The sequence below is a fragment of the Haliotis asinina genome, chromosome 7 (genome assembly GCF_037392515.1).
Source record: "Haliotis asinina isolate JCU_RB_2024 chromosome 7, JCU_Hal_asi_v2, whole genome shotgun sequence".
NCBI lineage: Eukaryota > Metazoa > Mollusca > Gastropoda > Lepetellida > Haliotidae > Haliotis > Haliotis asinina.
This window is the reverse complement of record NC_090286.1, coordinates 7,634,680-7,778,858: the sequence shown is the minus strand read 5'-3', so window position 1 is coordinate 7,778,858 and position 144,179 is coordinate 7,634,680. Positions and strand designations below refer to the sequence as shown.

The 144,179-nt window shown below is 40.9% G+C and overlaps 1 protein-coding gene across 1 annotated transcript; it reads right to left on the bottom strand.

Moving 5' to 3' along the window:
* Positions 1-44,480: 44,480 nt before the first annotated feature.
* On the bottom strand, positions 44,481-131,791 carry LOC137291481 (uncharacterized). Its single transcript, XM_067822834.1, has 14 exons — positions 131,104-131,791; positions 89,960-90,107; positions 80,158-80,225; positions 67,845-67,925; positions 66,010-66,183; positions 63,675-63,781; positions 62,244-62,349; positions 61,291-61,573; positions 56,767-56,831; positions 56,246-56,320; positions 53,816-53,965; positions 51,447-51,553; positions 49,726-49,837; positions 44,481-47,102 (listed from the first exon to the last, which is right to left on the bottom strand). Exons 1-14 carry the CDS (start codon positions 131,186-131,188, stop codon positions 46,846-46,848), a joined length of 1,818 nt encoding a protein of 605 aa, XP_067678935.1. The 5' UTR covers positions 131,189-131,791; the 3' UTR covers positions 44,481-46,845.
* Positions 131,792-144,179: the final 12,388 nt, after the last annotated feature.

Genomic DNA, 144,179 nt, shown 5'->3' with positions numbered 1-144,179 from the left:
ACCTCTGGATATAGAGTAAGTCGAATACCTGAGTGTATAGTTGCCATTATGGGAAGTTGTACATAGTTGAAGCCTCTGTAGCTAGAGTAGTGTGTGCATATACACATATGTTCACACACACACACACTTGCGCGCACGCACGCATGCGCATACACATAGCTTCAGCAAAAACAGCGACCACATCGGCTATAACAACGAGAATGACAACCAAATAGTAATCCACTAACTGCTGCTGTTAAGTTTATTAATGTACACATACTTTACTGTACAATTATGAAGGACAAAAAAATTAATTCTTCAGAAGAATGATGGATGGATAGTTTGGCGGTTAAAACGTTCATGTGGAAGGCTCAGGTTCGAGTCCCTATAAAAGGGTACATAGTTTCAAACCGATGTCTGGGGTTGTACACTATTGCTAAAAGCGGCGTAAAACCATTATCACTCAATTTGGAAGAGGAAGCGCTAGAATATTACTCCAATCTATTAATGATAATCCTTTCGATACTGTCCCCGCCATTTAACCTATCTGCCGTCACCGACGACGGCGTCCCCTACACAACGTTGTTCATGACAGGTATCATCTGTTACGCCGGAGCAAGCTTTCCCCATCCACTATTAACCCCAAGCATGGAGAAGTCAATGAGCTCATTTATATGAACGTCTGTTGGTTGCTGTCACATGTTCGTCGTAGACGATGTTTCATAGCAGCCGTGGTAGTGGCGCTGCCTCTGTCAACTTCAGCTACAAAGGACACGGTTTGTACATGATCAAGCACACCAAAGGACGTAGTATGTCTGTTAAAGTGTCTTCAAAGTAAAGCAGAATTGCTTCAATTACTTTTATAAGTGAGTGTCTGGCGTTAAGACGGTCGGATGATGAACCGTACAGAGTACAAGCTTGTAACGACTTGTTCAAATGAATATACGCGTCTCATCAATTGCAACCCTTTGATAAAAGGATATCTGGGTCCTGAGGTATATTTTAGATTCTTTTGAAACCAAGACAATTTATTACAATCATTAACGTAAAATCAGAATCTGAGGAATTCATTACTCGCGGTGTACGAACCAGGTGGAGATATTTAGTCATTAATACATTGTTGCTATGCAACCACGAACCAAAGTTTAGTACTTATGTTTCCTTTCAACTAAACATTAAAATCAGAGTACGTGGAAACGGTATAATGACTTGAAAATGCAACCTTCACCCCTGTACACTTTGATGTGAACTTGGACTATCCATGGGTCGATTAATGCCTGAGGAAATGACACTCGTTTTAGCTGATGGCACCACGCCCTGGAAGTAATAAGGGAATCTCATCAACAGCAAGAGACATATTTTCTCAAAGACATTCTTGGACATTGAGCCGCGTTTCCCAATCATCTAAGAGAAGTCTTGAATCCAGATAATTCAGAAGGACTAGTCTTTAAGTGACATTACATTATCGGATGTAGTATCATCTTACTCTCCAAATTACAGGCACATTTCGCATCGATCAGCTTTTCAGAACTGAACCGGTTTACGATTTCGCGAAAGCAACGTTTTAATCAGTTTTGCGCCATACAGTGTGTAAGAGAGGCACTACTTGAAGAAGAGGAGGCAGCGCTGTTAACAACTGGCGCCGGTTTTATATGGTCTCGTTCATCCGGGTATCAATAGATACGAGACCGAATTACTCCGCGCAGCTGCCTGATCCTTCCGCGAGCACAACTTACACCACGTTCGTGCCCAACACTCGGAGAGACCTATCTTCAAGAACTGCTAGTGGTACACGATAAGTCGAGTAGAGCTCGGAAAGTTTTCTCAAATATGCCGACAAGAATCCACCACCCAGTGTTAGCCTGTCTGGAATCATTGCGGTCGATGGGGATGTAAAGCATTGCTCAACATCACCATGCAGTCATACGATCACAACGGAAAGGATTTGAAAAACTCAAATTGTTTTTTGTTTCAATGAACTTTAAATAAGAGAGGCAATTTGTAGTTTATGTAATAGGAATCAATATATTGTAGTATGTTTCTCGGACGAATAGTCGCCGAAGCGCGGACTGAAATGGATGCTTGCCCCTCTACGCATGGAAATAAATCAAACTCTGTAAGGAATGCTGGAACAGTAATCCCCAAAACTACTCCCATGGTGCACCGCCGCGCGTGGAGAAACTGCCAAACTGGGTAATTGAGGTTCTGCAAGTGCCTTCATTTGTCCCCGACTCTCTCCCGAGTCCAGATAAAACTCAGAGTAGTTTTTATCCAAGGCCTGGCCATTTTATTAAGTGCACTTATTAATGGTTTTTCCCTCTTCAGAGTCTCTGCGCCAATCTCTGTAAAAGTGTAGCGGTTGTTTTTCAGTAACGATTCTGAAATAGTCACAAAATGCATAATTACACGGAAACTTGTTAACCGTTTCCAGGCTTCAGGAATACGAGCCATTACATGTGATAGGAAGTTGAAGATGTCTGCGATGATTTCCCAAATGGCTGGAATCTATCGCTGGTCATTGTGGCTTCGGCCACGACTAGCCAACATTTGCCTATGAAAACAGATTAAGCATGCTCCCTCGCGAGCAACTAACATTGTACTCGGATTGCTTTTCTACCTATTTGAAAAACATCACACTTCTTTGAAGGAGTTATTTAACAGTTTTGCGTTCCGATAAAGCATTTGATGACGTGTCACCAACAGGGCGGCGATAGATCCCGCCAACATCTCGTACATAAATATAGTTCTAAAGACCTGCCGTGGCTGCCAAGAACACAGATCGTGTTGACAGCGCAACGATGTTCTTGGTACGCGCCTATGTTAAATATGAGCAACTGGGTGGCGCAACAATGTTCAGCTGTTACGACATGTCTAAGTATTCGCTGGAGTTAATTCAAAAGTTGTGTTCGAGTATCATGTGTCATTTATGCGAAAAAGATATTTTGTGATAACTTTTACAGGGTTTATCTGGTTACCATATCTTCAGATAACCCGTGGTGAGAGAAGAGAGGTTTATGAATGAACAGGTGTTCAATAAAGCATTCATAACTACACCTCACAACTGTCTACCCTGGAGGATCTATTACATGTTAACTTATTTTTTCCTGTTACTCATTGTTTCTCTAAAGCGTGTTGGCAGAGGAGTTGTCAGTCAACGGATAGCCATCACACCTCTCTGTTGTTTGCTCACTCGTATTCCGCAACATTTTGTAAACAATCGTGTCTGGACCAAATAATCCTGTGATCAATATCATGAGCATCGATTTACACAGTTGGGATAAGATGACATGTGCAAATGAAATCAGTGACCCTGACCACTCGTTCGCTTTAGTCGCCTCTTACGACAAGCATTGGTTGATGAAGATGTTCAGTTCTAACCCGATCTTCATGGGTCGGTTAAGCCTGATGGTCTCTTTTAGGTCATGGTCACCTTTAGCAGCACTCCAGCAATATCGCACCAAGAATCGGATTTACATATAATACCCAAGACTCGATTCATCGGTTTAAACATTATTCTTTCTAGATGAACTGGCGAGGAACGTGTCTTCTTGGCAACGGCCTAATTGGAATATATCTGGTGCCAAAATTGTATCCCAAAATGTATAATTAATGTTTGTAAAGTACCCCCATCTCACCACCTCTCCTCTCACACCAGAAAAGAATGACAAAAATAATAGTTGCGTAGTTTCTTTTGCACGTCAGTTTAGTAAAACATTGTATTCAGAGTTGGCATGGCATGTATGCGAGGTGGAACAGGAAGTCTGTCTCACAGTCCCTGAATCATAGTATTTTCCCTACAGTCTATACACCACCCTGCAGTGCTAATTAATGCCCTAAATGAGAGTCCAGATCTCCTCAGAATCTTTGGTCTCTCTGGGATCATGTTCAATTCAAATGGGTTTATTTGTTCCCATCAAAATTATATATACTGGACAAAAATAGTTAGGGATATATGTAAACCTTGAAATTCTGAATAATGTTCTATTTATTCAATGACATAAAACTAAAATACCAATTCTGAAAATATCAATATCCCTAAATTATTTTGTTCAGTATATTTTCAGGGACTAAGCGTTAGTCTATGGAACTGGGTGTGTCACCAGGGATGTAACGAGAATGTGTCGGTGTTGGGCGTGGATGGGTAAGGTTGCTCCATGTAGGTATATTTCAATACATTATCTCTCTAATTCTCACATATATCTAAAATACAAACGAAAGTCTGTTCAGAAATATCAGCAACACTTTTTCTGTTTAATATCCTACACGAAGAGCACTTAACACTGCGCTACATCATTAATCCAAATATGCGTTCAATCAATGACGAATTCACGCATCATTGTAATATTCTTGAGAAACTCTTAATACGCTTTTTTTACGCACTACTAAAAAGTTTGAAAGAGCACCTAAGTTGTGCTTCAAGGAATAAATCTGTCAAAAAAGTACATTAAAAGTTTGAAGGTATTGATAAATGGATGCATATTATAGTTATATCGATGCTAAGGCGGTGCTCGGCGTTGCGTGGGGGTAGCTGCGGTGGGCTTTCCATGTTGCCTCCATTGGAGATAGTTCTGATTGATATACTGCGCACCTTTACAGTCAACCGGAAGCAGATACTGGCTTTGTCACCGAAAGCATGACCACGCCTAATGGAACGAGTTTTATGAGTTTAAGACGCTAACGCGGGGTATTGAATATCAGAACATTCTTCATGTCTGTAGTTTGATGTCGGTGTTGAAATGATTATATAGGTCAGATAAACGGCATTGGCACTTGTAGTGAAATATAGGAAAGCGTTCGCACACCATTCCGTTGTTATCAACTTCATTTTTTAAATCTGAAATTGCAGAATTAGAGTCAGGAAATAGGTCAGAAGACTGAATTGGTCTTGCACGCAGTTTCCGCTCAAAATAGGTTTTTATTGATTATAAACGGAATTGGTTTTATTAGCTGTACAAATGTGTGATTTCATGAGCATGTACAAGGCTCCTTCTAGTCAAACACGAACAACAGCGCTCGTAAAATATGTAACGTAACGCGTCAGGTTACATTGAGAAACGTTAATATAACGAGCTGTGTACGATTAGGGCCAGAAACGCCCTCAAGTTCTAATGAGGTGTATAGTTCCAAACAAACTCGGTTAATATTGATTCAAAGTCATCATCGGCTGAGAAGTAGAGTATATTCAGTTAACTCGGTCGCAAGGGAATAAACTCATTGCCTTGAATAATGTGTGAGTGAGTCGTGTTTTACGCCGCACTGGACAGCACTTAAGCTATATTCCTGCGTTTTAGCCTAATGTTGGAGAAAATATCAAGTGTATGATCATGGTATTGGCAAACCGCTGGTTTATATGGAGTATGTTCTGAGAGTCATGTCCACGATAACAGGATCATGACGCGCCAAAGGGACGCAACTCCGTGCGTAACCTCGCGCCATAGTGACATGGAAAGCTCGGATGTTCACAGTGCATCACCTGATTGGTTTAGTATTGATTTGAATGGTGTACACTAGGGGCGTTGTTCGTGCTATTTATTTGTTCGATTGTTATCCTTAACGGATTAAATATTATTGACTCGCTCAAAATCAAATCTGAATGTCCCCTGTATATTGCTAACTGCATGCAATTGAATATAGGATTATCATTGCTGATTATGACGATATTGTTGCCGAAGACATGCCACTGGTATAGTTGTAACATTGCTGACTACACGTCAAAGATATGACGACATGCTATTGACGTAACGATATTGTTGCCGAAGACATGCCACTGGTATAGTTGTATCATTGCTGATGATAAGCCAAAGATATAACGATTTGCTGTTGATATATCGATATTGTTGCCGAAGACTTGCCATCGGTATAGTGCAACATTGCTGACTACACACCAAAGATATGACATGCTATTGATACAGCGATATTGTTGCTCACGACATGCTATTGATATAACGATATTGTTGCTCACGGCATGCTATTGATATAGCGATATTGTTGCTCACGGCATGCTATTGATATAGCGATTTTGTTGCTCACGGCATGCTATTGATATAGCGATATTGTTGCTGACGACATGCTATTGATATAACGATATTGTTGCTAACGGCATGCTATTGATATAGCGATATTGTTGCTAACGACATGCTGTTGATGTAGCGATATTGTTGCTCACCGCATGCTATTGATATAACGATGTTGTTGCTCACGGCATGCTATCGATATAGCGATGTTGTTGCCCACTACATGCTATCGATGTAACACTACTGTTGCTGACTTCATGCTTTTGATATAGCAATAAATTTGCTAACTATTTGCTATTGATATAGCGATGTCATTGCTGACGGCATGCCATTGAGATAGTTGCAATATTACTGACTATATTGAACTGGCAATGGCAATATTGCTGTTGGCTACGTGCTACTGTTATATCAGTATCTTTGCGGACTGTAGATTCGGTGAAGTATTGCTGATTGTAAGCTTTGTTATTATAGCAGCATTATTGCGGACAACACACAGTAGAGTTTGATAGAGTTTAAGAACTGAGGTCTACCGATCCAGTTACAAGTTTAAGTTACAAGCATTTGCTTAATTTGTCTGTTTAGCCACAGGAACAAAACATTAAAATATCCGTGTTATGAACTACACCTGTCACTGATTATCTCCCGTGTTTCGCTAGGTGTCGCTTTTCGTCAGCTGGACTTCCTGTACCACACTGAAACCTGAGAAACGGTGCTGGAGAATTAAGACAAGAAATTGGATTAAATCGCAGAATCTCGCGTGCATCTTCAAATTCTCGTTACCCGACGTTTTCTGCAGAACACGCTATTTAGAGATTACTTCCAGTGTGCATTTCATCATTGCAAAATACTGGAGTGGAAGCGCTCTTGCTCTACCTCATTTAACGCCTAATTTGCCGCTGATTGGGTACAGCTATGATTTCATTAAGCCTTTACGAAGAAATAAAGAGTTTTCCTACTAACATTTCAGCCTTTCATTCAATAATTTGATTAACTCTTGGACTTTCATGTGATTGAAATATGCTCTGCGCAGGATACCATGAGCCAGGATTGGAATAATCTTGTTTCGGTTTATCTTCCAAAGGCAGAGCAAGTACACACAGGCGTGCACCGACAGAGTAAGTCAGTAGGGGATTTGGATACCAGCACACTTCTTTTCTTCGTCAACAGGCTTTAACTGGATCAACCTACTTCTTTTAATTAAGTAAATTTAAAAACACACACATTTTCAAGTCAACCTGGATGATGATGAACGACCTGGGTAACGACCAATTAGTATGGAGATAAACACAGGCGCGACCTTCATATCATTTGTGGGAGAAGTGTGAGGAGCTTGTTGGCTTTTCTGAAAACTCACCTGACACGAAATCACGGGATGAATGGGAAGAGGCTTTAATCTGTACATCAAACTCCTTACAGCGGTCCTTGCTCTGTAATCGGCTTCCTCGTCAGAACTGCTGTTTTTGCTTCCGTGATGGGAGAATCGTAGTCCTGTTCCTCAGCTTTTTTCATATAGGGCATGGCCAAGTTCCACTTGGGTCAATGGCTTTTTCGTTCCAGTATTTGTCAGGGTTCAACTACATAAGTACACCAATGCTTCGTCTCTGAATCTATAAAATTTTGATAGTAACAAACTAACCCATATAAATTGAAATTGAGACCAGGGACTGAGAACCTGAGGAAATCTAGACTTGTTTGATTTAAGGCTTTAGCATTGCAGAGATGCTTGGCTGTAAGGAAAATAGTGTGGTTCAGGGACTGTGAGACAGACTACTACACAAGGGAACCTTGCTAGGGACACCTCCGATTGTCCCTTGCCACATCGATCTGATAAATAGAACGTTTTCGTTCTCTGAAAATAATTGAGAAACGATGTGAAATGAAATACGGTCAGCCATGGGGTTTATACCGTGAAAGCTTTTCATCTCTGTTCCAGAAATAACCCTCAAACGATACTGTATACTCAATCTATATGGAATTCCATATCGAATATGATTATTTTGGGTTTCATCATGTGATGTAATTCTATTAAGCTCACGGTGGCATCCCAGCAGATGATTCAGATGCTACGGCTAGAAGATGGGGAGGAGTGATTGAGGTAAGTGTATGCTGATTTCATCTGTTGGGGATTCAGAGGCGATTGAAACCGTATGTGATGCTGCGCTTCATTTCAGATGACAAGAGTTAAGATGGCGGTTGAGGTCACATTGCGGACTTGGTGCAAGTACCTGGGTGTGATGTCACGCATCGTCGCCTGTACTAAGGTATTTCAACATGGGCGGTTTGAAAAGCCTGGATGCGTCTTCTTCATTGTAAATATCGAGGAAGGTGACTCTGCGTGCATGTGACAGTTTTTCAAAAAAACGAAAGGAGTGTTATCATATATTTTGGATATATTGCTATCCGAATGGGAACGTATGTCATGTGCGAGTGAGTGTGGTATTACGCCGCTTTTAAATAGGCGAGCGACAACAGACATGGGCTTCAAACATAGTGGATTCGAACCCAGGTCTGAGGGATAACAAGCCAATGCTATAAACACCGAATCGTTCCTGCGTTTCATGTGGACTTGGTTCGCGTCTTGTATATAACGTAATCGTGACAAATGACGGGAACCGGTGGTCAGTATTGCTGTCCAGGTCATATGGAAAGGCAATTCCTTAATACGGCGTTTATCAACAAGCAAAACAACATGCATGTCATACAGTTTGGTCACATGACACGCCATGTTTACGGATTGTTCACGTCATACTGAAATGTACACGTCATAGCTGTATAATGGTGACGTGCTACGTGCAAACTATACTAGTTGTATACACATGCACAAAAGTTATGCACCACTATTTGCATTGTACCTTGATTTCACAACTGAAGATCTAAAATACAAACTATAAATGTTTATGACTGAATTAGCCTTACATAGATTCTTGAACCTAAGATTTTCAAGATATGACAAGGAAAACGTCCTGCACGTGCAACTCCACTTCCCTACCATCTGAATCTTGAAAATTAAGTTTCACACACTTGGTTTCACTGGTCTGTTGTGAGATTCCCCTTCCACTTTAGAGTTAGAAAATCAGTCATGGTGAGGAGAATGTTAACTACCGCTGAGAGATGGCAGGTGATAGGCATGAAATATGCTGGCATGTCATGCAGGGCCATTGCAAGGCAAATAGGTCGTCATCACAGCGTCATCACCGGTTTAGTTGCCAAACATAATCAAACCAATGATGTCAATGACAGACATAGATCTCGTTATGATAGTTACCGTTGAGTATCCAAAGTAGATCACAAAAAAAGCGGGTGGTGCTTAACTTTTGTGCATGTGTATATATACAAGAAGGTGAGCATGTATTTGAGGGAAGTCTAATTTACGTACCACGAGAAACACACAGCCATAAACACGTCCATCAATCAATCCACTGAAGGTCAATCCGTCCATCGTCCATCCATCCCCATACACCCACCTCCATCCATAACTCATCCTCCCTACATCATCCAACCATCCATCATCCATCCACCGTAACATCCATTCATCATCTACCCGTCTATCCATTCGTCCATCCATCCCCATCCACCCCCACCCATCCATCAATCCATCCATCCAGCCAGCCATTCAAATATCATCTATCCATTCATCCGTCTATCCATCTATCCTTGCATCGGCATTTCCACCATATCCATCCGACTGCCAATGTAAATTGACCGATTACAAACGTTCATTTCAAAAACTGTATATTATGAAATAATTAAAAAAATGTTTTTAAAGCGGACACGGTGGGCGAGCTGGCTAAGGCGCCAGACTAGTAATCCAGAGAACTTGGAGGTGTCGGGATCGAGCCCACCTGTGACCGGGTGTAAAAACTCTTTGAGTCCTCTGTATGTGACTCTTTCCGTCTTGTCACAACCTCTAGTGTGCAGTATACAACCCTGTACACCTAAAAGAAATAACGAATCCGTTGGTATATGACCAGATGTTAACCACACGAATTCGTGCAAGCACCTAGTTACGGGTACAGAAACGTGCAGTAAAAATGGACAAAGTACTGTGACTATGTGTCCCAGTTCACCAAGCACTGAATGGGTACGTCATAAGTATGGGAAAGCCACATTAACTAGTAGGGCTGCAAGAGTTGTATGATCGGAGCTGAGATTGAAAATACGATGTGCCGTTCTGATGGACACCCAGTGATAGGAGGAAAACAAAGCGCCCTTGAGCAGTTGAACTGGCAAACTAGATATCGGCGCTATACAAATGTCTAGTGTAAACACGTAACCGGGTTGAAAACGCCCGTTAAAAAAACCCGACTTGGAAGACCAATCGTATCACAATTTCATCACCATCGAATGACCATTTCTTGTGACCATTTCTTGCTTGCTTCCATTCGAGACACATAAACCCTGATGCATGGGGGTGTGCTGTCATTTGTCTGGCTGCTATATAAGAAATTAATAAAATATAAAAAAAATCTCTCCTTAACCAACTGTATAGCCGTAAATTTAATGGTGTATCTGGTGAGTCAAAGCTTACGTCAATATAAAACTGATTGTAAGATATACGGTGCCTTATCCGTGACTCCTTATCAGGCCCGCTGGTGCCAGCTCTGCGCTCTGTCTCGTGAATCTGACACATGGCCATTGACAGGTAGGGCGGTACTGTTAGAAAAAGCCAATAGTCATGAATAGAATTTGCACCTATACATCCCTTCTTGATACGATGCGAATATATCACGTCTTATCCTCGACGGATCGACTTACCATTATCGGTACCATGTCAAGTTATAATATGATTAGACTTGGGGAATTGAACGTATGAATACATTGTACATGCATTGTATCCTGTGCTTAGCCAGTCGGAGTTAATCACTTTGTGGATGGTATTGGCATATATGTTGACACCCGTCCACGTATATAGTATACTGAAGAGCAAAAAAAACGTAACTATGTTTTCATGGTCGAAAAGTAGAAGATATAGACATTAACTCTCACAACTAGGAGATTTCAATTTTTCGAAATTCGTGTTTCTTTTGCTGTTAAGTACACGTATATGTTCATTTGTAGTACTGGCGAAAAGAAGGGTCCTATTGTCCTCTGGACGAGTAGGAATCTAGTCTTTTATGGTACCCAAAACCGTGATCCTGGGTTCGCCTCCCAGTTCGCTGTGATTATGTCCCACATTTCGTCTTTTTAGCCTCATGCCATGAATTTAGTTTTACGCCGCACTCAGCAATATTCCAGCATTATGGCGGCGGTCTTTAAATAATTGAGTCCGGACCAGACAACAGTGACCTGAGGGCTAAATACAACTAAAGCGTGTCAGTAGCAGCGAGATCAGTGACGTGACTGTTGACGTCACAACTGCAGCTCCTGCAACACCCACCTCCCCTTAATCTTTCCACTGTATATCATGATATTGATTTTGCGAGACAGTTACCAACGGCCTACTCACAGTTCTGATTATCTGCAACATTATTATTCCGCTCACGGACAATAACCGTTAACAACACTTATTTTTAGTCAAATGACCTTGACCTTCAATAAACAGGAAAAATGCGACAAATGTTAATTTAGTGTAGATCTTGCTGACTAACCCAAGAGTGTTAATTTGAATTCAGATCGAAAACATTGCCAAAGTTCACTGAACCTTACAGTTCAGGCAAGCATTTGATAGCAAGAGTGAGTGAGTTTAGTTTTACGCCGCACAAAGTAATATGCCAGCTACGGTGGCGGTATGTAAATATGGAAGGCCCTGCCAGGAAATCCAGTGATTAACAGCATGAGCATCGATCTACGCAATTTGGATACGATGACATGTGCCAACCGAATCAGCGAGTCTCTTACGACAAGCGTGGGCTACTCAAATTACCCGGATCTTCACGGGCTCTGGTAACAAGAAACAAGATATTTGGACATTGGTCACGTTCAGAAATAACGAGTATGACGGATGGAGACATGTTAAGAATTTTCTACAGATGTATGGAGGCAGGGGGTTACACGGGGGTCACATGGGACACAATCAGTAAGCTAGAGTTACGTCCCTTTAATTCAATTTTCATGATATCCATTATCACTTAAGTCAGTGAGTGAGTGTGGTTTTAGCACTATTAGCACTATTCCAGCTATATCACGCAGATATATCACATATTGTACCCATGTGGGGAATCGCACCCGGGTCTTCAGCATGACGAGCGAACGTTTTAACAACTAGGCTACCACACTGCTGTAAGGTGAAATGAGTACAAAATGAAACATATCCGTTCACAATGTATGATTTTCTATAATTCACTGCTTTTTATGTACGGAAACTTTTATGGATGTCAACTTCTTGTAATTTGAGGATAACGAGGTTTCGGATTGCTTCCAACAACTTCATCAGTTGTTTATATTTCAGACACATTCGCATCCATTGTTTTCTCCTCAATGTCTTTAACGTCTAAATGTCATTCAAAAACATTGCTTTTATATTGTCCTTGTATTTGTATTGGTACTTATTTTATATTGTCATGGTAATACCTCTGCGATTTTTAATCTTGGTTAATTTTAGAATACAATTGTAATTACATTTCGTTGTTGTTTGTGGGTTTATGTCCAGAATATTTTCAACTATTAATTCGACTCGCAATGGTACTGCAACCATGATCTGTATTTTTGTATAGTACAAATTCGACCCTTTTTGTATGTGTTATTGTGTTCCAACGTGACGGATCGTCGCTCATAACATCAATCACTAGACTGCGTGTGTATTTCAAGGAAGCATATATGACACCAAAGACGCCTAAGACCATTCTCACATTCTCAATACACAGTTACTCCAAGAAGAACATAAATGTAGGCCACAAGGTACACTGCATACAGCGAAACCCTTTCAATCCGGACTTCACAGAGAACTCGTCAGGGTAATGAAATAATGGACAATGATAATGTCCCTTTTTCATTGTGCTTATGAAACGGGTTGTTCGGAAAGACAGGTTTCTGGATTATTTGGGTACGATCTTCAGAGACTGTTCAGTGCAATAATTGATATAATATTTTAGGATTTTAGTAATCTTTATCTCGATGTTAAATGTGATGGGTGGCCTGCGGTGAAAGCGATCTCTCGCTAGGCCGAACATGGGTTTGATTCCCCACATGGGCGCATTGTGTGAAGCCCATTTCTGGTGTCCCTAGCCGTAAAACCTCTGAGAAAGTTGTACTAAAACCCAACCTTTTCACTCAGTTCGGCAGATTCCACGAACCTTCGACAAAGACCACAGACATGCTTCAGCGTAAAACATTTCTTTGTTGTTCTGTTCTCAGAAATACCGCTCATTGATGTCTAGGCTGAACTATAAAAGACATGTTAGTAACAGTCTGAAAATAGCATCATGGGTGTCAGCTTGATAACCTTTGATCAAACATGTAAAACTAGAATTGCATCTGAAGCAAAAATAAAACTCATCCTTAAATCAATAACCGCACAAGCAGATACATTTGTCTGCAGCTTATTTTATAAGTCGTTGAAGTGAGAAAGCAGCATGTCAGGAGCTGGGAATTAGATCGGAGACAACTGAGCGCTGTAGTAGCACTATAGTACAATAAAAACATATGACTTTAATAATGTCTGGTGTGTCGTCGTTCTGCTTATGCCTGAACTTTAAAATCTGTAACGATGCCTTAAGCAGTAAATGTAAATACTATCCATTCAATTTGAAAATGTATCCAACTAGCCCCGTAGGTAGGTTTCTTTGTTTTCAAAGAGGTCAGACAGCGAGACCCAATGCTTAATTGTTGAAAAGGCTATTTAAACCCCCAACGTTAAAGGCAATTTTAAAATAGCCATAAAGTTGCCTTCGAGGTACATTGAGGGAACCAGGTCAACCACTTTCAACCGTTCCAAAGAGCGCTGCCATTATCATCTCCATCGGTGTTTCAGAGGATTACATTTACAGGTCGTTATACAGATGCTGATGAAGGATGCAGAGAGCAGCAAGGTAATGCGGCGTTTGTGTTCAACACAGAGGCTGGGGCTGATGGGCCTCTGACAAAAGTCATCTGCAAATACTGCTCCCTCGATTCCCGCTAAAACGAAACGCCATTACCTGGCGCTGAAACCACTCTCCCACAATTCCATTCATTCATTTGCTTTCGTTTGACCTTCCGATCGACAGCTAATTTACAAAGATAAAACTCACTTTAGAGTCCAAATGTATTTCTACCGCCGAACACGGCATTATTGACTTGTTGTCGAATGGTGACAATTTTGTTTCCTCAGCCATGATAGTGTTTGCGCCCATCTGGCTATCAGACGCAATATTTGCATATAAATTGTATACATTATTCCATCTGCCACTGGTAAATGTCATTTACCCTTGGTTAGAGAATTCGCAGCCTGATTACCTCAAACGACACTGGGCAGTCACGTTTGGTGACGTCACAATCTAGCCGCTAGGTGGCGTTACGACGAGAGCGCTGATACAAATGGTGTCACCACCTTGTCGCAGTTGTAGCCGAAACCGTTCTTTACCAGATGAAAAATCTCCACAAAACTTCCAAAGCCCTGTAACAGAGTTTCCGTTTTTAGGATCACGGTGTCAAAACGGCCACGTAATTCTATTAGGTTGTGATGGCCCGACATGACGCATTGCCTCGCATTAGAACTGGGTAGGGTGCGCGTCGACCTCTATTACAGACTGTCATTGTCGACTGGTCTGTCGGTAAGTTTTTAATGCCAAAAACATACAATCAAATTTTGTTGGCTTTCATCTTCTGCAGATCTATAACGTCAATCCCAATGGCAACAGAGTCTTTTAAATCAAACATGACAGCTTCACGACACAAAATAAATTAACATCAATTATTTCCATGTTTTTTTTCTTCTAGTCGTTACATTGACAAAAGTAAGACAAGCGGCAAATTATATAATGCTATTTTATCATAACAATTTGACACTGGTCGAATGATGTTGGAAGGATGATATAGCCTTAGATTAAAGACGGGTAAGCCTGTTGCAGATATTGGATGCTCAAGCGCTAAGTTGTTGCTTGGGGCAGACTGACGCCGTATTGTATTGAGATGGAACATTTTTAAACTGCCAGCAACGCTATCTGACGGCCTGGGGTAGATACACCGAGACACAGGAGAAGTGAAATGGTCAATAATCCGAACTAATCCTTATGGCTGGGCTTCATCCTCAACGGTTCATTACCCACAATCCTAACTTCATCTCATGTCCGTCGAATACGCATGCGCAGACGGTAAAGGATCAGCGCTCGTAATTGGAGTAGACACTATGACAGTATCTTGATGCTTAGAAATGGTTTATATCGTTGTAAAAGCTGTAAACATTCGCGTATAGCTCTTTGTTAATCCTACTATTCAACTACAGAAATATAACCCATTGACATCGAGAGAGGAGTGTTCACACTAGCTCTGTATAAAGCTACTGGCCATGTTTTAAATTGTTTCCACATTCTGCACGGAACAAGCTAAAAACGAATGAAGACACTTTACAACCATTACACAGAAACTCCCTTTCAATGTTACGTTATCCAGATCAAAGTAAATGCTTTGTACAACCGCATTAAAACTGATTCCAACAAGGATTAATAACGAACAAATATGTTTAAAAAGCCAAAGCCGTTGGTTTTTACACTTCCAAAACTCATATGACGCCATCGAACCCTTCGAGACTTCTCATTGGTTGGATGACATTGAAGAAAGTATAAAACACAGAATCTTTTTTAAACGGACCATAATCTTTAGCTGCTTAAAATGTTTTCAAGAACACAAAAGCTGATGCAAAAATCACAAAGACATGTCATTAATCAGAATCTTCTACATCTGATGAAGAAGGATTTAATCAAGAGATGCTTTTGGGGATATAACTTAAGAGAAGGATTAGAATCACGTCTTCAAATCTCGACGTGAACCTACAACAGCATGCACTGTTATTTATATTATTTAATCCCCACGCTACATCAGCAAAGATTTTAAGCACAGATATCTTACCATATGTAACATTTTACCACACGTAAGATCTAATGTAACCAATGTAACTCGGAGCTTCCTTGTCATTTAATGCAAGCGCTGCCAAGTCCATCATGATGGGACGCTGATGGCGGTTCGGCCTTGACCTGTTCAAAAGCATCCACGGCGTGGTGCAAACAGTGGCTTTATTAAATATCTGAGAATAATGACTTGTATCAGATCCAGGAAGGCTGTTCATTTTCCTCATACTATGTCGAGTTCGTGACTACCATTTCTTGTCTCTTCTACTAGATAAGCAAGGAAATGGGAATCTTTGTCCTCGCTTATCTCTCAGGGTAACAAATCACCACGGTCAGAGCTTCAAGACAACAGGCTAAAAACCGTGCCTCGACACAAAGAAGACATCACGCTTAAATGAAGCCTCGAAATATTAGCCGGAAATTAGAATTATAGGAAAGGGAATGAGCATTGTTGATGCTTGGCTGTGCCGAAAATTTAATTCTAATACAATTTTCTTTACTTTTCTTCTAGTCATTGACATTGGTGATATGACATTCAATCAACATCGCAGACTACAGCGCTGGTATAACGAAGCTTAAGATCTACAGGATGATGCTCGATGGAGTTATTCAATCACTCAATGTAACACTTAATGCGAAAAAAACGTTCTTCTCCACATAATGATTCTATTTCAGATTCAAGTTCCGTCTCAGGTAAAGCAATTCAAAATTCACAGTGGTTTTATTAGGTAGGTGTTCCGGCCAATAACATTAAAGTGTCATTTTTTCTAATATAGGTTGTTACGTCTAAACTGCCAAGCAAAACATAAACATGGCTAAAAAAAGCAAAACAAAAAATGTCATTCAATGAAGAGGTATTTAATATGGATATCGTGGTTGTGCTTTGGGTCTAAAGGTCCCACGTATTCGGCGACTGTTTTGAAAGAAGTGATATTTTGATAACATTTGTAATTTTTTGGTACAATCTAATTTGCAAGTGTGTCGTTTTTTAGCTTGGCACTTAATGATATTGAACGCAATTCAGCATACGACGCTAAAACACTAGAGCGATATGGAGCGTAGGACTTTCACGGAAAAGGGTTTGATTCTCAATTTGCCAGTATTTGTTGATATGTCCAGTCTATAGTATTACTGAAATGTTGTTTTAATCAGAAGCCTTCCCGGAGTGTGTGAGTGTGTGATCATGAGTATGTTTGTTTAGCAATATTGCCGTCACTATCTTTGTCTACGTGACCTTTAGTCTATGGTTGACGATACCGTCGCTTTAGTTTTACGAGAGTGGATGTTGGGATAGCTTCAACATGTGCCGAGGTACACATTTAGTGAGTCGGGTGGTAAGAGAGGCTGATGTGATAGCGTGACATCCATCGTTCCTCGACTTCCTTAATCATGACTGCAATCACTCGTTTGTCTGGTCCAGAGTCGACTTCGTAAGTCTTCCTCAATATAAATACTATTGCAAAGTGCAAGGAGGAGAAGGAGAAGGATGAGAAGAAAGAGGAAGAAGACTGAAACAGATTGGGGAATAAGAAGAAACAGGAGGAGGAGACGAAGAAGAATGATGAGAATGAGAAGGGGATAAAGAAGGTGAAGAAGGAGCAAGGGAGAGGAACGGAATAGAATGAGAATAAGAAGGAAACGAAACAAAAGGTGAATAAGAAGGAGAATGAGAAGACGGAAAATGAGAGAGGAAAAGGAGGGGAATAAGAAGAAAACAGACGAGAACGAGACGAAGTAGAATAAGAAGGAGAAAAAGAAGAGGAGAAGAGGAATACAAGGGAGAAAAAAACACAAAACACTCACTAGGTCACAGTGCACTGACAACATCAAAGAATAACCAAGATTTTCTGAGTACGTAATGAGCAAGAATAGAAATATACAACCAAAACCGAAATGGGAAATTCGGGTAATTCTAGACACTAGATCTGTATATAGCAGAAGTTATATCTTCATCAATACATCATCTTCTTCGAATAAAGGAATCCGATTTAAATAACCCCTCTTTCGGACACCAATAACAGTATTTCAATCTACAATGGTCTATTCAGCGATGCCGGCGTGATTGACCAAGCAGTTTAGCCAAGTATTAGCACCGTACAAACTAAACGTATTAAGACAACTCTGTCATTATCTGCCTGTTCTGTTTACTGTTGAAATGAATCTCAGGCCCCGAAACCTTGATCCTGTCGTATTATGTATATTACTATTTAGATCGATATGAAATATACCATGTTTTATACTCAGATAGGCTTTGATCTCGTGCGATTAAGCTGATTTATTGCTGTTATGAATATGCATTTGTTTTCATAATTCTAAGACCTTTTTAAGGTTAGTAACCCGATAGCCGTTATATGATGGAATTCATTTTTATTTTTTTATTTGGAACAATATGAAGAAGGATCGTTCTTGTACGACAGTACTACTTCAAAATGTCACAGAAACGAAAAAAAGTGACAGAGCTTTCGATGTTAAAATGTGACGGTCATATTAATTTTCACGACTCCCTGCTTTCGTTTCGTCTTTTGAAATTCCTTTAGTGATGATAATTTGGTTTAAATCCATATCACCGTGATGAAGTGTCGAGAGATATTTTTGACGATTCCAATGATGGCATGCTTGGCTGAACCTACAAGTGTTTCTTGCTTCTCAAATGGCACTGGTGTCGCCACCTTCATCCGGTAGGTACCAAAACCAACAGCTTCCCATTGAAAGCGTTTATGTGGATGTTTTATTTTTGTGAACGGTGCATGGACGGATTTCATTATAATGTAGTTAACAGAAGGTTGGCTGTCGAAGTGTCATGTTTAAAGATCACCGATTGCATTTAGCAGCACAGTGCATTTGGTTTGACGCAATTAAAATTCACTTTCTAGAATGTGTCTTTAAAAGTCATCGAGTGCATTTGTAAAGTTTAAGGCGAACTCTTTGGAGTTCGGTTTCATCGATCCTCTTGAAGTCAAACATCTGATCTGAACTTTCTGACATCTTGTCTCTCTGTGGGGACCAGTGACGATCCGTGTTGGTATTGGTTGTCAACAACACATGCTTGTCGTAAGAACCAACTAACGGGATCGGATGGTGATACTCGCTGACTGGTTGACATGCCATCGTATCAGAATTGATGCTCATGCTGATGGTCACTGGATTGCCTGGTCAAGGTTCGTGTACCATAATAACGAAATTGTTCCAAAACAAAACTCCAACAAGCCTGAATCCTATCCCAGAGTCTTTTTTCAACATCATAGTATATGGTTTGACGAGCATACAGTACACGTACCATTGTCATATGCAGAGTTAAATGAGGATGGTTTGGTCACAATGGTGTATCTCAAGGACTCTTTCTGTTCCAGATGGGGCAGTCGGGTTAGCCTAATGGTTAAAGCTTCCACTTGTCATGCCGAAGACCCAAGTTCGATTCCCCATATGGATATAGCGTGTGAAGCCCATATATGGTGTCCCTCACCATGATATTGCTGACAAATTGCTAACAGCGGCGTAAAACCATACTCACTCACTCATGTTCCAATTCCATGCATTATCACCTGGTGTTACCTTGCTTCAGTTGTCTGCCATTTCAAGATAGGTAAAAATATGTTCATACTTTCGATCACTAGTCTGTTCCATGTTTGATCCACTTATTATACTGGCGAGATATAAATGGAATATTGCAAGCTAAACCCGCCGTTAAATTAATAAATATCTCAGAAATCGATTCACGACAATAGCTTCCCTATGGCTATAAAAGATGGAATTCCAGAGAATACTGATATACATCTTGGAGACGCCGGTTCCTTTATCTGTGGTTATCAGGCAAAGTGCTACTGTGGCACCGACGTTCAGCCTCCAAGAGATAACCGATGACAGGGTAATGATACAGAGTGGGATGGTCCATCTTCATCTCTTGTATCCGGGCACCGACAAATGGCCGGAGAGACACTTCCTAACGTTTTCTTTTTGGTCCCAAATGACCACGTGGCATTCCTGATTATCCTTACCATTTGTCACAGTGGTCACTTTCAATATCCAGTGGACAGTCAGAGCTTCGTGCTGCACGGAATGCATCTGTAGATGGTGGTATTTTGAAGTGGAGCTGTACAGGACCAGAAACATTTTCCTTTCAAGCAATGCATGGCTGGATGAAATAAGTTGAAAACAGCTGACATTAAAAATGATCATTCATGTACGTAATGCCCTTAACGCTATATCACTGCAAATGCATAATTCGAATGATCTTTATTGGATTTATGCATGCAATCTGTCATTGACATCTTGGTTGTTAAGAGTGTTGGTTCTTAACATAGATATTATCTTCATATTAAAAAAAAACAAACAAACGGCAGGGTTTTAACATCGTGCAACAATGTTTCAAATGTATTACACTTTGTCTACTGATAATCAGGATGGGGTGCGGGTTCGGGTGGGGTGGGGGATGGGTTATCCAGACTGCACCATGCTCAGATGGAGAGTCCTGGAATGTGTAATAGAGCTCTGCAACCACATAGTGTAACCCGAAACATTATGGAGTGCCAGAACAATTTCACTACTTACTTGGGTGGAGAAAATAGCCGAAGATGTGTGTGTGTGTGTGTGTGTGTGTGAGCGTGCTTATGTATGTGCGTGTGTGTATTGTCCTCGTCAACATAAATTCCTAAACGTCCTTCAAGAGAAGCATGCACCATCATTAGCCTTAACATCTTTAAATGTCTTTCAAGAGAAGGAAGCATTGCCACATGCCTTAACATCTTAAATGTCCTTCCAGAAAAGTGTGCATTGCCACAGGCCTTAACATCTTAAATGTCCTTCAAGAGAAGTGTGCATTGCCACAGGCTTTGACATCTTAAATCTCTTTCAAGAGAAGGACACATTGCCACTGGCCTTAACATCTTAAATGTCCTTCAAGAGAAATATGCACCATTATAAGCCTCAAGATCTTAAATGTCCTTCAAGGCAAGTTTGCACAATCATTAGCCTTAACATCTTTAATGTTCTTCAAAAGAGGAATGCATTGCCACGGGCCTTAACAATTTAAATGCCCTTCAAGAGACGTGTGCATTGCCACAGACCTTAACATCTTAAATGTCCTTCAAGAGAAGTGTACATTGCCACGGGCCTTAACATCTTAAATGTCCTTTAAGAGAAGGATGCATTGCCACAGACCTTAACATCTTAAATGTCATTCAAGAGAAGTGTGCATTGCCACAGGCCGTAACATCTTAAATGTCCTTCAAGAAAGGAATGCGTTGACACTGGCATTAACATCTTAATTGTCCTTCAAGAGAGGAATACATTGCCACAGGCCTAAACATCTTAAATGTCCTTCAAGAATAGTATGCATCGCCACTGACCTTGTCATCTTCATTGTCCTTCGTGATTTTACATGCATCGACATTGGCCTTCACATCTTCAACGTCCTTCAATAGAGGTATTCATCATCATTGCCCTTGGAATCGTAAATGTCCTTCCAGAGATGCCTGCATCAACACTGGCTTTGGAAGCGTAAATGACTATCTTGAGATGCCTGCATCAACACTGGCCTTGGAAGCGTAAATGGCCATCTTGAGATGCCTGCATCATTACTGGCCTTGGAAGCGTAAATGGCCATCTTGAGATGCCTGCATCAACACTGGCCTTGGAAGCGTAAAGGGCCATCTTGAGATGCCTGCATCATCATTGAAGAAGAGGCTTGCATCTTAAATGTACATCACGACATGTGTGTCATTCGTCCCCTTGATATAGTAAATTTCCTTCCAAGATATGTCTCTAGCTACTAACATCTTTAATTCTGTAGTTACCTTTCTTCTCGAGGCATCAAAACAACGACACGATGTAACTCAAGCCAGGAAAGACAAGATGATAAGAAATTAGTCATAAAACCTTTAGGCACGCAGCTAACAATCTCTTTAACATATCTACTTCATAATCGATATTTGATAAAAGTTTACATTCCAAACATATTCAGTCATACAGGCCAGACTATCTGTCTATTTTTGCTGTAGATTCGATAAAGACATGTAAGCATCGAGGATTGCAGGAACATATTTAGACTGACATTTTCAAATTGGTGGCCTTGGTCTTGATGCGACAGAGTTGGTCATTTCCCTACTACTCCGTGACAGAACAAAAACAAAAACATTCCAGAATGAGTTTGATGAATTAATCCATACACTAAAACAATACAGACAGACATACGTTTATTCAGTATTTCAGGCCATGTGACCTATAGTACAGCTGTGTTGTTATATAGTTTACATTGCACAAACACGTGGACATACAAATATACATACATAACCGTCACATTTAAAAAAATATGTTTTTAGGAATATTGAAACAGATATAATTATATTGATATTTTTGGAGTTCAACAGGTTTTTCATTAGTTGTTCATCGCTGTACACAGTTGAGATCATAGGGAGGTATCTGCTTCTAAGAAACTGGTAATGTTTACAAATGAGAAGAACATAAACAATACTCTTCAAATATTGGCATTAAGTGTCCATTTTATGGAACTTGCTGCCTCAGATTTTGAAAAAAAATCTTCCGTGTGTTATTAAATATGTACGGAAAAACATGAGTACATTATAACGAAATACAATTTGTCAAAATGACTTACAACTGGATTAGAAAATTAAAAACAAAACAATTTTCTCCATTCTCTTCCATTTAAGGCATCAGCGGTAGTGAGTGAGTGAGTTGGTTCAACGTCCTCTACAGCACACGTAACACCGTGTCATCTTATTAGGAACACATGTTTTTTTTGTTTTTTTGACTTCAGTTTGTAAATACTCTGTATCTACGTAATTAGTTGGATGGTTGTTTGACACCCACTCATCAGTGCCCCAGCTTTATAGAGGCGGTTTGTAAATGATCAAGTCTGCACCAGACATTCCAGTGATCAACATCATGGCACCGACCTTCTATCAGACACCGTATATCATCTTACGACAAGCATGGATTACTGAAGAACAATTCTAACCCTAGGGTTGCAACAACAATCATAGGATCCGTGTACGCCAGGGGACGTAACTCCCCTACGAAATGCCGCGCCATAGACGACAGAGGCAAATTATGAAATGCGTGACTGCACACAGTAGCAACGGAGACAACATACATGAGAAATGACAATAAATATTCTATGTTTATTGTGGTCTGGTGACTCGTGAGACTGTCTTACCAGACTTCCGCTTACATTTAAATATATAAGGAAGTATGTTTGTGATCACATGCAACCATGGCGACAAATATACTGGGAAGACTTCACGCCTCAGAGGAACTAGCATAAAACAACAGAGATCTCGGTTGCCAAATCTGATATGAAATCTGACCTTTCGAACACCATATGCAGAACCATGATCTTGGCAACAAACCAAAATTCTGCATACCAATATCGATCACTGTATATGCAGGCACGTTCAAGAAACTATCAGAATATAGATAAAGGATTTAGTCATTAGCCGACACCTAGATGTCTACCTTACCGGTGTGTTTTCTGCTTAGCTTGCAATTTGTCACACGTGGTTTTGGTTTGGGTAGGTTGATGTTTAACACCGCACTTAACTGTATGATGGCGGTCCGTAATCGAGTCTGGACTCTACAAGCCGATGTCAACAGCATGAACATCAGTCTACCCAGTTACATGTAACTGCTGGGTACCCGGTGGACGCACAATCAAACCACTTGTTCAGTGTTCACCTTAGGTAGAGACAATAAGTACCCGTGAAGGTATAAAACAACGATTATTCATTAAAAGCGTCATACATCCATGTTTACCAACACTTAATGAACATCCAAGACATAAGGAATATTGATTTCCCCTGCGCTTCCTCGTAACAGATCCTATTACTTGTATCCACATATGTCAGCTATTTGCATGCGTTGTGTTGATATTGAACTATTAATTTTCATTGCATTTTCTCCATACGGATGCGACTGCCATTTTGACTTAATGTCAGTTGTTTGATGTGAATTTAAGGAATCCAAACTTTTATCAAACTAAGTCTGAATTTCCCTACAGAGGCGAATATCGATATAAGTGAACCATATCGATATATCGTGGTTATCTCATGCGTTATATGTGTTTCTACTGTTCAGAAGTTGGGCATTCTACCATATGGATACAGGTTAAGAATGCTTTAGTTTCAGTACCACATTGTATTGCAAACAGTTAAAATCTCCAGATGAATCTTAACTTTGCTGATGCCACATCTTTAACACACTTTGTTTTTAGTTCATCTGGGAAGGATAGTCGTACTGAACAAGCCTTTTATTTCTAGGTCATTTTTAACAAAATCTAACAGAATTTGGTGTAAATGAAACGTCATACAAAACGAGGTCGTACTAAGATGGTACTTGATGTTGCCCTGCCTGGCAAATTATGGGATAGGTCGGTTCGGGGTCAGAATACCGTGACAGTTTGGTGCTTTCATGCCACAACGCAGCATGGTGAATGAGTTTAGTTTGAGTGTTTAGCAATTTGCTAGTAACATCATGGCAGAAATGAGCTTGACACATTGTACCCATGTGGGGAATCAAACCTGGGCCTTCGGAGTTACGATCCAACGCTTTAACCAGTAGGCTACCCTATCGCCCTGAAGCATGGTATGTCAGTGGGCTAGTACTACAAAATCGTTGTAAGAGTAGTCACACATGTTCACATACACATATGAACAAAAAAAGAGTGAGTGAGTGAGTTTGGTTTTACGCCGCTTTTAGCAATATTCCAGCGATATCACGGCGCGGGACACCAGAAAATGGGCCTCACACATTGTACCCATGTGGGGAATCGAACCCGGGTCTTCGGCGTGACGAGCGAACGCTTTAACCACTAGACTACCCCACCGCCCCCATATGAACAAAAAGAAACATGCACACATTCACACATGCACACATACACTCGTTACACATAGGCATACATACGACCCGTGAAGGCCTGGTCTTCAGCAAACCACGCTTGTCTTAAGAGGTTACTAATAGGATCAGGTGGTCATGCTCGCTTCCTTGGTTTACACACGTCATCGTATTCCGATAGCGATCATCGATGTTCATGATATCAGTCAGTGGATTGCCTGGTCCGGACACGTTTAATCACAGACCGCGGGCATTGAACATCGACAAAACATTACTCAGTGCGACATTAAATACGAAGCAGCAACACAGTTACTTACACATACACACATACACATACAATATTATGCTCTTGCTCATACAAACATACGTACATATACAAACATACGTACACACAAACATACGTATACACAAACATACGTACATACAAACATACGTACATACAAACATACGTACATACAAACATACGTACATACAAACATACGTACATACAAACATACGTACATGACGCGTTTACAAGTGCAATAAACATTAATATGGCCTTCAACAGTATTTAATCTTTCACCTTACCTCCTATTTTCCGATGTCATCAGACAGCGAGAAATTATATGTTTGTATGTTTCTCCTTGTGTTGACATATTTTAATCATATCAATCTATTTTAGCGTTATTATTTTCAGAATTATCAAACATTTACCAACATACGCAGGTGAGCTCCAGTACCGAAGCGCTATCCTTAGTCCACAATTCCAAGACAAACGGACACAATCAGCATATGGGCAACCGCAGTTTCTTCCGTCTCTGATCGTGAAAATCTAAAGCCGGACAATTACACGTCTTAATACCAGGCGAGGACTGGCATTCAGTTGGCATCTAATGGGAAAAGTCCCGCATTAGTTTTTCAACATAGACTGAATCCCCAGATCCTATATTAAAACAAGCTGACACAAACACCGTGGATATGATTGCCTCTCGTAAATCGCGTCCCCATCTGGCTTTTTCTGATAACATACAGTAGGCTGTAAAGTGGTGAAGATGAAAATTCACTTTTCGTTTTCTCCTGGGTCTTGTTTTCGAAATTGAGTAATGCCCTTAACATCGTCACCGAATTAAGCTTCAATCAATATTGGACTATATTCAACATATGAATCGATATCTCTAATCATCGAGGATTCAGTTAGGATTAATGGTGATGTTTTGTTGGGTACACTTGGTAATAAACGGTGAATATTGTGAACAAGCCGCTGCAGATTGGAAAATGTGTTATTTGTTACGCGATGGAATTCAAAAGATATTCACCTGGCGTGATTTGTGTGTATGAATCGAACATTAACGCTGTATTATCACACAGCGTCAGCTCATTGTACAAAAGTGGTGCTGACTTATCTCACCCTGAAACAACAGAGCACGATTTGAAAACAGAAATTGTTTGCATTAAACAGATCAATCGTCTGCTAACCTGGTAAATGTACATTAACGCTAGTGATTTAACAATTGGACGTGCGGAAAGATATTTATAAATGAACTCAGAGCACAAGCAAAGCGGCAGGTTTGTAGTTATGGATTGAGATGAGCGGTTGATGATACTGGCTCTCCCTCTGGGCTTAAACAGTTCTATAGTGTTGGGTTACAAACACATATTGAAAAAATGACAATAAAAGCATAGCGACATAATTAACATACGCCAATAAATACGAGCAAAATATTTAAAAATAAATACCTGTGTTGTACATATGTATAAAACTTGACGTTGAACGTGTGCTGCATTCTCATGTTCTTCCTTTGCTCGTTCCACGATCTAGCATACTTCACCCCCATTGTCCTTCCCCGCCCTCGCCAGCTACCCCCAGAGTTTATTTTCCTAACCCCCGTGTGTATGGAGTCGCCATACCACCCCCACATGTCTGCACCTGCCGCTGGGGTGCGATCTGTGCAGAATGCCCAGGCTATCCTGTCCATATTAACGGGGCATACCGTGGTAAGTAAGCGAGGAACCGTTAGGTGTCTTACCGTTATGTTTGGAACGCAGGTTGATAGAGACGTGTCTGCTGATTGGTTTAAATACCGGACAGGAATGGGTCATTGTACAAACAACTCGTTTGCTTCGTTTATCTGAATTAGTGAAGACTAACGGTGCAGGCAGCAGGTTGGAAGGGAATGTTTTTGTGTGAGTACACAGAGCAAGTGATGTTAACACTACAGAGAACAAATAACTGTAGAACGAGCCTTTTGGTGCTTCGACTGACCATTTCCTTACGAAGAACTAAACCTTTAGAAAGGCTTCTTGAAACGCTACCTATTTACAATATGTTCTTAACAATAGCATGATAATGGCGAGACACCACACACACACACACACACACACACACACACACACACACACACACACACACACACACACACACACACACACACACACACACACACACACACACACACTTTTCACTAATACTGGTGTTTCTGTAGGATTGTGAGATTTTGCCAATTAAATGCTTAGTCACGTTGATTTTGTCAACGTGGTGCCCTGCTGAAGAACTATGACTGCGGCGTTAGATATCATTCATTCTTACGTTTTGCAAATCTATCAGTTGATCACATGTTTACGGTTTGTGACCGTGGACAATTAGCTGGATGTTCTGAAGCTTGTTCATGTGGGATTATTCGTTTTACCTAGACTTGTCACCTTGAAACCCATTAACGTCCCACCACGTATTGCCTGCCAGACTATAGTAGCTTTCCTTAGAGGTGTGTCACTAATGGACTTCGGACAAGTCACCAAATATGGCAAATCGCTGCTGAATTATTAAATTTTACAGGCTTCTGTCCGTTAGGTCTTCCTACAGGTCAAATGTCATGGGGTCCAGCAGTTGTCTCGGGAGGCTGGAAAGGGTGCCGTTAGATTCATGCAGACGTTTGGGTGTTGCAAGGCCGGGACCGGGGCTGAGGGGTGATGGGTGATGTAGGAAGATAAGAAAGGGTGTACTGGGGAAGGGGAGCGCGGGGTGATGGGTGATGTAGGAAGACAAAAGAAGGGGTGATTTGGGAACGGCATGTGCCAGTTGATGGGTGATGTAGGAGGACAAAAGAAGGGTTGATTTGGGAACGGCATGTGCCAGTTGATGGGTGATGTAGGAAGACAAAAGAAGGGTTGATTTGGGAACGGCTTGTGCCAGTTGATGGGTGATGTAGGAGGACAAAAGAAAGGTTGATTTGGGAACGGCATGTGCCAGTTGATGGGTGATGTAGGAGGACAAAAGAAGGGTTGATTTGGGAACGGCTTGTGCCAGTTGATGGGTGATGTAGGAGGACAAAAGAAGGGTTGATTTGGGAACGGCATGTGCCAGTTGATGGGTGATGTAGGAGGACAAAAGAAGGGTTGATTTGGGAACGGCATGTGTCAGTTGATGGGTGATGTAGTAGGACAAAAGAAGGTTTGATTTGGGAACGGCATGTGCCAGTTGATGGGTGATGTAGGAGGACAAAAGAAGGGTTGATTTGGGAACGGCATGTGCCAGTTGATGGGTGATGTAGGAAGACAAAAGAAGGGTTGATTTGGGAACGGCATGTGCCAGTTGATGGGTGATGTAGTAGGGACAAAAGAAGGGTTGATTTGGGAACGGCATGTGCCAGTTGATGGGTGATGTAGGAAGACAAAAGAAGGGTTGATTTGGGAACGGCATGTGCCAGTTGATGGGTGATGTAGGAAGACAAAAGAAAGGTTGATTTGGGAACGGCATGTGCCAGTTGATGGGTGATGTAGGAGGACAAAAGAAGGTTTGATTTGGGAACGGCTTGTGCCAGTTGATGGGTGATGTAGGAGGACAAAAGAAGGGTTGATTTGGGAACGGCATGTGCCAGTTGATGGGTGATGTAGGAAGACAAAAGAAAGGTTGATTTGGGAACGGCATGTGCCAGTTGATGGGTGATGAAGGACAGACAAGGATTGGATGGTGCTGGGTTGGGTGGGATAGGAAGCGGGATGAGAGATCAGATGTCAGCTTGACAAAGGGTTGGTTTGGGTGATGTGAGGGTAGCCCAGGAAGCGGATGGAAAGATCAGTTACTAACTGGGCAAATACTGGGGTTTAGGATGAACTAGGATAGTAGAATCATACATGCGTAAGTCCCAGGTTCCAACTAGGAGAGGATGGTTGACCACAGAGATAAAGACACATAGGATAGATTTGACGTAGTGTGGTGAAACACTTAAGAGGATGGACGAACGTGATATTTCGGGTAAGGACGTCGATAGTGAGTTAAGAGGGGCAAAGACTTCGACATGAGGGAATACGAGTTCCGACATAGTGATTGAATCCCATGCTTTGTCAGTATACCCTCCCGGCTTATTGAAACTATTTCTGCCGTTTGCCTCGAAGGCGGAGATAACCTTTGCGTTAATGAGAATCTCCTTTCAAAAAGTTACACTTTATCCTTCGCTATAAGTATCCTAGTCTGACCTAAATATCGCCAAGAACTACACGTCATTCGGTGACTTGAATATGCCTCACAGAATATAGTGTCCTCTAGCTTCTCAAGTTTCACACCCGCCAAACGACATTTTATGCACAGAGGATTGGGTATAGTTTTAAACCTTTTGTATTCCAGCAAATATCAGAGTGGGGGACACCTGAAATGGACTTCACACATGATACCCATGTAGGGAGTCGAACACGGGTTTTCACTTTACGGGAATGCCTTAACCACTAGGCTACCCTATCGCCCCTATATGCCCAGGCAGTCAATGGTCACATTATGTACAGTGGCTGAAGTCAAACGACTCTCAGTTGCCGTAGTATGCACAGAGGAAGTTACAATTCAAGCCAGTTAGTGACCTCAGTGGGCACAGAGGAAGACGCTACGTGCCAGTCAGTAACCTGTAATTGCACAGGGGAAGAAACTACATGGTCTCAGCATGAAGCCAAGCGACTCTCAGTTACCACAGAGGTACAGAGGAGAAAGCTGCACGCAAACTAGTGACCTCTAAATGCAAATAGACAGAAGATACACACAAGCCAATGACCTCAGTGGACACAGAGGAAGAACATGAAACGCCAGTCTATGACCTTTAAATGCATAGAGGAAGACGCCTACTCGCAAACCCATGACCTTCAATGCACACATTAAGAAGCACACGTCAGCTTGTGACTCTCTATATGCATAAGGGAAGACGCTACACGCCAGCCAGTGACCTCTAAATGCAAAGAGGAAGAACCTACATGCCAGACAGTGACCTCTTAATGAATATAGGAAGAACTACATGCCAGCCAACGACCTGCAGATGCACACAGGAAGAAACTACCCGACAGTCAATGACCTTAAGCTAAACGACTGTCACTTGCCGCGGACACGCTTATCTTCATGACATGTTGATAAAAGTTTCGACAGCTGGGTTGAATCTGCTGAACTAGCACCTTGTTTAATGTTTTCACAAAAAATCGGACATATCACAAATCGTCTGACATATTACAAATAATTATAAGGCAAGAATGCCAAAGAATTGTCTCGACTGTCAACCGAAAACGCATCATTGGGCGCAGGAGTTAAGCCCATTTCGGGTGCGCAGTGCTATTGCTGGAATATTACTAAAAGCTGGGTAAAGCTAATTCACTCCCCCACTCACTGGGCACTATGAAGTGATCCCTGAAATCAACGATGTGTTTGGTGAAAGGGTAGGCCATGATGTTCCAGGGTTTCGGAGTCAGATTCCGTCCTCGTTCCTTTTGATCTTCAAATGGCGCAAACCCTGGAAGTTGTTCATTTTCCGTATCTCAACCCCATACCCAGCTTGGCTGGAACTTGAAAAGATTTTATTTGATTCCCGTTCCTATATATAGGTAAGACAAAACTTTGCAAAAAAGTTTGATGTTTTTTTATTCAGCCTCGCCATGTAGAGGAATCACAGAACACTGCACAAAGTTTGTTTTTCTTTTTTCACATCGTAAAAGCTTTTACAGGAGACAGGGCTAATGAAAACGGCAAAAAGAAGAAGCGGTTGTGTCATGATCTGACCCCACATGATTCATTGTAGGGAACTAAACCAAATGTCGAGGTTGATAAAAACGGTCAACGGGGGATTGTCTTCTCTTCGGCTGTCGCTAGAAATACGGCCAACACAGAAAAAATATCTGTTTCCACGCTTTGGAAAGAACATGGAATTAACGCTCATTCTTAAATGTTCGTGTTTGGAGTGAATGCTTAATAAAAATGTACAGGAGTCGATTAAATTCTTTTTTCGAGAGTATGGATGGATCCAAATGTGGATGGCTTTGAATTAAATTGGATTGATCTGCATTGAATCGGATTGCTGTGTGCTGTTCGGGTAAATGAATGAGCGTGGTGTAACACTATTTTGACAAGAGCGTCGGTTGGACATGGGGAAAACCCCGAAATAATTCAGGTTCCTGGTGAAACCCACAGACACGAACATATTACTTACAACTTTAAAACAATCATAGGGGATTTTACATATGAACCCATTACTAATAGTCTTCCGTGCGGCTCTGTAGGTAGTTTTGAAAAGCTTTTTGACTCTGTGAAACGAGAGGAACGAAATTTGGTATTTTCACAGTATGGTTTAAAAGTTTTTACTGACTTAATTTTGTACTGGTTTTAGTGGAGCAAAATGTAAATAAAATAGAAACCACACACGTACCCACGCACGCACGCATGCACGCACTTTTGACGTAAACCATCAGGAGGAGCCATTCCAGCTTTAACAATATAACATTGTGACAACCTTGTGACAATACTGGACTCCCATTTACGTTGTCAAAGCCACATGACAGTATTGGACTCCCATTTACGTTGTGACAACCATGTGACAATATGTTGTGATACGTCTTTTTATTATTAACGTTGTCAATAAGAATGGACGTTACTTAACTGCAAATTCCGTATATTTATGGAGTAGAAACCACAAAGAGTAACTAAAGGTAAATAATGCATTGCGATCATGTTTTCTAGGGAAATTACGAATAATTCGATGCGCGCCCCTGTTCGTAAGATTTTCGGGAAAGAGTTTATGCCACATCAAAACAACTTTGTGTACTAGTCGATACTAACAACGTTCCCAATCAACAACCTACCCACAACCTTGTGTCATGACGTTCCCAATCTACAACCTTCCCACAACCTTGTGTCATGACGTTCCCAATCTACAACCTTCCCACAACCTTGTGTCATGACGTTCCCAATCTACAACCTTCCCACAACCTTGTGTCATGACGTTCCCAATCTACAACCTTCCCACAACGTTGTGTCATGACGTTCCCAATCTACAACCTTCCCACAACGTTGGGCCATGACGTTCCCAATCTACAACCTTCCCACAACCTTGTGTCATGACGTTCCCAATCTACAACCTTCCCACAACCTTGTGTCATGACGTTCCCAATCTACAACCTTCCCACAACCTTGTGCCATGACGTTCCCAATCTACAACCTTCCCACAACATTGTGTCATGACGTTCCCAATATACAATCTTCCCACAACCTTGTGTCATGACGTTCCCAATATACAACCTTCCCACAACGTTGTGTCATGACGTTCCCAATATACAACCTTCCCACAACGTTGGGCCATGACGTTCCCAATCTACAACCTTCCCACAACCTTGTGCCATGACGTTCCCAATCTACAGCCTTCCCACAACGTTGTGTCATGACGTTCCCAATCTACAATCTTCCCACAACCTTGTGCCATGACGTTCCCAATCTACAACCTTCCCACAACCTTGTGTCATGACGTTCCCAATCTACAATCTTCCCACAACCTTGTGTCATGACGTTCCCAATCTACAACCTTCCCACAACGTTGTGTCATGACGTTCCCAATCTACAACCTTCCCACAACGTTGTGCCATGACGTTCCCAATCTACAACCTTCCCACAACCTTGTGTCATGACGTTCCCAATCTACAACCTTCTCACAACGTGGTGTTATGGCGTTACCAATCTTGCCAAAGTCATGAAAATGTTGTGTGTTAGCTGTGATAAGATTACGCCCTTTAATCTTCCGGTAACTTTCGTGTATAATACATTCGCATAGATTTTATCCTCAAGACAGAGTTAGAACTTTCTTGCTGCAGTTCGGACCTTCAAGCACTAGACGCATAACACATGTGCACTTATGAAACACATATACCTTTAAGGTATGGGGAAACAACGGTCTATCCATCATCTCATCTCGTCGTTGTTGATGTCTCCATGCGGTGTTTTGATGCCAGTCAAGGCTTCATTCCTGGGGCTATCGTGAAGAACTCTACTTTCCTTACCCCCCGGAGACCCTCAATCTTTCCTAAACCGATTGGAAAACCTAGCTGTGTCTAGACTCCGCTTTGGCATCTTGTGTATTGAGTAGCTGGTATAAACTATCAGTAGATATTGAGATCTATTTATTTGTACGTTTCTTGTTAGAAGGGATGTAATCCCGAATCCCGGGGATCAGGAAGTACATGTGGTTATTGCATGAGTTATTAGCGGAATACACACCGGTCTTCGACATTCCGACACATTTGATATGATCAATAATGGAAATGGGAATTACTGTCCGATAACTGTTGATTTTCCATGCCTGTGTGTACGTATATTGATAATTTGAGTGACAGTAAGCATATAGATTGACATCTAATCCGAATGGACGCTCTGCTTCACGTAATTCTGTCTGAAAGGACGTCTTTAGAAGGTACTTTGCTGTTGATGCGGATCGTGTTTCAAGAGGCTGTGAGAGTGTACATCTGGATGCAGCAGGATATTTGATTGTGCTTTGTAGATAATAGGTGACTTGTATTGAGCCGTCCCCCAAGACGACGGGGTCATCCTCCCTTCATCACACTCATCGTCTGATTAGCAGATGTGTTAGCGCCTCTGCCACTGTTGTACATACGAAGCTGTTGATGATGTGGAAGACAGCGGAATTAGACCCAAAGAGTTCGTCACACTTTGATCATTATGGATTCGACGCGTTTTCTCGCGGTAACAGACGAGAAGACCAACGCGATAGGGTCACGTGATCAGGCATAAATGCGTCGTCTATAATTCTGTCTCCTATTTTCGTTGTGGTCTCAGGGGAGCACGTTTGGTGGGAGTTGTGAAAAATAGAACCTTCGAAAACCTTCGGGAATGATGGTCGTGTAGCCTTGGTCATGTGTTTTCACATCAAACTGAATTGTGTTTCACAAGGTTTGGGTTACATGTCAGCGAAAGGTTTCAAATGAACTTTGAAATCTGAAACTTTCGCATTTTCCTCGAAGTGCATTCGTCTGAAGCGCTATAACTCTGTCCTTTTGACAGAGATCTTGGGTTCGAATCCCAGTCCTTCCCGTGTATGTCTGCAATATATCCGCCACGAGTTTTCTTCGCACTTCAAGCAGACTCTCAGTGATGTCACTGGAATACTCTAGAAACAGTCACTTTAACACTTATCAGTTTCTTAGTGCCCCAAGCCTACCTTTTGCCATTTTTCCACTCGTCATGGCAAAGTGATACCTTTTAATAAAGGAAGTCACAGATTCAGAAATACATCACAAGGCTCATTGGGGTTCCGTTTTTATTTAAATATAGACTTGTTTCTTTAAAGATTACATTGTATTATGCTATTGCTTTATGACAATTGATTTTTTTCTTTTAAATAACGTTTTATTTTTGACCAAATGGTGTACCCGTGAAAATCCAGGTTTGAACCCATGCTTGTCGTAAATGGCGATTAACGGGATCGAGTGGTTAGGCTAGCTGACTTGGTTGACATATGTCATCGTATCCCTGTGATGTAGATCGATGCTCATTCTGATAATCACTGAATTGTCTGGTCCAAACTCATTATTTACAGACGGTCGCCACATAACTGAACCAGTGCGGCGTTAAAGAGCATGCAAACAAATTCAATGAAGTACATTGGTTGAAGTATGAACAGACAAAGTTAGTGTATTCTGGTACGTGCCCAGAGTTCATTCATCTTAAAAATTGCGAGCGCTTCAGAACATAATTACCTCCATCGGTACTGCCTTCGACTTAGCAAACAGTTTCTTTCACTTGTTGGATGAATTGTTTTTCCCATGGTTCCAGGGGTTACATATCGTATTTAAAGATGATATGTGACAAGTGGGACATGATGTAAACATATCTCAGATTCTTCTCTGACTGATGACGTGAATCTAAGGAAAGTGACGTCATGAGGTCAGAGATGTTGACGCAGATACCTATGACGTGTAAATTCGCTTGACAAGTTCGACCTTTGGCGTCTCGTTCGGCGAAACTAAACCGATGCAGGTATGTATGGCACTGACAATCTACAAACACAATCAGAATGAATCGATAAACATAGGTGTCTGTCACACCTAAGGGACACAACCCTGCATAACAACTTGTGGTGCCTCAGATAACTGACCCCTTCAGATGTTCCACCATTACTAAATAAACTCCTCATTCGTTTGCACCGAGGTGAAACTTTACATCTATCTGACCTGTCTTCATGGTGCTGTGGATACTGCGTTCCCGGACACCCATAGGTCGGTGGTTCGATCCTCTGGTCATGTAAAACTAAATAACGGAAAACGACGGTACGTATTTTTGCCCTGCCTTGCGCTCAGCATGAAAGCGTAAACCCAAGACTTGTCGCCTTCTCTGAGATGAGTTCTCATGTTAGACTGGTATTTCAGGGGTGTAGCCAAAGACAAGCATCCGCATAAACATGAACATGTACAACCCAGTACAAATATAACTGAAAGGGCTCTCATTTCATTTCCCAGACGTTAAACTAAACTTTTAAAAAAATGGAAAAGCAGTTTCATATTCATTTAACATGTACGTCCTGTACCGAGTTATAGACAAATAAAATTTGCACCCTTCTCCGAAAGTTGATTTCGTGTATTTTGAGTGAAAGGATTCTTTAAATAGCTTTATTAGGACCCTAACAGCACATGCAAGATAAATATAAATATGCTGTCCCAGTTATCATAATTCCGAGCTTATAATTAACTGCTTTACACTTATAAAGATTCAACAGCGCTCGATTTTCATGCATGGTTTATGTTTGAATTGGGGGTTTGCTAATGTTAGTGGAATATGGGCGTTTAAATGGCCCTGCACGTGTACATAGTCGTTACGCCTTGAACATTTGTGGCCTCGTTTTCCCCCGAGGAAGCAGACTTAAAGCTAAATTAGTTTTCTTCACAATCTAGCGGTTTTTCACAAACATTAAGCCTGCCCCTAAGGTCTGAGTTACATGTATATATATTATCGTCGCCTTAACCATTCGGAATGCGAGGTGTCCTCATTGACGAGGTTTGCTAAATCTACACAAGCTTTTGAAGGTGAGGACTAGTTCAACGAAGAGATTTTATCACTAAAATCGTGTAACTCTCATTCATTGACATAGGCTCATGACACATGAAGCGCTCGAATTGGGCCCATGGGTTCAAATTGGTTCCATTTCTTGGAGAAACGAACCTGGGTTTGGGCGGGACAACTAAACAGTCTATCTACGTGGCTACCCTACCCTACCTGTGTCGGAAGACACGGCTTAATGCGCCTGGCTGAACCGGTCTGGTTAGAACTGGCCCTAACAACCTAGGAATATCGTTGGAGGCGATCCCGTGGAGCGAAAGGCGAAGCTTACTGACCTGATGTGGTCAGAACTCGTCCCAGTAACCCCGGAACATCGTGATCCCGTGGATTGGATGGACAACTTTGCTCACTTACTTGATTGTGTATCAGTTCACTCGCCGTAGATCACCTTGACGCACTGATTTAGGTCGACTGCGGCATAAAACAAATGGTTTAGTTTCTGCCAAGTTTATATACATCAAAGCGACTCATGCCATTAACCATCCGAACTGAAGGGTGTCCAGACTGAAACAATACAGATAAACCAGAATTCAATAGCATTGTAATTTTGATACACGTGCACACTTATATCCCAAAGGCAATTTTTGACTCTCCTCCGGTGATGCTGCTGGGTCGTTGCTGAAAACGGTATAAAACAGCACTCGTTCAATATGTGAACCAGCTAAGTCCCACCATTTACCCCATGACCCCAAACTGTCCCTCGCGGGTGTAAAACACCAGGAGTCGCGATCCGGCTGGAATATTGAAAACGGCGTAAAACACAACTCACTCAATCATTTACCAGAGCTAAATCCAATCACTTCCCAAATAATTCCAAACTGAGTAAACCGTCCAGTGCCGTAATCCTTCTGGAATATTGCGGCACAAAACACAACTCACTCAATCATTTGTCAGACCAAAATCCCACCATTTAAGACAATGATTTCAAAGTCCCTTTAATAAAAAGTCGGAATCAGTAATCCTTCAGGACATTGCGGAGTAAAACACAAGTCACTCAGTCGTTTGCCAGACCTAAATCTCATCATTTACCACAATGAGTGCAACCTTCCCTTTAGTAAAAAGTCAGATTCCCTAATTCTCTGGAATATTTGCTGAAAACGGCGTAAAACAGAACTCACTCAGTCATTTGCCAGAGCTAAATCCCATCATTTCCCCCAACGCTTCCAGCCTCCCCATCACGGAGTTGAAAAAGTCCCCCGCCTCATCTAGTTGGGGTGATTTATGTTCGTAATGACTGAAGCTGTATCCCTCTAACAGTCAAACGCCACACATACCTCGATCGTGCTGTTCCACTTACTACGAACTAAATATAACGTAGTGGGATTTTATAGGGATAGTCCTTTAATTCCGTGCACAGATTGAATTCGTAAAATCGTGACGCCGAGTTTGTGAAAACACTTTCTGTGGCAAGTCCTGAAATAAACATCACGCAATAACCATCCATGAAACAGAACCAATCTAAATATGTCAACGTTAACAATAATAAACCTAACTACCATCTATTTTATTCATAAAACTAAATTATCAAAAATGCTTTCTACATCCCATGAAATCCCTTTAGTGCTTTCAATTTATTTCGAAATTTGGTTTGACTCACCCCTCTTATGGAAATTGGAAGTTTATTTCTCATGCCAAGACAAAGCGTTAGTGATGTTGAGGTTGTAGGTCCACACGTATACCTGAACTAGCTTCAGCGCTACCAGTAGCAATGGAATTTAGCATTTTCTCGTTCTGTTAAAGTGTGCGCCATGCTGAGAAACACTCTAAAACCATGAATAAAACATATCAAAGAAAAGGTCTTGTACCCGGGGAACTTGAAACGGTGTAGTGTTCTTACAAATACTCTGAGTCATTGCCACTATTTAAGATAAAACGGAAAAGATTAACATTTTTCTGTCTCGTTCTCTCAGAACAGGATGTCTATAAGAGTGCCGTAACACTTAATACCGGCGTTGATCAAACAGATATTCATACTAACGCATGCATTGCCCCGTCGCTGTGAGGAGAACGCCACTCCAATGTTTGAAATACCGACTATCCAGCCGGGTCGTCCTTAACGCTAAGAGAAAGTGCCCCCCAGAACGTTGCGTTCTACTTGACGAAGTCGTTGCGTGGACGGCGTATTTACCTGGTGTCGTAGCCATGAGGGGACAAGTAATCCTACCTGCACGAATTGCTGGCAGTTCTAATTGATCTAAATTGATCACATGACATCGGATATCCATCAGCCGTGTGTAAACAGTGTCCTCCGTGGGACAGATGGTATACAAACACAGCGTTGTTTTACGTTACGTTAACGTCAGCATTGCAGAAACCATCGTGTTTGTATACGGTTCCGACAGCCTATTGAATGAACAGGCATTCACCTGAACACGTCATGAGGTCGACAACAGATGTCGGTTTCGAAACCAACCCAAATTAATACACGTACAGCAATGTTTCGTCAGTGCAGTGTTCAACATTTGATAGGAAAATGCCATTTGTATTAAAGGACAATACAGGTTAAAATGTTTACATTAGGATGTTTTAGCTAGGCAATTGAGAAGATAAGTTTATCATGCCAGAATGTTTTTTTGAGGAGCAAGCTGCTATGGTATGTGTGTTGCGTGTTTATCGCGATTAATATCGCTTTACTAACTTAAACATGTCATTCTCATAGGCCATAGGGGTGAATCAATTTGAAATAGACATTGTTCCTTGTAAGTAGACTGAGTGAATATTGTTTCATGTGAATGTTAGTATTTTGGCAATGTCATTTGAGCAATATCAGAATTCATCTGATGAAGGACGAGGAATTAGCTCTTAAACGCCGTGTAAAGAATAAACAAGAAGTTCTTATCCATATAACGTGTCATGTATTCATGTTCGTCCAACATCTAAATACCTTTCAAAACTTAATATAATGTCGGTCTGTTCTCCGGGAATAGGGTTTTATGTCTGTTTAGGAATATCTCAGCAATAACACAGAGGAATACCAGCAAATTTTACGACAGGCTACACAAGCAACAAAACTGTAAGTAACATCTTCAATGGACTCCCACGACACGCAGGGAGTACTAATAATATTCTATGATCCTGACAAACCGCTGACTGATGTCATGAGCAACAAGTCAGATCAAGGATTTCGTTGGGCACTGACAGTCAGGCCCATTTTTAGTCCTGATCATAATTTTTATTTGTTTTTTTACAAAGAGCATGGGTTCCATGGAGGTGTTTTGAGATGACCTCAATGGTTTGATGTAGAATCGCCAGGTTTGTATCTAGATGCTTCGAGGGCTGATTCAGAAGCTATCAGATTTGATGAATCTCCTAGTCTTGATCCGGAACATCCTAAAGTTGATCCAGATTCCCGTAGGCTTGACCATGAATCTGCTGGGCCTGACCTAGAAGCTTCTAGGCTTGACCCGGAATCTCCTAAGGGTGCTTCGGAATCCCTTAGACTTGACCATGAATCTCGTAGGCCTCACCTAGAATCTTCTAGGCTTGACTAGGTTTGATTCAGAATCTTCTGGTTTGAGCACGAATCTCCCTCATTTGATGCAGTCTCCTGGGTGTGGTGAAGTTTCTCCTAGGACTGATGCAGTTTCTCCTATAGATTAGATGCATTTTTTTCTAAGTTTGAACCCACATCTATGTTGAATATTCCAGCGAAATCGAACTCGCGTTATCATCCAAAACATGATAACAAACCTGAGACGATCGTTCCGGCTGTGAATTCATATTAGTTATCGAACCACTAACTTTCCCCGTTTTGCTTTTAAGTTAAAACGTCAGTTTTAGCCATGTGCGCGATTTACTTTAACGCTTGACTGGTTTATTCTATATGTTGCATAATTGACTTGAGTAGTTCATCACACACGTGAAGGTTCAACGGTCAAAATAACAATCAGGCAGAAAATCTCACCGTCACAGGACTGAGCACGACAATTAGCAGACATAGTCTGCAACATTAGTTCCAGTGTTCCTGTTTGATGTTCAGAGGAGATTGGAACGTTCAGATGAACATCGCTTGGGGATCGTGCTAAAGAGACTGGGTTCCTCCATGTTACGGCCGAACTGGTTTCATGGCTAGGTGACGATACAGCTTGATTAGGCCTAAAGATAATGGATTGAGTTTACTGAAGTAGGAAAGAGCAGTTGTTGTAATTCTGTGAATCATTCCCTTTGTTTCTGTCTGGTGCTTAGGAAGTAGCCTTTCGACATATTGCGGGGAATCATTCACAGATTTAGCACGCTTAAATGCCCGTCCCTCGAGTAAAGAGAGTGTTAAAAGTTCTGTTTAATACAACACAAGGACAAAGCCTGAACAAGCGTAACGCCATCTTATTGTCGTGCCAGCAGATTATGCTAATTATCTCCCTTGACGAAGCACGTGACATGTTCACGAGAAGTGCATTCGTTAATGGAGGCATTCGATCAGGCGTGTAGAATGTCCGTGGATTGAGTGAGTGAGTGAGTGTTAGGTTTCACACCACTAGTAAAACCAATGGATTTAACAAATCATATCAGTGTGAGGCTCAAACCCATGAGTTCAACAAACGCCAGCTTTACCGGATTTCCCCAGTCCCATTGCAACAGGATGGCGCCAATGAAAAAAAAAACTCCCTTAAAAACAATGTTATAATTAAGTAGCGTTAATCAGAAATGTATACGGCATTCTGTCTACGGCTAATGAGCCAGTGTTCAAGTACTCGGTGCCATTTAATTCTATTCATTTGGAAAATTACTTCCGCAATCGCATTTTATCGAGAAAATCGCCACGGACCATTAAAAACTCAGTTGTTAATAGCAATGTTAAAAGGTCGTATAAGGACAGTATTGAAAACTACCGAGCAAATAGACCCACTCTGTGTAGTGAATGATATACGTCTCGCTGTTTACCCAATGATCAGCTGTTAGGCAAACATGGTATTTACTTAAATGGCTTGGGAATATACCTTACACAACCAACTGCGCTTCTCGCTGAAGCATCCATACACGGGTTGAACGGAGTACACATGTAAGAGCTGTCTGGAAATAAGACAGAGGAGCCCCGGATATTTTTGAGCGCAGACTATCAGATTGAATATATTTCTGCCATAAGCCGAACATTTAAAAGCTTCTTTGTAATTCGAAAACATCAGTGCTTAAGAGGATGTTTTGAAGTTTTCATCGCCATCTTGGCAGATCTTCAAATAACATTCGACCCAGGGGGTTAATTCGTTTGTAGAATCAATATTTGTTTGTTTTTAATATATTTATTAATGTTTTTAGGCTATGGGAAAGTGGAACTTTATGTTTCCCAGCGTAAAAGTGGTGTCCTGTACAATGTTGTGTATTCGTTTCACCTCATTCTTTAGTTCAAAATCAGATACCTTTCGAAAAAAATATTCTTAAGGTTAATTTATAGTTACGAGGTCGGGTCTGTGGTCGAGTGGATAGAGCGTCACTCTAATGAACTTAAGACAGACGGTTCTGGTCCTGGTCGTGCCATACCAATGATGTTAAAAGATGTTTATTTTTGGTACCCAGTCTGACGCTGTTAATTTATGGGTTAATACAATGACAACTTGGCTTGTCGTCAGAATAGCCGTGTTAGTGAGTGAGTGAGTCTCTACGCCGACTTTAACAATGTTTCAACAATATCACGGCGCGGGAGTGGGTGAACACGGTACCCATGGGAATCGAACCCGAATCTTCTCAGCGATTAGCGAACCCTTTAACCACTCGGCTACCCTAAGGTCCTGGTAACCATATTATTCTGCAGCATGGTAGCTCGAAGGCTAGCACATTGAAACCGACATTACTCCACAACAGTTATCTTCGAAAGCGAGTGACTGAGTGAGTGAGTTTAGTTTTACGCCGCTCAGCAATATTCCAACCTTATGACGGCGGTCTGTAAATTATCGAGTCTGGGCCAGACAATCCAGTGATCAACAACATGAGCATCGATCTGCGCAATTGGGAACCGATGACATGTGTCAGCCAAGACAGCGAGTCTGACCACCCGATCCCGTTTGTCTTACGACAAGCATAGTCGCCTTTTATAGTATCATCGAAAGCGCAGTGGGCGCAACCCTGTACAGTGAAGTGGAGATATAACACCCGTCGTAACGAGATGATACAAAGGTGAGTGAGTGTGATTTTACGCCGCTTTTAGCAATCTCCCAGCAATATCGTACCCATGTGGGGAATCGAACCCGTCTTCGGTGTGACAAGCGCACTCTTTATTCATTAGGCTACCCCATCGTTCCTTTCACGGCGTCCTTATCATCAGGGTATCTACACTCATAACATTCTTTGCAAACATACCCGAGTTTCAGTCCGCATACCATCACTCACACCCACCTTCATACCACACCGAGTAACTACAACGGAATGGATACCAACTCCTTTCTTCAGTTGGATAATCATTATCCATATTATTCGTGAGAAACAAATATTGAAGTTGTTATCCATAACCTTTGTCATGAGATGAGGACAGTCTGATCTGTCGTTTGTTTCACGGCCCCCAAACCTGACTCCCATAAAGACTAAAAGATGCTATAACTCTAAATGAAGTAAGTTCATTTACTGGGATTGGTTCATTTAAATGGTGTCGTTTGTTGTAAAATATTAGACGACTAGGCGTTAGCTTACTCACACAGGTGCTTTACATCTCTGATGAAATATGTTGAGCATTTATATACTAACAGTTAAAGGACCATAATCAGAGCAGCTTTGGATTCAAACCAGTAGTCAGCAGATCCTGTAAGCTAAAGAATCACAAATCCTTCAACCACGTTGATTTTGAAAAAAAGGTTTCATTTCCTCAGTTCCGAACACACTAGCCGGAATTAAACTCTACAACCATTACAATTCCAGGTCGACCAGGCCACTGTAGTTGTGATCGCGGATCGCTATTATACTCCACAGTCTAGAATCTGAACACAATGGAGCGTACAACATAAAATAAACGTTGATGCCGGTCACTTTTTAGAACGTTCAATACCTCGATGTGAGCTGCCTCATCGCTTGACATACGGCACCTGCTGTTGCACAGCATTACATAGCTGGTCATCGATTACGTTTTATCGGCGTACAAGATGTACGGCCAAGTCCGTCAACATCAGTATAACGCCCCAGGGATTACCAGGGACGTTTCATCTACATATTACAGGCTCATTTTATGTCGTATACAATATTTTTTCATGTAGTATGCGAAATTGATGATAAGACCCCAGTATGGACGTAAAGGAATTGCTTTGTTCTAGAAGAACATCACAAATTATGTACACAATGATCCGTTAATCTGGACCCGGCTAATATGGCACCCTTCTCAGTCCGGACCCCTTAGAATTGATCTTTAATAACCAATGCCAGTCTTAAGAGGCGACTAACGGGATCGAGTGGTCAGGCTGGTTGACTTAGTTGATATTGTATCCCCATCGCGTTGATCGATGCTCATGCTTTTGTTGATCACCTGATTGTCTGGTCGAATATTTACTGACCGCCGTCATAGAACTGAGTACGACGTAAGCCTATTCTCACTCAGTACTGTATCCGGATTGGTAATTCCAATATTTAACGGTCCCATTTTGGATCATTAGGCATTGATGTTCCTACTGCACAAAAACAGCCGTACAGTCTTTACCTCGTTAATCAAGATCCTCAACTTTCCGGACAATTACTGTTATGAACGTTTACATAAATTGTCCAATACGTTAAACGGGTTTTGAAACACTGAGCGCTATCGCCGTGTTTAAGAAGGATAAACAGGTTTTGAGCTCTGTGTGTTTCCATTTATGTTACGAATATCGATTAATTTTGTATCTAAACATGACAGTATCTGGCGACTGTTATAAATATTTTATGCTCATGGTATTTGATCTTTACACACTAAGTAAATAATATTTTTACCGCATGACGTTATTCTGAATAATATTTAAAAGTGATTTTTAAAACTCCTTAGGAATCTTCGTATCATATGGTGCCAAATGTTTTGGCTACCATGTTTGTCTACATAATCACCCATTCATCGGAAAAGTCCAATCTAAACTTATTGGCACCGTTCGTCAATAGTTCATTCAGGAAGAGACATTAAATCGATATACGGAGATTAAAAGTAGTTTCTATGTGGTAACCTTATTTGCATATTTATCGGCTCGTGATACCAAGTTTGTGGGACTAGTTTATCAACTCGATAACGCTGTCCATTATATGGTATAATAGCATTTCCGAAGGGGTTTACATTGACCTGGAGGTGCCAATGTCTTGTTTGATTATTGTAATTCATTCAAATAGTTAAAATTGCAAACCACATAACTGAATCATATAATATAAACATATAAAAGCAACCGTGAGTCATATTTTATACATATTTTATTGCGAGATATACTTTATACATCCACTGTACATAATTTCGTCCATGATTTTACAAAACTGATCCTGTATCTTACAGCTGATTATAAACTCTGTGTACATAATTTGTACGTACAGCATCAAATCACGTGTGTGTATACACTGCCAGGTTCGAACCAAGAAAGCACAACCGACAGACAAGGGCCACAGAGCCAAACACCTACACAAGAGTTGTCTGCCCCTGAACTGGATGACCTTCACCAAAGGGTGGGAATCCAGGTAGAGCACGACATAAAGCCTTACGATAATTGTGTGACCCGATAAAAACAGATTGGTTGAATAATTTTGAACGTGGCAGAAATAGACCGGTTCGTAACTGTTTCTGTGTATTCTTTTCAAAGAATTTAACAATATTTCTAATTATCAAAAGGTTCTTATGAAAAGTGTAAGTAATATGAACAAGATGCTTTCATAATGATGGCCTTAAAATAACACAGAATCGCATAAAAATATCTAAATTTCATTATTGTGATTATTTCATTATTGTATTGTTTTCATCTAGCAAATCATACACGTTGCTCAAAATACACAGTAAATCATATAAAGAGCCGATTTCATTGCAAACAAGTTAATTACTAAATCACTTATTAAGACGTCATATAAACATGTGGTCAATATAAACAATAACCAAAATGACAAAATCGATGAATATCCACAAAAAAACATGGCCACAATGGAGATTAATGCAATTTGCTTTGGTTAAGCACGAAACCCTGTGCCCTTATATTAGACATGATATCGAAGGTATAAAATGAATTATCTGACCAAGGTCAGGCCCCGTTGTTCAAGGTGAAGGTCGGCGGACGCACGGACGCACGGACACACGATTTATAGCTGATGAAATGGGGAAGGCACGTACACAGTGTTGTTATCGCCCGGGAGTGGAGCCGATATGAATCCAGTCAGGATCCATGTGGAGCCCGGGTGAAACATACGCAACTCGGACGATTGTAGGAAGTGTCTAATCACTGCTCTACTCCATAATAGGCTCTGTCGCGGAGTGATATACAAGAAAATAGCGCCGCGGCGCAGGAAACAAATGATTGTATGATCGTATGTTAATCCTAATTTGGCTGAGTGTATACATAGCAAAATAGTTGATATCCATTCATTCAAAACACCGTATCTCGTTAGTCATTCGTATACATAGCAAGTGTTTGTAGTATTCATTACTGCGAATACTCTTTTGAAAAAAATACATGTAACTATAACAAATAAATATTCAACCATTAACAACGTCCTTGGAAACACACACACCGCGGGAACAGTGGTGATATCCAGATCTATACACTATCTCTCTGCAGGACAAACACGAAACAGTCTCGATATCATATGATCTCAACTCGCATATCATATGATCTCAGCTCGCACATAGCCGTCATAATGAAACTGTCATCTTATAATGACGTCATGATAAAGATGATGGTGGTGATGATTTTGATGATGGTGATGATGATGATGAAAGAGCACTTGGATCGTCTGGGAATATGACCGTTTCTCTCAGAATAGAATGCAGTTTTTTTTGTAGCAGCATACTAAAACAAATCCTCTGCGTGGACAAACAGCTTTAACGAAGAAATATTCAACACCAACTTGCCATTTGTGAAAACAGTTTCCTTGAACCGAATGCGCGTGCTGGGTGAATGAGAAGCGGAAACACGTGACGTCATTTACACCCGGCGCATGCGCACCAAGATTGGCTCGGTAGTCCCCTGGGCTAGTTATTGTCTGGGTAATATCATGATACAGTTCTGCACAAAGGTCCTCTTAAACATAATAATAGCCAATATGGCGATCGCCCAACACAGCAACTTTCATTCTCGTAGAAATACTCATCTGTACTTCAGTACTGAAAACCACGTCAGTACTATGACGTTATATAAGACGTTATGACGTTAGCCATAATGAAGGTTTGCTCATTGAAATCCAATGCAGACTTCTTTCTCACACACATCATAAAGCATTTTGGTAGTTGCTTCTGACTGCACTTGTGTCTATGTTGTCGTGATTCCAACAGGACAGAGTTTGTACCCTTTCACAAAAGCACGCCTCGATCCATGGTAGGTCGCGCATCGTTTGAGCAGCGTCCTGATGTGAAATCACTCCTTTCGTTGTGGGATTGCCAGTGCCCGGTTCTGTAAACTCTTTATGACATGAATAAAAAAAGGATAATATCACATATCTGTTCGCTCGATAGGAATGTTGAAACAGACAACGATCACCCAGCCAGAACCCCGCTTAGGAGCCTTGGAGGGCCTCTTGAGCACAATGTCATGATGTCATGATATCATGGTACTTGACAGTCATGTCACCTTAGCGATGACAGCAGTGTCACTAACACACATAGCAGAGCTATACAGCGAGAACAGGTCCGCCTGTTGGCTGTGTTTATGATAGTAATGTCTTTCGTATCCACCTTAGGAATTGTATTATGGTTATTGCCACTATATCCTCTGTTGTCCCGACCCCCCCTCACGTCATTGGTGTGGCCTTCTCCCTCTGCCCTGGTGTGCGGGTTCGTACTTGGTTGGGGTTGGACCCGGCGGTCGGTAGTTTTACAGGCTTCTGAAAATTGATAAGATCAAGTATTAGAAAAGCAGATTACCCACATTGATTGGCATGTAGTCTCTTCAAATCTATCACTCAATGTGGATTGGCAGGTCAAAATGTCTGGAAAGCATATATCGTTCATCACACTATCAACTCTTGGTTTGACTGTCCCTGAAACTGAGGTACGTTTTTAGGACTTTGGTGTAGTTCTTGACGTAACATTGAATTCATTCAATATCATCAATGAAAACATGTGTCAGATGCTGTTGTCACGTGAAAACACGTGCATGACCACATCATCCAGTAGATAGAGTGAATGTTGTTTTACGCCGCTGTTAGCACTATTCCAGCAATATCACAGCGGGGGGACACAAGAACCCATCTGGGGAATCAAACCCGGGATTTCGGCGTAACGAACGGACGTTTTAAGCAGTAGAGTACTCAACCGACCCATCTAGTAGATAACATGAATGGACAAAAAAAAACGAGTGGCTGGCATCACGAACACAAGATACCCACGAGCGAAAGGAATTTAAAAGATTACTTTTTCTAAAACATTCTTTTAAACAGCTACATTGTCAGAACACCTTATATAAAACTTATAAGCATATAAACTGCAAATGCTACGCACAAACGGAGATAGAAGTGTACGATCACGAGCACACCCTGCATAGAATATCTTAATGGCTTAGACTTTCATTCTAACGATACACGAGACATGCCCTCAAGCACTGTTAATGCAAATTAATTGAAATATAAATTGATCCCTGTGCTTTCTGAATTTAAGTATCCTTGGAGTCCTGTTTCAAGGGAGATTTCAAACTTCAGCTGTGAGCTAAAATGAGAAATTACTTGTAATGCAAACCAACTGCCGGTCCTAACTGGGAACAGGTCGAATTGCAAACAAAACCCCACGGAACCACGTGACTGCCCCCAGCGCGTGCTGGTGTCTAAATTTAGATTACATAAGTTGAATTTGTCAAATCTGATGACTCAGGTACAGAGAGTAGAATAGAAATCGATAATAGCGGGTCACGATGACCTTTTGGGAGTATTAACGATAGCGCATGTTTTGGGGATTTCAAATTGACTGCGTGTTTATATCAACGCGTTAAGATGAATTAAACATATCAGAGCAATATCTGTCTGTTATCACGGTCAAACAAGAAAGGCAATTGATTTTTAGAATTCACCCAAATACCTATGCTTCGGACGTCATTTACTGTCTGGTTCATGGGTATTCGTTAGATAATCTTGGGTTTGCTTGGTGGCTGTTTAGTTTAGTTTTACGCCGTACTTTAGTTTTACGCCGTACTCAGGAATATTCCAGCTATATGGCGGCGATCTGTAAATAATCGAATCATGACCAGACAATCCAGTGATCAACAGCATGAGCACCGATCAATGCAGATGGGATATGATGACATCACAATATCACGTTTATATGACGGCGGTCAGTAAATATTCGAGTCTGACTCAGTGATCAATATCATAAGCATCGATCTGCACAATTGGGAAACGACGACATGTGGCAACCAAGTCAGCGAGCCTGACCACCCGATCCTGTTTGTCGCCTCTTACGACAAGCATGCGTTGCTGAAGACCAATTCTAACGCGTTAGGTATTTCTGGGGATGGCATGACAGGTTTGAGGTAAGTATTCTTCAAATGTCCATCGGATTTTGGATCATTTATATCAAGGTTACAGCGAAACACTGCTCAGTCGAACTTTGATGTGTCGAATTTATGTTTGTCTCGAAGGTCTAGGAAATCTAGAGGTGCTTCTTTTAGAGCTTTTGCATTGATAAAGGGTTGGGTGGAAGGGAAAATAATTTGGTTCAGGAGCTGTGTAAGGTTGTGCTGAACTTCTGATAAATCGAAGCACATACGCGTCAACTTCGACAATTTACTTTTTGACTGACTGTCTGTGTGAAAGGTATTTCTAGGATTTATACGAACCAAAAGTATTCCTTTAGTATTCCGGAATTGTTGTCCAAAACTATAAGCGATATATACAAATTTTGTTTGTGGATTGGACTAAATGTATATTTGGGAAGGCTTCCATGGGAATGCCTGGGACGATATGACAAGTGTATTCGGAACAGGCATTCCACGTATGCTTTTCAGATACTTCTTGGCCATTAAGACTGCATTTCATGGAAATCTCAAGAAGATATTCCGGTATATTTGGAAAAGCAATGCACGAATAGTTTGAGAAACTATTCAGGGTGTCACTTAAAGACATTCTGGAAGGTATTTGAAAGTATTTGGGAAATGAATACAAGAATTTTAGGAAAGATATTTACGGTATTACTTTGAAGGTAGTGAGGAAGATATTTCAATGTATTTGGAAAGGTACAGAAGGGCACTCTGGAAAGATATTCACGGTATTAATTTAAATTTAGTCAGAAAGATCATTCAATATATTTGGGATGAGTATGTTCAAGTTCATTTTTAAGGACATATCGGAAGGTTTACATTGGAGATGATGACGTCACTGTTATAAACTGACAATACTATAATTTACCTCGAGATACCTGCATGATAACGCCGTTGTTATAAGGTGACAATACTACAACGTACGTCGAGATACCTGTATGATGACGCCATTGTTATAAGGTGACAATACTACAACTTACGTCGAGATGGCTGTATGATGACGCCAATCGGCTTCTTCATCATCCGAAGATTCCCTCCTCCACACTCCTCCTCTGCAACCAGCTCGAAGCCGTCTATGCTCTCCTTGTACACCTGCAGACAAAACGTGAACACCTGTACCACACTTGTTTGTCTAAGGAAGACTACGTTCAACGGTGCAGCCACAGTAAAACAAACATCTTCACAGTTGATCGTGATGTGTGATTCTAAATGAAATCGTCCAATTTTACAGATGACTATGAAGTAGGAAGGTCTTGCCTTTTCCAAACAAAACTTAATGGAAAGTTAAGCAAAAGTTAGTGTGGTTGTTTAACGCCGCGCTCAGCAATATCACAGCTGTATGTCTGTAAATATTCGAATCTGACTTAGAGATCGACATCACGAGCATCGTTCTACACAATTGGGAAACGATGACATATGGCAACCAAGTCAGCGACCACCCGATACCTCTTACGGTGAGCATGGGCTACAGAAAACCAAATCTAACCCGGATAGTCACTGGAAAAAGAGCGAGACAGGACTATATTTCCAACTACAAGAACTAATCTAATTTGACCAGACCCCAGATATATGAAACATGTCACCACATCTTTGTACAACCTTGATCTAACTAATGCACTTATCATCATAGTACTTAGTACTGCTTATGTTCAACCCAATGACAAAACATTTCTTGAATGTACTCTCAATATGCCTTGTGGAAAGTATGAACTATACCTAAAGAATGATCTGAACTGAAAACATGAAAGAGTTGAAATAAAAACAACAACCTTAATCTCATGTATGCACAAGAACGTGCCAATTTTGTCAACAATTTCGTAATGTTTTGTAAAAGATCCTGAATAAGACAGACACAATTGGGAACAGCGTTTGATGTTTTCAAGTCTTGGGAACAGACGAGTTATTTTTCAAAAGTACCCTATAATACATCCTCTTATCGATTATAAGGAATAGGGTTCCTTATCGTGAAGGCGGTGATGGACATTTCCCGCACTGCAGTACCATTCACCATCGTACAGATGCTTTGCTTCACTGTCACCTCTTGTTCGCAGACATTGCCTAACCATACATCCATATGTCATCATACCGAAAGTGCGTGTTTATCTGTGTTAGGCTATAAGTACTTACTAATTGACAGTCTTTTTCAAGTTATCATTCTCGATGACATTTGCTTATAATTAAAGAATTTCACAGTAATAAATTCAGCGGTGTAACAGAACGGATTACATGTGTATATGTGAATATTTAGTTTATTGTCTTTATCAATCAACCTCTACGTTATAAATCAAGCAATCAAAGTTTAAATTGGTGTTTTTTCTTGAATAATCTACAAAAAAACAACCAAGTTATCGTACCTCCGTTTTCAGGAAGATGAACAAATGTTGGCTGTTTCTACTATCTAATCCGATGTTTAGAATTCTACCCTTCATGTTCGTTTTTTATAGACTTTTTAAAAGTACAAGCGCGTTGATCATGATGCCAAATGGAGTTAATCTGTCACTATTTCAATTCATTTGAGAACATGCCTTAATGGGCATCGTCTATGTGTATTTTATAGCGGTATGCATGTTGCTGAGTTATCTCCCTTACCTCCTTGGCACATCGGGTGGACCTGTGTTGGAATTGGAAAAGGGGTTTAATTTTATCAGAATGTGAAATATTACAACAGACAATGATGTAAAAGGTGGAGCCAAAGACGTACCAGACAGTCGGACACCTTCTGGACAGTGTCGCCCGGCTTGCTTGTTATAATATACTGGGCACCTGTCGGATGTTCGGTCCAGTTCTGGTTGCACTGGAAGAGCTCCACTGGAATAACAGAACAAAATATGATAACAATGATGCTGTCAATGATAATGTTTATGATAATGATACTATCAAGTACGAAACACTGATACACCAGCAGCATCAACTTCTACTACCACTACTGCTACTGCTACTACTACTACTACTACTACTACTACTACTATTTTTGTTACTTAACGCCGCACTAAACGACTATATCCACCACTATTACTACAACTACTGCTGCTGATGCTTCTACTACTACTACTACTGCTGCTGCTGATGCTACTACTACTACTGCTACTACTACTACTACTACGACTACTGCTACTATGACTACTACTACTAATAATAATAACAGGGAAAAGGATATATGTTTGTATTAGACCATATGGTATTTTAACAGGTTCAAAGGATATTGTGAAAAGGAACTTCAAGTATGCCTAAAGATATATCAGGTTCTACATGTAATCGCATTTCTGTCTCCAAGGTGATAGTATACAATCTTTAAGTTTTCCCTTAGTAACGTAAGACACGATCATAAATGTATAATTGAGAGATGCTTTATAAACACATGCAAAATGCACATTCGTCACGCAAACTATCGTGTGAAAAGTGATTTCACTTCCACAAAAAATGATTCTATGAAAATATTTATACAGCTTCTACTCCATTGATTGTGACAGTCACACGGATAAAAAATACCTCAACACATAGAAATAAATTCCAATTGAATTCCATAGCGGCACAATGAAAATTTAAGCAAAAACATTTGAATTTTGATTGATCTCGGTTTCAGATCCTCCCCAAAATACTTGAAATTGCGTTGAGAGTTTTCTTACGTTGATTGCTAAATAGCCTGTTATATTGGCAACACGGCTTGTCGACCAATTGCGAACATAACAGTACATGACAGTTAATCTCGAGGAAATTAGCCTTACTCCAAAAAATAGTTCTTGTTAACTGAAACAGGACGAAAAGATCCCAGTGTGGAGAATTCAGCGCTGAATATGTCAAGTTAATTAATTCCTTGGGAATTTGCAAAACTCTTTCATGGAAATGTTTCATGCTAAGCGAATTGTTTACAAATAAAGTAGTGTTTCTGACAAATTGTTTCCATTGCACTATTGCATCACTGCCAAAGCTCCCGTGTATGGAATGACATTGGACATTTCTTTACTCGATCCTGACTTAATAACCTTTCAAAAACTATTTGGAAAAAAAACACCCGAACCAACCGTGATTCCGTTCATCATAAAACAAGACCGTTTTGAACGTAAAAAAGCTAAAATCAATTACATCTAACTGACGATGAAAACTACTAATCGTAGTTTATGAAACACTCTATTTGTTTTTCTGTAAAACACAGTAAAATCGTGCCTTTGCACTAATGTTAATTATATCCATTGAGGCTTAAACATGAAAGAAGGGTAGTTGTTTTCAACTTAATCTAATTCCAACAGATGCCTTTAATAAAACAAATCACTGTTTTGCACTAACGTACCCTACCACAGAGCCCAGATTGTCTAGGATGGTATCTTCATTACCTCAATGCACAACCATAACAGTTTACTAGCTGAAATAATGGGTATATGATTGCTACATTTCAAGATTTATGTACGCACAAAGAAAGTCCAACTTCTGGTTCCAATGCATCACGTTTACATGGCAAGCCCATGACCGTGAGGTGTTTGCATTGGAAGGGCCTTGTCTTCAAAACAGTTTCTGTTTCTCGTTTTTTACACACGAGTAATTTACAAATAACGCATGATTTGTTTCAGAAAAGACATGAAAAACTATTATGAATGTTTAAAAAAGGTTCACTCAAATTACTGGTGCCTGGTTCGCCTTTTCTTTAAAGAGTTAATAAGTGAAGATTTTGATGTTTACAACTTTTGAGTTACATGTTCTCTCAACGAAGTTGTCAAAGATTGTGATAATATTCAAGACTTGAAAAGGATTCGAGAGGAAAACTTTTAAAATGTTCTAAACTAGTTTCGCCATAACGAGTATTGCTATGTTTTAAAGGTGAGCAATTGACCTGCCGCTGCATGTGTTTCTGACCTGTGTCAGTGGTGGGTTAGGATAGTGAAAACACCAGCTGCCATCAATATTAATTAATTCACAAACATATGTTAATAATATAGTCGGATAATGGACTTATATTCTGTACATGGAAAGCTTCTTTGTGTCTATCTGTTGAAGCAATGATAAAAAAAATCCATTTTTTCAAGCATGGTCAGTTAATGGTCAGTTCATATGTTATCGTGATATTTATCAACTCACCTGTGTGGTGACCAGATGGACAGGAAGCCTTAATGGCCATTATCGTTGAGTCCGAGCACCCTATCTCGATCTCTCCTCGACAGTCGGACATCTTATCCACATACGAATAACTGCCAGGAAGAGGACATGGCACAACTCGCGATTCCATGGCTGTGGAGTTTAAGAACATTTGGTTACACATATATCACTCGACACATAGTGAATTATATTGATAGCTGACGTAGTTCTTGGGGGCCTGAAATGTGGTATCGAATGTGGTACAGATACACCAAGAGTTAGCATTGCTTCTCGTCTCCCAGGAACTAGCTCTGCCAGGATCCTGTAGGGGTTGTCGACAACGAAGGTTGATACCAAGAACAGTACCTCAAGATTGGTACGGTGGATAACCACCTTTGTTAACATATGGACGTTTTCCAAACCTATGGTTGATAATAAGAACATCAGTTCACGTGGTCAGAGTATGATGATTAACTGGTTTTACAGAACACAGATGAGAGTTTTCAAAACCTGTGCGAGGCAATTGATTTGTGTCATCGGGCTAGGGTGATAAATCTGCCAGCATTTAATGTTTTTCAGACCAGTGCTTGATAACAAGAACATCAGTTCACATTGTCGGACAATGACGATAAACCCTTGCCAGCGCACGGTATAGGCTTTGTCACACCAAAGGCTGGTAGCGAATGTCCTAGTTCACGTCCTTCCAACAGCTTCCCGTAACCTCAATCATGGACATTGTACTTTTTCTCCATGTCTGTTACGGACTTAGTTACGGCCTGGAATCTTTCCTTACACCACAACGAGCACACAGGGAGACGGCCTCGCGCTGTTTCCATTATTTGAGTATGTTGAAAGCATGTTTTGCAAACTCGTATTCCAAATGAAATGGGCCTAATGATTAGAAACAGATTTGTTCCACCGTCGTTTCAGAGCTGATGGAATATCGTTCTTGAGTGCTGACCTAAATGTGGAGGTGCCCACCGTTCCCTGTGCTCAGCCATGTTGTAACGTAACGGCTTGATGACTTATTACTGTTTGAAACAATTACTTTAGCTCGCCACTTCAACATCTAGCTCCGCGTTTCAATCAAGGAAGTGCGCACACGGTGTCCCGCTATAAAGACAGTCTCTACTTCAGTCTCGCGGCCTACCTTTAATCACTAGCTGATCAATATTTGATAGAATGATTACATCAGGGCGAGATCCCGACTTGTTTTACAGTGGGGAAGACTTACGCTATCGCAGAGTGAAATCTGAAAAACGTTGAAGGGATTAGCGCAAACGGGCACGCATCGCACGTGCGAAGGAACAATTGTTCTTCGCAATGGCGCTCGGGAGGACGAGATGCTGTATTGATCTGCTTGTACAAAGCTAGATTTTGCCTCTGGAACCACACAAGTTAGAGAAAAACCGTTTCCTTTTTGAACACACATGTCAAATTCATCAAGGGGGCAGCTGAAAGACGCTTTTGTTTCGACCTGCCTTTGCAGTCTGCGTGGCTTCTCTCGGCAACATGGCGGCTAGTTCCGGTGTCCAGGCAAAGACTAAGGACTCATGAAAGGCACGTTTTGAGATAAGTGATACTGATATAAATGAACCAGGAAACCCCCTGATAACCCTATTGTCGATATTTAAAACACGTGCTGTAATGTCAGAACAGACTTAATCTGACATAACAGTGGTTTAATTGTAGCCAACATCGACATGAACGTCACGGAGTAACATCTAAGAAACGAGCTGTGTATTGAATGGTAATCAAGGCTGGATGGTCGAAGGATATCGCCGGCAGCAACTGGGGCGATCTGTCAGCGGAGTCGGAAACTTCTCGACGACTACGATAGGGCATGCATGTCTCAGATGCATCTCACACACACTGGTTTGTCAGATGCAAGGATCTCGGATGTTTCAGGTTACGATTCTGTATTGCTCACAACGGCAAGGGTTAAGTGTCTGTCACAAAACGGTTTTCTACACGTACATGCTGCATGCATCTATCACAAGTCTAAATCATAGTTGTCATGTGCTGTGACGTTTTTGTCATCGCAAACGTGCGCTCCTCACGTAAAGGGCTCACTTCATATTATTTTGAAGAAATAATATCACAACACCGTTGTTTCGATGTTCAAGACACGTAAATAATTCGAGTTATCAAAGATTCGACGCAACCGCTAAATGACTTGAAGAATACGCAGGAGCCAAGCTTTTACTTCGAGACACCCGTACGTTCGACACGTCAAGATTCGACAAAGAGAGTTCAACTAATTTGCAATCAAATCCGTGCAACTATTACTATAGAATTTTACAGACATGACACTTGTGCAACCAGAAGCTTACATGCAATACTGTACAGGGTTTTGCCTTATCTAGCACAGGGTATTTATAACACAAAAGCACACGTCTATCACAGAATGGTACCACCGAATTCCATACTTACGAAGTATCACATATTTATGGACGTTGTCGAAGCTCCACTCGTTACATGCTCGATCCTGGTCATTCACGGGCGTACCTAAAACGGAATATTATCAATGTGAGTATTTTTGTTATATTCAGTTAACAATACCATCTTAAGAATGCACACAAGATATCTTCCAATCACATCGTTTCTTGACTTAGCGAAGAAAGACAACAATTAAACAAACGGTACTGCAGTTGGTCGACTTGGAATTCAGTAATAAACAGAACACTGATAGGATTTCATTTGACGTCACGTCAGCGTTTCACAGCGTCTAATACGACAGTTAGAGTATTCCTCTACGTAGCAAGAGGCTCTCACCCCCGAACCGCCATACATTATCAAGAAATACTTATCTCCAAAAAGTTTTGGAAACTTTCCTCGGCAGTTTAAACATTGTAAATTGATCTGTGTTCAGAATGAACGTATACGCTTTCCGGCACTAGTGGAAACATCTCAGACGCTGGCAGACGACTGACGTAATGTAATTGACCACTCACCAAGCATCAGTTCCACCACTGCCGGTCCCCTCTTCTTCAACCTCAAACACTGGTACCTGGATACGCTGAAACGGGAGAAAAACACCAGACATTAGGAGATTGAAAATCAAATGGCCCCAAACTCGTAGTGCCTGCAATGGGCACCACTGAACTACACCGAAGCCCTAAGGAAAGGAAAGGATACACAGTCGGTGAGGTTTTTATTGGTATTGATTTTTACAAAATCCTTAAGTAAATGTTATTGAAACTGCAAGCTACGGAACACCTTCTGGCTATGTGCCAAGCTCCATTTGTAACGCAGAGTCTTCTGAAGTGTCCTTTGGTTGACGGAGATATCCAAACGATAGGTACATTCATACTGAAATGTCTTGGATTAAAGAACCGAGAAATGTGGTAACCTTATAAACAGGAAGGATGCCCTCAATAAGGGGGAATATATTATAATAAGGAAGACTTTGGCATGACGAGGAGCGTTACAGGATGATAAGGGGATCTTTAGGATCATATATAGGATGGTAAGGGGAGTACAGGATGACAAGGAGAAATATAGGATCATATACACGGAGTACAGGATGATGAGGAAAACTCTACGATGATAGGTAGGATTATGGGACAATGAGGATAACCATGGTCTGATAAGAAACACTATCGGATTATTAGGCGTATAGCATGATAAGGAGTATAACATGATAAGGAGTATAACATGATGAGGAGTATAGCATGATAAGGAGTATAACATGATAAGGAGTATAACATGATAAGGAGAATAGCATGATAAGGAGTATAACATGATAAGGAGAATAGCATGATAAGGAGTATAACATGATAAGGAGTATAACATGATAAGGAGTATAACATGATAAGGAGGACCATGCCACGATAAATAGGTTTTGGGATATTAAGAAGAACCACAGGATGGTGAGAGGACTATACGAGGATAAGTAGGATTATAGGATGATAAGGAGAACCACAGGATGACATTATAAAGAGGAGTACAGGATCAGTACAGGATAAAGGATGATGAGGATAGAACAGGATGATAAAGGTGAGCATTGGGTGATGAGGAGTATGAGATGAAAATGAGGGTTATGATACGGAGAACTGCAATATGATAAGGAAGAGTACAGTATGATTAGGAGTTATGGGATTATAAGGAAGGGGATAGTATAATAGGGAGGAGAATATGATGGCAAAGTGAAGTATAGGATGATAAGGAGAAGACAAGGATTACTATATGGTGATAAAGTGAGGTATATGATGATAAGGAGGGATACAGGATGATAACACTGTTGTAACAACTACGTAATGATACCCCCTCCAAGTACTCATATGTGATGATCACAACGATACGTCTGACAGGGACCAGACAACGAAGCTTTCAAGTTAGTATCGATGCAGTCAGTGTTGGAACATGTGCAGTTAAACTGTCCGCTTTACACTTTGAGGTGCATATAATCTGGTAGTCTGGATTTCAACGTGCCTAAAAACACCTGTTAATTTGTTTGGTATATTTAAATAAAATCGACACGCACCTTTTCCATATTCATAAGAAATCCCTGCTTAATTCAGAGTCGATTTTACTATCCAGTCTGTATCATGGAGCTTTTGCGCGGGATTCTATCTACTGATGAACACAAGCAAAGTAGTGGGTGTAGCGTAAAGAATGTGACCTGTGTACGTAAGCTGTGACTTCCTAACGGAAGCATAGATCAGAGGATGTCAATTGCGTATGGAGGTGAATAAGTGTATCTTACTGAATTTGAGAAACATACGTAGGTGAAAATTGGGCATCGCTCACAGTGTCCATAACGTTGTTGGTTAACATACGTTGGTAGTGGAAGGGATGTATGTAAGCAAGTAAGGGAAAAGAACCTACATCGCAGTTACGTGGCGTGGATAAAGAAGAAGTGAGTTCAAATTGAATTTCACTTTATGTCAGTCATATCGTGCCTAAATCAAGTTATAGAATAATGACATCTATAGTCCGTAAAAGGACAGCAACACTACTAGATTATCACAATATCACAGATATGAATGTAAAACTTGTAAATAAATTTATAAACACATTTAATAAACACATTTAACTATAGGGGACAACAAGATATAATCAAGGCCCAAGTTAAACAAAATCAGTTAAAACTTGTTAAGTTCGTTTATACAGATTCAATCATAAATTCGTGGTAGTATATCTCAAACGGTATGAAACAATGAGGTTCCTTATCACAGGATCGTCTGATCCCTCATACAACATGTATAATCTGCCATGACGCTACAAACACCAACATCGGACTACCAATACATTGTGTATACAGTGTTGGTAAGACAGGGTGGGAGATAAAGTTGTTTGTTGTAGTTACAGTCCTCATTCCCTCGTTTCATAGATGTTACATCCGCGATCGCTTCTGGTCTCTTGAAGCCGAATTCGGCTCAAACTGAAGACTCCAAGGGAACGAAGGAATAATTCCTCGTCACTTTGTCACCAACATCCATGCCCAATTCACTTTAAGACTCTGGGACACTTGCAGAGTTCTTTCCATTCGTAACCCGTCTGGTCTTGAAGATGAGTGGTGTGAAAACATGTAAATAATTTAACCCACTCGGGTCAGCAACGCTTGCCAGCACTATAAAGTAAATTAAGTACTTTTTTGTCAGAGCGACATTTAAGACGCTGCTAGCCAAGACGCCTTGCCCAACCCCATGTTGACGGCCGTCTCCTTGAAGATGGCAATGGCCACGTTTCACAACTAAATATTTAACCATTGTGATGCAAGTGGATGAAACAGGTCAAAGCCAAGACACATTTGTTGACTGGGCCAGCTATTCTAACTTGTATCAATACCATGCCGGCACGGCCGTCTCGTATTGACTGGCAACAACCGAAGCAATTGGTCTCCCTCACCCTCCCCAATTGAAACCCAACAGCATCTACAGAAGGCAAGAGGTGCAAGCATCGGGTGCTTGGAGCCAGGATTAGTCAAGGAAAATATTAGTGGTGACTTTATTCAAAGGAAGGATCAATTATAGAATTGTCCTCACAGACAATTAGGGTTTGCTATTCTAAGTAACTATGACGAATGTTCCACGAAGGGCAGCAGGTGTGGTATAACCAGGAAAGAATTACAGGAAGAGGAACCGGTGCTTTATAAAGACATCCGCTGCTGGTACTTGCATAGATGAAAGAGTTCCTGACATTTAACCTTTTGTTCGAGATCCAATGTCTCTTGTTTGGATTAATATTGTTTCATTGTAGTCTGACAGAGCATCGACTCAGATACATTGCACTTACACACAAAGATAAAACAAAGCATCCTGTCACTAAAGGATCTAAGAAACGACAGTGAAAGCAAGTGTCATCATCTAGCGTATGAAAACATTCTTCTATAGGTTTGATCTGATTCTCTTGTGGATTTAACGGAGGATTTGTTCTTTATCAAAACCAAATATCGCTTTGACATTTAGGTGAATTGTTCAAAGATCAAATAAAATGTAAGCTAGTTGGCTTGCAATTGGCAATAATGAATATGGTGAATCTAACGAAAATCGGTGAGTAGGCTGGATTGACGCTTTGAGTGATCACCAGCAAGAGAAGCTGGTCTGCGTGAGTGAGTCAAGTTTTCCGCCGCATTTAGCAATATTCCAGCAACATCTCGGGGGACACCAGGAATGGGCTTCGCACATTGTACCCATGTGGGGAATCGAACCCGGGTCTTCGGCGTGGCGAGCAAACGCTTTAGCCACAAGGCTATACCACAGTCCCATCAACGCTTTGGGCATTATTTCAGTTATATACTGAACAGCAAAAGAAACGAATAAATGAAATCTCATAAAGAAATCTCATGTTCAACTCTGCTATTTATAAACTTGGCAAAAACCCCCCTAAACAAAACAGAGTTACGTTTCATTTGCTGTTCCGTATATATGGTGGCTAACAATAGGACATAAGCCAGAAAGGATGCAGGTCTCAGATTGTTGACAAACTTTGTTTATTCCACGAAAACAGGTGTAGTGGCTGACAAGGACACATAACAGTGTCGAACCTGGACTCGGAAGCACCACAACATGTTTCCGGTTAGCGTAGGGGACGCAACTAAGCCATCTTATTATAATTGACCTTAAGACACAATTATGGATATAGTAGAGAATGGGTGCAATTTTACGCCACTTTCAGCAAAAGCTAACAAACTAATATTGTCGACCCAACATAAACAGCTTTATTTTACGCCGGGAAAGGAACACGCGCATTCGTCGAGCAGAACGAACACCGTTACCACTGTGCTACCCATTGCTAATGATTACCGTGAAACAAACGTACTGTTTCTATAAAAAACAACAGCTGTTCAAATTTCTGGGTCTATTATCGGAAACAAATAAATGTAGCTTAGTCATTCTGAGAAAATATTATTTTGTCCATGGAACCAAACTGTACTTCCTGTAAGAGCAAAACCGTAAATTTTCTTATTCAAAAAAAATATTGATAGGTACACGATGTTTGTGTTGAGAGGGGAGTGAAATAAGACCACATACCATGAGTCGTTTGTAGTGTAGGTAATAAAATCCTTGCTGTAGGTCTGACTAGGCCACGTTGCCGTGTTGTCGCTGATGTCGGGTATTTCCTCCACGACCCCCATGCACCTCACGGACACAAGCGCCGAATTGTCACCTCTCCTTGTACCGACTCTAAAGATGCGGAACTGCTCAATATCTTCGTCCAGCACAAACCGGAATTTACCGGCAATATCCCGCCATTCTCGGGACCCAGACAGAAACTCGCTATAAGAGCAGGAGGGTGGTGTCCATTTAACAGCACCTAGAGAAGAATGGATGAGTTCAGAAGTCAGTATAAGAAATTCATGGCTGTGGGTGTACTTTGGTAGCACAACACATTTCTGAAAGAAATTACACGCACATATTCTACTCAAAAGAAACTAAAGACAACCCGATTCTTTAATAATCATCCTTTTGTCATGATAATGTTATTGGGCATTCACTATGACATATCGACTTTATGGATATGAGAGAATGGGACTGTCCTTGAAATCCTTTGAGTGGCACATTATTATTATTATTATTTAATTATTTTTCTTTTAGTTCGGTGATATACGAAGAAACATGTGGGACCAAACAAATCAATGTCTGAATGCTTTTTAGATACTTAACGTTTTCAGAAAAAGTGCAGGTTTTACCTCGTTCCTGAATTGTAAACGTTCGGTGTCTAACACAAGACAAAAGATGGTGATTTACCAAGATAAATATCCTTTGTGCATTCTCTCTGGAGATTTAGATGTACACGCCATGCATCAATGTTTATACAGACCTTGACAACGTATACAAGCTGCGTCTAATAAATGTTTTTTTTCCGAAGTTTGTATATACTGTATGTTGGGTGATAGAAGTCATTGCTTCTCTTCCTTGGCAATTGTGTTTGGGTATGTCCGCGTGCGTGTGTGGGGTGGGGTGCAGTGGAGGGGGGTACATACGTGACAGAGACATGGTCAGATAGCCAGTCCTTGGGCTTTGAATGCCCTGACATGTGGGGTCGGCCGACATCGCCATTTGACCCTGTGACCCATAGAAACTGTACATCTGTAACACACACACAAAAAAAACACTGACAGTAAATTTTAGTATTTCTTTAAAGCCAGCCTTAAAACAAGCACAATTGTTTTAGATATATATAACCAACTATGTAAAAATAGAATTTTGGATTTTTTTCATACATATATAGATTTAAACATCTTTTTAATACCTTTTTTTGCTGAATTATTCCGGCAAGCATTCATTCATCCCAATTATTCATGACTCTGTAATATTGAACCCGGGTATTTTCTCAACGCTCGAGGCAGCCGTAAGGAAATGTGGATATACATGGTATTCTCGGTCACCATGACAACAAAGACAACATCTTTTTCGGAGGCAATGAAGACAAGAAATCCTGCAACAGAGAGGGGGGTCGCGCCCGGAATTCCTGCTACAAGTATGATACGGCTCATATACGCTACAGCTCCTTCTAGAAAACCTCCAATAGGAATTTCAAGATATGTTTTTCGTGAAAGCATGAGTTTGATGACGTTAAGAGCCGGAGTTGTTATCCCACGTAGAGGTCTGGAGAGGCTGGGTGACCCCAGCATCATTTGTTATTAGATCCGCATCTCTATAAACCAAGCTTCGGTTCTACAACAAACTCGGATCCGTCGACTGGAGGAAGAATATACATAGGAAAAAATCTACATAGGATATGAATACAATTCAGTTGGCGGGAAATCTCTTCAGGACAACTTCTCAAAGCCAGGCGGAACAAATCGATGAGCTCGACAGTACGAGGTCGGTGGTCGAGCAACGCGGAATTAAGGAGAGCGGTTTTTTCGTCCCCAATCAACAACGGGCACAGCCGTGGAACACGTCTTATTTTCTGAATGAACGAGTAACAGTGACTGGTAAAAGTAATACAGTAACGACTCAAGACCATGCTGAACTCTTTCCCTCCGCACAGAGCGATTCTGAGAACGGCAAGTGGTGCTAATTGAAAGGGAAATTGGATGAAGGCATTACACAACTATCAAAGACCTTCTAACTGGATGAGTCGGGATGGCTCCCAGAGGGAATGGCGGCTGCTCGTGGCCAGATCCCACCACCAGGCAAAGTGAACTTTACATATGGAATGTAAATCTCTTATACGATTAGGCACCGCCACAAAGTAATGGAATGTTTCTTAAAACTCCTGAGATTAAACCTCAGAACGATGTCTGCACCAGGAACGAATGGAGGCAGGAGAACCAGGGTGTCGTCTGCTCGGTGTGAGCAGCCGACATGAATGATGCCGAGCACGTGCTGCGCGGGAGAAGATCGCCGCACCAATTACACAAAGTATTTCTAATTTGTGGAGAGGTATGCTTCGGAAGAATACTTACAAAGCAACGGTACATCTGTGTCTGTTCTGTTAAACCAGAACCTGTAAACATTCCATACAGAAAGAAATCGCCGTTGAACCATGTCGCGAGGCACTGGAACTGCATGTCTGAAATACCAAGCGTATTCATCTCATCATTTGGAAACCGCTTTACAACAAATCTTAATTTCTTAAATAGATACATTACAAGACAAACACGTCACATTCGGTGAAGAATTCGGGTTAGAATTGGTCTACAGCAACCTACTGCGGTCGCAAGAGGCGACTTGGGTGGTCAGTGACTTGAGTGATACATGTTCTAACTGCACTGATCGATGATCCCGATGCCCATCACCGGTCTTTCTGGTTCAGAAACTTGATTATTTAATTATCACGTTCATATATCTTGAATTTTGCTGAGCGGCTTTTAACAACAAAACACAAATATACTCCGTGACAATAAGATATACAATTAACAACACGGGTGAAATTTATCATATATATTACTCAGTCATGGTACATCCCCTATCCAGACATCTGGACTTGTTGGTTTAGTAAAATGACACAATTGTACTTTCCTATTTTACAATAAATACATAGCTTATTCAAAACGTGACAATATTGACTGAAACAAAAAATATCTTCCAGGATTATATTATAAAAGTAACGAATTCGATTCATTTTCTTTTATTCAATAATGAAACAACATATTCATTTCAGACATTTAGTCTATTGTGAGTCATTCCATAAACTATCCTCCTTTATAAACGATTATTGGAATTTTGACAGTACAAAGCCGGGGTAATGCAAAGCGAAAGTAACAATTGCCTCGGCATTGGGCATCTGTGATGTATTGAGCTGGCATTTGGAGATTCTATTACCTGAAAGTACACAGAGAGCTTATTGTAACAGTGAAGCCACATGCTGCCACGTCACCTAACCAGGCGCTGTTATCACTCGGTAACATATTGCAGTGTGTTAAAGAGAACTCGACTGTTGGCAGCAGAATGTGAGTTATTCTGCGCTCTCGTAAATGTAATAGTCTCTGTTCCCAAAAAACATATTTTGTAATAAGACCTTGTTGAAAGGTGGTATTTTATTCATCCATCGGAAGACATATTTTTATGCGTTTGTTATCACATGCGTATTTAAAATTTAATATCTATACTTAATATTGTGGAAACATGAGACATGTTTGTGTGAGATGGTTGTTAAAACGCTTTTGGTGTTTTTTTTTCACAAGAGTAATTTGTCAGCGTAATCTTAATGAAAGAATAGAACTTAATTATAACATTCGTAGATCTCTCAGGTTCGACGACCTGATCAGCGGATCCTGACTAGATTAACGGACACAACTTTGTATATGACAATGCTAGGATGCAGTTTCTCTGAACCGTACTATTCCCAGCCCTTTCTGCACGGCTAAAGCCCTAAATAGAACAAGTTTAGACGTCCTTACTTTCTGAACCTCCCATCTCACAAGGCTACTTTTCGGTTACAAAAAGGACATTGTTTCTGTCACAATTATAAATTCTCAGTGATTAAGTGCTAGTCAAATCAATACCTTTAAGTCGGTACATGATTCGCAGTCGTATCCTTGCCCACAGAAGGTAATAATTTCATTATTTAATTACCGGCTAAAGTTTCCTTGAAGGTCACGTGCATTCAATAAATAATTGTTTACATGGCCCTTAGTAACCTTCATGCATAAATTACCTTCGCCTAAATGGCAAGAGTTACCTTTGAAGAATATCATTTTATAAATTTCAAAGTGTTTGGTGGAGTTTCTAGATGATATGTGTGAATTCTGAGTTACCTCCCCTGTTTATGCCAACAGACACGAATCCATTTTGTCAATATGTACAACGTGGTAGCGAATGTGTATTCTCAGCATTGGCTGGGTTGCATCAAAGCGGTGTATAGCCGGTATTTATGCATGGTTAAGCTAGATTGGCGCAACTACCCCCTGAAAGCAGACTATAAGACTACGATTAAGCGCCGCTAGCCCCGCGTGATCATTATTAGGTATGCTGGCGGCGATAAATGTCGCCCATACATTCTATTCTGTTCCCACGCCAATGGCATTGTGTCCATTAAAGTTTACTAAGAAGCCATTGATGAGGAAATGCATTTTATCTCAGTTTCTCTTGCGAGTTTCATCCAGTACAACAATTCCTCCCAGCGGGGTGTCGTGGTGCTTTAAATAAAATGGCCCCGTCGCATCGGCCGCGAAAGGTCAACGTGATTAGACTGAAGTGTGATCATGTGTGTGTACTACACTTCTAAAACCACTGCTTTAACTGTATGTTCACGTAATAGGGCCTATTGTTCGGTCTGGCTGATAAGCTTTCACGTACCTTGATCGCGTGTTTCCGGGGTATGCTGGCACCGCTTGTACTTGAAGATGAACTTTGAACTATCCGCGCATTCTTGGATTTCCGAAGATGGGCTGTCACAGTCCCGGTTGGTTTGGTTGTTGTAGGAGAATGAGTAGGGACCCTGAAAGGGGCAGGGCACAGGGACACTCGGAACTGAAATACAAGGAATCACATTTTCTAAAAGGTCATCATTTTGGTTAGATTTTTGCCGGATCTTCAAGGAACACAGGAACAATTTTGACATGTGAGCGAGTGAAGTGTAACGCCTCATTGAACTATATTCCAGTCACATCACGGTGTCTCATTAGAAAAAAAAAACACTTTGGTGAAACGGGATGTGGTTCTGTAAAATCAAACATTATACTCGTGGCGAACTGAGATTCGAAACAATGTATGGTTTCTGGCATGCCCAAGGGACGCAACTCTACAAAGCAAACTGCGACACTCCAGACGAATGGCTCTTGAAACAGGGAGAGTAGTTTTTCCTTCAAAACGTATATACAGACTAAGCGTACACAATGATTGTTTCTGAAATATACATGACACTCTTGAGTACAATATGAACCCCTTTGCCCACATTTGACTTTACCACACACTGCCATTGTCATAAAATTGAATTAAAAAAGCTTTTATAAACATTTTTTTTCCTTTTAGATACTGCCGTATTTCATGGGACATACATCTGTCTCCATACGCAATATATTGTAATGTACACTGTCTAGGAAATTGGACGACAAAGCACTCAGATAATTTCAGTTATTCATATACAACCTACATTTGATCAGGTAGGTAGAAATGCACATAAACGAGATATTAAGTCATATAATATATAATATGGACGTCCCCTTCGTCTGTTGAATAAATCACCATAAAACGTTCCATTTATGTAAGGTAATTTGTGCTTGGGTGATGTACAAGTAAATAGCTTTTCTTCAAAATAGGTCTTGATGCTACTACAATCATGCCTGTTTAGAACATAAGCTAGACTCGGAGCAGCTGGGACCACGGAAACACTGTCTGGAGTTCCAGATGGCCGGGACATTTGTCCTGCTTGCACTGAACCGTCGTTGCGAGGAGTCCTGGCCGGCGAATCTCCCTTCATACAGTGTCTCGAGTGCAAGTGTGGTGTAACTGATGTTGCCAAATCTTGAACCACGCCTTCAAATGCTGTGAGGATTCCGTGGATGAAAAACTGAATTAATAGGTTGAAACCTTCTTTCTACTTCGTCTCATCGGGAGACATTCCCGTGAATTGCAAGTGGTCGCTTATCAAAGAACACCCTGGCTCCTTCGTCTGAGTATCAGCGTTCCTCTTCGTCTATCAGAATACATTCCGCCCCTTCTACTTCTTCTAAGGTGAGGTCAAGAGCCAGAGTCACGTCTGACGGCACTGGTGTAACACAACTACCACGAGTCGTGTTCTCAGCCGAATCTACATGATCCTGTGGTACAATACATGAGAATCTGGCTGTCTGCTTCTCGTCATAATGTAAATAGCGAGATAATGGAGAGCCGAGCGGTATCACGCGAGGCCGTATTTATATAGGCTCGCGGACCTCGAGATGATATAGACGCAACAGTGCTTAGACCATAAAGGTAATCTGCAGCTTGTTTTCAAACACATGAGAAAGGAGCTGGCTCTCAGATGAATTCCTGCGTATATATTTCCCCAGCGCGTGAAACTCGACTTCTTCCACTCGACCTTTGGGAAGGGGAGATAATATAAACAAACGTCTTGCCCTATTACACGTGTCAGCTTATATTGACCCCACTCCCTACCTTATACATGCCCTTTTCCCCTACGAGTACCTCACCTTTTACAATGGTGTGGAGAATATCGTCCCCTGTGATTCTGTCGCAGACGTTGGCTAGATTTTCGTCCCTGGTACAATAACCTGCAACATCAACAGCAAACATTAAACACTTAGGCCGGCATAATTCGTGCGTGGATGGGGTTCGGGTTGGTTCGAACAAACCATGCTTGTAACATGCTGTACATAATCAGGTGGTCTGCCCTGAGACTGGGAATGTTTGGGACCAACGGGGGATGTCACAATATAAAGCACGTGTTTGCGTGTCCAAGGCATAATTTGAACACGTTTCGACGCGCTGATTTAGACTGCGGCATTGAATAACATTCACTCACTCAACATGCCACTTTTCATAGAAGAACCGTTATCCAGGTGATACTTTAGCCACGTGATATTGCACTAGAAGCAATGAATTATGTTGCCATGAACGACTAGAAAATCCATAAGACCATTGAGCAGGGTTTGGTTTGTCGAGGTTCCGTATTAACGAGATCCCGATGAATGAGGCTGTATTCTACACTACCGTTTCTTTGAGTATATCAACAAAACACATTAATATCGAACACGGTGCAATGCAGATGAGGCACTCATCCAGGGTGACAATACAAGAACATTGAGTGAGTGAGTGAGTGAGTGATTGAGTGAGAATGATTTTATGCCACTTTTAGCATATTGTAGCAATTTCAAGGGACACAGGAAAATTGCCACATGGTGTATCTATGCTGGGACTCGAACCAGGCTTTCGGCATGACGATTTAATGCTTTCCCGACAACGTTGCTCTACTGAACACAATACGAAGAACACACGTTTGCAAACCCATACACCCATGCGCATACCTGTATGCTAACAAAATGGGTGCAAGTATGCTAGAGAACAGCTCCAATACACGAACAAAACAGTCATCAGTGCACTAACAGAACGGGTACCGGTATACCGAAAAAGGTAGGCAGAAACACAGGGATATGTTCCTTGATTAATGCGTCGTTTTGAATCCAGCACGTCAGTCATATAGTTTTCAGGAAAATCTAGTAAATCCATATTTGACAACGACACTCTAATCTGGACCTGAATCCATAGTATATCCAGGTGTGTTTGTTGATTCATAAAAGGAATCAGTGTTCTTTAGACTACCTTCCCACATCTCTTTAAAACAATGTCCCGGAGCAACATTTCATAGTCTGTGCAAACTAATCAGAATGAATACTTAATGTAACTGCTACACTGCTCAAATGTCTTGATTAAAAATTGAACAGAAAAAATCAATAGTTCTAAATGTATGTTACTATACCGCGAAAGTATGTCAAGTGTAGTGAGGTACGGTTATGACGAACTCAAAGGAAGAGTTCATTGTAGTTCAACATAACCGAAGTTCGATGTATACGTTTCGAGTAAAACGTACATCAAGTGGCAGGGTACAAAATAAAAAGAAAATGAAACAGTTCGTCATATCCATGGGCTAGTTATGCAGTTCGTTATAACCATGGTACGTTGTAAATGACCAGGACTAAAGAAGACAAAAATATAGGCGCGTTCGTTATGACAGTATATCTCAGGTCATACAGCGTCCAAAATACAAGCAATGCATGAAATATATGGAATATATCTTTAAATTTCTGACAAGATGAATTATATTAAAAAAACCCTCTGCAATGCGATGATTCCACGTAGAGGAAGAAGTGTCAAGTATTTTCAACCAAAACACAAGTAAACCGGCAACAAACGTTTCATTTCATCAAGCTAAACGCCAGCCTTCAACAACTCCACACACTGCGGGTGTGACGAGTCATGAGAAAGCGGTGTTAGTACGGAGGCTTGTCGTATGAAGTCAAATAGATTACCGACGGTCGCTGTGGGAGAGAGATCCCTCCATGGGTAGACAATTGATGTGCTTATTGCATCTCCGGTGTCGCTGTATCTACAGTTCTTGTCATGACCACAAGCGGTGGATTGTTTGTCGGGCCCCCCTAATGTGATTGTTGGCCCCACAGGCAAAGATTTCTCGCTTTACATCCATCACTTTACATAGGATGAAGAAACTTCACAGATTTCGGCCCTTTCATGTGAGAGACGCCATTAAATAATTATCATACGCCGATGCGTGTCATGCAGGTTTTCTATCAACGACTGAAAAAGATCAATGCTAAAGAATTATCGCTGTAAATTTCTTTACGATTGAAATTCAATTTCCATAGAAGTTTTTTCCAGTGGAGTGCACGTGTCAATGGTCTGTGTTTGATGGTATTTACCATACGTGTTCAGTATCAGACAACCGCCGTATAATAGGTGCGATTCTCTACCAGAAAGGTTCGGAATATGCATTATTGAAATTTATGCCTGCCATGGAAAGCGGGGTACGAGTGGGGATGTGAGTTTGTGTTGAAACTCCCAATCAGCAAGATAAACGCCCGGTGGTTCTCCAGGGCGATTGATCTCCAACCGGGAAACGAAGGTTTCTGATGAGGGACCTGCCATGTAACTGGCAGCGTACAAGTAGCACACATGAACGTATGTGTTGTGTTGCTGTAATACTGCTGGCTACATGTCACTATGATATATATACAATATGGCTGACAACATACCACTAGTACACATCTGTATTGTACTGCTGGCTACATGTCACTATGATATATATACAATATGGCTGACAACATACCACTGGTATACATCTGTATTGTACTGCTGGCTACATGTCACTATGATATATATACAACATGGCTGACAACATACCACTGGTATACATCTGTATTGTACTGCTGGCTACATGTCACTATGATATATATACAATATGGCTGACAACATACCACTGGTATACATCTGTATTGTACTGCTGGCTACATGTCACTATGATATATATACAACATGGCTGACAACATAGCACTACTGTACATCTGTGTTGTACTGCTGGCTACATGTCACTATGATATATATACAACATGGCTGACAACATAGCACTAATGTACATCTGTGTTGTACTGCTGGCTACATGTCACTATGATATATATAACACATGGCTGACAACATAGCACTAATATACATCTGTATTGTACTGCTGGCTACATGTCACTATGATATATATGCAATATGACTGACAACATACCACTGGTATACATCTGTATTGTACTGCTGGCTACATGTCACTATGATATATATGCAATAATGCTGACAACATGCAACTGTTATATATCTGTAACACAGATGACTACATGCCTTGGTAATATATCTGTAATATTGCTATGTACCTGCCACTGAGATATATCTGTAACTTTGCTGCCTATAAGTCACTACGATATATCTGTAATTTTGCTGACTATGTGCCACTGAGACATATCTGTAATACTGCTATCTACCTGCCAATGAAATATATCTGTAACATTGCTTACAACATGTCACTGTAATATATATGTAACATTGCTGATTACATGCCTTTGTAATATATCTGTAATATTGATATCTACATGCCACTGAGATATATCTGTTAGACTGCTATCTAAATGCCCCTGAGATATATATGTAATATCGCTGACTTCATGCCACTATCATATATCTGAAATATTGCTTACTATGTACCGGATTCTAGTCCTGTGCATCAGAGATTATAGGCATCGGGTCCCCATAGACACATCAATACCAAGACATTACCATATACGAGCATTTTCACATACATAAATTATTTATGCTCTGTGAAAAGAAATATGCCTGACCTATTAGCATCATTGCAATCGCATGTTGATGAGGGGCAGTAGGCATGATCACCACTCGTGTGAAATGACTCTGCAAGCAACAGACTCGTTATGGGGTCATTCAATACAATATAGCATTATAATCCTTCAACGCAATGTGCCAATATAATCCTTCTTGTAAAAACGGAATGTATAAAATGTGCATGAAATAACCAAAGCATCAGAACTACACCGTCCCTTGTGATGGAGCCCCCTAGTATCGTGTTCGCCATCAGAATCAAAGTCGAGCGCTTAAGAGCCTGCGACAAAACGATGGAGCTCATTCGCTGGCTCACGTAAATAATTGATCTCAGATTCCTTTTGCTTTGTCATTTAGATATAACTGATGAGAGTCTCTTGTGTTTAAAGAATATTTATTACCAAGAAAAGTGGGTATCAAAATACGCGAATACAGAATGATTCTGTCGGAGACAGAGAATACGACTCGACAATAGCGGGGAGCATATTAGAGCAGAGGGTTTATTTTCATGTTTCTCATTGTCTGCTAGCCCGCATGTTTACTAAAGCACTAAATAAGGGGGAATTTTGTTTTCCCTAAAGATTCAAATTTGAAATCCGATCGGGCTTGAAAAAACTCTAATTTAGCTGCTAAAAATCGAGAGTTACACTGCTTTGATAAAAAAATGATGATGAATTGTCTGAAGAAATACTTGCATGGAAGGTGGGTATTCAGTGGATAGAAATTGTTTGAGATTATTTCATGTGCGTTTGTCTTTCTCTCTCTCTTTCACTCTCTCTCTCTCTTTCTCTTTCTCTCGTATATTAAGTTGTAGAATAATGATATGTATGTATGTATGTATGTATGTATGTATGTGTGTGTGTGTGTGTGTGTGTGTGTGTGTGTCTATTCGTGTGTGTTTGTGTGTTTAGGTGAAACAAGACTTTGCACAAAGATGATTTATCACCGATGTCTCAACATAACAATCATAATTTATTAAAGTTTAATAACTAAGGTCATTTGAAAGTTTAGGTTTGCGTAGTAAAATGTTATTCTAAAACCGAAACATGCCGCACAGTGCCACTGCTGTAAAATCCTATCATATACACAACAGGGGGGTCAAATCAATCACCAACAACTATATACATTAATAAATAATAACAATAGCTCACGTACTGTGCATTCTCACCCCAGCAGGGCCCATATTGAGAAGATGTATTCCTTTACTATCACATGAGACACTTAAGCTACCTTCTCCATCAACAAAATTGTTGGAATGAATCATTCAAGACGCTTTAACATTTCCTACCGAAATATGAAACACTTTAAATATTTTTATCATATCAACTATTCATTACATCAAACCGTTAACATTTGCTGTGAATATTGTATGACATATCTACATGGCTGTGCACAGTATCGCTGTTTAGTCTCAAAAGACTCTGCGATTGCTATCAATAATACATTGCACTGTATAGGACTCAGGGAATTGTTTCAGGGAGACACATATGGTTACATAGGGTAACCGTTAGTATTCCTACGCAATTTATCTAAATCGCCATGCATATTCATGCCAAGGCCCCATAGCATCTATTCATACAAGCGTTCTTGCACACTGACGTAATATCGCGTTACAATTTTCATCTCGTTATTTTGTGTTTATTGTTTTAAAAATCAATTCCAGTTTCTATATTTCTATAAGAAAAATGTATATTTAATAGTCAATGCAATGGAATATGCATTTACTTACAGAATTTGAACATGAAAAATAAATATTACGTCATCTATTGAACTCAGTCTATTAAATATGAGCTGCAGTTGTATAATAATAAAACATTAGTTACACAACATTTTATTTTATTTACATTCGCCAGTCAGAGCTTTTAACGATCATATATCAATGCCCCAAACATCAAGAAAATGAATCAAATCAATAAAGATCTATACTGGTTAATTTTTCATGTATATTTAAGAATAATGCAGAGAAAACAAACACAAGTTGCTGTATTGGATATATTATTCATCAAACCAAAATCATGGACCACGGACACAAGTATTAACATAACTAAATCTCCTTTGATGTTCGTACTTCAATAAGTGTGTCTAATCTCGCGCCGATCTCATTCTTTGTGTAACGAAATTCTGCGCTAAGCGTGTATGTACTAATGGCAATGGTAAAACAAAAACAGTCAATTATTCAACCATCGCTTCACACTCCATCTCAATACATAAAGACATTTTAACACAAGCCATGAAAATTTAAACTTAATGTGTGAAGGTCGGTTCTCTCTCGGCTCTCATGAACTCGTCCCCCTGTTAAGAAAGATCAGCCATAGAAAGTCTCAGACGGAAACGCCGTTTACCTGTTTATAGCTCGTTATTGACTTATTACTTCGGTATGTAAGATGGCCTTAGCAATAAAGGCGAGAAGTGGACCTGACATTGTCTAGCCACCTCTCACAGTCTCTTATGGCATTTGCATCAAGAAAACACATAGATGCATAATGGATGTAGTCCGTATAATGACGTTACGCCGTGCCGCGTCACAGGATGTAATCCTCTTATACGGACGGGTTACCCATCCGCTTGTAAATGCATTACTGTCTTTGTTTCATGGGATTACAAATCCGACTTGCGAAGTGCTTACTATTTCTACCATATTTGTCTTCTTTTTAAAAAGCACATCATATATAATACATTGTCATATTTAACACATGATATATAATACATATAATACATCTGAAATATGATATTTGCAAAAACTTTGAAATATCATTATGTTTGAATGAAAGTCTTAACATCGAATTTAAAAAAAAAAATTTCCTCCTATTGCGTTTTTTAATTCAATATATATTTAAATATTGACCTAAATATGCTTTTTTGCTTCCTGATCCCTGCCTCGGTATATGATAGGGGCTGATTATTGTCTAGTCGAGATTTTTTTGTTCATATTTTATATTAATGTTTTTCCTACTGCCTTGACAATGTCAATGAAGTTGAAAAAGGTTTATCGCCATCATCATCACATTCGTCATCGTCATCATTCTCACACAATTGTCGTCGTCATCATCATCATCATCATCATCATCATCATCATTATCGTCGTCATCACCTTCACTGTTATTACATATAGATCAAAATAAGCAGAGGAAGCAAAGAGGGATTGGATTTCTATAATTCTAACTATTATTACGAATATGAATGTTTCGAAATATAATAGCCTACTTCAGTTAACCAAATGGTGAGTATAATCTTGTTTGGTGATATCAGTAATGTTACTGTTATCATAAATGATGAATATTTGAACGAACGACGCACCGTGACGAATGATAACGGGTTTCCCTCATGACAGTACTGGGAATTACACTCGGTGAAATTACGGGATTTGTTGTGATAATATATGTGCATACTAGTATATTGCTGCAACCTTCTTTCACAAAGTGTGTGCTGAAAAAACTATATTAGCAGGGTCGATGGATCAAGCTGCCTGTAAGACGCGAGAATGTTAACAGCCATGACCACCGGGTACCCATTTATAGCTGCGTGAACTTAGGTAATTTTAAGTTACTTGAATTTGGCGAGACCACAGATAACACATATTCTTCACGGAGCGAGAGAGAGAGAGAGAGAGAGAGAGAGAGAGAGAGAGAGAGAGAGAGAGAGAGAGAGAGAGAGAGAGAGAGAGAGAGAGAGAGAGAGAGAGAGAGAGAGAGAGAGAGCACATACGTACAAGACCACACCATCCTATGGGTGGAACTGTATTGGTACAAAGCTGATGACATCATTGTTAATACCACTTGTTTACGGGCTTGATTGCCTGTCAATAGTTTGCAAATTTCAAACACTTGCTGAAACATTCATCAGCCTATACCGACTATGTACGCAAGCAGTTTGAATTATTCAGGACAAGATCTTGCAATCTTTCTGGGTTTCCAAAGCCTTTATAATGCCACCGACCAATTGCCAGCCATTGTATTATGGCAAAGTGGCACAGACTGCGATATATCACCTATAAAGATATGCTACGAGACTCATGGCCACAGGAGTAGACGATTTGGGTGTTCGTCTTCTACATCTTTTCTAATAAATCTTGCAGAGATTTCATCCATTTGTGCTCAATTCTCACGGTTCCTGGTCTTCGTCACACAGTTTTATCAACTCTATAACAGCAACAGTTTTCATCTTCGTGTTTAGAAACACCAGCCTGTCTCACAGTGCTTGAACCACAATATTTCCCCTCCAAACAGGAGTTTTTGTTCCTAACCCAATGTGGAGAGAGAGAGAGAGAGAGAGAGAGAGAGAGGGCGAGAGAGAGAGAGTGGGATATATATATATATATATACATATATATCACCATCTCGTGGGTGGGACTGTAATGGTACAAAGCTGATGACATGACAAGTAAGTGTGGAGAGAAAGAAAGAAAGAAAGAAAGAAAGAGAGAGTGAGATAATGAGACCACAGATAACACATTCTTCACGTCAATGTTATGTGTGTGTGTGTCTGTGAGAGAGAGAGACAGAAAAGAGAGTAGTGAGAGAGACAAAGAGATAAAGAGAGTGAGAGAGCGAAAGAAAGAAAGAGAGTGTAGTGAGAGAGAGTGTGCTGTGAGTTTAAACTGTCTGTATGACAGTCTCTGAAGCACATTATATTTTTGCTGCCTGACCATCCCTGCACTTCTAAAGCTCTAAGTTTAACAAGTCTAGATTTCCGAAGGTTCTCTGGCCTCCTTTGGACACATGGTAACACACACACACACACACACACACACACACACACACACACACACACACACACACACACACACACACACACACACACACACACACACACACACACACACACACACACACACACACACACACACACACACACACACACACACACACACACACACACACACACACACACTCACGCACACACACTCGCACGCACGCACGCACACACACACACACACACATATATATATATATTTATTTATTTTCAAAGACCAAGTGTTTATAAATTCGTCAAACATGGTATAATAAGGCCATAAAGGCCATGACGAAAGTTTAGCATTAATACAATTCAGTGTACACAAAAGAAACCACGTCCCTATTAGGATCTGTGATCTGTAACAGTTCCCCTCCCCTCCCCTCCCCGTAACTGATACAAGAACTGGGGACCAGCCCCCACTTTGAAATTTCTTATTCCTTCGGGGCTGAAACCAACATAAAATCCCTCATTATCTCGAGATTGGACCGTAAATCGTTTATAATGACAGATTCGCACACACGATAACGTATATATATAATTGAGGCCCCTCGATCCCGCTATAATGACTCCTCATGATGTAAGACGGAACGCCCCCTGGCGGCACCCAACATATGTGGCACCGGAAGTGTCTGTATAGATGTCTCACAAGATCTGACAGATAAGGAACAAACTCCGGATTAGATTTCCAGAATCCCTGACGCAAACCGGTATAATATTTTTTCTTAAATGTTAAATGTCTTACTATCCTGTACATATTTAGTCCGTAGCTTCTGGCACGGGAATTGCCCTGAAAACAGAATAGGTCCCTAGCTGTAAAAACAAACCAAGGCCGAATAACACGTGGGTTGCGGATTGGATGTCGCTCTGGCAACTTCTGGGTACCACAAACGTCCCCTTACCTTTACAGTAAAACAAGCAACATATGGGGTGGATAGATTAAAAACAACTATAGTCATTAAACAAATGTCAAGCTCGGTATTTTTAAAATATCATATTTCCTATAAATATCTCAAACCCATTATTACCAAAAACAAAATAACAACGGAGGTGGTATTAGACAAATCTCAGTCAGGGAATGACAGGTTTTGGACGAGGGGGCCAGGTGCTATTCATGAGACTAATGGTGTTCTTTATCTTGTCATCATTGATCTCGAAGTCATTACATCGTAACTACCTTCTGTCGAGGGGCGTGTCCCGCCTGAAATGACTTCGTCAGTCGAAAATCAACTGTCGTTAGGCAACCTCGTTCCTCCGGCGTTGCTCTTGGTGCAAATAGACCACTATATGTAGTTCTAATTGAGGCCAAAGTTCAAATTTCAGTTATATTTATTCCCTTTATGGTGCGAACCCGTTTGTACTCTGCCTTTTGAAACCTTGTAACAAAGTCTTTTACAGTTCAATACTAGAGAGCAAGGGTTGGGAGGCTGGCACAGCGGCACACATTCAAAAGGATGCTGCTATTTCTTTAAAGTCACCAGACAAGCCTGGCGTGATATGAGGTAAAGACCGCGACAGCCCTTCTCCGTTGTATTATGCTTGCCTAACCAAGCTAAGCCAGCCTCAGTCAATGCAGTGACTTTCCAGGACTCTCTTCCAGAATCGAATCAAATTTACTCCGTCTGAAGAAAAACGACTTTTGGAAAAAAGCTTAATTCGATCGATTTTGTCGATGAGCGTTGAAGTAATAATTTCAAGATGTTAACCGCGCCTGTGGTAAGCGGTATACCAGCGCCCTAGCTTAGCCTAGCGTCGTTTAATGCACCTGGCTACCGTCAACCTTACGACATAAAAGTCGCCATATTCCCTACTCCGAGCACTGCCATTAAGACAGAAACTGTGAACCTCACCTTAATTCGCCGCAGATAAAATCAAAGTGACTCATAGCTAACCCAAACAATAAGATCCAATAAACACGGATATCTTATATACCGTATGTCGTACGTTGATATACCTTATTAATTAATAGGTTGGTGTATTAATAAATTTAATTTTTTTAACCGTGTTGCAATATGTTGAAATTAATTTCAAAGTAACCCTGATATGATATGACAGAGATGTATTTTATCGAAAACAAATTTGGTTTATAATGTTGTACAACAAGTACGCATTCTTTGGGTTAATCATTAGCAGCGAGCTGATGAAAATGCAGATGTGAATAATTAAGCTCTGAGCATTGAGTCAACCCCTCATATGGAGATTCGAATAGGTTAAGTTAATGATTAATAAATGCCACGTCGTTTGAGGATCTGTTGGAAAGTTCAGCAACGATCTATAATGGCCCAGTTAACATCTATGTTCCAATATACTCACGATGATGTTGTTACCATCGAGTACCGTGAGACTGGTGATGTTACATCATTGCGCCGCATAACGTATTTCAACTATTGATTAGACGGTTTGGACTGTTTTTGTTTCTTCGTGTTGCAATCTAAATTCGACTGAATATATGTTTTGACTGTAAACACGTTATACGTTCGCTCCTGTTACTTATGCTACCAAGATGAGGACATGTATCGTATATTTTAACATTATGTTTTGACCAGGAAACATCTTTGTGAACGATACAAGTGAATGTAAAGTTAACCAATACATTGTATTCACACGGCCAAAAGTATGTGAGAATAGTTTTAAGGCGCCTTTAGCAATATTCCAGCAATATCACGGCTGGGGACATCAGAAATGGGTTTTACACATTGTACCTTTATAGGGAATCGACCCCGGGTCTTCAGTGTGACGAGCGGACGCTTTAACCACCGGTCTACCCTATCACGCCTGCACGGCCAAAAGAAATCATACACCCATGTTTAATTATGGGTAAAAATGAGACAAGCAAGATACCGTTATTCGATGGGGATCTTTTTCACTTTTTAAGCTATCCTGTGACCCCAATTTCCAATTTATTGACCCCTGATTTTAGGCCAGAAACGATTATGAAAACAATTGTAACTTTTGCTCAAATCCATTTGTCGAGTGTATATTTTATTCCGCCACCCATCTTAGACTAGTTATGAAAATACATTAAAGAGGGATGTTCATATCCAACTTTAGCCAGTTTGCTGTTATGACCCCAACACAGTTTTCGGCTTAAGAACATTATAAGTCTGGCCTGTTTAATATGGAAATAGAATTCTCGATAAATGTGAAAAATATGATTCGATTTCATGCGGATAATAAGTCGGTACCTGTGATATCTGTACTGTTTTGATTTTGATACCTTTAAGTAAATACATTTCTTGTTGCAACATGTCAACTTGTCCTTCAAAGAACGTAATCATTGAGATTGATTGTAAATTGTATGTCACTTACACAAACACGCACGCACGTAAGCACGCACGTAAGCACACACACACACATACACACACACACACACACACACAGAGAGAGAGAGAGAGAGAGACACACACACACACACACACACACACACACGCACGTTCTCGGTAAGCGTGACAGGGAACTCATGTCTTCGACGCCCTCACAGCGTCGTCATTACGACATCGACAACCTGTCTCTACTTCGCTTCATATACTCCCCGTATTGATACATAAACTACATAGCAGGGCTCGTATGTCAAAACTTAATCATCACTGTGTGATAGAAGAGAAAACCTCAGCCATATGAGAATTATGAGGTTGTAAAATATGACCACGGGAGCTGTGTACAGGGAGTTGATGCATCGTAACAATTCATTATAGGTTTGCCACGTGAATATCGTTCTTGTTACGACCTGCTAAAGTTAAAAAGCCTCGAGCACAATGTTTCGCAAGGGCGTAAAAGATGAGTTTCACTAAAACACATTTTCCCTAAATGTCTTAGAACCGATGAGGGATGATCGAAGGGTGCATAGGTGGAAGAATACAAAACAAAACAAAAAAACCAACTCACTTTCTTTAAACTGTAGAAGGTTGTCATGTTGGGGTGTGAATGCGAGGCAGACAAAACACTCCTTGGATCTGAAAAAGAGAAACACTTTCGTTTAAACATATCCGTCTCGATGGGCATAAACTGTCAAAACGTGACTAATTAATAACATTGCGCGCAATTTCCTTTACACACAGATAAATGCAATGTTCCAATCCTTGTCTGAAACCTGAGACAAGTGTATGGATGGCAGATTCTTATTTCTTGTAAGACACAACGTTTCTGGGCTATTTGGCTCTTCTTCAGGAAAATACCTCGTTATTAAGGTTGTCAACAAGCAAGACGCAAAGTCATGAAGATTTTCAGAGATGTGAACATAAATAATACACTGGAACTGCAGGAGACCCTAGTTTTAGTGTTTTATCTACCAGTTATGAGCAAACTGCCTCCTCTAATTTGTACGACATAAAGCAGCGCTCGGAATGAGAGCTTCATGACCATCTCTAGGTGTTCTACAGCAACACAAGTGAATGAGTTTTTGTTTCAAGGGGCACGCGATTATCAATGTAGGAGGAAATCGGTGACATTTACCATTTGGTGCCACTGTCGTGGTGCTGGCAAAGATGTTTAATCAAGCCACGATCCAGAAACAAGTAAGGGGAACAACTCTGTCCGGGTTCGATTCACCACGTTGAAACTATGTGAAACCCATTCCTCGTGTCGGGATCATCTGGGATATTGCTGGGAGCGGCATAAAACTCTTATTCTTCAACAAATTTGACGAATGTGGACCAAAATGCATCCTGTGACGTCACTGCGCCCGCCCATCATGCCATGCTTGCAATATGACCCCTGTGTCATGTCTAAATGTTCACCTTTACAACATGTTTATCAAAATGTTTTCCTCAGTGTTATTCTAATGCGGATGAAAGAAAGATACTAAACGATACATTTGTCACCCTTACAAAGAACGGTGTGACGAACTGCGTGACGAAAGGTGGGCGACATCCATGCACGTTAATTATATGCGCCATCTTTGTAAAGTGGCACAGTTGGATTTACAGCGATCAACGTAAAGTTACTTCTCTACATAGCTCTGCGGAAATCTGAGATTTTGACACCAAAAATAGTTGTGGAGTATATTTATTCCAGCGGTTATACACATCAGATTCTAGCCAAGCTACAACAAACAGACAAGATGACTGAATGAGGTTACAAATGAATAAACAAATTATACATTTTAGGATTTCAAAGAAATACATTTTTTTGCGTCAGATATGAATTTCCAGACATTAAAACATCGCATTTCATGCTATTGGAGAATAAATCAAATAATGAAACCACTTATGACGTGTTTTTATGATGGAGTGCTGTTTAACATTCACTCTTTCTGTGTATGGAGCCATGCTTTCTACTCCAGAACCGTAGGAAAACATCGCAAGTCAAACCACATTTGAAGTAGCGGAAATACGGGCTTCCTTTTAACCGCAATGCACCCTGGGTCACCAAGTGTGAATGCTCGTATGTCATGGCATTATAGATCAGCTCATGTATCTACTGAAAGGGTTAACGCACAACTTACTCTATATATTTGTCGATCTGAACTTCCCTATTACGATATGTCTAATTGTTTCAAAATATGCCACATCAAATGCTATACAGCATTTATTGGACTACACATCAAACCATTCGAGAGGTCATAAAGGTGATGAATGGACTCCATTTTCAATCTTGACTTTCAACGTTTCATTTTTAAAAGACCTAAAAAAACAAACCTATTAAAAGAAGTCCATTGGCAATTTCCTTGCCAAACATCGTTTTTTCCAGCTGATCATATATCAAGTGGAAATATCGTGAGATGCTCTCGCTGGCCGCCATGTTTGATCAAATAGAAGGCTGTACGAGAATATTGACGTTTAAATTTGCAGGGTTAAAAACAGGAGAATGCAATGTCTTTCTTTGCCAATGTTACACGCCTACAAATATCTTCAAAGGGGACAATAAGATCAATATGTTTAGTTAAGATAATGCATCCTTCTATTGTGGGCCTGTGTGACAGCGAGTTAAGACAAGATGAACAGAGAAATAAACACCTCAGATTTGGATGAAAACTGCACGTCAGGCTTGACGCTTTCATTGCTTTAAACTTTCATGAACACACGTAACCGTCGAAATAGATTTATTGTTTGGAATTTAACTCAAATAGAATCAAACTTTCTGTTTAGAAATTTTTAAAAAATGTTAAGACCTCTTTTTTACTTCGACAGCTGTAACGTCTGGCAACCCTTTTTCGAAAATAATGAGAAAAAATATAATCACACAAATATCAAGGTAATTTAGTCCAAATTTGATGAAATGTTAAATTTCCGAATCTATTTTTTATCAGTTGTTAAATGAATGAAAGCGATCTCAGCACGCACATATTTTAATGAGGAAAATCAGACTAAGTGCATCTGAATTTAATCTCTGCATATTTGCCGATTAATGCAAATGGCATATTTCATGTTACGGTAACAAGTTGTCCGAAAGGCCATGATAGTATTGACGATAAGCCATGCATTTCCAGAAATTCTTAGTCGAAGGAGGGCTCAATTAGCTTGGACAAGTGTGACCAAATCCTATCCGTTTCTTCCATTGTCCAGCGAAGGAATGAGGCTAATGGTGGCTAATGTTTTACTAATTGTCTGGTGGTTTGGCTACTTATCACCTTCCTCCCTAGAGACAAAGATGCATTCTTCGCGGGCACCGTGGACAAACTCCCTGTCCGCCATACGATCAGTCTCAATTATTCAGCAAATACTTACAGGGGTGGCTTTTCCGTTCGATTTAGACCGTGGACTCGCTAAACAACATAATGGATGATATAAATTATGCATGGCAAAATACACTGGTCTGTAATTGGAGGATCCTCAGAGGCCACGCACGCCGGAGGTCCTGGAACCACGGTGGGAAGACGGTTTGTTTGCTAGTGGATACAAGGACCATTAGGTCATTAAGACCAGGGTTGTGGGTACTGGTGGTGAATCCTCACACCCGTGCTGTGTTCTGAGTAGAAGGGTTAAAACATTCTCTGATGTGAAAAGGGTTATGGGGTTTGGGGTTTGGGGATTGACGTTGTTACATAGTCTGGAGGTGTGTGGCCTTCTGTATAAAGGGAAGGTCAAGAATATGTTAAAGTTAAGCAACATTGGTCACAGAGTGTCTTTTGACCGTTGATCGTGTTTACACCTTGAGTATAGGTTTGCTGACAGCCCTGGCCCACAATGTCGAACACATGACAGTGTTCAAACCTGCATCTATTCACCAAGCAGCGAATGGGTACCGGGTGGGATAGGAGGCCTGTTAACCTTCTAGCGCCCCACGGGCACCTTGGATTATGCAGACTAGCACTGTTCCTTATGTTGTTTCGCTTAGACCATGTCCGTATAGAATTTAGCACTACATTAGAGGCGCTACTAATATCGTGCTCTTAATCCTCAAGTCCAAACAGTGGTCATTCTCAGTATGCCGACAGCTTGTATTCTCTACGTCATGTGTCCAGTCAGACCATTGCAAATACATCCTTTCTCAAAATGATGCTAACCACCGCAGTTTGACCGTATCGCATTGCTTTTAGACAGAATGGAACTTAACCACCTGTAGGAAATGGTTAATAGCAATGCACCGAGGTCTATTGTTTACGGTGAACCGATAGATCCCATGTGTTGATTCGAGACCTCAAGGATGGAAACCCGCCTGCACAGGAAATATGGGACGCATTATTGAAAGCATTACAACGAGTTAGTGTGCACAGCAGAAATCACATTTGGTTAACGTGACTTCTTCTCACACTTCCTGGAGATTATGTCAGCATACGTTCTCCAATGCATACATATGTGTTTCAGATAACAATTCAGCCAAGTCCTTCACGTCTGCCCTGCTTTTCAGTTACAGTGTGTGAGTGAGTTTAGTTTTACTCAGCAATGTTCCAGCAACATGGCGAAGGTCTGTAAATGGTCGTGTCTGGACTAGGCACTGGACAGTGTCCAGCAGCACGAGCATCGATTTATGCAATTACGATAAAATGACATGTGTCATCCAAGTCAGCGAGCTTAACCTCCAGATCCCGTTAGTCGCATCTTGCAACAGGGATGGTTTGCTGAAGGTCAGTTCCCACTCCGATCTTCAGGGATTCTTTTCAGTTACAATCTTTTCAATTTCAAAATTTAGGTCTTTGTTAAATAAACAATTTACTGTGTGTCCTTGATAATTCCGGATATTTTGCCAATACGGATATTTAGTAATCTGGATATCTGTTAATGTGAAAAATCTATCTAGGGGAACAGTCTCTTTCGGATTATTCAGGTCTCATTGTGGACAATGTGACATAATGTTCAATTTTGTTTCAAAATTAAAACAAACAAAAACATACAAGGGATGTGAAGATAATTGAAATGAACAGAAAGCGTCAAGACCAATTAAGTAAAAACACGATAATGCAGCCCTTGAACAAACACCAGAAGCGTGTTGTTTCCATTCCAAGGTCAAAGTGACCATCAACAATGGAAAATCAAATATAGCGTGCGGTTCCTCAGAATAAACCCTGTAAACAGACCAATCAATAGAACGACGCAATCATGTAATGTACAAACATTTAACAAACACCAACATTGAATAAACAGAAATAATGAGAGCCCAGGGCTCTAGGAACATTGTGCAGTGTGCTGTGACATCACAACCGAACAATCAGTAACAACCGTACGTCCGTCAGACAATCTTGTTCAACCCTGCCTGCAAATAGCACAGAGCGAAAGTGTTGACAGCGGTTCCCATTACTGGAATTATCACCTCTTTCGATATCAATATTACATCTCGGAGGTAAACAGAACTGTTGTATTTGATCCGTTAATGAGGAAGGTGGTTGACAAGAGAGTCACGCTCGGTATGATAACAAAGTCAGCGATAATTTCTATCCTTGTATTGACTCTGCCGTGTTTAGGAAAGATAGTGCAGATAACTTATTATTATGAATATAGTTATTAACAAGCGAAATGTAGGTCGCTTTGAGCACGCCACTTAAATGATTTTTGACGCGCTGGAGTAAAAAGGTATCGATTGATAAGATATCATAGGAATATCACTGGAATATTGTGGGAATATCATTGGAATGTCATTGGAACATCATCCGATTAGCATTAAACATACCTCTGATGTTAACTCTCGTAATCATTACAAACTCGTTATCAGGAATTAATAAAAGACGCTTTGATTTTAACCAGTTTTATCTCCTATCCTCTCAATTCTTTCATGATTTCGTCCAGATTTCGATCACTGTTTTGTATGTCGATAACGATGGACTTGAAAACGAAAGCCTGTGATCCTCAATGCAGCGACCCTATCCGTACGTCTCAGATTTGGGCTATAAACACAAGTATATACCAGGCTTGCATGCTGTTGGTTCGTTTTGTTTGAACCAGAACGAACTGGCTCGTTCTCTGTCCTTGGTTGTCAGTATGGGGCAACGCAGTGGATATTGATTATATAAACGACATTAGAAAATCATTAAAACAAAAGCGATATTTTTTGCAAATAGCAAATTTATGGCCCAGATTCGTCTTAATATGATGCTAATGTGGCATATCGGCGACCAAATATTATCATGCTGGGAGAAATGTGATAATGAAAGAACGGATGGGGAATTTACTGTTATTTCTATTGTGTGCTCAAGATGAACTGACACTGGGAATCTGAGATATTTTTCTCTTAAGAAGAAACACGACCTCGTTAGAGGACAGAACAACATAAAGGCCCCATTGAAGAGAGGCTAATGCAAAACGTCATATTAGTAGACTGAAAAACTGATACCATTTGTTCATATCAGTGAGTGAGTGAGTTTAGTTTTACGCCGCACTCAGCAATATTACAGCTATATGGCGGCGGTCTGTAAATAATCGAGTCTGGACCAGACAATCCAGTGATCAACAACATGAGCATCGATCTGCGCAATTGGGAACCGATGACACGAGTCAACCAAGTCAGCGAGCCTGACCACCCGATCCCGTTAGTCGCCTCTTACGACAAGCTGAGTCGCCTTTTATGGCAAGCATGGGTTGCTGAAGGCCTATTCTACCCCGGTACCTTCACGGGTCCATTAAAGCTGAACCATATCAATTACCAGGAATGTTGTAGATATTATAGACTAGAAGCTCTATAATACTGGAGACTGAAGCCTCAAGGCCGAAGGCAAACATTAACGTTGAATTATGTTTTATGCCGGGTCAGTTAATTTGGATGGAAAGTCAAGTGATTCTGATTCTGATGCCTTTAAAAGCGAATGCCTTTAAAACCTGGAGTTTGGATTGTGTGCAACAGATCCTGGAACGTGAAAGGGAAGCAACTCGATTGTATTCGCTGAGACTGGTCATCCGTACTGCCGGGACCAAGTGCCCTCTCATTCCATCATGGTATGAGCGAGTAACAGAAATGGCTCCAAGCTGCTTTGAACACTATTACTGTTCAGTATATATTCCAGAACAAGACACCATGGTTTGCCAGCCTTAAGTAGAAAGAAAACCCGAAGCAATAAATCGTCAAAAAGGGAGGAAAACCAGAAGTAATAAACCCCTTACACCTCATCCATCTTGTTCAAACAACTGAAACATAAGCTGATAAACTTAGAAATTGAATCAGGTTCGAACCCGCCACCATAGGTTTCTAACATCCCTAAGGGCCGCAACTCTGAAAACCCACGTGCGGCCTTTCAATGGTTTAGTCGTTCAGCGGTCAGCAAATACGACATGGGAGGCTATGAGATACATACGTATAGTACAATCACAACACTACACGTTGTTATTATTAGTTTAATTATTCATCCAAGCACCTGGATGACTCACACTTGATGGCATATGATGACAGAGGACATTTTGTTCGATATCTGTTCTGACTGGATGCTGATGACTCTGCCATCTTGGTGATGCGATACGGAGGAATTATCTTTAAATAGCATTATACACTGGGATGAGTAAGTACAGGGGAATGAGGGTGTGGTGTGGTGTGGTGTGGTGTGGTGTGGTGTGAGGTTGGTATTTACTTTTGTGGTGTTTAGTGGCGTTTTGAGGTGTGGTGTTTTGTTTTGTTTATTGGTGTGATGTGTTGTGTTCAGTCGTGCGGTGAGTTTTTTTTGTGTGGCTATATTTATTTAGTTATTCGTTGTGTGTTGTGTTTAGTTGCGTTTTGTGGTGTGGTGTGGTGTGGTGTTTTGCTTATTGGCATGTGTTGTGTTCAGTAGTGTGGTGGGTTTATTTGGTGGGTTGTGTTTATTAGTGATTCGTTGTGTTTAGAGGTGGGTGGTGTTTATTGGTGTGGAGTTTAGTGATGTGTTGAGTTTAGTAGAGTGGTGTTTTGAGCTGTTATGTGATTAGTAGGGTAGCGTTTACTGATGTGATGTTTACTTACTGATATGGTGTTTATTGGTGTGTTGAGTTGAGTAGTGTTGTGTTTAATGGTGCTGTGGTATTGTCGTTTTTTGGTATTTATTGGTGTGTTGTGTTTAGTGGCGTGATGTTCATTAGTGTGCTTTCAAGAGATGAGGTGCTGACAGGTGTGGTGACTAATGAAGAGGTTAAATGTATGTGGTATGGTGTGGTAACAGTGACGATAATGCTATTGGTGATGGTGGTGGTGTGTGCGCGTACGTGCGTGTGTATGTGTGAGATTCCTCTAAATACCATACCGCTAATACGAACTGAAAACAATGCCTGTCTCTGAACCATTTAATAACAGAATATGGTAGCTGTGAATGTACTTTGCCGAGGTGATAAATGTAAGCACCAAGTTGACCTTGACCTCAACCCCATGACCTTAACTTATCTTGTGATTAATGGAAACCGTCATCCCTTAGTTCTCGTCAAGCCGACTAGAAGATACAGAGAAAGCAATTTATAACACAAAAAACAAAAGAATTCAGCCAATTCCACGTCCATTGCATGCTGGTTCGTTCACAGATCTGCTTTGGGGGAGACCATTGTGCATATCTGGCAGGATTCTTGGAATCAAGTCTCTCTCTATGCAGCCTGACAACAATTATAAATCTTTGTGTCGGAATTCACTACAAGATTGTAGTAGCCATGCAGAAAATAGAGATTGTATGATGAAGGGTGTTCCGTGCACCCTCCACAATAAAACATCTTCCTGTTATTGTGAGAAGGGAAGATCCTTTGTGCCGAGGCGCCGAAACTCAGACGACAGAGGCCTCCGTCAGCCAGCGCCGAATGCCAGGCCCCAGGTGCATAATTAACGTTAAATTACCAATCTTTAATTTTAAGACGGGCATGTGCGTCCTTGCAAGGAGCTACATCGTAGGGGTCGTATCAAAATCCCAAATATGATTTTTTTATCGATTTTCATAGCAATATTTTCCATAATATCATTTTTTTTAAATGTCACTTTTATTGCGTTTTTGATTAATCCCATTAATTTTCTTACTGTGTGTGAATATTGTGGTTATGAAGTTTTGACATTCCCCCTCTTGGTGAGTAGAGGAATGGCCGGGGCTCGTGTCAATGTTATCAGTGTTAAGTCATTACAGGAGCACACACACTCAAAGTCCATTACAGTGTATTAGCAGTCGGTGCCAACGATACGGGTGCTAACCAACGCACTTTGGAAAGGGGTAATGAGTAAAAGCGCTTGGGACTATTTAATCCCGCTGGCGAGGAACACCACACTTGACTGAGAGGGATTTAATTAAACACATTTTTCAGAGATAAAATTAATTGCAATTTTTCAACGCCTTGTAATGAAGACCTGATGAAGGTTGGCACTGGCTAACCCGTTGAAACCCAAACATGACAAATCTTGCACGCTTCCGGGAAAATACCATTCCGCTGGTTGAAATATGTTGAAGGGTCTTTGAATGCATTGAATAGAACACTATCACATGTCCTCTTAATCTAGATGACCTTATTAAGATTAGAACACGGAATTGGGAGGCAAGGACACCATGACACGTCTCCGCTTTTATGACGCCAGACGGTCTCACGCAGAACCACAATGGGAAGTGTCTTGTTACGTCCTTAGATGTCCTTTTCTTGACCCTTTCTAAAAGGGACAGCCAAGCCTTCATGAAATCATTTAGGCTAACGCTTAGCCTCTGAATATATATAATTTTGATAGAAACCCCTCAAAACCCATGTAAAGTGAAAAGGAGCCCCAGGGAGACCAGAGATTCAGATCCTGAGGAAATCTAGACTGGCTTCATTTAAGGGTGTGACGTTGCAGAGATGGCTTGACAGAAAGGAAAATAATATGGTTCAGGGACTGTGAGACAGACTAGAAAACCTTAAGCACATCAGTATTTCGGTCCTCTATACATTCAAATCCTGGTAATGTAAACTACAATGTCGTCATATCGGGGATGTCATATACTCTTAGACCCTCGATAAAGTGGACAATCCAGCCTTCACGAAAGCATCAAACATTTCGGTACCATTTAACACTGGAATTTTGGTCATCGTACTATGTAAACTAGAACCTCTTCAGATTGGCCTGTTCGTTCTGGCATCTAGTAAAATGTACCCTTGTTAAACTGCCCGTTTGGTGTTGCTTCCATACACTAATTACATAAAGGTAAAACAAGAACATATAATTCTGAATCAGCTTGAGCCCACATCTAAAGAGCCATTGAAAGGAACTCCAGTCTTTACTTGACAAAGTATTCTGTATTTCCATGAGTTGTTCCAGACGCTCAAGATTTCATAACGGTAAATGTGTTTCTGCGTTCCATTTCATGCTTGAAAGATTCCCATAACGGTAAAAGCATGACATGACGCAAGAATATAGTACTTACTTATCCAGAAGTAGATATTTAGTGCCCACATTATTGACGCAATGGCCTCGTTGCGATATGCTGTGTTTGGTAATCTGGAGCTTGCCTTGAGCCACGCCACTCTGGTACCAAGTGCCGCGCCACTCTACCGGGAAAGTGCAATGGTAGGCTGAAACAGACAACGTAAGTGTGAGATATACTGATAGTTAAATCTACGTCTGTCACTTAGTTACAGACATCTACAAAGATCTTCAAACCCGGGATTTTCTCTTTCTTTGATTTTCAAGATAATGTTATGATTACAAACATGAAATCCTAAGCAGCAGCATGGGCCAGTGAGGTATAGACAGAAATATCATACCACATGTAGCTAATTTTGAGAAAGAACCAGAAATGAGAGTTTTTTACTTTTTGCCAAACAGAGGTGGATCATCGAAACTTCGACGTTTCATATCTTGTAACTCGCTTCATCGTTGGAATGTAGAAAATGAGTTATATTTCGTTAAATTTGTAGTAGCATAGATATCATTGGTGCTTTAATTATTTAAAATAAATAGTTTAATCAGTTCATATTTCCTAAGCAGCACGATTAAAATTCTGAAGTAGAAAAAAGCTTAACGCCGATAAAGATTAAATCTACAAATGTTAAATCATTTCTCATGTTAAAATGAAACCCAATACTAGATATACATCAACGTCTTTTAAATGGATTGAAAACATGACTCTTTTCTATGACTGAAATCAGAATCAAATCTTTCGTGCATGTAGAATGGTGTTTAAACGGTATCGAATACTCTTTCCTTTACTTTACTAATTCCTCAAGACGGCTGGCATCCCAAGCGGAAATCTCATATAAGTTAAACGCAACATGTCTATCAATATCTTAACTTTCGATAAATTCTCCTTTCTGAAAATCAAATAACGTTATGGAAAAGTTAAAATGGCGACGGAATGGGTGGTGCTTAGTGCTATGCTATGGGATCGTGACTTCGAGGGATCACAACCTGAGGTCTTATATAGGCTAAACGCAATGTAGCTATCAATCACTGTAGTTGAATAGACACTGATCCTGGCCAGTGTTTCCTTGCGTGCGTGTAACCACTACAAGAAGCATCCTTGGCAACGCTATTCCACAATCAAAATATTATCTTATCTGAATTAAATTTGCAAGACTGATAAATTACAGCGCGCCCGGGAGTGTGTGGAACATGGGAGATAAGATGTGATGAATGGGGAGGTCCTGTGTAGAACATGTATGTAATCCTGTTGGACTAATCTGGCAGCATTTTGAGCGGTAATTACATACAGACTTGGCGGTGACGTTAATCTACAGCTGCAATGGACATCGAGGCCGCCGGAGCGAGCCTGTGCTATCTGTTTTAAGGACAACGTCAGTGTCCGTATCGAACATCGCCCTGATTGTCAGCCTGGATGTAAGTGCTTGTGATTAAATCAGAAAGCCATTTCCTGTGGTGTAGGTTTCAGTTGAATCTGGGGGTCCGTGTTTACAAAGCTGTCGATAGCTGAAAATTTCGTGTATGTCAATAATACTCTGTTAAGATATTTTCCCACGAACATGTCGAATTTACAGACGTATCAGGATAAATGAATCGTATTCATTGCTCTGTCAAAGCTAATCAAAACGACCATGAAATATTTTGCCCATTTTACATTAATCGCGTTACACACAATGAGCAAACGAGTGTCTGGCCCTCTGCCTATTCGGGGCTCGGCGACGAGCTGTTCAGATGAACACTACCATCGACCGAAGATTAATGCCAAGCCTCATCTGTTTGCCCTTCCTCATATTTCAGATTGTCATTTATCAGATTCACAACAACCACGGTGGTAGACGACAGTAAAGAGTCTCTGTGTCTACTGGACAATGGTAACAAGTTGATAGTGACATCGGATACTGATCATACAAGGGACTTAATCCACGGAAGAGGTGAACCAGACTAGAATCACGTCCAGGACATGTCACACCGACAGCACGTGAGTCATCAAAAATCGTATCAATGCTCAGATTCTCATCAAATAATATTCGAGGCCGCCGGTAACCTAGAACAGATATAGTTATTATTGCATTCGCCATCTCAGAGATTTGGCTTAATTAACTTCAGCATAATTCACTTTAATCCCGCCAGTGTGTTGGCTATTATTTGGGTTCTCCGCGCTTCGCGGGTGTTTTTGTTATCAGAAGAAATTCGCTAAAAGCCAAGCAATTATTTTTAACCATGGCGGTCAAAATTTGCTAATAAATATATCGCTTAATGAGAGACATTTTTGACAAAACCATTAATATTTTCGTCTTTGTGCGAGAGTTAATGAAAATCTTGGCAAGTTCAAACTCTCGGCTGGCCATAATCGACTTTGGGTTGCTAAATTTGCCTGAAATTAATCACTCAAGAATATGGCCATTGTCCCCAACTTGGTCGTGTGTGTGATAGGACGTTCCCGAAAAGAGGTCGTCGCAATCCACAAACACGCGTTGCATCATGGTAGAAAACAACATGCAAACTCCGCACACTGCACTGTTGTGAAATTATGCACAACGTATTATCATCGAAGAAGACATGAAGCTATTTCCTAAAGCTGATTCAGACAGCTACAAGGCATTTATTATGGAAATGAAACTCATGCGGGAAACCGATAATCGTGGTATGGACTTGATGATTAGAGAAAATGTCTTGGTATTTCAATTCATCAAAACGTAATCTGGTAGAAATGACGTTATTCCCAACGCCCGATCCCTCCCCTTCCTGTTTCAAAGACGTCATCCGACCATGCAACCAGATCCATAAACTTACGTCAATAGTTATATTGTTATAAGCTCGACATCAATATTGCTTCTTCAAAACGAATTTGCTTGTCTTTTTGACAAATCATTTAGAAAACAATAGCGAATTTGTGAGTTCCGTTTTACGCCGCAAGATTCAAGCAGGATCACGCCGGGAGTCCAGAAATGTGCTTCACACATTGTACCCATGTAGGGAATCGTATCCTGGCCTTTGGCGTGACCAGAGATCGCTTCAACCACCAGGACCTAGATTTTCGAAGCTCTCCTAATGTTTAGATGGTCGTAAGTGCCATGCAGTAACTTTCTAAGAAAGTTTCCATAATCTTAGTTCTGGACACTCCGCCACCCTACAACACAATACCTGGCACGACACAAACAGGCACACATTCCAGTGAGCTTTCTAATACTGAAGTCTAATACTGACGGTCATAATCCCACATGGCAGTAAGGATACTCGTATTTCCTGCTTTAAGTATTTTTTTTCAGCAACACCAGGCAACACCCAAAAAATAAATGTGTGTTACTTTTGCGCCAAATAAGCCTCCATCGTCACGATATTCCAGTATTCATGTTAAGCTCTTAGAGTGTTCATATAAATATTTGATGCCCCAGTCGATGGAATTTAGCTCATCCAATTTGCTCTATCACGTGATGTTCTCAAGAAAGCATGTTCACGAAAAGCGTGCAAAATAACAGCCAGACAAAATAAAACAAAATCCTGAACAAAATAAAGATCCCGCCTACTCATAAATGGCATATTGCATCAGCTGGCTAACAAAAACATAACAGGTACATGTTATAAATCAATAACGATCTGTAACATCCGGCTCAAATGTCAAGGCCAAATCACCGCGCAACATGGCCGCCCCACGTTTTCATTTTGTGTGTGTACCTCGATCCTCGTCGAGGTTGACGTGAAGTGCTGTACCTTCCAGTGAGGTCATATGGTACAATTTCCCGTCAAGCCATAAGGAAGTAATTAACACAGACCACTGACTGCACATTTCTTCCTACCATATCATATACTTGACATTTACAAATACCAACTGGGTCGTATTCGATTGTCTTATAATTAGGGCGATTACACAGTAGAATTTTTCCAGCAAGATAGCCTGGACCTATGTAAGATTAGGCATTACTATCCGTAGATCGGTGAGCACCTGATGTTGTTCTCAACTCCCTGGGGAGTGTGCAGCCGCAGCTGTCTAATGTTAACAGTCAGATTACTATTTCAACCTACCGGGAACATATTTCTGACATGGTTCGCAATCCAAGTTCTCTAAGACATATGAACTCTAACTTCATCTGATTTGTTGCCTGTAATACTCGCGAGTGCCAAATACAACAAAACCTCGTCAATCCGAATCCTGTTAATATGGAAACCTCTTTAGCGAGCACCTCTTGCAAAACCCACAAAAATCGTATATGATGTATTTGTCAATCAAAGCAAATTTAAAGAATTACTCATGTCCGGATTAATCAGGTTACACTGTATATGGGTTAATGACTTATGGTGAGAATGGTACTGGTTACAAGGGCACAAAGGCCAAGATTATGAACCGATCGGCCTTCCATGGAAAGCTTTCAGTTGTGTTTGCAATGGGCTGACTTCACACTTACAAAGGTTGAAAGGTGTCTCACGGCATTGAGGGCGTAGATTTAAAGGGTATATAGAACCGGCGTCCCCGCAGACACAAACTTCAACTACACTACGAACGCTTTCAGTCTCTGTGTACGGTTCCCTGATATGCCGTCGGTAACGAGTATCTAGCACACTATGCAATAATTGAAAGATATTTATCTCGGAGTCATTAAATGACGATATCATCGAATCCGTGGTTGTAGATGAGATGGGTCGACTCAGCACAGTTTGAGAAGCTATTACACGCACTGTGGAGTAAACAGAACTCGATGGCGTATTTCATCACCGAATTACCACTGTGAAGGTCCCCCTTCTCTTTCAATACGCAAAGCCAACATGACTGACAAGCTGACAGTTAATACACCATTTATCTCATGCATCCCTACATCAAGCAGCTCTTCGCCTCTGAGCAAACACGGACATCGCTTACAGTTGCCAGTGAAAGTCAACAAATAACGCCTTACCTAAGCAAATACATTAGAATTGGAGCGTGGATCAAGCATCAGATAAAAAATAGTACGTCAAAAGGGATATATCCGGATGAGTAACTTTTGAAGGTAGTGATGAGACCTCCGCTCTCGGGCCGTCGTTTGAGTGGCACTGGTGTCATGAGGCTGTCGATGATGATGGCGGGAGGGATAGACACTGCGTCCCAACTGGTATATTGGCAATTCGCAGCCCAGCCACCGCAGCGCCGAATCTGTCTCCCATGATGATACTCATTGCCCCGGGCAACCCGCTGCGCCTTCAGCAGCAACAGCGCTAACACTTGTTGCGAGACCTTCGTCTAACTGGATGGTACAGATTGAATTGAATCAAAATGTCCAGTCACTGATTTGATAAGAAGGGCATCTTTATTAAGCTTGTACTAATTGTATGGTGTAACCAGTTGTCCGTGTCACGCATCTCCTTCCCTTCGGATCTCCCGGCATGCCAATGGGCGCTAGTTGCGTGCAGCCCTTCTGAGCATCAAAGCAGCCCTCAATCAGGCGTCGTTCCAATTCACTTTGGTAATTGTGGAACTTCCTCAAATGGCTTCCCAGGTATGTGAACGCACTGGAAACGAGCTCCAAATGTTTCTGTCGGTTTGTGCTCAAGATGAGATGCGTTCTGTGGCTGCGGTAATTAATGCCTCTGAATGAGCTGCCCCACATCAACGCATAACTATAAACACTGCGAGAAGACGTACAACTCGGATACTGCTATTTGATAATTAATTATCCCGAGTTCATTTCCGATAAACGACAGAATCAACGAGTGCACGGATCTCACATCATCAAGAGAAAATTGATGAAATTCGTGAACCTCTTTGAAGTGCCACAATACAAAGTCAGCACACATATGTGTTAAAAATATTAATTAGATACAATTAGCATCCCAACAGGAGGTGACAAAAGGTTTAAATACAACACCACTCATGCTGTTATCTGAATTGATTATGACGTCATTTAATTACGCTATGACGTCATTTCCTAACAAGGATCCTGCAGCAAGTAAGGCCGTAAATGAGAGCTGTACAAATTAGGGAACTGATGAATCTGTTTCTTATGGTGTTTAAATGAAGCACCAGATTTTAATTATCTTGAGAAGCAGGGAACATGGTGATTAGGTTAGAGAGCTCCCGTGAAGCCGCGTCTGTGCATGTTTTGTTCCATCAAGGGTTCTTATCGTCTACCAACTGGCGACAACTAGCGGGCAGCTTGTTAACAAATCTGCACTTCCAACCCAGGGGTTCAAACCCAGAGACTTCATTATTGGTCTCATACCCAATGCACCGAGTGTTTGAAGCAGTAAGATGCCATTTCGTTAAACAATTAAATTTAGGCGAACGGTGTCTATTGTTGCTGCGTTTAATGGGTTCGACAGACTGCCCCGCGGGTTTGGTGAAACCTTGAAGAGATCAGAAAATGTAATTAAAAATCAGAAAAGCATGTCATGAACAGTCTGGGATGTTTCTGGGTGAGTGTCCCGGGGGTACAGCGCCATGACACATCGGGGACGGTGGGCTGTCCCGCCCTTATCAGTGGAACCTGTACTGCAGGCAGCGTCGATGCGCACTATGGTGTTGACAGGGACGTCACAAAGTTGTCACAACACCGTTACGACATCATGGACGTGACAGGGGGTTCCAACTGCAGTTGACGGGACGGCAGCGACGGAAGGCCGTCACACTCCATGACGCTCCTGTTGTCTGTAACATCCGTTTGCTAGTCGCACCGACCATTAATATCAAGATTGGTTCTGACAGGACGTCAGAAACATCCACAGTTATGTTTAGTCATGCATGAAAGCGAGGTGTCGTCAGTCATTGCCATTCGCTAACTTGACGTTGAGAATGTTTCTTATTCATAACTCTGTAGGAACACCAATTATGTGCGAATGTGTTTCAGATAGAAACGGATACGCTTGAGGTTGGAGAGGAGACTCTTGCAGGGGAAGAGTAGGCTGGAAGAAGGATATGTTCTGGGTTGGAGAGTAGAATCTGTCAGCGGTTTAGGAGGTTAGGAACAGATATGTTTCATTCATGGTTAGGATAGTTCAGTAGTCTGTCTCAACACCCCTGAACCATGTTCGATATCATCCTGCTCTACCTGTAATACGGATAAACACAAATATATCAATTTTCTACCATTCAGGTCCTATAATTTCCCCCCATTCAAGTTATATATCTCCACTTCACTGGGGCGCCTTTCTAAGTGAAAATGGTCTTAGAGTAAAGAGCAGGGCAGTTCCAGTAGTGTTCTTGGGTAAAGAGTAGGCAAGTCCAAGAAGTGTTCTTGGGCAAAGAGTAGGGTAGTCCTAGAAGTGTTCTTGGGTAGAGTGCAATGCAGTCCCTGATGCGTTCACGGGAAGACAGTAGGCTAGTCCAAGAAGTTTATTGGGTAGAGAGTAGGGTTGACCAAAATGTGTTCTGTGGGTAGAAGGTAGAGTTCGCCCGGAAGCATCCTGGATAGAGAGTAGGCTAGTCAAAGAAGTGTTCAGTGATAGAAATTAGGGTAGTCCAAGAAGTGTTCTGTGGGTAGAGAGTAGAGCTGACCCGGAAGTATCCCGGGTGGAGAGTAGAGTAGTCAAGGGCGTAGAGCAGTCAATGGTGGTGAGTACAGTAGGTCAAGTAACAGGTTATTTTTTCGTGATTGCCCATAATATTGTACTTTCGTTATCGAAAAATAAAAGTTTGAACAACAAACTACCAGAGACAAAAATATACTTTCACTTTCCTAACCTGAGTCCACATCTTTTACGCCAATCTTAATTCCTTCTCTACACATGCACCAGCACCCTGTTGGAAACGCAACGCGAATCAGTCATCCGTTGATGTTTGTGAATAAATCATGCATTTAGACATGCACAATCTCAATCATCATGGTCTTGTCCTTGTATGCTGCACGACCGAGCACATGGAGCACGAACAAGGTATTTATTTGGCTTTGTAATACCAAATCACTGCAAACGTGCACGATCTCATTAACCAACAAAGCTGGCAGCGATATTAATATAATGAAGATTTTACAATATAAAGTCCATTTCGTTAACGATGAGATAAAGGTTAATTTCCTAACCAACTCGATAGCACCACATGACACTGTGATAATTGCTTTTGAGAAATCGACTCTCCGAGGGACACAAATCCGAAAAGATTTCACAAACTATATTATATTGTGTATAATGATAGTGGGTTTCTCTTTGCACATGTAAAGTCACATATTTGATACACGTATCCTTCCAACGTGATCGGAACAAATGTTGTTGTGTGTTCAGGTAAAACGTGAACAGATAACGAAAGGAGTGCCTCTGTTCATCTTTTGTTTTATCCCTTATCTGCTCATCTTTTAATTTGTCCAGTTTACCAAAGAGGTGAATTAAACCAATCCTGAGCCACTACGTATTTGCCACATCGTGCAGAGAAGTGGAAATGACGATGACATAACTGTGAGAAGTGAATATAAGGAGTGAATGATAGAAAACATGTGGAATCCTTTGTGTTGTACTAATACTGTGTACGTAATGATCTTTGTTGTTACATGTCACTGTGTTATGTTGTTATATATCACTATCTGATGTTGCTATATATCACTATCTGACGTTGTTACATATCACTATCTGACGATGTTATATATCACTATCTGATTTTGTTATATATCACTATCTGATGTTGCTATATATCACTATCTGACATTGTTACATATCACTATCTGACATTGTTACATATCACTATCTGATATTGTTATATATAAATATCAATCTCATGTTATACATATCACTGTTGTTTTCTATATATCACTCACATTGTTATCTATCACTGATGTGGTTGTTGACAGACACCACACCATGTATTGTTAGTATCACTATCTGATGTCGTCACATGTCACTATCGTATGTTATATCTCCTCCCACGTTATGACGCATCACATGATACGTTGACAGATAATCACATCGTATGTTGCTGTGTGCAGTATTTGCCACACATAACCAGAAAACAACAATGAGCATAATGCTATCAATAGCCACTGTCGAAATGGCCCACTTTTATAGGTACACTTTAACGCGGAAGTCGTGATGGACATGGGCTAAAAACGTCGCCATATTCTTCTAATAAGACGTGCCGTGGGCTGTATGAACGACGTTGATTATATGACCTGAAGCTAAACCCCATCACATCACAACCGGGTTAGGCTGTTGAAACATCAGACCTATGAAGTGTGAAGATATTCTCCTACTGACCCTTCAACATCAAACAGGTCCTCTTCTTCATCACTGACCTGGTAGACGGAGATATTGGATGCCCATAAACATGCCTATTACAGTGAAAATGTAGACCCGGTGACTACACTCCCACTAACGGTGTTTACAGCAACGCCTGCTTCATGGCTCCACTGCTCGCGATGCAGAATAGAGATGTGGAACTAAGATGCTTCTGGAGATCCTCCATCAGGGATGTAGGTACGTTTGGCTGATTGGAAACATGTCCTATTGTTAGAAAAGGCACAGACTCTGTGAAACATTTACTGAGGGCAATGAATTAATCAAACAGGTTGACGTGTATTGAGAACTGACTGAAGATAAAGAAGGGGATAGGCAAGTGGAGCATGATAAGGATGAAAGAAGGGGATGGGCAAGTGGAGCATGATGAGGATGATGGGCAGGATGGGTAGAGTTCTTGGTGATGCAGAAGCCCAGTAGTGTCAGATGGGACTATGGACACAAAGCTTTCAAATCGATCCTGCTCGTCAATCCGAACCCAGCTTTACTCGATAATCAGCTAGCCCCAGGGGATTTCAGATTTGTTGCCAACGACCCTAATTAGGGCTTGTCAGATTTCTTAGTCCATTCTTCATTGTAGAATAATGAATATGTGAGCATAGTTGTACGTGATTCTGGGTCTCTGTTGTTATTTGGGTGTATTCTTATTGTCATTCAGATCCCCGACCTATATCCTCCGGTGCCCCTGAAAACGAGCTCTGGAACTGCGGCAGTCCTATAGCCAGGCTTCATTGATTTTCATTGAAGAATCTCGTCTTAATCTCAGCTCTAAAAGCGACATCAATTATGGCACGTGCAGAGAGCGCGCACCTTGTCGTGACGTCATCATCCCAACCTCTGAATCATTGAGATTAAAAAACATAGAGAAATAGGCCATGCAGCTTTGAAAGATTCAGTGTGATTGTTATATCAGTCAACGTTCGTGATACAATCATAGACATAACCCGTTGCATGTTTATTTCAACCCTGTCATGGGTTTACTGGGTCTCCAGACGGCGTAATTCTAATATATTTCAATCAATAGCAGAATTGATTACTCTTGTAATATCCGGCAGATATTGGTCCCAGAAAGTGTTACTGATATCAGTTAAACGGCTACAATTAAATAGAACTGTACCGTTGGACACATTATAATTGTGTCTCGCATATTGCAGTTTTCTACAATACTTTCAACAACAATCCACCAATTTGCCGATCGAAATAGCACCTGAAACCTTTACTGTGCGCCAAATCGATAGACTATGTAGCATTTACATGCATACCCAATTCGTAGAAACAACTTGTATGGGACTATAACACGAGAATAGGCTGACTCGGGGTCTATAATGGAATAATTGAACAGCAGTGCCGAGAGTATGGCTTTATGTCAAAGAATGGGAGGTAGGTTAGCAGACATCGCTGTGCGGAGCCTGCACCTGCTGGTCTTGCCCTCAGCTGATTAGATCCAAGTCAGGATGTGCACATACACACACGGGCAATCAACGCTGGCCTCCCCAATCAATCATCCATATGTACTTGGGCTACAACAAGGTTACGTTTAACAAACAGAAGAAGGGAATTACTTATTAACCGCCCACAGGTGCAGGTCGGGAATATAAAACGTCAAGGACTGACAATAACCAGTCTCGATTATTCGCCAAAACAGATTCCATTGGGCGTAAAAAGCAAAACAGCGATGGAAATTATATGGATGGTTGAGAATAAGAAATGACACCAGGTGTTCGTGAAGCTGGTGAAGACGTCCTGCCCTCCTTGCACAACCACGCACACATTTTGCGTAACTATTAATTAATTAATTATTAAGTGAACTGACTTCTAAATTTGTTTTGTTTCTTTTGATATTGACAGATGCATTTTTTATGGTTCCGGAAGAAAACATGATTTTTTTTGTGTGTCAGTCACTTTTCCTAACAGGTACATATTATAACATCGTGTCAAGTACAAAACTGAATATGTTTAGACAAACTCATCGATTTATCATCCTTGTGCATTTATTTCAAGATGTATGTAAACAGAGCAAAGCAAGCAATGCCAAATGTTTTCAGTTCAAAATAATCATGTAAAATACATGTTAAAATCATCGTGCCAAATCTGCAAAACTTTTGAAACAAAAACATGCTCCTGTTATTCCTTATTGATTTCTAAAGATGTCAGTAATTGGTTCCCGGACAAACAGGACCAAATTTGTTAAAGACAATCAGTATTCATGATTTGCCAAAAGACAATATTTTGCCAGTTATAATCCTCGTTCGAAAAACAGATTTCCTGTGTCAAATCCTTTGTGTATTATTTGTCTCGCGCACGTGCCGGGGTCCCAACCTGCCGTCATCTTTACTGTGGATCGGAAACAGTGGTTTGACTTGGGGCAGGCACACTTCCGGTTGACCACGATGTCACGTGACATACTAACAATGGATACCCGGATCGCAGAATCGTTTAATGAGTCAAGCTGGCTTTCCTCCAATGTCACTGATGAATGGCTAGCTCGGGTAATCTCGTCATTTATAAGGAGGTGTTAAGTAGGCGACAAATTAGCTGGAAAGCCAACCAGGACCATTTATAAATATTCATAAGAGAACAATAATGAGCTGGAAAAACTAATCATGTATCTCCAACGAAGTGGCATATATTCATTTCTTAGAATTAGGATACGTATTTCAAGAATACTCCATGTAATCCTATTGGATGAATCGAAACCGAGGCTGACAACACTTGCTATTCTCATCCCAGCTGTAAAACAACATTTAAACATTGTCACCACTCTTAGTCCTCTGTTTGTCACGTTAACTCGGTTAAATCTAGCCGGCCATATTTACACTAGGTTGTCGCACACAGCTGACATCATGCCCGCCATGTTACTGTCAAGCGTGATCAGGCCAAGCCTTTGGTGCTGTACTTCTGGATTGTCTTTGACACATGATGTCTTAGAATCATCTGCCAGAAGTCCGCGGGTTCGTCTCTCTCATACCTCTGGCCAAAAATTGAAGCTTTATTTTCCGGCTGGTCTACCGTATCAAGCCTCTTGAATTCCAACTCGCGGAAATTGGACCGTGATTATCACAAATTGATGTCACTCCTCTGAGCTGCTCGCGACAAGACAAAGAGCGCGCGACACGCACGTGAGATTTTTCACATCAAATCTAAAGGAAGAGATGATTCATTCCACTGCAAATTCTTTGTACCAAACGACGATTTTATTTAAAGGATTCTCAACAATGCCGAAACGAAAGAAGGAAGCGCCGGGCTAGCTGAGCCTGAAGTTCAGGAGCGCGTTCCGTAAGGCTGGGGACGGTGTCTTGTCTTGGAGACACGGGGACCACGGTAGCTTGGGGTAGGGGATGGGGGAGGGTTAATCGAACTTGGAGGCGCTGGGGAGGGCGAGATGAAAACACAAGCAGCATGTGATGTAGCGATACACTCGACAGACCAGAAACTTGGGGTACAAGTGCTTCTCAGGAACAAGCAATACTTCAACAGCAGGCACGTGTCTGAACAGGGAGCAGTGATGAAGCGGTGTTTGTTTGGTCCTCTCAAAATATTCGTGCCATCTAAGTGTTTTAAGTGGCGCGAGAAATGTGTTTACAAAGACATGGATTATCGTGAAATATCATGAAACATAATTTTCAAATTGAGACCAAGGGCTTTAAATTCGGAAAACCGATTGTAAATTCTGAATCTTAGTCATCAAAGAAAATGATGGCAGCTGATGAATCAATATGTAGACTTTCACTTAGTCGTCAGCTTGTTTCCTACGTGCACCGTTAGGAAAATGTACCAACGAAAAGATGACAAGACCTAAACCAGACCTAGATGTGCCAACACAGTCATCTCTACCAGCTGCCCAAGACGTAGATGGTCAACACAAGCACGTCTACCAGCTTCCCCAGACCTAGTTGTTCCAACACAACCATATCTACCAGCTACCCATGACCTAGATGTGCCAACACAACCATCTCTACCACCTACCCCAGGCCTTGACGGCCAACACAGCCATCTCTACCAGCTGTCCAAAACCTAGATGTGCCAGCACAACCATATCTACCAACTACCCCAGAGATAGATGCTCCAACACAACCACGTTTACCAGCTACGCCAGACGTAGCTGAGCCAACACAACCATCTCTACCAACTACCCCCGAAAAGAAAAAAACAAAACAAAACAAAAACAAAACAAAACAAAGCCCCCCCAAAATATCTCAACGAGCTACACGACATCTACTATACCAATACACCACTACTGTAACCTTAACCAGACCTAGATTTTCCCAACTCAACCAATTCCACCAGCTGACCTAGACCTACTTATTGGAACACAGTGATACCACGACCTAATCTAGCCCTAGATGTGCCAACACAACCATCTCACTCAGACCTGGTTTCCAGTGATATTAAACAGACAATCAGATGGCAAGGGAGGTAGCTTCTCACGACTAGCACCATTCATCATTCCTTAAGTATGATTGTTAGGGTAATAATGACACAATTTCCTAAAACACCACAGCAGTGGCCTGCCACCTGCCGCCCATGACCGCTAGTCTATATGAAAACAGAGTAACATTCATTTCAGTTAGGTAGACGATAATGGACCCGTAAACTCAAATTACCGATTAATCTTTAATGTGGATCTACCGTATTACGCAGCCGTTATCATTGTAGGGAAAGCGAGGTATTAAAATGGCAGCGATTATTGTAAATGGGTAACGGTATATGACCCTTGGTATTTTCGCCGACTATTGCTGAGAAAAGGTGACCTGCTTCATATTAAGTAACAGCAGCTCAATAATCAATCAAAACAGTGTTAAATAAATACAAAGGATTCACGTAATAACGTAATTAAACATCGGCGTCGATTGTAGTGAGTGCAGTGGCATTGTGGGTATCAGTTTCCGTCAGGGGGAGATAAGTGGTTTATAATTCCCTGGAGGATTGCGTGAGCTGGGGGCTTGCGTCCTTGCAGACATAAAAAGACAATTACTTGAATAACAACATTCGTCAAAATGACATTCAGGGTTCTTGTTGGAACAAGTGATAATCTCCTCACTGTGACCAGTGTTGTACATTTACATTGTGTATACAGAGGTTGTAGTCCTGTTTGAAATGTCACCGGTGAACCTACAGTAGGGTTTGATAAACAGTCGCTGTGAAGAGTAAATTGACACTCACCCGTGTGACGCGTTATACAATGCTGTGATACTACGCGGCGTGGTGGCATTTCCACATACTGCGGTGAAGCAAGATAAAATACAATGTGTTTTCATATTGTATGTGTTGCATTTTCTGCACTATGGTTCGACAAAACTGGATCGACCTGGTTTTCACCAAGTCATATTTGCCCGTAGCTGTATCTAACGGGGTCGGGTGATCGTGCTGCACTACTAGGTTGATGCATGGCATCGTGTCTTCACTGTCCAGGTCAATGTTTCTGTGGTCAATAACTGGACTGTCTGGTCTAGACTATTTACAGACCGATGTCATGCTACTGGAATACTGCTGAGCTCTGCATTAAAGTATATCTCATTGTCACTCATGGTGGGGTGGTAACAGCAAACACAATGGTGAGTGAGTGAGTGAGTGAGTTTGGTTTTACGCCGCTTTTAGCAATATTCCAGCGATATCACGGCGGGGGACACCAGAAAAATGGGCCTCACACATTGTACCCATGTGGGGAATCGAACCCGGGTCTTCGGCGTGACGAGCGAACGCTTTAACCACTAGGCTACCCCACCGCCCCCAAACACAATGGTGTGGCACAATAGCACATGTGCATTGGTAGGACATAGTAGCACACACACAGTGGTATGACAAAATTGCACCTACAATGGTATTAAAAAGGTAGTCATCCAAACTGCTACGCCAGGCCTAGAAATGAAATGCAACGATGACAAGTAACGGCATAAAACGTCGTACACAATGGTATGACGTCACACTTATAATGGCGTGACAAGTACGATATGTGAGAAATAATGGCAGAACGTGATAACCAAAGTATTAGCAGAATCTGGCATCGGACACAGCACCATATTACACAATATGATGCAAAATGTTATGATACAAATCATTCATATCCGCATGCCACAATATTACATCCTATGACAACGGGGGATAACACCTATGCACAACACATTTTGAACACAAGGCCTCAATCTCCAGGCTGGGAACAAAGCTGTTCACACGACAAGACCTTATTAAACCACACTAAGCATTCATAACTGTTAGTAACAATTACACTATTTGTTGAGGTATTTCTAATAAAACGACAGGCTTTCTGGTCTGAACGCGAATTCTGAAATCACAGAAAGTACCAGTCCTTTCACAAAAAGTTGTCTTTGAGCTTTTGACATAGTTCTATCTGACACAGAAAAATAACTTTTCAAATTGTTAAACACGGTGTTTCCGGGTTTGTTCTTAATCCGAGTTTAAGAAATAAAGAAGTTGATATCCCAGAAATCTTTGATTCCTGGCCATAATTTCTGAATGCCTATCAAAGAACCCATAGCAAACGAAGATTCACAGAATATGCCATCGAGGAGGAAGGCTTTCCAGACTGACCACAGCAGTTGGGCAGTAGCCGATGACAGATGACCAGTCAAGGATTGTGAGCCACCGTCTGGTCTTGAAGACTTCATCCGTCAACGCCAGTCTTCGGTCGAAACGGACAACCCTCTGCTGCCAAGTCTGAACCCTGAAGTACTCCACCCTACACTTCTTACCCCCTACAGACAGCGTTCCTGCCCCTGGGTCGAACTGAGATTCTCATTTGAAAGAAACCTCGGCATTTGATCATTTAATTAATGGAAATTTAGGATTTTTCGTAGCATGCCTAAATGAGGCCCCGAGGGTGATCTGTGCCAGCCCCAAGCCCCCGAGAGGGAACCAGCTGGGTAGGAGGTTAACACTATGCGCCCTCTACGAAATACAATGAGCACGTCGCAAGACAATACCATTGTCAATTTCATATTTGACAATTGTGGAGACTGGCGTTGGGCAAATTATGGGAATTTGTAACGAAATGCAAATTGCCTTAATTCTAGACTGGGCCCATCTTCGTCTTGGAACATCCCAACTGCCAGAGAGCCATTTTGATTACATTCAGGTCTGGAGGGCTTTGTGTTGTCAACTATAAGGTAAACGTCTTACAAAATACATTAACGAGAAAAAAGTGGCTATTCTTTGAATCTAAAAAGTGCCTTAAGGACCCTGATTATGCAACCGTGGATTCATTTATGTGTCAGAATGGGCTTTAGAGGACCAAATGGCTCTCTGCTAACCTTCTTGCTCACATCAGAGGGGGTTTTCAGAGGCGTGTAATTAGACTTTCGTCTTTTTTAATAGATGATAACACAGTCTATGATTTGGCTTTCCAGATCTTTTCTTTCCCGTAATTCAATAACGGGAGGTCAGGGGTGCAATGTATTTAATGCAAACATACTCGATGGCTAGCAATGTTACGCACTGGACTATGATTCAATTATAGTTCTGGACCAGTGATTCATCTTTTGGCAGTAATGCCTTTATGAATTCAACCATTGACCTGATATAATAACATTGATACTGTTAGTAATACTGAAAATGATTGTAATGATGAGAGTGCTTGTGATGATGATGATAATGCTTGTGATGTGATGATGGTGTTGGTGGTGTTGCTGTTGATGCGGGTGGTTATGCATGTGGGTGGATGGTGGTGACGGTGATGATGATAATAATGATGATGATGATGATGGTGGTGATGGTGGTGACAGACCATTTATATAACCAACACTTTACAACAAAACTTCACATTCAAAACGCTATACCATTATTACCCGTTAAGTGTGCACTTGATTTCATTATCAACTCTCTTGGGAGAATACAAAACATGCAGATCTATACATTCACGTCAAACAACAATGTTACAAATCATAGAATCAGACTAATGCATAAACACCGCACAACAACTTGCTTATATCAGTGATATGAACAACAGTACATTAAACTCGCGAACCTACAATAACACGTGAGAATCATGCGCTGCAATAGTCTTGACTTCTGAATGGCTGACGTCTCTTCATTTTCAAACAAACTCTGAACAGCGAGTACCAGAGCCTCTTAAATTACATCAATGGCAAAAACGTCAATAAAACTACATCAAATGTCTCATAATAAACATTCTATCCATATCATTTACATCTCGCTGCGTATCTCGAGTTCCCGCTTATCAAGTCTCTCTATGCTCTCAAAGAAGATATGTATGGTTTTCCGACGTTGATGTAGAGCAAAGGTATTGTGTATCACGCTAGCTGAAGTTCATTGCTATTGTTAACCTAAAACTTATATACCATGTCATAAATTCACCAGTTATGCCAGTAAGAGCGCAGAGACAACTTCGTCGATATGCCCTACAATCTGGTAACCATAGCAACTCGCTCGTCACCAAGGCTTTCGTTGTAAACACACATGTTTCAGCAACGTAAATTATCTATAGGAGGAGAGTTGGGTGAGACCAGTCTACCCTTGCCTAGTCTTGAACACTCAGCAGAACACACTGTAGTAAATAATCACCTTGGTCTGATACTATTCAACTCTTTTTTTTTTTAAAAAAAAAAGCCTGGTTGGAGGCTAGCAACATCCGCCATATTGGTGGTACTTGGAGCGCAACGACAACGGCCTTTCTTCGGCTGCCTTTGATGTAATTATTGAGGCCTCGATCGATTCGTCCTAGGTAAAACACACAACGCTCGTACTGTGTGCTACTTGGGGAGCTTTTGGGTCTCCCGTGGTCAAAAACAAGGACATGTAACAAGGCGCCGGTTGTGAATAAAAGCCCGTCCCTGGGTATCAGGTCTAAACTTGAAAACAATCTCATACAGAGTACAGAAATTCGATTTTATTGCGTAAAGGCGTTGGATCAATATAGACACAATAGCTAACACTGGGAGCAAGACATGCTAACAGTGGAGATGCTTGTTGTAAGATATAGGTACATGAGGAATAATCTATATTCCTGTCATCCTCTGCCATAGCTCGAGTTCCAGCAACGCAAAGATTATAGCCAACGGCAACTCTACCAAGAACCAAGCTTAATACTGTATAAATCCTGGCCTTATCGATAGTCCCCTCAGTGGGATGTGGTTCGCCAGAGAGAGAAATGGCGGATGGGCCTTTTTCACCAGAAAGCATGGATGTGGTGTTAGGTCTCCACACACTCTTTTCACAGGGTAGTGAACACTCACGTAGAATACATTAGGTGTAGGGAGGATTCACATGTTCAAAATTTATTCTGAAATCGATAATTAAATATAAACTTTCAGAATGAGCTGATGTCGTGTTATAGGTATCATTGGCTATGGAGTTTCATGGAGAAAACTGAAGCAAAAACAAATTATTTGTTGAATAACATCAAAAAGATGTTTAAATATATATTCTAATATATGTTTTCTGTTTTCGTTCTAACGAGATCCAAATGCTGGGGTTATCTAGCCGGCTTATCTATTCTCAACCCATCCTCCCACCAGTATCATACCCTACTTCCCAGGTCTCAAACATCGACCCCCACCTCTACCCTTCACCATCTATACCATTCCAACCTCCATCTCCTCTGGGTAATCACTTAAGTAGTCTTTATCCTGTCAAAACCCTACCTCTGTCCATCCTGTAACCACCCACCCAGTACCCAGCTGATACCCACCAGTCAACTCTTATCCTCAACCCTTCCCTTTAACCCTTTCTCGTCTCTCCTGCCAGCACTGTCCCTTCTATAGCTCATCCCCTACAACAACCACGGTCGCCATGAAAGCTCCATCTGCCTTTCTCACACCCAAACAACGTATCGACACCCAAGGTTTATTTACAGTATCTACAGTTCATGCTCATCCATCATGTATACAGTCCTCCACTCACCCAACAAGCAAAAACAACCGATACTCGTGGCCTCTCTTGCCCTTACTCACGTTATCCTGATACCAAGAAGTGCCACCAAAACAAAGACCCCATCAAAGCTAGCATCCGTCCTACCACGATACCAAAACATAAATCTCTCTTTCAATTCCGCTACAACGTACTACCGCTGTGGAGATTATATACTATAAACTATACCTCTTTTTGCTTAATCCATGCTAACCTTCAGAGTAGTTTGCTACAAAACATAAATAAACACAACCTTTTTTCCAGCGAGCTTGAAGAGCACACAAAAGACCATTAAAAAGATAGCAAGCGTTCCTGCAAGATTTAGAAGGCCGAGCCATCTAGGTTACTATCGACCGTAAAGAACCCGTGACCCCGGAGCTTCAGCTGAACCAGGTCCTAGTTGAAAGGATATAATGGTTACTATTTATACCAGGTTTGTTAAGCTGTAGAATGTTACGATGCTGTTGCCGTGCATGTAGACACGACACCATGAACGTCAAAAACCATGCGCAGAGGTAATGCTGGGTTAGCCAAAAACAAAAACTGGCATCTTCCAGGCAATCGTGGCGAAACTATCGAAGCGGAATGTACAGTGGAATCCAATTAGATTAATCGAAACTGGGGTGGTCCCCACTAGCTAACCCCCTCATTCCCCTCTCCCCTACCTCCTTCCCCCCGCGTTGTTAACACATAGACAATCCATCATTCACCATCTATTTATAGAAATACGCAGTGAACACGACCTTGCAGATATGGAACTCAGATTAAATGTGATTCAAATCCATCATGGTTTCCAGTGTTAGTATCTCTGCAGCCCTCCTCCGCCAAGCCGTAGAAGAATGAAGAGAACGCCAGATTTACAACAGATCGATGTTAAATCTAAATGTCAACTAGTACTCGGAGTATTTCCCATGTTCATTATAAAGTCATAAAGTGAGATAACAAACGCACAAAACTCGATACGGTGTCACTATTAATAGATATAGTCATATTTCAATATGATATTGGAAAGAAATACACATCACAGACAATATATATTATTTTATCAAAGACTCGCTCCGTTGGTCATGTGTTGCAATAATCATCGATTACAGGACATCAGCTAGATTCATCCCCAATATCATTGACTCATTTACGTCATCTTTGAGAGTGTATGTTATTCTGTGAAATGATGTATCGCATCTGCATCAACTGTGGAAGCAGTTATGTCGAGGTATATATGTAGCCAACGATATTTTAAGAGAGATTTAAATGAACCTGTGATCGATTGCAATAAAGACGCCAAGAGCGATAGTAATTACAAGGTATATTACTTCAATTAATGCTAGTCGGAAGATCCCTAATCGGCCCTTGATGCAGGCAAATGACTGAGTATGTTGAAGAAGCCTAGAATCGTCTATGTGAAGGGCTGCTCACCTTGTCTAGCCGTAATGGTCATATCGAGACTGTTATTAGCGCCATGCCTTCTGTTTAAGTGGACATTAGCTGTGGTCATCTCGAGCTGTCGTGTGGAGATCTGGACAGGAAATGTGATGGCCTCGGGCAAGAAAGACCTAAAATCAATGCAGCCAGGTGGTTCTTCAGACATAGGGCAAAGGACACCACGATATTACCAAAGCGCCGAAGCCACGATCCATAGAAATCATTAATCGTAAGACTGGCGTTAACTCAATTTCGTTCCCAACATGAAATCATACTGACAGTTACATCTTGTGGAATTGTGTTAGGGTTTTGACGCTTTCAGCGTCCGGTCTGACGGTCAGCGAGGTCCCGAGGGATGTCACGATGTCACTTGCAGTAGGTCAAGACACTGATACATCTGTCCATGTGTCAGGATGGGGGCAGAGGTGGGATGGACTGACACTAGGGGAGAATACTAATCATGATTCTTGAAGATGAAGATGACTCGAACTGACGGAACAAATTGATTCATCGATAATGGTGGTCAGTGTAGGTACAACGGACCGTGGCATTGGAAATGTTTCGGTGGGTGAGTGAGTTAGTTTCTTTTTTGTTCCGCGTCGCACTCAGCAATATTCCAGATATATGGTGGTGGTGTGCACACAATCGCGTCTGTCCTACACAGTCCAGTGACCAACAGCATGAGCATCGACTGGGATACGATGACGTGTCAACCAAGTCCGCAAACCCTACCCACGATCCCATAAGTCACCTCTTACGACAAGCATGGGTAGCTGAAGACCGATTCTAACCCGGATCTTTACGAGTGAGTGGTTGAGATGAACTAGTGATTAATAATGTCAGTGCAAATCAGCCGGCACCTAGATCCACATTTAAATATTATGGATCCCAGGATGTTACTGACGTAACCGTGACAGACAATACTGTCACCCAATACCTTTTGTAGTAAACAAATCTGGTGTTCTAAAGGTCCATTTTTCACAGGATGGTACCTGGACAGTGAAACTGAGGGACATTTTCGCCTATTCCTTGTTCTTCGTTATCCTTTAGAATTCCTGTCTACAATCATACCTTGTCTTAAATAATTTGATATTCTCTTTGAAAACACCATATTGATGTGTGAGAAAATATTCTGGAAACACCTGAACATTTCTAACACACCAAGCAGTTCATGAAAAAGATACATATTTGCAAAGTTAGTACTAGCTGTACTGAGGATACTTTTTGCCATATTGAATATCCCCTCCTGTTGGAAACGTCCCCGCTACGTTGCAAATACGATCCCGTTCTTTCTAAAGTATATATGCCATTTCTTTCATTGGGTGAGTTACATGGCTCGTAAATATTACAGACACATCATTCGGCGTATTTTGAGAAAAAAGCGTCATGTTCAACAATACACCTGTGTCCTAAGAACCCATAGCCCCAGGATGCATTTGGTAATGTAATGGGGTGCACAGATGGTGTTTGGAGTTCAGTCCAGTGTAAGCCAGACACAAGCCGCACAATGACTGAACTCATGATAGCCCTTCTTCAGCTGCTCAACAAACTTAATACATTACTCCTCTCTGGTTCGTGTTCTGGTTCAAGTTGTGATGGGGTTGACATGAACTTTCTGTGGCAGATGTCTCAGAAGTCGTTTCGTTATGACCTGTATTCTTTGATTTCTTATCTTGCAATGCCAATATACATATAACGTAACACTAGAGAATGCCCATTGCCCATCATTTCCCCAAAACTGTAAAAAGATCAAAAGTGATGAAAATTACAGGTAATGATTGCGGAAAATCGGGGATGACACCCGGTTTTCCTGGATATGGTAAGCACGTTGTTTTCTTCTGAGATAATACTATACAGTAATATGTTTCAAAATATCCTTTTTGCAGGCATAATGAGCTTCTGATCATATTTCGTAAATGTTACCCTTAACTGACTCTTCAGAAATAGTACCTTGATAGTTTTACTTGGTTGAATGTGTTAATGAAAATATTTGGTAAATGTTTTGCTTGGCTGATAGTGTTTCTCAAAATATTTCTTAAATGTTTCATTTGGCTGGTTGTATTTCTAAATATGTTTCATAAATATTCCATCGTGCTGAAAGTCGAATATTCCTGCTTGTTCCTGGAATGAATATGTTCCCGAGTTTGAATGTTACAAGCTGTAACCTGAATCTAATCCTTAGCATTCATGAATGTTCCTTAACGACACCATGGACGTTTGCTTGTCAGAATTACATCTCCTTCTGGCATTTAAAGACTGTTATTTACCTCAGTCGGTACAAGAGGGAAGTTTGTCAAGTCTTACCAATCGAATTGAATGGCATGTTGTAACATAAGATCAGTTGAAAGAACTATCCCGATAGTTCGGCAGCGTTGAGGCTGTAGACATAGCATCATTGAACAGTCTAGCTTTAAAGGGGTTCTGAAGAAGATCAGTGTTAGCAGCAGTCTCAGACTGAACACCACAGAGGCGAAAGATGCAGACAAGGAAGATGGGTTTGGTTGGGGAGGGAGAAGGTTCAACAATGACCCGGAAGATCATCTCATGGAGAGGTTCATTACAGACTGCGAGCTGACTACCACTTGTAGCTGGGTCATCTACTCAAAGGCTCCCTTAGAGCCGGTCACATCAACATCCACGACGAGGGTTAATTAGACCGCTGTGCTAGGTTAGGAAGTAAGTGAAATATTGTGGCCTGTTCTGCAATTTCATTCCAACACTCCGTGTTACCATGTAATGGCCTACTAAGAAGGACACTGTCCATTTCATTTGGTGTTTTTGTCCAGTGTCTGGGGGGGGGGCCGACACCCTGTAACTCGCTAAGAGATGCGGAAGCAAGAAAGGGATGGTGGTCGATAAAAGAGCTGGAACCGATGTTTCCAGCATAAGTGCCCGTCCACCGGTGGAAGCCATTACTCCCTGCTCGAACACAACCTGTCTTTATGGCTATTCGCATGTAGAACATTTCATCAAACAACGAAAAAATCGCATATTACGAGGTCAGTATCCATTTGAACAGTATTGATTGCACGAGAACGTGGACTGGGCGGTATGGCAGGAACTGTTAAACAATTTCATTCCAAGTTGCGAACAGTGACAAAATTGGCTTTTTACACCACTTGACTCCAAATTGTTGAAACGTTTCTTCCCAACTCGTTAGCGAAATTGCTAGGCGACGAGTGCAAGGTAGCGCAATACAATACGAGCATGTCTGTATACTGGGGATTAAATTAGGTTCTGCGAGCATCGTGGATGAAGACTTGGAGCAGGAGGAGTCTGAGATGTAAGAAAATGAATCGCCCAGGGCATGAGGGGAAGAGGGATATCATTAGGGGAGGCAAAGATTCAAAGGCAGAAGGTACATGTCATGTGTAGAGCTGACTGAGAGGATGGAGTTAGATTCATTTCGCATTATACCAGGCAACAACCTGGATTAGAGATCCGGCAGGAGAAATAGGTTGAAATTTCCCCACTTATTTCTCGTTATTCTTGACGACTTTTTCTTAGTGTCACGATGATGGATGGCCACAGTAGAGATGGTTATAATACCAGAGGGAGGCTGAATCTTCTACAAGCTTGTTAAACACAAATTAAAGGCGATGTGCCGATGATCAGGCCGTTATGATGTTGTCTTTATCGATTAGTTCTGCCTGACGAGCGAAAGGTCGTGCTCGAATTAATGGAGCTTGGGAAAGAAAGAACGTAATTTGGGTATCAGTAAAAAGAGCGCAGGTAGAATACACCGGAAGGCCTTTTGAAGCAAGCCGCCAGCTTTCTCTGACTGGCATATTTACCGGCAAGACAGTTCTGCTTGGTAAATTAATTTTGAGAAAGACGAGATATAATGCTGGACGAGCCTCGATTGATTGCGACTTTATTGTATTTAGGGAGAGAATAGCTCTTTCATGGAACCTAGGTGACTCTCTATCCGCAATCGAACAGTGCTGCGTCAAAGGGTCTCACCACGACCGGTAATGAAGCCTGCCTAGAGGTTCTGGTGGGCAGACGGGGTGCTAGGAGAAATCAATTCCTGAATGGACGCGATTGTATCTCCAGGATCCGAAGAGGTCCACGCACCAAACATTCAGGTCTAGACGGTGCCACTCTGAAACTCTCAATGCATATACCAGCCTTTTCTGTAGCCAGAAATTGACCGGAGTCTGTATAAAAAGTATGTCGATTTTCTTATAAAACTTGAATCTTTTTTTTCAGGATATGGACAAAGCACGTTTTCAAACCTTGATGTGTTGGTCTATGTAAAAAATACAGTTTCTTACACGTCTTCATCTTCTACATATATTTTCTGTGTAAACTCATTTATACATTGGGTAAACATTGTTCATGTAAATGCATGGACCATGAACATATCGTAACATAAAATCTGGTAGTTTGATCTTTGGACGAACCTAACGACCTCTATCTGAGATCTCCCACCAAGGTTCAGTAGAGGAAGAACTAATTGTATTGTATTTCCCGGTTGTAACATCTCCTGTTTATGGATTTCTATAACGAAGCGATGTCAACATTCATGACACCGTGTTAATTCCTCTAAACAGTCTCTATTCAATGATAAATATAATGTCAATTCCAGACTGTTAATGTCATTTCCAAACTGTCCCGTCAGTAAATAGATTATCCACTTCTGAAACCTATAGCATCTCTCAGGGGGATTGTAATACCGCTATCAAATGTCATTCATCCATCTGTATTAGACAGCCACTCTGAAGAGTTAACTACAACATAATAATCAGTTCCTGCAGTATAGCAGATAGCTCTGTATATAATGGTCGTAGCTGAATTGGTTTCATACGCAGTGTCTTCAGAATGATATGGAATATTGATTACCCGACCCGTGCAGAGAAATTATCCGGGATAATATTTATATGTTCAAAGAGATTTGTTTGATTTCAGGACCAGAGTTTTTCATCCGCGTATTGACAAGGTCACGCACTGTGACTTCACACGCAATGTTTTGCTTAGATAGATACGAGATATCGTACTCCATTGCTGTCAGTTTCCAGAGGCAAATATCTGCGGTGGTTTCACTAATTTTAAAAGCATATTGACAATAACTTGGTACATGAAAACTGGGAACGGAACATTCGAGAGACTTCACAAAAAAGACGTCTCCATTTTTATTGCGAAAACGTGCCAAATAAGATGTACACACGAAGGCCAAAGATTCCATAATTTTTGTCTTGCGCTTTGGGATTCATTACTTGTTAAAAGCAATTTATCAAAGTTAAATAGTAACTGATCTTCTTTGTCAGGATATCAAAGCCCGAACAGCAGTCACATCTGACGTCTCTGTCCCTTAGGCCCAACTCCAGGCACAGACTATCGCAAAGTCCAATTCCTGAAGTCAGCGGTTTGTCAAAAATTGAATTCGTGTAGACCCCATCTTAATATCATCACTCTGCGAGGCTCCCCTGGGTCAATTCGCACTCTTCGACCACCAGCATTTTCTTTCGTCGAACCACTGACATAAGATTACCCTCGTTGATGTTCTCTTGTCGCCGTAAGCCCGAGGTGAGAACTGCGCCTTCGGGAGACCAGCTGCTGAGCAAACGTCATGAGATGGCGATATCTGATGGAGGACACGTTCCTCCACGGTCAATACCACATTTGGCTTGGACAAACAGTGAGAAATGAAACTGGACACAGAGACCAATGGACGGCTATCTATAGTCGTTGATTACATTTAAAATCCTTTAGTAGCTCCCCAAGGAACATTACCGGTTAAATATTTTGTTTGCAAGGACAACTACTCTCGACTCCATTGAAACTATTATCGGAACGATCGTGTAGGCAAAACCTCATTAAAATCTATAGCTGCAGAGAGCAGTTCAGCTCGGCTAGGGAGCCATGTAATTGACAAGGAGAAAAAGTCTTGGCCACACAAAGACGAAGAATGAAGTTGCTCCCTTGACATAGAAGTTGATACCCATTGTAACGGGTGACGTTAGCTGACGACCTTTCTAACAGAGCCAAGCCTAAGGACAATGCCATCTACCGACCCATCATCAATCTTCGAAGGGTCGAAGCCACACTCCCCATTGCGCTTTCCATGGGGGGAGCGAGGAGATGGTAACCTTCAACAATACATGGAAAATGGATTAATGTTATTGCGGGTTTTTGCCTCAGAATTCAAGGGCCAAGAGAATACCAAACATCAATTTGCCATGCCAGCGACTTTTGCCGTGCGCTGTAACCGAAAAAAATAAGGATGCTCTTATTAGGATCTCTCGCACTTCTACTTTAGATTTTGAAAATGTCAAATTTGTTCAAATTACTTTGTAGAGAATGCCCAAATTTCGATGCAGGCTCGTCCCTAGAGTCGCATGCATCTTGTTTCAAGTCACTTTGTTGAACAAAAAAGCTGAATCTGGCTTGCTCTCGTCTGGAGATCCCTCTTGCAAAACATGGATGCATAACCCGATCTTTATCATCATCAGTCTCAATTTAGGATGTCACGCAATTACATTCATATCACAAAAATATTGAATACGGTTAGAATGACCTCATATTAAACAGGAAGCTCTTAAGAAAGGAGCACTGAATGGTTCTGTCAGCGCTGAATACCCGAAGAACGATGAGAATGCCGCCATGATCGGTATTAATAAAATCATAACATGAATTATATCGCTACCAACAGAGATTCAAATACCTCGGCCCCTGCGAATCTATGACATTTCAATCTTGGTGAATCCAATAATACCCGGAAAAAGAAATGGGGGAATATTAATGTCCCCCGAAAGTCTCACAATACACACTGTTTAAAATTATTGCTGAAACTGGGATCTTTTCGTTAAATGTGCCATGATTGATTACCGTTGTAATAAGAAAACGAAATTTATTCCCAAACTGTAAATCAATTGCTAAAACGTTTTGAAAGTATGCTTCAAACTGAATACCGATTCTAGAGGTTCTAATTATAAATCCATATACAAGAGAAACGTCGTTAATCAATGACCAAATCTGACTTGTTCACCAACAAGACAAAACCAAACATAAACTATGCATCGAATAATACAGTAAACATAAATTAACGGTCAATTCCAATCGGCATCTGCAGTTGGCATTGGTTTAGACTTTTCATGTTATTCCAAAACTAACGGATGGACAGCTACAAGAGAGTCGAGTGCCAGCAGGAGATTCTATGAACGGTCTAAAATGGTAATAAATCATAGCGCTGGGAACACAAGGCTATTGTACGGTAAGTGATATGCTTGTAAAATATGTTACTTATTGATTTCTAACTTACGATGTCCACGGAGACTGCACTAAAGGCTATGTACACACACTGGGCACGTCGAATAGCCGAGCAGGGATCATACACTGCTTTTAAGTCGTAGTCTTTGGGGCTAGCGCTTGCAAACTATATGCATTGAATCCGCTGGGCTTGTATTGGACATGATGAGGGAGAGCTATATGCCAATCAATAAGTTATCAAAATGAAACATGATAAGTCAAATGGCGGTTTTTAAGATCAGGCGATTGATTATGACCCATAACTAGGAAAGATAAATTGATGATGCTGGTAAAGAGACCAATTGTATCCTTTACACGATAACAGTGGATGGGGTATTGCTGCCATCAATCTGGGCAGTTGTCGGAAGGGAGAGAGGTTTGATGGCGACGCTGGTGGAACCGGAGAGTTCTAGGGGATGTGTGTGTGTGTGTGTGTGTGTGTGAGAGAGAGAGAGAGAGAGGGGGGGGGGGCGTGTGGGGGTGCCTGTGTAACTTAGAGAAACAAAGAGAGTGCGAAAGAGGAGGAGAGGGCGTCCGTGAATGAGAGCGGGGATGTCTTAGAGATTATGTATGAAAGAGAGGATGTGTGTGAGTCTGTGTGTCTTGGAAGGAGGATGTCTGTGTGAGTCTGTGGGAGAGACAGAGAGGATGTGTGTGAGTCTGTGTGTGTGTGATAGAGAGAGGATGTGTGTGAGAGAGGGTGTGACTGTGTGCGAGAGAGAGTGCGTGAGAGAGGGTGAATGGGTGGATGCATGTGAGAATTACGAGGACGGAGAGAGAGTGTGTGCCTGAGAGAGAGAGACAGAGAGAGAGAGAGAGAAAGAAAGAAAGCGGGAAAGAGAAAGAAAAGATGTGTGTGTAGGTGTATGAGAGAGAGTGTTCAAGAACGAGGTAGAGTGTCTGAAGGGTTACATGTGGATGGGTGTGCGTGAATGTTCCTGTGGTATGCGCGCGCGTGCATATGCGTAAATGTTAACACGCGTCCACATCTCTTTTCTTCAAAAACACTTCACTTTATCTGCCCTCGACCACAACGCCATAGCCCATTAATCCATTCAACAAAAAACTCGATCCGCATCCTTTATATCAACCCTGATAGAGTCCTAAATCCAAGGAAACATGTAGGCATGTGTAAAACTCCATGCAGGGCAACAGTGGTATGGTTGTTGATTTTTATCTGGGTCTTTGTCTGGGGTGTCAAGGACGTCCCCCAGTATAATCCATCAAAGAGTATCGAGTAGGGCCATTCGAGGACTCTTTCCACATGGACCAGTTCATCTCTGTCCACTTCCATTACTAGGGCGATCGCTTTAAGGACTACCCCGAAAGTGTGGAAAGATGTCAGCATGTAAACTTTAGGGAAATACTTTCAGACTTCCCTTGTCCTCGAGTTTGCAATTTTCCTAAATTTAAAACACATTTTTCATTTAATTAACACTTCGTTATTCCCATGTGGTGATATTGTTTAATTGAAAGGAATCTGCTCGCCAAATATTTTCAGAAACATGCATAAAAGAGTAATAGGTTAATTCCTCAACGGAGCTTCACAACCCTTGCAAGACCGAAGGGGCTTTGATTGTCTTTGAGAGCTGAAGACATGGTAATATTTCATGGCGGATCCGTCAAAAACCCACCAGTGTGACCGACTGAGGATTAGAGATGATTAGACACACTCAAGAGACTTTCGGTGAATACCAGCTCACGTGCGCTAACGCCAAGCCTTTGTGGCTCTGAGGGAACTGGGCAAGACAAAAGAAGATTCCACATCCCCCCACATCCAGCGTTCTCAAACACATCAGCCTCCCCCAAACGCATCGCCTTCTCGATGCAAAGCTGAGACACACGATTAAACAGGATTTTCTGCAATATTATATTTCCTGAAATCCATATGGAAGCGAGGCTAATTACCGTTGGGATTTACCCGATATGTCAACAAAGCCGCGCCCAGAACACTGCCGTCTCGGTCGCCGTCCATGGCCTCCTAAGGTGAGCAAGCAAACGAACAACAACAAAAATTAGTTCTAATCCTGTTTTTATTCCCCTGCCATAACCCGGAACGTGTTCATAGTTAAACCACAACCAGATATGGTTTAACTAGTATCAAATAGAGGACAGGTTGATGTTTGAGTGCGTCGGAAATGTAGCGGTGTTCTCTGTTCGATAAGAAACTGACTACAGCTTAAACGATTAATGTAAATATTTAATCAAATTATATGATCTTGTAAATGTCTCGGTTTTAAGAATGCAAAACATTTTACGAATAAAGTAAACGTGTGTTGTTGATTTGATAATCAAAGATAAACTTAAACGTTTTGGAATAAAGGATAACATGTCCTTTTAAGGTCATCGGGAAATACCAAACTTTAAATACTTTGTCAAATACACAGTTTTAAGATGAACGAAAACGCGAATTTCTAAATGTTCGAGTTAAATTGTGTCACGTTTTAACCCGAAATAACATTTAACAAAATATCTAAGGTTAATATGATATACTATATAATCAACAATTCCATGAAAACAGCAAAAGATCTCATTTCTAAATGCCCAAATTAAATTACAAGTATTGACACAAAGATCTTTTGACAATACATTTTATTAACAGTATTAAATTTCCATATCACATGTGAGAAAATGCTTCATTAAAGTCACAAACATCAGCCTATTTAACACTACGTGTTTACAAACATCTAGTGAAGTCAAAAGTCACAAACATGGACAAACATATCATGGGACGCAAACAAGATGGTTTCCATTTAAATTAACATTTATGACAGGTTTTTCATACGAAAGTTCTTCCAAACAAAATGTGTTGAATTATTTAGATCCCGTTAGACCCCTAAATCCGAGGATGTAGCAGAGGACAAAAGCTGGATCGTATGTACAAACCGGTGTGCCATTCTGTTGTATAGTCGGTTGTATTCTCGGACAAAATCTCAACAAAATATTTCATCGTTACTGATTGCTGTTCTGAGTTATAAATACTACTCTAGGGTATAGGTGTTGGATTGAGACAGACTGTCGAAAACATTCTTGTCTTTGAAATAACGCGACGCAACCTTATCTTGCTGATGGTGAGGGCGAGAGCGGGATGCTGAAGAACGCAGACACATTGATTCCTCGCTGAGAAAGTTCCAGCATGTGATCCGGGGTGAAAGCAAAAACGTCTTCCAACTAAATTCTTTAAAAAGACAAGTCAGTGTGTGATGAGATGACGCTTCGCAAGCGGTGAGGTAAGATGCGCTATAAGAACGTATGACGCGGAACCTTGAAAACATGTGTCCTTGTGTTCCTCAGTATAAGGTCTTGTCCTGTGACGTGTAGTGGGTGGGGGAGTTTTGGGGTAGGTTTGAAGGGACACTGACCTGTGTCTTGTGTGGGGCAAGTCATGGGGTTGGTCATGTGTGGGACAGGGTTGTAGTGTCATTTTTTTCGGTAACAAGTCACCTAACCACCCACCCCCACACCACCCCACCCCCACCCCCACCTCTCTCTCTGAGCATATGTGTGTGTATTTGTGGAGAGGGTGGGGCAAGTCTTGAAGCTGGACTTGTGCGGCGGTAGGGTTGTCGGTCATTTCTGTGTATATGGTTGAGGTGGGGGGGGGGGGGGGTTGTGCAGGGAGGGGGGGTTTTGGGCTTGGTCATGATGGGTTAGGGTGTAATGTCACTGTCACTGTCACTGTCACTGTCACTGTCACTGTCACTCCTACAAGTCACAAGATGGATCATTGCAGAGTAGGATCCCATGTGGGACAAGTCACGGTGCCAGTCATCTGTGGGGGTACGGCTATCCTGTCACAGATCTGTATGCCTTGAGTAGGGGTGGGACCGTGTATATGGAGTCATAGACTGGGTCTTATGCAGTTGGGTTGTTGTGAGGGTGTTGCAGTGAGCAACATACTGTGTAAACCAAGATAAATTATCAACAACAAACAAAAGACCTTCTTACAGATCGGGTCGAAATGGCCACAGGGGGTGTTTGTATTTCCACAGAATAAGATATCAGTTAACAAACAAACAAGCTGGTTTCTTTAACGGATCAGCGGGTGTGTTGTTACGATGAAGCAGCATCTATATTTGAGCCTACTTCCTGATAACTGCTCAGAATAATCAACCATGCACAATGACGTTCATGGCTATATGTCACCAAACATTACATCGAAACCATGTTCACTGAGACAAAAAAAAAATAAAATAGGAGTCTGCATGGAGTAAAGTAGTAACAGAAAGTTGAAAGTAATCAGTACGAGGGCACTTTCTCACAATCACCATTTCAATTCGTCTATGGCATTTAAAATATGCCCACAATGCATAGCGGTATTTGCAAGTATCATTTTTCAAAAGAATTATCAGTCTCGCGCAAAGCTTATCAGTCTGGTAGCCTGAAGTGAATAAATACAAGACTTCATTGTATAAAACTGGATTTCCCATTTGTTAACAACTTCCATTCCTACGCTAAACTGACCTTTGTTTTTGACATGTCTGTGTTTATTTGCCTAGTTCAAATGTTCAGTTTGTTGAAAAACAATTCTGGGGAAATCGAGACGGAGTGCGGAGGTCCTTTTAAGCACACAATGTATACAAATTATACGTATTTAATTAAAAAATACTGTACTCAATGTTCTGATTTATTTTGCAAAATAAAGTGAACATTATTGAATTTTTTTCCTACGTCATTATACTCTACAATCAAAGCGCCGAGTTCGACGACTAATTGAGCGGAATGAGAGAAGGGTTTAATTAAACCGAAATGGAAAGCAAGCTCTTTGTAATACCCACACAAATGTCCTATTGTACTAGGACAATCCATTGGACCACCACTAGGGAATAAAACGGTGAGTAAAACACGAGTCTCACAAGATATTAAACCTGATAAAGCAACGGTTGTTGGATTTGCAACCATAGGGTGTTTAGTGATTGAGATAGGGATGTCGCAAAATGCCGGTGCAGGCAGGGACGTCGAGCTGGGAAATAATTGGTCCCAAGAATGACATCGGGCGTCTGATGAATAAATCACGACCGCCATTCCTTGCTCCCTTTCTGAATGGATTAATGTGTGTCCCAGTTTGTATGGAGTCCCACAGAGCGGCATTAGAGGGCGGAATACTACACACTAACTTCAACCTGATTACCGCCAAACGCCTTCCGCTGCCCTGCACTATATCACTTGTCCGTCCTAGCGTCCCCATATTCTCTGTAATAACACCCTACTTTACACTAATTGTTATAAAGAATCCAAAAGGTATCGGGTATTCATTTAAACATATATATCTAGCTATCCATATCATTTCGAAAGCAGGCTAAATATTTACAAAAAAAATATCTTTAAAATACCTATAAATTCTTCTCACGTTGATAAAGGGTGAGGTATTACAATAATCGCCCCCAACATGCTGAGCCATAAAACTAGTTCGCAACTGAGCCACCGTCTATACATTTTACATAAGCGAGCGTCAACCCCATAGAGAACGTGAATTGGCGGGATTTGAAGAAATATGTTCCCCTTGCTCAGTGAAATTACATCTGTCAAGGTCGCCGGATGACGCCAGACTCAACATGCTTTTTAAGATTTAAATAGTTTTACAGAGTTGTAAAAAAACAGGAAGTATTTCGGCAAAGCCCAACTCTCCTCGTGTGGTAACCGTTTCCAACAGAGGATTGTATTGCATGAATACATATTTAAACCCTTGTGTTATTTTGATCGTGATAATTGAACGTTGACATGAAAAGAACGTTTTGACAGATTCTTCCACACCAACAATATAATTCAGATATAATATTACTGTGTTTTGCTGCAACATTGCATTAATAATAATTATACCGGCAAGAATTAGTCATAATTCGACTCAAATTATATTATTAATCCGAGATAATTCCCTAAAGAATGGGTTTCCCATGTCGTGTATTTCTAAATGTTTTACTCACGATACTTTTGCCAGAAATAACGTTTAAACTCGACAAAACATATAATTAAATTACACTCCTCGCACTGAGAACTGAAATGTTTTGTCATCCAGTTTATGTAATATAATGAGTTATAATAGCTAGGCTGAATGTTTTACAAGAACCACATTTTGTATATTTTCTAGTTTATGCATAAAAACTCTTGACAGACATTAGAACATTGCCGATGTTATAAGTTTAATCTAGTTCCCCACGTGTGACAAGATCTCACAGGATGGTGCCAATGTTTATGACAAATTTAACACAGCAATGACACATGTCGATAACATATGTAAATTATGAAATGCTATATGTAATTAACCTGCGACTTGATAATTACCTACCATATCATATAAGCAATAAAATGGGCCGAACATATGTCACGTAATTTATACTCAGGTTCAGTAATATTGCTGACAGACTTTTACCATAGTTACCATAAAATGGTTAACCTTCCAATGGCTAGACTAATGTCTGTCCTACGAGAATTCTAATAGAATAAATGGAAACAAACATTTAAACTGAAATGGAACGCCGATAAGAGGGGACATTCCTCATTATTCACTGCAACCATTCGTAACTACTCGTCTCCTGAGCTAAGAAATGGCTTGTCGGAACGACACGAGTAATTACGAATGCGGTCGAACCTGAAAATCTAGACTTGCTTCATTCAAGGCTATAGTATTACAATAGTCGGAAAGGAAATATAATACGGTTCACAGACTGTGAGACAGACAGTCTTCAGATACAAACAGTTATGATACCATGACGACAATCCGCCAAATGATGTCACCTCGATACAAATTGCTACTTGGATGACGTCAGTGAACAATGGATGTTTCAAATGAGCAAGGGTGAATTTTGTAACTGATTCACGAACATCCTGACGTGCATTTACTTCTATAAAATCGAAAAGTGTTACTATCACAATCGGAATGAGATCACGCGGGTTTATGAGTTTGTAATTAATACAATTGCAATATGAATTTCACTAAAGTTCTCTTTACTATCTTCGTACATCTTAGCTTATCGGATACAGGAAATAATTATATTAGGCTTGTCTACCAGAGGGAATTGTGAAGATATGTTGGTTATTATAATCATTATAATTATGACTATATCTAACATAGTAATAATCGTGGAATATTTTAATTTCCGACTAACTTGTAAACAGTCGCCAGGAGATAAGAGAATGGTGTAAATTCTGCTTGTTTGCCAGGAAGGTAGCAGAGGTGCAACCCCCATGGTGCCTTATATTGGGACAAGGTTCGAAAGCATGGACATTTCATTCGCCCTGGGTTAACATTCCGATCTTAGCATTGTTTCCTCACTAGTTGTAACTGTGTGTATGTATGATGCTTAATGTTAATTTCACTGAAGAAAGATCACAGCCTCTCAAAATGATTTAATGCATTACTTTGTCCAGTAAATATGTAGTTGAAATACCGCTGACTTGATTTAAACCCTCTTACTCCTCACCTTCACAGAGACGGGAAAAGACACGACTATGTCGATAGATAGATAGATAGATAGATAGATAGATAGATAGATAGATAGATAGATAGATAGATAGATAGATAGATAGATAGATAGATAGACTGGACTTAATACTGTCTATACCTTGTAGTAAGGATCTAGGGGTCAGTGTCACGTTAAACCCACTGCTTTGTATAACACAAACAGAAATTCAAGTTGAGGCCGAGGCTCAACATCTATAAGCTCTGTCATCCAAATGGTCGGATGCTGTGACAAGACGCATCCTTTTCACGTCAATTAAATATCTAAGAGATGGTCTGTCGGGACATAATTCTAACTTTGTCAGTATCCCTTAATAACTGCAAGCAACATAAACTGACAAATTTATTACATTTGATGGATAGCCTCGGCCAATTACCGTCCACCAATACGACAGCTATAAGTGATAACAAGTATTTTGCTAAAGGGATACAGATTAAAAGATCTCGAAAATAGCTTGACAGTGACTCGAATGTTTTTTCTCTCTCTTTCTGATGTTCATAGTATACATACGTTTCTGTCCGTTGTAGAAAGCGAGTATGTAATGTTACATGTTTGGCCGTAACAGGCTAATCTATGGTCAACTCACGGTCATCGGTGAACGTACGCATGGTCACAACAATCGGTGTCATTCCTATTACTTGTGGCGATGACGATGATGATGATGATGATGATTGTAATGATGAGAGTGCTTGCGATAATGATAATGCTTGTGATGTGATGTGATGTGATGATAGTGTTGGTGTTTTTGATGGTGGTGTTGCTACTGATGCGGGTGGTTATGCTTGTGGGTGGTGGTGGCGATGATGATGATGATGATGATGATGATGATGATGATGATGATGATGATGATTGTGGTGGTGGAGGAGGAGTGATGATGGTGGTGATGATGATGATGATGATGATGTGTACTTTAATAGCGCTAACTTCCATACACCACGTGCATTCTCAAAACGTATACAAATTAAAGATCACAAGATCTTTAAAAGCCTGAACAGATGGGTCTTGAGCTTATCTTAAGTTAGAGAGCAGTTCATTCAACAATGTTGCTGACGGGTCTGAGGTTTTCCATGAAAAGTTGCTAACATGAAATTTGGAACAATAAGACCACACTGTGCTGAGTAGCTAGTATGTAGTGCTAGAGCAGACTGGGCCTCTATGTGTCATTGTAACAACGCTTTGAGTTTTAAATGGATAATTCCAATATTTAATTGATGCCATGTCTCCTATCCTTTTACACTAACACCAATAATCTTTGTTTTCAAACGCTATTGTGAAGAACGGCCATTACTCGATTCAGATCGACTCCTGCGCTACAATGTAGGTTAATTTCTCTTTATAGAACAGAAATAAAACGTGATTTTTGTTAATTGTTCATTTAAGAGAACACGATCAATTGCAGATTGGGAATCATCTGGTCGTGGAACATTTGATTCGTGTTACGGTTTCATGAGATTACCGGTCTCTGTCTACCCAAGCGCAGCTAATACGCTGAACCATCTAAAACACGATATGCAACCATTTTCAGCCTAATCTATGCATCAGTGATACGTAACTGCTGAATATCAAGCCTACTACAGATTTTAATAGAAAAAGAAATGTTATTTGTTTTTCAAGTGCTAGCGCCCTTTTATAACTCCACAGTGCCCTCTAGCGGAGCGGGAGTGTTAAATCTGCGAGAGGTTGCGCTATGTTTACTGTCCAGGAGATGCTCGTTCGCGTGTGGGTTTTGGAAAATCAATATTTCATTGCGACAGGAATTATTTCATCATTAAAACAATGCAAATATCGAGTCGCTCGATAAACTATTTGTTAATGCAAATTCACAGCATTATGGCGGAGAAATTTTTCAAAACAACACGCTTAATATGTGAATAATTTAAGAATTAATGTTCTTTACAGGACTAAACAACGCTTTCAGAAATATGAAAGCAATTCACGTTTGGTCCCTAATGATTCATACAAACCTAATAAATCTGCTTAATTGATAAAAACATTTTGATGTTTTTGTATATTGCTAAGGCAAATATTTGCACTCGGGACTTCCGCCTTCGCGAGATAATTTCATTTATATCTGCCGTAATTCGTGAATAAAATATTTCAAGAAAACAAGAATTTTATAATTTATTAGCATTATCATAACGATGGAAAAGAATTAAAAGAAGACTGCACAAAGCATTATGGGTTTCAGCACGTGGGAGCATGTCAGATCTTATAGATAAAATGTATAATATAGGTTGTAGTTCGGGAGTATGACAAATCTTATAGATAAAACATATAGTATTATAGGTTGTACTTTGGCACGCTTATTTTATGGAGAGCCAAGCGTAATACAATTCATGATATTAAAAGAAATGTGGTGCTATTTGTTCACAGCTTATCTCAATAGAAGTAACATGATATGAAACAGTGTTTGATTTTTGATGAGTAATTTAATTCGAGTATCAGTCAGTATCTTCTAGCCCGAACTTAATCATTTATATATAATGTATAATTATGTATCGACATCGAGATATTGCATATATATTCCATTACGTAAACTTGTAAACGTCATCTCGTTTAATACTTGTCAAAACAACTGATAAAACGTTTTGTATATTTTTTCGACAATTTAATAGGCCTTATCAATAATATACGCGATACACGTGAAGAGTAACAGTTCTGAGGCATAACCATTTATACAGTTGTTATTGAGCGTCAGGTTTAATTATTTAGAGACAAATGTTTCTGGATTTATTTAGAAACTGTAGGTCAAACGGTGAAAAGTGACATTTCCTTCCCAAGCAGTTGAAAAAAAAGCTTTGTAGATTTAACAATAAGCCGTGGAGCTGCGCGGAGTTGGAAAAAGCTCAGGTGTAGCGGAGTGAATGGGGAGATCGATAGTCAGCGCATTAGCAGCAGCCGAGCGGGGCCCCTATTGCCGTGTAGGGAGCTTGTACACCATAAGGATACTGTCCTCCTCTCTAATAATCTTTCTTCGACGTTATTCTCGGTTCGAGAGTATCGGGCAGGTGTTCGCTATGGCGAAGCGTTCTCTACCGCTTTGACACCTTTGCTCTATGTCTCATCAAGAAAATTCGATTTGCCGAAGTGATGGTCGGTTATATCGGCCAGGTTTTGCCGAATCAATTGCTGTTAACTGAACGCGTGGAACGAAAAACTGTTGACCACCACGTATCGATCGATTAGACAGGCCACACCGGCAAAGGAACGAACCCCGTACAATGCTTCTAAATTAGAAGCCGTTCGGATCGGCTACATATGCTACCGTAGTCTTGGTTTCCCCGAGGGGCGATATATCATGGCTCTATCAAGCCGCTTCATCTATCTCTAGTCAAATATCAATGAAACAAATTGTAGTGTTGAAAGTCAATTACAGCAGACAAACCGACAAAACATGGTAGAATAGAATTGTAAAGGCTCCTTCTTCGCTCTCCGCCAACAAAGACAAATCCTTTCACATTTGTCACAGAGGGTAAAGGGGCAGAGAGTGTTATTGTGATCAGATCTGTGTTTCTCTACGATTCTAAACCCATTGATATCAAACACTGAATATTCCAGGGAACGAAAGTGCGATTGAAAATCACCATTACTCGGCCCACTGGGCGAAGACCGTAATTGCAAAGATATTCTAATTAACGGTTGCATAATAAAGGATTGTTTCGTCGCATCGCATCTCTAGGAAGCCGCTGATTATGACACAAGATTTGAAATGTGTTCAATTGTTTACAGCTGTTTGGAACAACGGTAAACCTGGCGTTGTAAACATCGCTTTGATGTCCGCGAGTGACGTAACATAGCTCCATAATAGGCAAGGGAGAATAGAAGGGAATTTGGACGCTAATAAACCTTAACACCCGTCACAATAGGGCAGTTTACAAGCATCGCGGCTTGACTCAAGTCCGAGTTGCTCTATTTAAGTTTTTAATTAGCGAGAGAACTTTCCACAGCTTGATTTATGAGGTGAATTTACAGGACAGTGAAATACTTAGCCTCACCCAACTGTCGACCCTTCAGACTCAATCACAATTGCCCGTCTTTGAAATTAGCTGCAAATTACACACACTCGAACGATGGTAGTGTTTGGCGATTGAGTAATAGCAAATATTCTGTAAGCATCCAATGCGCTGAGTTTCCCAACCGGCTAAATTCCCAACATGAGGATTAGCTTTGTATGAAAATGCCTCCTTCCTCTGTCTAACTTGACGGTTTGGGACAAGCTAGGCAATGTCCACGAGGCAGTTAATACCAAGCTTCCCGCTTCATTTAGATCGAAAACATTGGGTTTTGTTCCTATCGGAAATGCAGACAAAGGAAAATGAAAAACAGGGTTGAATTGGAAGTGTTTGCTGAGAAAACGACTTGTCTGGTTACAATAGAAGGAATCATTGGTGACCTGAATGGCTCATGAGGCTATTGGCAAACATGACCCCACGGGCAGGGTCGGCTGTGGGGCTATCCAGGTTCAGCTGCTAAACGTATTGTCACAAATCACTGGTCACCTGTCCACAGTGACCAGTGCCGTTTACAGTTGTGAATAGCATGGGTGTCAAATCCGATAGAAAGGTAATACCATCCTTTGTAAGTTCAGCCCCATCGTGACAACGCTAGAGTTTACTGGATGTGAACAGTGGCACATGGACATTGTCCAGTTGAGGTCAAGCTGGTTCAAACAACACGCGGTCAGGTAAGCACACTTCTCGCTTACATGAAGAACAGTGATATCAGGCAGTCTGTCTACTAACCAGTTAATATCAAATATCAAAACTTCATTATGAAGCAAGAACTGTGTATGCGTACATAGCACAACCACAACATACTGAAACGTGTTCTGTTACAACAAATATGATCGCTACGCGATTCCATCTTTGGTAAATGTCTCATACTAGCATACTTGACATAAAAGACCGCAGAGTGTCGCCTGCTTTAACCCTGATCTGTCACCAGAGTCAAACACAAAGAAAAACGAATTTACTTTTCGACTGCATTTAGAATGAAGGCAAATAAAAGGCTATAGATCAATCTAGCCGAGAGCCGATCCTGTCAGCTTGCTTCCAGAAGGCCACAATATCGAATACCCATACATCATGATCGTAACTTAGCCAAGCAACAGTTATACGATAAAGAAATATGCTTGTCCAAATGCCTGGGTTTATACTGCAACCCGTCACTGACTAAGAATCAATGACCAGCAGCTTTGATACCTCCTTTTTACAAGAACAGATATAACACGGAGTATTGGGCCGAAATTCACAGTCTTTTCAAGCCGATTATCGTTCCTTTTGTCCGTCCCGTTGTGGCCTGTTTTCAAATTAGAGAGGGGAAATTCTTAGTTAATTTTTCATTTCCCGTGTTAATTTGAGCTAGAAATAAAGAGCCGCATTGAGAACTGAAATCTCTAAGGGTTGGTGAATAGAGCTGTAGTGGTCAGGACGAATTACTATAGAGAGCATGGCGAATGAGACTGGGAACGACACACAGATACCGAATGACACACAGTGTGGAATTCGGTGCCAGTGCTAATGGTATTTGCTCGCGTTTACTTTACAACAGCAGCACTGGAATAGTTCAGGAACCTTGGAAAATCATCGAGCCGTGGCGCGAGCTGATTGAAAGCAGGAATCGGTCGTCCAGAGTTACAATACACGTCCCTCGGGGACTGAGATTAGCGAGATACGGGCATCATCTCCACTCTGGTCTCCTGGCCCAGAAAAAGACCATCAGATCTGTCCCCGGACTTTAACAGTTTCAAAGACTGACGAACCCATTTCCTACGACCCCATCAAACTTGTCTCGACCCCGGTCTAGAGTTCCCAGAAGAATTGTTATAATCCAGTTACCACAGCCTGTCTCTGTTCTACTAATAACGGGGTCCGTGTTAATCAACGAAGGGTCAGTTGGTCAGAGATTAGTTGAGTATCCATTCCTGTGTTTGTATTTTGGTACTTACCTAATGACAGCCACACGTTGAATGATAACAGTAAAATCCTCAGTAAGGTGTCCATTCCGACTGATTGAAATGAAAGGGATACCATGGTCGACTTACTCCTAAGCTCTCGTCACCTGTCACCTTGTCACCTTGTCACCATCACACAGAGGTTAGACATAGACTGGACACTGCCACCAACTCCGGTAGAATACACGAGTACGATCAGGAATTATTTCTGATATAAATGGAGATGTTCTGTTGTCATCGACAGCGTTTTGTTCCTTGAACAGCTCAAGCACATCGACACAGACGAGCAATACTGGACTCCTGTTTTGGAAGCTTCTACAGAATAGTGTTACTGCGCGTACATATCCATCAGTACTGGCCACTGTTTTCTAGAACACTGAAGACACCCCCATAGCATATAGTTTGCGTCTTTCAGTACGCAGGCTAGCGACAGACTGAATAGCTGCTGTCTGTCGAAGCGATCGCGGTGGAGCTGAACGCTACTCGCTGCTCACAACGACCAATACGAAGGCTTGGGAACGGGCGTGATCGTGCATAAATTTACACGTGAGTTTACCATCAGAGCGCAACGTCAAAGCCGCTTATGGGGCATGCATAGTGAATTACATTTGATTGGGAGTCCGATATAATCGCGATCTTGGACTGTAGTGTTATGGTCCGATAATCCCTCGTCGCGCGCGATAAGACAAGCACATGGCATTTGTTGGTGTCTCCTGAGGGCGGAGCGTAGCTGTGTTTGACGGGGCGTACAAAAGCGCCGACAGCAGAAGGCGGGGTGGAGATAATGATTGGCAGTTCTCAACTACAGTTGGGTGGGATCTGGCAAACAACCTACACACACTACGTTCTGAGATTTTTCGCGTTCCAATCAGAGTACTAGCTCGTGGGAAATCGATAAACATTACTTTCAACAGTAAACAAGAAAACCATTACACTGCCTCTGGAAATGTAAGAAACATCCCTGCCTACAACTACACGAGGGAAACGGGCTTGGTTGATATGCAGAACCCAGGTATTTTGTATTCTCAGGAGCAAGTATTTCTTAACTCGTTATATATCTGTAAACATATAACGCATCGAGAGTAAATAAAGCTTTACGTAATAGGCGGTGACGTGTGCCGTTAAATGACGGCGGTTCGCGAACTAAATTAATCCAAGGCTACCTTACAAGTTGGTTCTGTTTCGGTTGTGAAGCGGTACAAAAGCGTCTGTCACCGCAACTGCCTCTCCTTACCAGTCAAATGTGATGCCATGTATTATGCAATATGAGGTTAATATGTTGCTTGAATCCCCGCAGCTAGCTAACGCGGTATTGAACGCAGCAGCAGCATTAAACAGCTGAGACAATAATTGTACAAGATATATTTTTAACAGTTTAAAAAATTAAAGTTTGAAGTTTGAACTTGTTGTCCCTGGTGTATTAGAGTTAAGACTGAACTTGAATGGACCTTAATGAAGAAAAATCGCTTTTCTTAGAATTAACGGGGTTATATAATACGGATGTGAAAAATGAAATGAAAATCCGATTTACCGTTGAAACTTACCCTAACTGACTTGCTTATCGTTCAATACATGTCAGGTAATATACATTGAACCGGTTATTAGTCAGACTTGATTTTAATACACGTACGATCAAAAAGGGTAAGTAATGAAAACATAATTTATAATATTTAGTCCGATCTTACAGATTCGGTCAAAGGGGTAAGTGAAAACAAATTCTTTAATCATTAATCTGTAGCAGATGTTTCGAAACAAATTCATTTTGCTCTGCCATTCTTTGCCACAGCTCGCATTTGTTGTTATTAAACGTATTTGTTGTTATTAAACGTATTCATTGTTACAAAAATGTCAACATGTCCATTCAACCAGCACTACCTAACAATGAACTGTAGCCATACAAAGCCATGTTTGTATGTGCTATACAAGAAGGAGCTAATTCCATATGTTAAAGAACATTCATAAACTCGTACAGCTCGTTCGTATCTTTCAGTTACACATGTAAGCTAAAATACATGAGGGACAGTAGGATGTACCTATGTATATCTAAATATGAAGCATATATTGCATAATGTGTTTTATATATGTTAGTTTTTAAATTATCACCTGTCTGTGCATGTTCAGGTAGATTTTTCAAAATACACATCAGAATATTTAGATATATTTATATATCGAAATAATATGAAGGGGTAATATTTTGTTCTCAGATTCAACAAAATCGACAATCGCGTTGTTGGATCAGTTGATTGTCTGGTTCACCTACACATGACTGCTCTCCGACGTAAGAAATAGAAAAATGCTTATTTTTATGTAAATTGTGGAGGTACAGATGCTAGCTTACCCTTGTAACGAACATCTGGTGTCATCACTGATCTTTACCCTTTTGTCTTTTTTTAAAAGAGAGACAGTAGTTATTACCCTTTGCTTAATTGTGTACATGTGCATGAAAATCAATATTTTGTAACAAGGAATACATGTAAAGTCTAAATGAACTGTGAATGCTACAGGTGTATTTTAAACTACCTTTGTTGGTGCGCACTGAGAGAAAGTCTCACACTCAACTCATCCTGATCAGTGATATATATAGAATGGTTGAGTTCAGTTTTACGCCGCTTTGAGCCGTATTCTAGTAATATCATGGCTGGGGAACTCCAGAAGTTCTTCATACATTGTACCCATGTGGAAAATCGAACCCAGGTCTTTGCCGTGACAAGCGAACGCTTAAAGCACCAGGCTAACCCAGCTCCCATGCGATTAGAAATAAAACAAATAATTTTTTTATTACATTCATACTCGTATTGTCAAGCGGGTTTCCAAAGTTCAAGGTGTGCTAAACAGTAATAATATAAATATACAGCCAAGAAAGGTAGTTACAGTCGTCAACGCTTACCGTCTCGTGCTAACGGCGTCACGCGGCGTTCTTCTATAATTGACATTATGAAAGAAGCTCGACTTGGCTTTAGGCTAGTAAGCCCTTAAAGGGTTAAGGTGTTAAGGTGCAAGGAATGTTGATAAGTGATAAGGTATCGCATTTCAGATTGCTATGGTTGTTGTTATGTGCTTTTAAAAGCCCTTGTCAACATGTATGATAAATATCTGTGTTGATTATAGACAAGTAATGCTTGCTCCTGTCCAATTTTAAGTGTTAGATAGTGAATTTATTGATATGTGATAAACTTAATTAAAATATCACGACGATGATGCTGATGATGAGAAAGATGATGATGTTGACGAAGAGGACGATGATAACAAAACTTACGCTGCTGTTGATGATGATGATGATGATGATGATGATGATGGTGATGATGATGATGATGATGATGATGGTGATGATGATGATGATGATGGTGGTGGTGGTGGTGGTGATGATGATGATGATGGTGGTGCCACATTGCTTATGCTAATACTGCCATTACCAGCCTAAATTCTAAATATATTTTTGGGTGAAGAAAGTATGAATTGTCAGGAGGGTTGACAGAGTCAACACTGCTGGTGAAATGAGCCAAACCAATGTACGTTATCTTGATGGAAAAGACAAACTATACAGTTCTATTCACTGTACTATAACAACAATATAAGAAACATTGATTAGTTAAAAACATTTGTAGACTGGATCCTGTGGCAGTGTAGATAAACTTAGGGTCGAATGAATGAATGGATGAATGAATGAACTTTATTTTGCCTCAGTATTAGTCCAGCATATTGACGCTATCGCACTAATTTTGCTAAAGAGGCTATTTTGAGTCATTTGGCTGTAAACGAAATCACAGTCTGTGTGTGTGTGAGAGAGAGAGTGTGTGTGTGTGTGAGAGAGAGAGAGAGAGAGAGAGAGAGAGAGAGAGAAAGAGAGTGAGAGAGAGAGAGTGTGTGAGAGAGAGAGAAAGAGAGAAAGAGAGAGAGAAAGAGAAAGAGAGAGGATAGGGAGGGACAGGTACATGCAAATGCTGTCAGTAGATACAGTTTGAGAAGAGAGGCGATGATCATGATCATGATATATATATATATATATATATATATATATATATGTAATTAGAATAATTGTAATATTTGCAAGTGAGGGCGATGTCACGCCTCTTTCGCACCGTTTCAATTACACAATTATAACAGCATTATAACACGAGGAAGCCCCAAGTTATGTATACATGCATATCGGTATACACAGAATTACCATGAATTACTCATATGATGATAGCTTGTCGCATTTATCCAGTTACAGTATGATAAAAGTTTAATCATCGGGCCATCAACATGAGTTTACTGCGCTCCGCTTAAAATACTCATCCCTTGTAGATATGCAAAATAAATGACTCATAATATCTTCTAAATTCATAACATCTGGTGATGCTCATATGCCATGTGGCAGTAATGCTAAGCATATATAAGACACGACCTTGAAGCGAGTTAAAAAGTCTCTAATATTCGAAACTAACAGAAATCTGTCAAAAGTTCAGCTGTTTTCCATGAGTATACGGCTTGATGTATAAACAGAAATCTTGTTTTAGAAAGGTTACCCTGGGCTTTAATTCGGACTCAGGAACAGATGTCAAGAACGTAAATATTGAACACCAAATACTGGAACACCAAGATTTCTGTTGACATAAAGTATCCATTACTTGATTTGTGTTAAGATAATGGCTTCAACAAACAGTTTATTCTGCGAACTTTATATCTTCTTGGAGTGAAGCCCTACTGATTACTGAACCCTATGAACATTTTAATTAGTCTTTTCAAGTGACGGACACACAGCCTTTGATGGTGATATTCTTGGGATCTGACTGTGTGTGACTGGAAGCTTTGAGATGATTTTGGACGAATAGTTTCTCATGTTGCTTGGCAACTGGAGTATGTTGAGCTTCGTTTAATTTAGAAACTTCAGACTTCTACTACATCGGTTGTTGCTTGATGTTGCGCTAGAATTAGTCTAAGAACTAGTCTATGAAAGAAACACATTTTACATAAAAATGTTTATGAAGGAAAGGGTTTCAAGACTCCAGACTTTCTTCATTTTCCCGAAGGTGCGGAAATGTAGATACTTCACCATTTCTAGACTTGCTTTCTAGGCTTTCTGGTACACACACACACACACACACACACACACACGTGTCTCTCTCTCTCTGTGTGTGCCGTCAAAGCCGGCATCCGTCCAATCCGTCAAGTTGTCAACACTGGCATAAAATCTCAGGCCTAACCGTGGTTTGTACATTTTTCTTCAGTTCTACAATCCAGCACACTGTCTAAACCGGATTATTTCTTCTGTTCCAGTGAGTGCCGGTTTAGACAGATTCTACCTGGTTTTATTTGTAAAGCTGTCTTTGAAGCATGGGCTACTATCTTGTCACTGTAATGAGAATATTTTACATTAAAAAAATGTGTAAATTACATTCATAAAATATTACAAAGGAGTCCAGACACTTTCTTCATTTTCACTGAAACTGTGGCAATCTAGACTTACCACACACACATTCTAGATGTGAATAGACTGTGTTGGGTATGCATGATTCAAGTACTTTTGTACCCGCGAAGGTTAGAATGCTGATCTTTAGTAACCATAACAAAGAAAAAATCTAGGTATAGTTGAAAATTAAGTGAGTGAGTGAGGAATTTGGCTTTACGGTTCTTTCAACAGCATGATAATAATATTGCCGAGAGTCAGTGTTCTTTGTGGAGAGAATTCACAGTGAGGAATCTCTTAGACGTGTTCCTGAATCTGATATTCGAATCGCGATCATAGGTTCCTGACACATCAAAGGGAGACAAAACTGCACAGTGACTATTATATTTGATTAAACGTATGTGCATGCTATAGCAATTGTCAGAAATCTGATTCCACATAAACGTGTTGACGTTTTCTTTAACATAAGTGAAACTTAACCATAACAGCAATCGTCGAATATGAAACACTTGTATACATGGATGAAGTTCAGTGGTCGTGGATGAACCCTAAAACCGCACCAATCTGCTCCCAGTGGACAGGGTCCAGTTAAACGGGGTTCAGCTCTCGGTTTCAACATTCATGATGAGCAATGGACGGTGGAGTAGCCTACTGGTTAAAGCGTTGACTCGTCATACCAAAGACCCAGGTTCGATTCGCCACGTGGGTACACTGTGTGAAGCCAATTTCTGGTGTCTCCGCCATGATATTGCTAGAACATCGCTAAAAGCGGCGTAAAACTAGACTCACTCACTCATGATGGGCAAATAATGTTTAGTCATTTCTTTTATTTTGGATATAGGTGACTAGTCATTTTTTTATTTTGGATATAGGTCACTAGTCATTATTTTATTTTGGATATAGGTCACTAGTCATTTTTTTATTTTGGATATAGGTCACTAGTCATTTTTTTATTTTGGATATAGGTCACTAGTCATTTTTTTATTTTGGATATAGGTGACTAGTCATTTTTTTTAATTTTGGATATAGGTCACTAGTCATTTTTTCATTTTGGATATAGGTGACTAGCCATTTTTATATTTTGGATATAGGTCACTAGTCATTTTTTTTATTTTGGATATAGGTCACTAGTCATTTTTTATTTTGGATATAGGTGACAAATCGTATTGTTAGTGTTCTGAAAAAACGAGGCCAATAAACTCGGCGTAAACCATATTTGTTCAAAACGTATTACATACGACTTGCTCACTAACAAATGAATTTATTCAGCCGTATCGTCTTACACTACCAGTGATCTCATTTCCACTCGTTACTTGGAGATATTATTGTATTATGCGATGCAACAATTTTACGCAATAATTAAATTTAAATTACATGTGACGTAACTTCCGGTACTATTCAGTCTTAAGCGATATAATAAATTCACACAGTCACTACAACAAACAAATTTCATTCAACAGCCGAACAGATAGGGTGGCTGCCTTGTGAAGAAGTCTTGCAGTTCAACCCCCCTGTGTCTGGGATGCAGAAAAACTTTGGGAAATGGTACTTGTTTTTAGCCTGCCCTGCGCTCCACGTGTAAGGGGACTGATTGGATGGTTTGTTGTTTAATGCCGTTATAACCAATATTCCAGCTATGTGACGGTGGTCTGCAAAGGTCTGGACAAGATAAGTCAGTGATCAACAGCATGAGCATTCTGATACTCTGACGTGTCTGTCACCTCTTACGACAAGCATGGGTTATTGAAGATTAATTCTAACCCAGATCTTCACGGGTTCCTGAAAGAGGGTACAACAAGGACTTGTCAGCTTGAAGTCCGTACATTATATCCAAGAGGAGAATAAAGAGTCAAACGCGGGTGTGTCGTTGAGGACACCTACATAAATACTTCGGGTTAACTGAAAAATATCATGGTATGCTTCAACTGTTAAATCGAACAACGGTATCTTATCGGGCTCTTAACAAACTGGTCTAGATGAATAACCATCTTAACTCGAACTTTTTAGGACTATCAGAAACACATCGAGTTATCAGTAGTTCGATACAAAAAAATAACCGCTCATATGTGGAACATTATCTTCATTGACACACCAGTGTGTAAATTAACAGACGAACAGATAACTCTCATTAATGGGGACAACATTCGACGTAAGCGGAGTGCAGATAATAACCAATATGCCATTAAAACCCAGAGACACCATACACGTCCATTGTCTTGAGAGATAAATCGAGCTGATGAAGCCCGACTTAAAGAGGCTTCACTGCTTTCATTTATACCACAGAAGTCGTATGCATGCATGTCGTTTTTCAGGCGAGGGATTCGTAGTAACCTCATAGACGTCACTTGAATTTTTCCAGCAATAATTGTAGCTTATTCTCAAATATTCACAACTTAATTATTCCAACAAGACTAATTTTCCTCAGTACCTCTTGGCGACGTAAAATCTACAGACCCACTCTACGGATTTGAACAAAAATTAAAGCACAGGAATGTAGGGACTATCGTCTTGGTATACCGTCAGTTGGTATATTGACCAGGGATTTCCCGTCACTGTGTAGAAGCTGTACTCCGCCATGATGGCAGTATGGAAGTTAATAGACAGCGTCGACGATGCTACAAATCAAAGACCACGTTTTAACCAAATTCCCTTAATTGGCCATAGGAATAGAGCGACATTGTCATCTGAAACAGATGGTCCCGAAAGTTTAGATAATTGCATTTTGAAAGTACAGCAAAAATGAGCAGCTCCATCCACACAGATGGGTATAGATGAGGATAATGTAGTTAAAGACGGTCAGCACCAATCAGCTGAAACAACATGCTGCAGCATCCCTAGAGACAAACCAACTCTGAAGCCTTACATCCACGCTGACCTTGACCTTTCCTTTTCTGTACGCTGGAAGTGTTAGATCATTGGGTGCAGATGATTGTATAATGCATCAGTCTGTGGGCGTCATTTAAAGGGGGTCTGTGACCTTTGTTTCTATTGTTACGGAGCGGTAAGGGATAAGAGGATTGAATAGCATTAATCTCCGTGGAGCTATACATCACTTTAACAGCGACACTGACACCATCGAGCATACTTCTGGAAAGACACCTTTGTCGTAAAACGGCAATCGTCGTAGATCTCTACTCAATAATGCATAGATCCATATATATCTCGTTTCTTGCTCGATAACACGGTCGCTGATGGGAAAGACGCTTAATGGTTAAAAATCTTGTTTTCACCCATGTAAGTGCTGGTGTCATTTTCAAATGAATAATGTGTGAAAGAACACACATAAGAACATAAGAATTCCTCTCTAAACGTATGACAAAGTGTAAGCCGGTCCCATTAGCGTACTTTAAAGTTAACTACTGAAGCTAGACTTGCTCTAGTCTCTAAAATAATAACTGAGCTAAAACGAAATTTGATAAAGAATCTAAATAACAGTCTGGCGATCAGTACTATCCCTTTATATCGACTTGCTAAAATTACCTGATAAAATTACTAGACACGTAGGGGGCACATCATTAGTTTCATTCAGACGTTTAGTCTCTGAATACGTATAATTTTGATTAACAAATAAATCCATTGTAATTGAAAGCATCCTCGATATCTCCAGGGCATACGTTCCGATAAGTCTCCACTATACCCCGGACGCATCTACGGCTCTGCCAGATAAATTTATTACCTCCCTTGATTGTCTTTTGATCCAATCAGGTGTCTACGCTGGGAGGTTGAGCGAACCAATCACAACTCACTTTCGTTTTTTGAACTATCTAAGCGATTATACTTGGCAACAGAAACCATGCAGAGGTTCTTTGGACGAGGTAAAAGGCGTTCTTGCATATGTTGTTTTAAAGTTTCGCACCTGTCAATTTGTTTGTATGATTTCCCTAAAATCTGGGACGCACTGCGAGCAAACCTTCTACCTTTGTTGACACTGGCAAGCTCGGTTATAACGGCGGCCTAGCTGATTGGCTACTGTGAGAAGGCGGAGCCAGCAAAGGTAGGTAATAAATTTATCGGACAGAGCCGTAGATGCGTCCAGGGTATAGTGGAGACTTATCGGAACGTATACCCTGGAGATATCGAGGATGAATTGAAAGGGACCCCTAGGGAACCAGTGGAGAAACGTGGACTTGCTCCGGTTAGTGCTTTTATTAGCTTTGCAGGGATTCCACCTCTGTCACAGAGAGGGATATAATTAGCCTCCGTTTAGTAAACACCGGGTGCCATTGGTTATAATTCAGTGATAAGTTCCCTGCCATTTACCTTCTCTGGATCATTTGGACTGGTTAATCACAAGCTTTGATTTTGCATGTTTACAACAAAGACGTTTCAAGTATTTTTGTTAAGAGAAAGTGAGTGTAGTTTTACGTCGGTTTTATCAATATTTCAGCGATATCTCGGTGCGGGGCACCAGAAATGGGCTTCACACTTCGTAAACATGTAGGAAACCGAACACACGTCTTCATTGTGACGAGCGAACGCTTTAACCACTAGGCTACCCTTTCGCCATTTTCTTTCTGTGTTAAGAAATCGTTAGAAAGGCGTGTGAGTACACCATCCCTATGATATGCCCATTTTGTGGATCACGATTTAAACGAGACATAAAGCACATGAGTAACAGGATTTCATGTCTTTCTTTCGAATGTTTCGACAGATGAAGAACCGGTCTTCAGCAGCCCAGGCTTGCCATAAAAGGTGACTATGTTTGTCGTAACGCGACCGGATGGTCAGACACTGACTTGGTTGACACATGTCATCAATTCCCAGTTGTGCAGATAGATGCTCATGTTGTTGATCACTGGATTGTCCGGTCCAGACTCGTTTATTTACAGCCCGCCGCCATATAGCTGGAATATTGCTGAATGCGGCATAAAACTAAACTCTCTCATTGACTCACTCACTTTCCACTATTTCAGACTAAGGGTATAACGCACTCGAAGGGACCTCTGATCGTAGTTTGATATAACTGTAGTTTCCCCTTCGAGTAAAACGTGGCAAGTGACTGGACCAAGAAAACAGTTCGTTATATCCACCAGTTCGTTATAAGCGACTTCGTTACTAACATAGTTACTGTGTATCAGTTATATCACATCATATCAGTGAACGTTGTCAGGGAAGTTGAACGTTTCTAAGGTCGAAGGAGCGAAATTCGGGTGTGGCTATACCCAGGGCGATAAAAAACGGAACACATAAGAATAACCATTCAGTGAAGATAGTCTAGTGGATATGTGTCTGCCTGGACACCGCAAGATGGTTCGATTCCTGTCACATACGACAAAAAGACCTCTCAAGATGATGCTGTTATTTCCCTGCATATTGTTTGGAATATTGTTATTCATTAGAATGCAGTTTGCTCTATTCGACGTCAGCATTCATGCAGAGCGAGAAAACAAAACAAATAAAAAACAGGTATATACATTCCACTGTTTACATATTTCTACATAATTAAAGTAGATTCGACTGATTCGAATCAACGATCAGCGGATCCGGCGCGTCTAAGAAGCGCAACTATGCGTAGCGAATTTCGACGCCTCGATCATGGATTACGCCAGTTTGCAGACACTGAACCTACAAGCAGTTCATGGTTGTTTAATGTTGTTCCTAAAGATAGTTAACTTCGGCTCTTAATCTTCCTTTATCCACAACTGCCAACTCGGAGCCACACATACTACAAACAGACAACTTAGATTAGATATGTTGAGATCTGGCATAGGTTGGCCCAACTCAGTAAGCCGTCTCCAGTTCCTGTTTAGAAACCTTGTACTAACAGTAAAATACATGATGAAGAAAATGATGAAGGAGATTCGCGTACAAAGACGTTGAATAAAAAATAATGATTTAATCATTTAGATTTGAGATCCATATATCACTTCTTCGGTATAGGGTTGTCGGTACAGAATAAGTGCAAGTTTTCAAATGCTAAAATCGACAACATTCGCCGTGGTCATTCCTTGACCAGGCTTACGTCAGAGTTGTAAGAGCAATCCAAACATTGACAACATGTGACTTTAGTACAGCCTTAATGCGTACCGTTAACAACGAATATTCACCTGTTATGAACTATATCCGACAATAATGTCTATTAAGTACACTCGTGAAGATCCGGGTCGTAAGAGGCGACTAACGGGATCGGGTGATCAAGTTCGTAGACTTGGTTGACGATGTGATTCGCAATTGCGAATAACTCGTTTTTCTGGTCCATACACGAATACATCCATTCATCCACCCATCTATCCATCCATCCATCCATCCATCCATCCATCCATCAATGCATGCATGCATACACACACAGACACACACAGACACACACACACACACACACACACACACACACATACATACATACATACATACATACATACATACATACATACATACATACATACATACATACCTGTTTACCACCTGTGCGTGTGGATTACTGACAAACCAGCAAACATTTAAAACAGGCGGAATTCGAACTCACGTCCGGTACCCCCAAGGTACGTAACTCAGTGTAGCGAATCTGGGGGACACCTCAATCTCTACCCTTTCTTCGAAGGTCTCGTGACGATCCTGGTTAGAACTGATCCTCAATCAACCATGGTTGTCGTAAGAGGCGATTAACGTGATCGTGTTGTCATGCTCGCTGACTTTCGACACATTCCCAACACCAATTCCCAATTGCTCAGATCGATGCTCAAGCTACTGATCACTTGATTGTCTGGTTCAATCTCGACCATTGTAGCTGGAATACTGCTGGGTGGCGTAAAATTAAACTCACTCACTTCGCAAACTATGTTAGAATTCCCATTCTCGTAATAACCCGAACAGTCAGCAATTACCGGAGATTGAAAGACGTTAACGCGCCTTTGTTTAGACGTTACGTCAGTGTACGGCTCACCACGTGGATTGACTAGTCACTTAACAATCTCCAGCAGCCAATGTACACAGTTATATTGTGAAACCCAACCCCCGCGTTGATAAGCTGGAAATATTAGAATGTGACCTCGCATTTTTTGGCATGTGGGGTTGTCCTCGCTATGTGAAGTGCTGACTGACAAACGCGTTCACATCGCGGTCTGGCGTTCACGAAAAACACAGACTGCACGTGCGAGGGAAGAAATGAGGCTGTGTGTAATTACATAACGGTAAAATTGTGTGGCTTAAGGGCATTCGGAAAGAAGGTCAAAACTGACATGAGTACACCGCCCTTGATTTATGATGTGAATCGCAAAGGATATACTCAGTGCTTACATCTGGAATCTCAATTGAAAAGACGTTAGATAGACGTTGATGTTCTTACTTAGTGACGTTAGACGGGCAGGCGTTGCGGGGAGTCTCGAACAAAACCCACCTCTGCGCACCATGCTTGCCTATTAAGAGGATATTGCGTGGTAACACAGTATGGCATTTTACGCCAACGGCGTTGATCGTTGCTCGTGTCAATAAAAGCAGTTTCACGTGGCCCGGATTCAATTATATAATGGCCGACGTGATGTAGATGTAATATTGTTAAACGGTCTTTAAACAACATTTACTCACTGATCCTAAATAGTGACATAATGTTGTTTGTATGTTGTTTTAACGCAGGCTACGGCTGAAAATATTGGGTGATTGACTGAGTTCAATTTTATACCGTTTTTTCGGAATACATGTACACCAGCAATATCAACGGTCGAGACACCAGAAATGGGTTTAATAA

Bases quoted from the DNA above. Each gene is read 5' to 3' on its own strand.
- LOC137291481 (XM_067822834.1), bottom strand. From the start codon at position 131,188: ATGGTATCCCTTTCATTTCAATCAGTCGGAATGGACACCTTACTGAGG. The intron at 51,554-53,815 runs GTGAGTTGATAA...CTGTTATTCCAG, and splicing joins TCCATCTGGTCACCACACAG to TGGAGCTCTTCCAGTGCAAC. The intron at 49,838-51,446 runs GTACGTCTTTGG...TTTTGTCTGCAG, and splicing joins AGAAGGTGTCCGACTGTCTG to GTGTACAAGGAGAGCATAGA.